This window comes from Callithrix jacchus, chromosome 3, assembly GCF_049354715.1.
Source record: "Callithrix jacchus isolate 240 chromosome 3, calJac240_pri, whole genome shotgun sequence".
Classification (NCBI taxonomy): Eukaryota; Metazoa; Chordata; class Mammalia; order Primates; family Cebidae; genus Callithrix; species Callithrix jacchus.
This window is the reverse complement of record NC_133504.1, coordinates 38,023,676-38,145,947: the sequence shown is the minus strand read 5'-3', so window position 1 is coordinate 38,145,947 and position 122,272 is coordinate 38,023,676. Positions and strand designations below refer to the sequence as shown.

General features: G+C 37.4%; 1 protein-coding gene and 1 long non-coding RNA gene across 12 annotated transcripts; one reads left to right on the top strand and one right to left on the bottom strand.

Moving 5' to 3' along the window:
- Positions 1-11,402: 11,402 nt before the first annotated feature.
- LOC128931546 (uncharacterized) lies at positions 11,403-14,019 on the bottom strand. Its single transcript, XR_008480018.2, has 3 exons — positions 13,917-14,019; positions 12,582-12,617; positions 11,403-11,539 (listed from the first exon to the last, which is right to left on the bottom strand). It is a non-coding gene; the product is annotated as an uncharacterized LOC128931546 (long non-coding RNA).
- A 9,694-nt stretch (positions 14,020-23,713) lies between these two features.
- Positions 23,714-91,676, top strand: TMEM144 (transmembrane protein 144). 11 transcript variants are annotated; one of them, XR_013533363.1, is made up of 16 exons: positions 23,714-23,833; positions 25,844-26,012; positions 28,644-28,766; positions 30,290-30,496; positions 30,760-30,859; positions 32,336-32,416; positions 45,732-45,813; positions 48,242-48,309; positions 49,461-49,579; positions 51,913-52,032; positions 53,111-53,208; positions 58,084-58,137; positions 68,345-68,645; positions 82,399-82,599; positions 89,488-89,758; positions 89,937-91,676. XR_013533363.1 is itself a non-coding variant. In XM_078367828.1 (14 exons), exons 5-14 carry the CDS (start codon positions 30,430-30,432, stop codon positions 68,426-68,428), a joined length of 873 nt encoding a protein of 290 aa, XP_078223954.1. In that variant the 5' UTR covers positions 23,714-23,833; positions 25,844-26,012; positions 27,973-28,021; positions 28,644-28,766; positions 30,290-30,429; the 3' UTR covers positions 68,429-70,126. The 11 variants fall into 11 exon arrangements, 6 of the variants coding, with proteins under 6 accessions (XP_078223954.1, XP_078223955.1, XP_078223953.1 ...); XR_013533361.1 differs by lacking the exon at positions 30,290-30,496; XR_008480016.2 differs by lacking the exon at positions 30,290-30,496 and adding an exon at positions 79,062-79,142 and having other exon boundaries at positions 89,488-91,676.
- Positions 91,677-122,272: the final 30,596 nt, after the last annotated feature.

The window sequence follows — 122,272 nt, the reverse complement described above, 5'->3', positions numbered from 1 at the left end:
TAAGTTGAGATCATACTGAATTACAGTGGGTCCTAAATCGAATGACTGGTGTCCTTATCAGAAGAGGAGGGGGCACACAGAGACACAAGGAAGAGGCATAGGAAGATGGAGGCAGAGACTGGAGTGTTGCAGCTACAATCCAAGGAAGCCAAGGATCGCGAGAGCCACCAGAGCTGGGAGGAGGCAAGGAAGTATTATGGACTGCAGGAAGAAGCTGGAGAGAAATATGCTTTAGTTAAAACCGACTCATCTGAAGAAGACTGAGAATAGCCGACTCATCAAACAGATGACAGATGTAGGTTTTGTGGATCTGACAATTACACAGTTTGGAGAGCCTATTTAACTAAAAGAATACAAATTTAGATACTAAAGTAAATATTTACTTAGAAAATACACAAAAATAAGTTACAACATTTTAAAAGTTGATAAATACCACAAACATCACGATTTCAAAAGTTTCATAAATTACTCTTGTTATTAGTGTCATCATTAACTGCCTGATACAGCTTTATAATATTTATTCTACATTTTTTTTGGCTGGATATTCTTTGAGAAGTTCTTAAAGGAGCAATTATTTTTTTAATACTTTCTCTAGGGAGGATAGAAAAATAAGCTAGTCTTTAATATCATTTATTGAAATTTATTTTTCATCATTTAAATTTAGAAAATGTTTTTCCATTTCACATCTAGCTATTGAATTTTGCTCCTTCTAAATATCTCCAGTTTCTTGCTTACATGACTTTTTGTCTGGGAACAAGCCTTCAGAGAATCCCAACCCTTTGATTTAGCCGAGTATGCCTGCCCCCAACATTTTAACACACACACAAAATTTCTGCAGCACCTGATCTAACTTGTCCAGATTACACTTATTTTTTTTTCACTCCTTCAAGTCTGGGATTTGTGATGTTACATAGCTATGAAGCCTAATTCTTAGTTTCCAGGCAGAGATGAGAGCAAGGAGTAATTCAAGTTCTTCTCATTGGGGTGAAAGATAAGGTCCAGATACTTGATTAGGTTAACCAATGGTTGTTCCTGGAGGCCAGGAGAATGTAGACATGGTGCTGATAGCCTGCTCTCAATCCATCCATAGTGTAAAAATACCACCAGGCCCAAGACTATGACCTTTAAGCTGGGGCAGCCCATTTGCTAATGTGCAGCCATGACTGCTACTTCTTCCCCAAACGGATGGTATAAGTAACGAGCACATGAGCTTAAGCTTCTTTAGCTTCATGATACATCCACCTCTGCATAGAGCTTGGATTAGGATAGGCCCATTTTGCCATTGACTGGCGATCCTAGATAGTTGAACAGTCAGGAACTATGCTGACAGTAAAGTTGAATTTTCTACCTTCACAATATACGATGCTTCATGATCTTTGCTCTCCTTTTTCCAAGATTAACTTCACTGTTACCTCTTCTTTCTGCCTCTGATTTATTCTCTCCCTGTACATCCAGTAATTACCTCTGCTTATTTGCAATATTTCACTTATATCTTGGCCTTGACATTTATTAGTTGTTTGGGTTTTTTTTTATTTTCAGGTGAGAACACACGAGGTGGAGTAAGTGTCATGCAGTTCAGTCAGGTCTGGCTGTGTTCCTCTGTGATTCTCCTGGCATTACCCTTATCCAAGGGCTGGCTTCATCCTCAAGCTAGTTTTCCCCCTAATCACAAGATAGCTGCCTGAAGCAACAGACCCTACATGCTCCCTCTTTTATGATTAAGTAAAAAAGATTATAAGCATCCCACAACCACTCAACATTTCTGAGCTTTGTGCAAAAGCCACTCTTAATAAGAGTGTCATATAGGTTTATGCCTTGGTTGCATGCTCACTGCAGAACCAATAACTATACTAAATGATTTTGAATTGTCCCTGGACTTGGCTATGGAATCAATTCCACACAAGTATTTAATCTCCTGGCTGCTACACAGTGGGGAATGCTTAGATGTTGAAGATGCAAACAAAATGTCCATTATAATCACAGTGTATTCTCTTTTTATTAAACTGTGAGATCCTAGAAGACAAAACCATGAGATCCTGGAAGATAGAGACACTATTGATTCACCTCTGTATCTTAAGGTCCTAACCTATGGCTGGCATACAGTCAATATTAACAGCCACCTGAAAGAATGAACAAACAAAATAATAATTGATTCTCCTCAAAAATATATTTGTCAGCAACCATTTCTGTAATTCTTAAAGAATATTATAATTGTAATAATCCCATTCTCCATGGTTACAATTTTTATTAATTGCTTCCTGGGTCTCTCATTTGATTTCAATACATTGCCGATTATTTTTAGAGCTGCCATTAACACAGATTTCAATCGCTGTCCTGTTTTCCCCTTGAGCAGTGAAGTGGTTGCCATGGAAACAGAATCCAGTGCCTCTTTCTAAAGCCTCACGTCAATGCAATTTGATGAGAGGAACTAACACACTACCTCGTACCTGTATTTTATAAATCTGAAGATCTATTGCCTATAAAAGATGCAAGTCATTACTGGGGTAAAGCATCCTTGATGAAGCATGGATTTGACAACTTGTCCAAAAAGATGTATCAGAGCTCTCGTCTGGAAATAATGCCCTAATCAGCGTAGGAGAAAGGTTTGAATGCTTGAATTGACTAAAAATGTGAAGTCACAAGGTAGATTTTATTTAAAGATGGGAGGAGGAATAATTTTAATTGGCACCACTCATACAGCACAAAGTCACAGACTAGTAGCCTTTCTTGGAGTCCCATATGGTGATTATGTGGGAAGAAACCTGGTTTCCCTCACTCCACCCTACACAAAAACTGGATGTAAAGTCTAATCCAGGTAGAATGGGAGTAGGGAGAGGGAGTAGCTTCCCAAGCATCTCTGGATGGCTCTGTCAGCCAAGGGAGACTCTTTGGAGAATGTTGCTGGTCTAGGCCTCAGCTTCTGCACTCTGAGCATCTGGGAGAAGGGTATACCAGTTACCTGGGCAACTCTGTAGCAAACCAACAGCATCAATTATGTATACTTATAAAGGATTCATCACCAAATTTTTTTATCACCTTCATAGGCCTTTATAGAAATGATTCACAGGAGGGTCTAGTTACAGGAAGGTCTAGGACCAGGTCTTAAATTCTCAGCTAGGATAAATTTAAATAGACCAACTGTTGACCTTGTCAGCATGCTGGAATACGTTATTTTGTGGCTGGATGTTCTCTGATGAAATTTTCTATCATGTCATGAGATGTTTGCATAGAGTAGCCTGTATATCTCTGAGAGTAGCCTGGATTAACCCAAGAACATGGTCTAGAAGAAGCCAGGATAAGGCCTGTACAGGTGACAAAGGCACCTGGGGAGGCAGGATTGGGGAAGGTTATAATACCGGGGCCAACTGCACAGGGACCTAAAGCATAGGGACCCAAGCAAAGCAGATATAATGAGCAGAAGAGCTCTAGCCAAGTAATCATAAAAGCAGTATTGAATCCAAGGAACAGGCAGGTAACAATGAGCTAATATGCCAGAAACAAAGCTGGAAAGGTACGTGTACAGACTGGAAAAGGATTAATAAACTAAGATCAGTATCAGACAAAGGGCCGAGGCAGATGATGAGACTGGGCTGTAAGAAAACAGCTGGCATCCTACCCAGTAGATTTCATTGCAGTAGATGTTTTCCAGTACAATGTTTTAACAAAAAGCTGCTTTCTCGTTTTGTTTCATTTTTTATTTTCTGCTTGCTTGGTTTACAATCATGGCCCTATCAAGACTGTATTTCTGAAGAAATATATCTACTCTTGGTCTATGTATTCTTGGTCTCTGTATAAAAAGGACGATTATCCATGAGCTAGATCACAGCTGATTCTCCCAGTTGTTCTGGCTGCCACGGTTTTTTTGCTTGCCTCATGTCAGCTGCATCCCAGCTATCCCCAAGGAAATGTTAGCGGTAGTTATAGGAACCATCCCATCCCGTTTCTAGGAGAAAATCAGGTCAGTGTTATTACAGGAGTTGGTTCCACATATCACCAGGTTTAGAAATACTTTTTTTCTGTCAAAACATGCACAGGCTGCCTAACACTGAATACCGCTACAATGAAGCCAGACCACATCTGGCCTGATTTTAGGACTCAAGGGTATTCAAGGCTGGCAAGATCTTTGCCAGGCACTTGGAGCTGTTTTCCTGCCTTCTTCATACTATTTCCAAGTGGCTGGGTACAGATCTTGTCCTTACTTGTTTTGTTTTGGACAAAATTCTTGAACTGCTCCTACACAGACTCTTACTTTTTGATCTGTACCATTGAAGTCATACGCCCCACCCTGCACCACTTGCCCTCACTGTGCCCATGCCAGCTTTCTGGCTCATTCTTGTCTCAACACTCCCACCATACTCTCCTCACTCACTCCACGGTAGAATTCCAAGAGGACTAGACCCGAGTGAGACACTGTCATAAAAGATGATGTCAGACGAAAGCTCAGAGCTGGGCCAAAGCCTTGTAAGCCTTTGGAAGGGCTGTGGCTATTATTTTTAGAGAAATGGGGAATCATTAGAGCAAGCTTGTCCAACCTGTGACCCACGGGCCACAGGCGGCTTAGTACGTACTTTAGTGCAGCTCCACACAAATTAGTTAACTTTCTTTAAAACGTTATGAGATTTTTCTGCAGCTTTTTAACTCATCAGCTAACATTAGTGTTAGTATATTTTATATGTGGTGCAAGACAATTCTTCTTCCATTGTGGCCCAGGGAAGTCAAAAGATCAGACGCCCCTGCATTAGAAGATTTTCAGCTGAGAAGTGGACATGGTCTAAAAATAATCAAAAAGGATCAGTCTGGATGTTATGTTCGAAGCAAACAGCAGAGGGAGCAAGAGTGAAAGTCCGAACTCCAGCACAATAATCCAGATTGACACGTTGGAGGCTTGAGCCAAGTTGTCATAGAAGTAGCAAGTTGAGGTCAGATCCAGATACATATTTTGAAAGTCGAGGGAAAAGGATTTTCTGACAGATTGGATACGGGGTATGAGAGAAATGATGGAGGCAAAGCTGACTCCAAAGGTTTGGGCCTGAGCAATTATTTAAAAACTGACATAATGCTTCAGGAAATCACGATTGTGCCAGACATAATTCTAAGCACTTTACCAATCACAACCCATTTAATCCTCAAAACGGCCTATGAGATAGATGCTCCTAGCATGCCCAAACCTGATGCACAGATTGCTTAAATGACTTGTGCAGGTTCCCAGTGAGTGTTCTTGCCATTAATTGAGATGAACCAGTACAGGAGTAGAACAGATTTGGAGCAGAACTAGGAGCTTAGTTTTAGACTTTTTCAGGTCTAGAGACTACTGACAACCCATCTGTCCAGGCTCAGTCCACTTTTGCTTTCAGCTGGTGTAGTCCATGGTGTAGACTTCTTACCTGCAGTGGTTATATCAGGTATTCTAGGCTGGCACCAGGGGTCCCACAGCTTGGTCTTCCACTGAAGCTAGTGATATGCTGGTAAATGTTTAACAACCAGCTGTAGTATTTGCCTAGTTTTTGCTAATTTTGTGGTGTAAATATTCACACCACAGCCAATTTTACACAACCACCATGATGTGGTTGAACGCAGACATTGGAAGAGATGCATGCTCTCTGCCCTCTGCTGTAGTGTGCCAATGACTGGAGCCACTACAATGAAGCTAAAGTCCTAGTGAAAACCTAGAAATGGTATGTCAGGTCTCCTGAGCGAGAAGGAGAATTTATGGTTGTAGACATTGCCAAAGCAGCTGGGAAAAACGATTTAGGCTTGAACTTTAGTTAATTATGTATAATAAAGGAAGAATAGACAGAATAAAGTCAAAGCGATGGAATAATGGAGGGGCTGCATATATAGAAGACTGAAATGGTTGAAATAGCCGATTCTGCATTAATGTCATGAGGGTGGGGAGCAGGGATGACTGCTGATGGAATCTGAAGAGAAATTAAAGTCAGGTCAGCCAATCAGAAGTCTCAGAAGTAGGTAAAGGAAGAAATCCCGTCAGTGAGGAAAAGAAGCATCTGAGAACTTCAGTATCAGGCAGAAGCAGACACTCAAGTGTTTGCTAAATGACTGCTTCTACAAAACACCTGATCCAGGAGGAAACTTTTTAAATGTTTCCAATGCAGTGTGTCCAGGTTAGGTCAAGGAAAAGCTCCATAAGTGATTTATGTATAATATGAGGTTTGAAAACCTGGTAAATATTAAAGGCAGAAGGACTCAAAATATCAAGGAGTCCCAAGATCAAATAAAGGACACCGAATGATGAGAGTAGAGTTTAGGGTCAGAACAGCCCTGACTGAAAAGCACAGGGCAAAGATGACACAGCAGTGACATACACAGGTGGGATACATAGGTGAGAATTGATGCTGAGACCTAAACACCAAGAGACAAGTTAACTATCCTTAGCAAATTCACAAAGGGTCCTGTACACATTACCAAGAAATTTTTTAAGGTTATTCTAAAGGTAATGGGTGCCAAGAGAAAATACCATTCGGGGAAATGACATGGTGATTTTCTTTTACAGTAGGATGGGAGATAGAATGCAAATAAGCAAGACTGAAAGTAAGTGAACTAATTAGGGAGGCACATCATGCAAGAGATGATGAGGGTGTGAACAATGGCTGTGACAACAGAAATGAAATAGTGAGACTGAATATACAGCTATTTTAGAGGTAGAACTGACAGCAGGATATCCCATTGGATATGGATATCTATTGAATATAAAAGGAATAGGCAGAAATTAAGAATAATTTCACATTTTTCACTATGGAGAGGGAAGGATAGAGAAAACTTGAAGAGGATTCCCATATTTTTAACTAGAATGATTCAGTAAGCAGTGTCATTCAGGGAGATCGGAATCTAAGAAGAAAAAGCGAGATGGGAAAATGTGTGTTCATCAGGACTCTTGATTGCAAATGAGAGAAAACTCAGCTGGCTTAGGCAAAAAATGACTTTTATTGCTGCACTGAATCCAAGAAAGAAATAAACCAACAAGCAATGGTATAGTGGGCTGTGGTGGCTGTAGTGCTGTCTTCTCAGAACGTATTATAATATCCTTTATAGTAGCTGTACCCTCCAATTCCCATGTTTTCTGTGAAGCTCTGTCTGACTCTGACCTATCCACAGACCTAGAAGTACCATATGAGCCAGGTCTAGCCAGAGTGATTGGTTCAAAGGTGGTCTTGAGACCTAAGCTATGCCGATCAGGAGTGTTAGACTTTTCCCCTAAGCCTTTGTCTTCGAGGTCACTGTTTAGGAAGGATGAAAGACACTGGAGCAGCTTGCAGCCATCTTCCCCAGTGCCTTAGGAAAAGCGTAACTGCATGAAGTCCAGTTGAGACTAATTCAAAAGCTAAAATAAGCAGAAATGGGAGATGTATAAAAAGAGAAAACTAGTAGTCCTGAAGTGCCAGAAGCATAAATAGAGGCCTGGCCACTGCAGCCATTTGGTTATGTTAGCTACCTTGATGTCCTTCTCAATTACATAAGAAAATGAATTCTTTTCTTCCTTCTTAGGATAGTTAGCAAGGATATCATAATATAAAGTACAAGATTCTTCATTAATACACGTTGAAAGGATAGCCTACTGGGCCCCAGGAAAAACTAGATCCAGCCACCAGAATATCACCAGAATCTAGTTCACTACCTTTTATCTGTGCCTCTCTCTGGATGTCAGTTTTATCCTTTCTCACTGCAGACTGTTTTCCTTCTTTAAAGTTGGAAATATGACATAAACAGCTCTCAGATTTTACTTCTGATAGGTTTTATCTCCAACGGGAACTGCCTTTTATCTTCTGTGCTTCCAAGTTCAAATATTCTAAGGGAGGATTGTAACTGACCCACCTTGTGTCACATAATGAATCAACCAAATGTATCTAGAGTCTTAAAATACTATGATTAGCTTAACTTGGGCCAGTTTGACATCCCTGAACCAATCAAATTGGAGTCAGGGTGGTGGGTTCATGTAAGAAAATGGCAATGCTCAAGGAAGCTGTAAAATTAGACCAGGGAGAGAAACAAAGCTAAGAAGAGAGGTTCTATTTCCAGAAGAAGGACAAATATAGCTGTAAGAGCCTCTCGTAGGAAAGATGGTATTTTAAACACGTTGAATTTGAGATCCATGGAGGGCCAAAAGGAGGTCAAGGAAATGTGACCAGTTGAAATTATTACTCAAGCCTGCGAGAGACAATTTATGCATTTCGCTGATTTTGATGAAACAGGTTATTTCAGATTATAGATTTCAAATTTGACATATGGTTTTACCCCAAATTTACCTAGGTCTCTAGTTTTCAAAACAACTTTGCACACTTAAAATGATTATGCACTGTAATATAGTGGACATCGTGAATTAAGGGAAAGAGTTGTGAACCACAGAGGCAAGACCTTAGAAGAAAAAAATCCTGATCTATGTTTCTCCCTATGAGGCAAGAGACAAAGATATGGGCTAGCAGAGCCTCAGGACCCCAAGATTTTTGGTCTGAGCAACTGGAGTATTGCAACTGAGAAGGGGAAGGTACGTCTAAGGCAGGTTTGGGTTAAGTGTGAGGTGTCTCTTAGACATCCAAGTAGAGATACTGAGTAAGGTATTAAACATATGGGATTAGATTTCAGAAGAGTGATCTGGGAACTCTAAAATTAAGGGCTTAGGAATAAAAGGAAGAACCATCCAAGGAGACTGATGAAGAAGCTTCGAGAGTAAAAGAGAATAACCAAGACAATGTGGTGTTCTAGCAGCCATGTGAATGCAAAACATGAAAGAGGAGGGGAAATCGATTGTGACAGATGCTACTGAAGAGTGACATAAATAACGACAGGGAGTTAACCATTGGATTTAGCAAACCAGCCACCATTGGTGATTTTGACAGTTTCTATGCAGTCATGAGAGCAAAAGGCAAGGGTTACACTTTAGCCACAAATGCCAGCAGACAAGGCAGAAATGAGATGGGTCATTGTCCTGGAAACTAGAGGATTTATGAGACACAATCTAACATCTTAGGACTCTGACTCACATATGTTTATAAATGTCCTGTGAGCCCCAGCCCTTCCCTCAGACACAGCAACACCACCTGAAAGATTAAAGGGCTGTGTAATAAATTGAGCATTTTTTGTGTTTTACTCTTTGCCAAGGCAGACTATTGAAAAAACTTCGGCCTAAATTAACAGATCAAACTAAGCTTTAAATCAAAGTTAATGTTTTTTCTTCTTACCAGCAGGTGTGGAGAAAAAAGGAATCAACTCTGACAAAACTAATAAAATTATATTTTATTCTCATGTTGGATGTGTTACCTGTGTTAAATCTTTGACCTTCATGTGGGCCAAATTTTTATTATGTTTTTGCTAGTAAACTTCTCATATCAATTCATAGCTTATGCTTGATAATTTTTCCAAGCTTATCTGACTTTTTCTTACAATTATTACTATTTGGCAACTGTTAAGCTGTATCTTACTGGTGATTTTGGTTCATGAAATTGAATAATAGCCAGGTAAAATTCTAAAGGTAACAATCAAGATAAGTTTGAAAATGGGACACCCACCTGAAAAGTAGAAGAATAGTGGGAGAAAATCAAAATGGGAGGACTCAGAAGTTAGAAACAAAGAAAAAGAGAAGGGGTGGTGGATGAAGCAGGCTTAGAGAATTCTTGAAAATGCATAGAAAAAGACACATAAACACATTACAGTTTTTCACCTTCTGTGGATACTTACTTGCATGTGTATTTCAGGTCTATTTAAAAATTTTAGAAAAAGGTATATATTTTGGAAATCATATTAAGAACTAATAACACAAGCACTGAAATCAGAGAAAAATCACACACTGGGGTCTGTAGGGGGGAAATAGGGGAGGGACAGTGGGGGGTGGGGAGTTGGGGAGAGATAGCATGGGGAGAAATGCTAGATATAGGTGATGGGGAGAAAGACAGCAAATCACACTGCATGTGTGTACCTATGCAACAATCTTGCATGTTCTTCACATGTACCCCAAAATCTAAAATGCAATAAAAAAGAATATTCAGTGCAGTATTAATTATAATTTCAAAAATTAGGGAAAAAAACTAAATGTCTCTAGATAGTATAATAGTTAAATTTGTGATATATTCATATCATACTGTATTATACAGCCATACAAGGCATGAGGTTGGCATTCATATACTGACATAAAAAATGTCACTCGTATATTAAATTTAAAAGAGAAACTACATATCAATTTGTAATATGGAAGAATTTAAATAGTTTAGAAAAATTAAAATATGTTTCTTTTAGGAAAAGAAAAGGAATATACATATTAGAAATACTGTAGTAGGAAACATTCATCTGTCAACATAGTTTCATCTGGTATGGGACAGTGGAAAGAAGGTTTTATTATTAAAGTCTATAAATTTAAAAAAAAAAACTAGCACTATCACCTATTAGTCACATGGATTTGAGCAAATTACTCTTTGAGCCTCAGAATCCTTATTCACAACATGGAGAAAATAATAGTATATAACTCACCAAGCTGTTGTAAGAATTGAGCAAGATAATGCAGATAAGGTTCTTCTTGCAGTGCCTACCCAAATAAAGGCTGATAATTATTAGTTATGATTAGTGTTATTTTATATCATTGAGAAGTCTTTCTTTAGAAGACTTTTCCATCAGTACCTTTTTTTTCTCACTTATTTCTCCAGCACTGTTAGGGCCCTTGATGAATTTCATCAAAGATACTCTCATCAGCACCTTCAATGATCTTTCTCCTCTGTCTTTCCACCACAGGTATTATGCCAACTCTCATCCTGTGAATCCACTGACTGGGGAACTTTGTTTAAGAAAATCACATGGCTGTGACAATGACCATGTACATTCACTGGGGAAAAAGGGAAGGCATTGTAAGATGACTTATGCAAAAGGGTATCTTGGCTAAGATTGGAGTTTTTTAATTGTTGATGAGTAAAATCAAGTAGACACTTTTATTTAAATGTAACCCTAGGAGCAGTTTTTGGTCTCTAAGAGACTTTCAATTACCTGGAGAGGCTCTTTCCTGATTTCTTGTTAAGAAAATCAACAGATAAGGTCTTTAACTATACAATCTTAAGGCACTTTTGTTTTTGACAAAATTGTGGTGACCTGTGGCTGAAGTTAAGTCTTGTGGTTTAATCATTGTGTAAGGTAGAATCGGAGCTGGATCTCACAGAATGTTGACTTCATTTCTTCTTCTTTTTTTTTTTCATTAGTTTATTTGTTTGGTTTATTTATTTATTTATTTATATTTTGTTGGCTTTGGGTTTTGGTTTGTTTTAAGTTTTGGGAATTCCTTGCAGGAGACATGGCACAAAAGCCAGAAGCAGAAGCAGCTTTACTGAAAAGCAGAGCATGAATAGAATGACTTCAAGTCCCTTATGGCACCATAGTGAGAAGTGACTTCCTCTGAGCTTCTTAGAGAATTCAACAGTGTCCTGCTCCCTTAGGGAGCTGCAACCATTGGCACGTGGAAATAGGGCTTCCACCAAGAGTCCCACCAGTCGCAGCAACAGGAAGTCTTCAGACAACTTTGATGATAGTGGTTGTTAGCCAGAGCAAGCTAGAAGAAGAAAGAAAAGCTATAAAGAGGCCACAGTGGGAGCGTGAGCACCTTGAGGCATCCTGTTGGAAACTGACAAACCTAATTGTGGGACTTGGATGCTGAGTTCAGGTAAACATGCTGTGGGAGGCACTGTAATTCAGTCATTAACATTGAAAACGGTCCAATTCTATATACATACTCTGTTGAAGACTTCTTCCAACCGCCTTATATTATACATTTAAAATATGAAATACGAATGCAAATATGAAATATAAATTTAAAATATGAAATACACACTGAGTCTGTGTCTTGACTCAGATTACCTAGGAAGGGACAGTAACTTATTCATCAATGTTTAGAATAATAGTAAGTTACAGAATATAGTCTGAGAAAATTACTTGGGCCAAGAAAGCAATGTCCCTGGCATTCATCAGTCCAGAATCAGAACTGCGGATAAAACTAGGTGCAAATTTATCAGAAAACAGTATTTTTCTGAAATACATATTGTAGCCATAGAATCCTCTAAAAACTTAGTTCTTAGAGGGACTCCTGCTTACTTGCTGAGAAATTGTATTCTCTGAAATCATAGAATATCAGATGTATTGCTGTTGAAAATTCTTGCAATAGGAATGAAACATCTCACTCTTATCTGGAGGACAAGTCATTGTGATCAGCAAAGCCTTGATTTATAGCCCCTGTGCAAAGCTTCAGAGAATGGGTCTCAGGACACAACATTCGACATCTCTTTTACTTCATTTCCAAGAAAACAGGACTGCTATGGTTTGAATGTTCATCTCCCCCAAACCAATGTGTTGGAGCTGGGGCCTTACGGGAGGTGTTTGGGTTATCAGGGTGGATCCCCCATGAATAGATTAATGCCCTCCCTGGGATAGGGAGCAGTGAGTGAGATCTTGCTCTATTCGTTCTCAAGAGAGCTAGTTGTTAAACAGAGCCTGGCACGTCACTCCTCCCTCCTTGCCTTCTCTCTCACCATATGATCTCTGCACACAACACCTCCCCTCACCTTCCGCCATGAGTGAAAGCAGCCTGAGCCTCTTACCAGTTGCAGTTGCTGGTGCCATGCTTCTTGTACAGCCTGCAGAACAGTGAGCCAAATAAACCTCTTTTCCTTAGAGATTGCCCAGCCTCAAATATTCCTTTATAGCAACACAAAATGGACTGAGACAAGGACCATAGGTCCATTTCACAGTACAGAGCTGAAGCTGACATCTTTTATACACCACCACACTTTGCTTAGCGCCCATACAGCATCACTGCACCTAAATTCCACTCTTTAGCAAAATCCTGTGTTAACTCTACATTTTCCTTTGTTTGATGAGACATCTCACAATTCCTCTCCTGTGCAGTCCCACACTGCAATGAGAAGTAAATTTGACTTCGTTGGTCTGTTTACAGGTTGTCCCTGGTGGTTTTAGGCTGATTGGGCTAGGACAAACCATGTCTTATTTTTTAAATGTCTTCTTTAAGCAAATGTTATTATCTGTACTTTACTCCATTCCGGAAGCTAAAGTAACAAAGTAGTCTAATTTCACCAAAAGATGTTTATAACATAAAACTTTCCATGCTATAAACAAAAGCTCTTGAAATCAAAAAGACAAAAATACTGTCCTCACAATGAAAAATATAGGGCCTGGCCCAGTGGCTCACACCTGTAATCCCAGCACTTCGGGAGGCCGAGGCGGGTGGATCACAAGGTCAAGAGATCGAGACCATCCTGGTCAACATGGTGAAACCCCATCTTTACTAAAAATACAAAAAAAAAAATGGGCATGGTGGCACGTGCCTGTAATCCCAGCTACTCAGGAGGCTGAGGCAGGAGAATTGCCTGAACCCAGGAGGCGGAGGTTGCGGTGAGCCGAGAGCGCACCATTGCACTCCAGCCTGGGTAACAAGAGCGAAACTCCGTCTCAAAAAAAAAAAAAAAAAAGAAAAAAATATATATATACACACAGAGTTGGGTTTTTTTCACTTTACTAAAGCTCAGGCTGTGCTTTTTACAATAGAACAATGATCAAAAATAGACTTTTTTCCCCCTTTATAATATGACCAAACAAGAGTTGGGGCAGTGACCACTGCATCACATAAAAGATAGTGAAAAACTAGAAATACTGGGTGAACCTCTAACAAACACCTTCTTCCCCATCCTCACTCTTGACCTATGACCTTGTTTCCTGTTTCACTGAGAAACAGGGAAAAAATTAGATGAGAATGTTCAACAGCCCCCAGCATGAGATCTTCCTACCTTCCTCTAACTGCACCTATATACTGTCACTACCAAAGACTCCTCTGTGTCTCTAACAAAGGCTATTTCCTCTTTTTTTGCACTAAATTCCGTATCCTCGTGCCTATGGAGGGACATGGTCCCAGTAATTACCTTCTTTATTCTGCCTGGGTCAGCCTCTAGGATGGCCCCCAGTGATCCCCACCTCCTGGTATTCACGCCGTGATACAATCTACTTTCACACTAAATCAGGGATGAACCCTGTGACTAACAGAACACTGCAGGAGGAATGATGTGTGACTTCAGATGCAAGGTCATAGAGGACAAGGACACTGCTACCCTCTTGGATTTCTCACTCTGTGGAAAGCCAGCAACATTCGTGAGACAAGCAGTGCTGTGGTGAGGCCCATGTCAAGAAGGCCTGAGGTCAAGAAGGCCTGAGCTACAGCCAATTTGTCAGTCATTTGAGTAAGCCCCCCGGGGTGTGGACTCCCCTAGACCTAACCACCTCTCCAGGTGGCCAGAGCCCTAGCCCACCTGTGACTGCAACCTGATGAGGAACCCGAGTAGGAAGCCCTACTGGAGCTGCTCCCAAGTTATTGATCCACAGAAACTATGAGAGAGAATACTTGTTTAGGTTTCTCTTAAGCCACTACATTTTGGGTGGCTATATTTGTTACCCAGTAACAGATGACTAATACATCTCCTGTGATCAAAACACTTCAGAGGTTCCCCATTTCTCTCAGAGACATATTCAAAGTGCATAAGGCCCATGAGGACCCTCACATTCTTCCCATCCCCCATTCCCTCTAACTCCATTTTCTACCACTATCCTTCTTACCACCTCAACTCCAGCTACAGTGACTCCTTTGCCCTTCCTCAAATCTGCCTCAGTGCCACTGTTCTGGCAACTCTGTCCCCACTCCCACCCCCTCCTTCAGGCCTTCTCTCAAATGTCTTCCTCTCAGTGAGGACTTCCTTTCTTCAAATGCAATACCCGCAAACCCAACACACCCACACACACACACACACACACACACACACACACGTCTCTAGTCTTATCTCCTTAATTTTTTTTCCTTAGCATGTATCACTATTTCATATACCATATATGTTGTCTATTATCTGGTTTCCCTTACTTGGATGTATGCTAAATTGGTGCAAGGGCTTTTGTCTGTTCCCAGTGTCTAAAAGAGCGTCTGATTTTCAGTAGGCACTCCATGAAATTTGTCAGATGAATACACCAGTGTTAAGAGTATAAAAGTGTATTATTACCTTTAAAAATGCCTCAAAGATAAATCAAAAGATCTACCCCCACTTTAGCCACTTCTAAAATTTACAACTAGAAAAACCTTTTCTTTCCTGAAGAACTGTCTCACAAAAATAGCAGTTAAATAGGAAGCTATCCTAACCCACTGTCTGCCTTTTTCCTTGTAAAACTCAGACCAAATTTGAAAGTCATCTATAGTAACTATAGGTGCTCTTGGCATCTAAACTCTGTTTTGTTTCATCTTGACTTTCTTAAGTTCCTAGGTTTTTCCTTTGTTCCTATTATTTTACTGTTTTGATTCTATATTGCTTCAAAGACTTTATGAAATTAAGTAGATTACAAATAGAAATATAAGTAAGTGATGTTAGTGTTTTCTTAAGCTCACAATAGATTCTTAAAAGTATCTTTGATTCAGTTTATTATAGCTACAGAATTGTAAACTTTTTAAGAAACAAAACTTTAATTTTTGTGAACTCTCCTTTTAAAATCAACAAAAGGTAATATTTTTATTATTTATTGGGGTATTCTTTTTTTTTTTTTTTTTTGAGACAGAGTCTCACTCTGTCATCCAGGCTGGAGTGAAGTGGCATAATCTCAGCTCACCTCCCAGGCTCAAGCAATTCTCCTGCCTCAGCCTCCTGAGTAGCTGGGATTACAGGTGACACCACCACACTCGGCTAATTTTTTGTGTTTTTAGTAGACACAGGGTTTCACCATGTTGATCAGGCTGGTCTTGAACTCCTGACCTCCAGTGATCCACCCACCTCAGTCTCCCAAAGTTCTGGGATTACAGGCATGAGCCGCCGTGCCAGGCCTGGGTTATTCTTATTATAAAATATTTTACATGAAAAGTAGGCTTTGGATCAGGAGAGGAACACTTATTTCAGCACAGCATCATTATTTCTCAGTAAAATGACATATTTTTCCTAATTTCAGATTATTCTTCAAAAATGTTGTTTGCTTCTATGAGATAATAAAACTCTACTTGAATATTATGTATTAAATTGATTTCTTCTCCTTTTTCAAAAAACAGAGGAAGGTTTCTCAATGAATCAGCAGGTTTTTTTCTGCCTTCACCAATCATCATTTCTCATTATACACAGAGATCCTCAAAATGAGAACCAGATACACTCAGCCTGTAGGATCATTTAGTAACTGGGGGAAGGAGGGTAAGTAGCCTAGATTTTTTAAAGTTCCCACACCAAAACATCCCAAAAGATTATGAAAGGATAAACAGGTTTCAGAGACTAAATATGGAAAATATTGGTATTGGTTTTGATTCTATAGACCTGAATAAAATACCACTTGACAGTAGCTTTCTTTATAAATACTCTTGTATTTGGTGAATGCTTAAAAAGATAGTCAAATGAATTAAATATACATTTAAATAAAGGAGCAAATATATATTATCAATTATTACCCTCAACAATTATTTCATAATATCTAAATATACGTAATATATAATAAATATATATTGAATGCATATTTTATATTTGTCAGCCTGGTGAAGTAAACCAACCCCATCAATAATCTCATTGTATTTAAATATATATTTAATATATAAATATTCTACATTAATATATTTAATATTTAATATGTGCATCTATATTAATACATATTTAATAAATGCATTTGTGTATTTAATAAATAACTATATATTACATATTATATATGCAATAATAAATATATAAACATACATGTAAATATGATGAGATCATTTAGGGGGTCGATTTCCTTCACCAGGCTGAGAAAATAGTTTAACTGCCATAAAATAATCACAAGTTTAAAATAATAACATTTTTGCACACTATTTTCAGAGCTGTGTTAGATTTATGAAAAAAATCGAGCAGATAGGAGCAGAGTTCCCATAACCCCTCTCTACTCTCTCACAGTTCCCCTATTAGTAACATCTGCATTAGCAACATCTGCATCTGTACATTTCTTACAATTGATGAACCAATATTGGTACATTAGTATGAACTAAAGTCCACTGTTTACATTAGAGTGCACTCTGTGTGTTGCACAGCTCTACAGGTTCTGACAAATGTAGAAGACCCCAAATGTAGTACATCTAGGTCAATGTACTCTACGAGCTTGAGGAGCTCTATTTTGCTGCAGTTGAATGAGATATAATTCAGGTAAACCCAGGTGATGATGGTACTGTTCACTTCTATTACATTTTTACTTATTTTCTGCCTGTTCAATTTGGCAATTACTAATAGAGAGAAGTTGAAGACCCCAACTGCAATAGTCTATTTGTGTCTATTTCTCTTTGCAGTTTTTCCAGTTTTTGTCTTATGTCTTTTGACACTCACTTGTGAGGTGCACACATAGGATTGTTAGGTCTTATTGGAGAGTTGGCCCCTTTATCATTATGTAATGGCCTTCTTCCTAGTAATTTCCTTGTCTGAAGTTTGCTTTGTCTGAAATTAAAATATTTATTCTAGCTTTCCTTTGATTCGTGTTAGAAAAGTATATCTTGCTGGGCCTGGTGGCTCATGCTGTAATCTCAGCACTTTGGGATACTGAAGCAGGAGGATTTCTTGAGTTCTGGAGTTCAAGACCAGCCTGGGCAACATAGCAAGACCTCCTCTCTACAAAAACTTAAAAATTAGCTTATTGCGGTGACACATACCTGCAGTCCCACCTACTCAAGAGACTGAGGCAGGAGGATCACTTGAGCTCAGGAGTTCAAGACTGCAGTGAGCCATGATTGTCCCACTGAACTCCTGCCTGTGTGATAGAGGAATACCCTATTTCAAAGGTTCAAGAAAAGAAAAATATATCTTTCTCCATTCCTTTTAATATGTGTCTTTATAAATAACATGGATTTCTTGTAAATAACATAGAGTTGATACCTGTATTTTATTCATTCTGTCAGTCTTTGTCTTTTAATTGGTATATTCAGACTACTTATGTTTAAAGTAATTTTTGATAGAGTTGAATTGCTCTCTCTCATATATTAATTGTTTCCTGTTTGTTGCCCTTGTAATTGTTTCCCCTTTTTGTCCTCCCCTCTCAATATGGTTTGGCTCTGTGCCCCCATCCAAATCTCACCTGGAACTGTAATCCCCATGATCCCCACCTGTTGAGGGAGGGACTTAGTGGGAGGTGATTGTGTCATGGGAGGTGGTTTCCCACATGCTGTTCTCGTGATAGTGAGTGAGTTCTCAAGAGATCTTATGGTTTTATAAGAGGCTCTTCCCCTTTCTCTTCCTCTCGCCTGCTGCCATGTATGACATGCCTTTGCTTCTCCTTTACTCTCTGCCATGATTGTAAGTTTCCTGAGGCCTCCCCAGCCATGCAGAACCATGAGTCAATTAAACCTCTTTCCTTTATAAATTGACCAGCCTCAGGTAATATCTTTAGAGCAGTGGGAAAATAGACTAATACACCTCTTTTGCTACCTTTTCTAGTTTTAATTCAGCATTTTATATAATTCTATTTTCTCTCCTCTCTGTGAGTATCAATTATACTTTAAAACATATTTTTAGAAATTACCCTAGAGTTTGCAGTACACATTTACCACTAAGTCCACTTTTGAATAACATGATACCATCTCACGGGTAGTGCAGTTACTGCATAAAACATTTTTCCAGTGCCTCTCTTCTGTTCCTTAAAGCATTGCTATTATGTATTTCATTTATTGATAAACTAAAATCACCCAATATATTACTGATATTATTACTTTGAACAATTATCTATTAGATCAATTAACAATAAGAAAAAATAAAAGATTTACGTTTTACCTTCATTTATTGCACTTCTAATGTCCTTCCTTCACATTAATTCAAATTTCTGGTAAGTATCATTTTTTTGCTCTCTAAAGAATTTCTTTTAACATTTCTTCCAAGCTGGGTCTACTGGTAACAAATATCCTCAGTTTTTGTTTATCTGAGGAAGTTTTTATTTTCCTTTCATTTTTAAAGGATAGACTAGGCACAGAATTCTTAGTGGATTTTTCTTTCAACACTGAATAGTTCACTCTACTCTCTTCTTGCTTGCATGGCTTCTGAGAAGTCAGAGGTAATTCTCATCCTTGTTCCTCTGTAAGTAAAGTGATAGTTTTTCCTGACTCCTTTCAACTTTTTTCTCTTTGTCTAATATTCCACAATTAGTATACGATATGCCTACATGTAGTTTTTTTTTAATTATTTTGCTTGGTGTTGTCTGATCTTCCCAGATCTATAGTTTGATGTCTGTTATGAATTTTAGAAAGTTGTCCACAATTATTCGATCCCTAGATATCTATTACTTATGTATCTTCTGTTGCTTTCTTTCTTTTCCTTCTGGTATTCCTATTACCTGAATTTTATGCCTTTTGTAACTTTCATGCAATTTTTAGAATTTTGTTTCTTTTTCTTTTTTTTTTTTTGAGATGGAGTTTCGCTCTTGTTACCCAGGCTGGAGTGCAATGGCGCAATCTCGGCTCACCGCAACCTCTGCCTCCTGGGTTCAGGCAATTCTCCTGCCTCAGCCTCCCGAGTAGCTGGGATTATAGGCACGCACCACCATGCCCAGCTAATTTTTTGTATTTTTTAGTAGAGACGGGGTCTCACCATGTTGACCAAGATGGTCTCGATGTCTTGACCTTGTGATCCACCCTCCTCGGCCTCCCAAAGTGCTGGGATTACAGGCCTGAGCCACCGCGCCCGGCCGTTGTTTCTTTTTCATATTCTATTTTTGTTTCCATTTAAGTTTGGGAAGTTTCAATTGACATATCATCAAGTTCACTGATTCTTTCATAGCTGTCAAAAGCATTTCTCATTTCCGTTGTAATGTTTTTCGCTCTCTAACATTTCCTTTGGATTCTTTGAGTTTTCATCTTTCTGCTTATATTACACATTTGTTCTTGCACTTTTCCCAGTTGATCTCTTAGCATATTAGTCATAGCTTATTTTAAATTTCCAGTCCCTGCCATATCTGAATCTGGTTCTGATGCTTGCTTTATCTTTTCAGACTGTGTTTTTTTCTTGCCTTTTAGCATGCCTTATAATTGTTCATTGAAAGCTAGGCATGTCATATCAGATAATAGAAAACAAAGTAAGTAGGCCTTTAGGTTATATGTGTTTATCTGGCCAGAAGTTAGACTGTATTTAATGGTTGTTGTAGGTGTAGGTATAAGAGGCTTCTATTTTCTCCAATATCCTTCTTTTTGCCTTCCCTATTTGTTGTCTTTGGGTTTTCTTAGAGATTCATTCTTAAGCAGAGTTGTGTCTTGCATCTCTCTCTAGTTGTGATCCACAGTTATTATACCAGAGCACTGTTTATATGGACATAAGACACTGAAGCATTGATACGTTCTATAATGTTAAGATAAAAATCTCTATTTTTTATTATTTATTTCTTAAAAATTTTAGATTCAGGAAGCACATGTGCAGGTTTCCTGCATAGATTTATTCTGTAATGGTGAGGTTTGGGCTTCTAGTGAACCCATCATCCAAACAGTCAACATTGCAGCCCGTAGATAATTTTTCAACCTGCACTCTACTCCCACCTTTCTTTGTTTTGGAGTCTATTATTTCATCTTTATTTCCATGTGTACCCACTGTTCAGCTCCCACTTATAAGTGAAAATATGCAGTATTTGATTTTCTGTCTCTGAGTTATTTCACTTAGGATAATGGCCTCTAGCTCAATTCATGTTGCTGCAGAGGACGTGATTTAACTCCTTTTTCTAGCTGCCTAATATTCCATGGTTTATATATACCACATTTTCTTTATTCAATCAACTATTGGTGTACACTTAGGATGATTCCATGATTTTGCTATTGTGAATAGTGCCCCAATAAATATATAAGTGCAAGTGTCATTTGATATAACAATTTCTTTTCCATCAAGTAGATAACCAATAGTGGGATTGCTGGGTAGAATGTTAGTTCTATCAGTTATTTGAGAAATCCTCATACTGTTTTCCAGAGGGGTTGTACTAGTTTACATTACCATCAAGAGTGTATAAGCATTCCCTTTTCTCTCTATCTTCTCCAATATCTAAAACTCTATTTTTCAGTTGTTCAGAGTCCCTGGGTTGTGAACTTGTAAGAGTTTATTCTTTTATTTTTCTCCTTACATGAGAAAGAAAGTGTAGAAGGTCTTCAAACTGTCTAGTTGCCTTTTCTGTAATTGAGATAAAGCTCTCAGGCAAAGTTTACCTTGAGGGCAGGCTTTTGTTTCTGAGTATATTTCAAATAGTTATTTTTTCCTCCTTCGTGCCAAAGAGGAAATTTTTCTCGTATCTTTTGAAAGTAAAATTCATGAATGTGTGGATGCTCCCATACGAATGGCTCCCACTCTCTCTCAGTTTTCAACTCTCAAGTTACTCCACACTCAGCCTTCAGCAGTATGACAAATACTGTAAAAGTGCCCCCAACCCTTTACTGGCTTCAGTGGCTTTTGCTGTCCTGATAAGCTGTAATTCTTCGTATTCATTTATGTCTTCAGTTTGCAAAAAGGTGGCATGTACTATGACCGTATTTTCTGGCAGATCTAAAAAGAGTTGTTGATTTTTTATTTGCTCAGTTTTTTTTCTTGTTGTGATGATGGGAGTGGAGACTTAAATGTCAGAGCAGAAACCGGAAGTCCTAGTAATAATGTTTTATTATACATATATCTTTTCACCACATAAAAGAGAAAGGTGCACAGGTCTTATTATTATCATTTTCTATATAAGAAAACTGAGGTTTAAAGAAATTAAATGACTTTCTGAGAGAAATATTGTTAATAGATGAAGCTAAAGTTAGAAACTGGATCTTCTAGTGTCTGCCAGGACTCTTCCAATACAAACCATTATGTTTAGGCAATCACATATATGAAACAATTTGAAAGAAAAATTTTAGTTTAAGAACAGAGTCATCCATGTTTGGGTTTGTTCTATGGCATAATGTGAAAAGCAAAAGCCTGGCATTTCCCATAATGAATATTCTCAGGCCTAATTCAGCCCCAACTCACTTTTAAGACTTTAGGGAATTCTCGACAAATGCTGACACAAGCTTCAGCTTCTCCACCTGAGTCTGAAGCAAGAATAAACCACATGATCATGTAACCATGAAGTGAAACAACTCTAGGTTGGATTTCGGACCTATATTTTTGGAAGAGAGTTTGTGTACATGTGTGTCTTAGATGTGCATGTGTGGAAACGGGAACTGATTTTTTCAAAACCTTTCTGAACTGCTAAATTAATCCTCTTCCTTAAGTGAAAAAGTTTTGCTGCTTTAATTCTTTAAATGAAATGATGTTTTGCCTTCCCATCTGCCTATCTGACATGATAGTCTATGAATGTGATTAATGTTTAAGGAAGAAGTTCCTTCTAGGAAATGTCATCTGTTAATAGTCCTTGTGTTTTCTCCTTCTTGTGAATGCTACACCCATGGCCAACCACTGGTTGGTCTTGGGTTAAATGTCACTTCCTCAGAGAGGCCTTTCTTGAACTCACACTAGCACAGAACCTACACTTCCCCTTTCCAACTTAAAGTTTGCAGCCTTTGGTATATGGGAACACACATGAAGAGATGATTTCATCGAGGGCACCACTGTACTTTCAAGGCTAACAGTCTAGAGCAGTGTTTTCCAGAACTTTCTGCAGTGACAGAAATCTTCTATAACCTGCACATCTGGCTACTGAGCACTTGAAAAGTGTCCAGTGCAAGTGAGCTACTAAATATTTTCTTGTAATTTAATTTTGAATAACCCCATGCTGCTAGTGGCTACATGTTGGACAGTAGGGGACTAGAACAACGTTCCTCAAAATCTAAATAAAGATGTCAAGAGCCTGTATTTTTAACCCATTCCTCAGGTGATTCTTACAGGCAATAACATTGGACAAATATTGATTAGAATATGATTCTCGAGCCCAGCTTCACATTAGAGTCACCCAGGGAAGGCTTTTGAAAGAAAATTATTCCTGAGTCACATACTCAGAGATTCTATTTTAATTGCTTTGGTATTGGGTCCAGATATTAGTTTAGTTTTGTTTTGCGTTTTAAAGCCACCACCTTGGACCATTGTTATGTGCAGCGAAGCTTGAGAATCCTAGAATGTATATTCTCATGTGACACAATACATATTAGATAAAAATATAGATAAATGACTTGTACAAATAAATGGCTTGGGTGCATCTATAAAGAATTAGTGATTACAAGTGAAATCTTGTGATGTCACAAGACACGTTAATGACATCAGTGGAGCAGATGATGAATTTCTAATACTAAGTGGAAAAATTCACTTCAGGTAATCTTTCATAATGGTGTGAAATTTCTCAGCCTTTTGTTTTATCCATAAACAATAATAAAAAATAATACCTCCTGTGACACTTAGAGAGGGTGACATGCTGAAAGTTCCCTGAATAATCACCTACAAATACACAAAACTCTTCTAGTTTTCTGGTTGACCAACTCAGAGCTTGAGGACTCCTCCTGAGCCACCTGACAATTCACTCCAGCACAGAAACTGAAGGAAGGCGTTCCCCAACCTGCTGTCCTAGGAAGGCCTCTGAGTCGCCGGTGCTAAAGCCCTTCCCTCTCCACCCTCCTGAGGTGGAGGTAAACGTCCCAACAGGAAGTCAGGGCTGGACTGGCGCTCTGCGCGAGCATCCTGGGAAGGGCACTCTGGGTCACGGGTGCTAGAGCCCTCCCCTCTCCTCCCGGCTGGTGTGTGGGAAACTGTCCCCGCAGACAGTAAAGGCTGACCAGGCCGCCCCGGCACGTAGAGGGAATGAGTCAGGCTCCGTCTCCATACCCGCACGTAGTGGGCGGATCGCGCCAGCGCTGAGTAGGAAGGAGTTTCAGCCGCCAGACGGGAACGCAGTGAGTACAGCCACTCAAAGGAAAGCCAAGTTGCTTTGCAGGGGAGCGAGCGTCTCATGATTTTTCAAAAACATTCTCATGGTTAAAAAGAAAAAAATCAAGGCTCAGAATAAATACTTTCAAGCACTGTTAATTTTAGCCCAAAGACAGGCTGTACTTGCCGGGAGATTTGGGGAAATTAACATGAAACTAAAAATGAAATTTTAGTTGGAGTGGAACAAACAGTATTGATCAGAATATACCAAACAGGAATTTTTTTAAAGTCTGCATAGAAGTTTAAATTACTAGGAAAACCGTAAAGGAGAAGTATTTACTAATAAATTAAACAAAAGTAATAACATGAAAATAAGTTAATATAGTTTGACAAAATATCAGTGGACACTGAAAAAACATTAAAATAATGTTTGAGATTGTTCAGGTTTTGTGCAGAATTGGGAAAATGTGCTGGATGGAGTGACACTGCTTTTCTTTTCCACAAAAATTTCATTGTTTTAGAGAGAGAACCTTTTTAAAGACAGTAAGTTATTGCCAATTCACAATGAAATAAGATCACATGCTTTCTAAAATGTTCAAGAGCTGCATGCAATAAACATCATTTATCTATAGGTAATAACTGGTGTTCATTTGGTAGTCAAAATGCAGCTCATGCACTCTAGCATGTCAAATTATTCTTTCCATTTCAGAGATTTAGGGCCTTTGTGGAGCCTTCTTTTCTATAAAATAATTTGCCACTTTTGAAGGTTAGACATTCTCTTCTTACCAATGTCCACGTGAAGGTTTTGTTTTGCTTTGCTTGTTGTTAATTAAAATGAGGGAAAAAATGATGTGATAGCTATCACCCAATCATGTGTCTTTTTAGTCATAGGTTAGCTTTTCAAGATATTTCCTGCATATCTGACCTGTTGCAGCTCTGTTATCTTAGCACGCCTGTTATCTTAGCAGCAAGCACCTGCTTCAGCTGACCCTTGAGTCATAACCCATGTAAGCCACTGCAGTGCTGGACCTCTCGTTGAGGCTAACAGTATTCTTCTTCAATAGTGTTACTGTGTCAATGTTGAAATGTACCTCAGTGTCTCTTTCTCAGCTACATCCCTATGAAGGATGTTTTCTTACTAGCAATGTGTTTGTAAGAAAGTCCACACAATTTCAAATACACATTTTCTTTACTAAAGTTTATTGACCAGTTTTGAAGTGATCCTTGTTTTCAGTTAAACTGTCCTTAATAATGCTAAATAACATATTTTGTAGGTTGTTGTATATTTAATATTCTCTGCAAGAACACGTAAGGAACAATACATGGACCTTATATATTTGTCACTGTGAAATAAAATTACAAGAAAAGGTGATTTCAGATGTACTTTATTCAATACACATATACAAGAAGTTATCACTATGAAAAAGAAACCACTGGATGATTCTGAATTCTCTTCCAGAGAGCTTATTCCAAAGGGCCAGTGTGCAACATATGAATCCAAGATGGTATTGTGGAGAGACTCTGTTTACCTCTTGTGATAAAATTACTTTGGTGGTGTTTTTTTCTCGTATAACTCGGGCAACTAAAAATCTAAATTGTATTAAGCGGCCTTTCACAAAAGATAACTTTATGAAAAAATGTCTAATTCTTGGTTATTTGTAGTTTTAGTCCTTTTCTTCATAGAGAAGCTAGAGCCATTAAATAGGTTTAGCAGTGTTATCCACTAAAACTCTGCAGTGATGGAACCTACACAGGAGAATATTTTTTGTAATGTACTAACATTGTCTTCAGATCTTAGAAGAAGTTAGGCTTTCAAGCCCTGATGACAAAGTTGTTCTTTTTAAATCACATGCTAATGATCAAAAATATTTGTTGATAGAATAAATGAACATGAAGCACAAACATAATATATAGTGATGTCCTTAGTACCCACAAAAAAGAGTCTTAGCATACTTTTGAAAAATTCAATAAATACGTTAATCATAATTTGTTCATGGATTCACGTCTCAGGTGTATCGTTTTTTCTTTTATTTCAGAAGCTCCTGAAAAGTACATCAAGTCTAAAGTGAACCAGCGAACTCAGCAAGGCTGGAACCATGAGCAGTAATGGAGCAGATCTAACCTTTGGTTACACCTCCTGTTTTGTAGCTATCCTTTTGTTTGGCTCAAATTTTGTGCCACTTAAAAAATTTGACACTGGTGATGGTAATTATTTTTATTTCATTGTTAACCTTACATTATTTTTAAAGATGAGTTCCTTTTTTGGCCTTTTAAAATTATAGCTACAAAAATAAATCATGTTGATCTTGATACCTAATGAATAGAGCTTAAAATTAATCGTTCGATAGTGCCCACATGAGCTTGTCTGAAAGTCATCATAGGAGAACCATTAAGGTTGTTTCATGGTAAAACTAGGGTGGGTACTGTCACAAAAGCTTGTTAGCCATTTTGCGAATTGAAGAAATTTATAGTTCTACTAATAACAGTTGTTTTGAAAGCATGAGTCTTCAACATGATTGATATATTAGGGAACAATGTAAGCATAACAGATTTTTTGCTTGCTTATATGCAGTTTTGTCTCTGAGAAAGCTCTAGGTAAACACAGAAAACTGCATCCAGATGAATAAAGATGTGTGATAATACACGTAATGCACGCACACACATGCACATCCTTCAGCTATCAACCAGCTCCCTTAGTTCACCACATATGGTTAGGAAGTATCACATCTGCTGTCAGAACTCTTCATCCAGCACCTTCACAGTAACTCGTGAGCTGCAGCCTTTAGATGCCCACTTCAGGAGCAGACTTCTGGTCTTTTCCTATTAAAATGCCCTATTTATTACAGCATTCATGTAATCAACAAGTTAACCAGTTAAAACTGTAGTACCATTTTGATTAGGTTGAGTGTTGTTCTCCTAGCCCCATTTTCCCCATATGCTCTGTAGTTTTTACTGCATGATTTTGCATAGTGGAGTGATTTCAAGGAATGCACATGTTACATTATAGCACAATTGACTAATGTGAATTTTGTGGAAGGAGAAGCAAGAGTTATTTATATTTACCTGACTTCCATATTGAAGCCAGGAGAAGGGATTGGAGATTTATGGTGAGCACATCATGGGAATTACTTCCCTGGTAGCATTTATTACCTGACAGCAGTTGTGTTATTTCCCCAATTCTTTGTCTTCATACAGTTAGAAAATAGAATTACAAATTGTTTTCCTCCTACAAATTGTCTTCAGATCTCAGAAGAAGTTAGGCTTTCAAGCCCTGAAGACAAAGTTGTTCTTTTTAAATTGCAGGCTAGTGATCAAAAATATTTGTTGATGGAATAAATGAACATGAAGTACAAACATAATATATAGTTAGTTATGTAATATCCTAACTATCTGCAAAAAGGAGTTTTAGCATGCTTTTGAAAAATGTGATAGATTTTCCTGCAGGACCTTTCTTCTTTTTTCCTTTGGAGTTAGAAGAATGGAAACTACTAGAAGAACAAGAAAATGGGTGGAGGATCTAGCTTTTGGTCTTCCACAATTAGCTTTGTGATCCTGGGCAAATATTACTAACTTTGCTGTTTTCAGTTTCTTATTTGTAAAGTGAAGAACTTATAAAATGAAGTTTCTTTTCATCTCTGTGATTCTACTCTTTTTGTTTTTTTTATATTTTGTTTTTTTTTTTTTTTTTGGAAACAGAGTCTTACTTTCTCACCGAGGATAGAGTGAAGTATCACATTCTTGGCTCGCTGCAACCTCTGCCTTTAGGGTTCAAGTGATTCTTGTTCCTCAGCCTCCCAAGTAGCTGAGACTACAGGCACACACTATCACACCTCGCTAATTTTTTGTATTTTTAGTAGAGACAGGGTCTCACCGTGTTGTGCAGACTGGTCTTAAATTCCTGAGCTCAGGCAATCTGTCCACTTTGGCCTCCCAAAGTGCTAGGATTATAGGGGTGAGCCACTGTGCCTGGCTGATTCTACTCTTTTGTCATAGAGATTAGCAGCCATTTTTTCTCCCTCCTCCACCATGTGACTGAATCAAAGTAGAGCAAAAATCTTCCTAAATTAGTGCCAGAAGTAATACATTGAGTTTTAACAGCCTCAGTGTTTCTTTCAGTGTCAACTATTTCCTCATCCTTCTAATCTCTAAATCCTTAATGATGCAGAAGCCTCAGAAATGTGCAGATACACCTCATAACACCAGATTATTTTCAGGTAACTGGCAAATGGCAACTCAAGGTATAGAAAGTAGGGCAACCTTGACCTAGAAAGCTAATTCTCAGGTTTATAATGCCTGACTCATTATATACATTAAACTCTAACTGTATGAGGCCTATGTGTAGCCATAAACGACTTTATTTTTGTCCCAGAGGTGGCATAATTGGCCCCTGAAGGTTTAAATTCTGTTGTGCTGTTCTGAAGTACTTCATACCATATTTGGGGGGAGCAAGAGTACTCAGTGTGGCCTCTGAATAAGGATATAGACTTGGTCTTGCCATCACTCTTCCGCAGAAAATTCTGGATTTGTCTAATAGGAGAATAAAAGAATGTTAAGCAAGAGCCCACCGTGTATAAGCCTTGGAGTCAACCTGGGTTTAAATTCCAGCTCAACAAACTACCAGCTGTTTGGACAGGGGTTGCTTCATTGCAGAGTCTGTATCTTTGAGCTAGGGTTGATTATGATACAGAGTAATCATAAGAATGAAATGTGCAAAGTCCATGGCATATAGGCATTCAGTAAATTGTGGCCACTCCTATAATACCTCCTCATTGATATTCCTGACCACAAATTTACTCAATTCAATTTGTACCACTAACGCTGTTTGTTTATTTCTAGGAATGTTTCTCCAGTGGGTTCTTTGTGCTGCCATATGGTTGGTTGCCTTGGTGGTCAATCTGATATTACATTGCCCAAAATTTTGGCCTTTTGCGATGCTAGGGGGCTGCATTTGGGCAACAGGTAATGACTGATATACTTTTATCATGTAACATGAGGATCAAAATAATTCTCATTCACAATAGAAGGAAATAGCACAAACAGTGATTCTAAATAACCCTTCATCATAGATACTAGAAATTAACTGATTTCTTGCCTTCACATGCTCTATGAATATTTTTGATGCCTTACCTGATTTGTTCCTCTTAATGATTTACTTTTAAGTTCCTGGTAGAAAATTATTATAGTAAAAACATTTTTATTATTATTCATCTATTCAAGCATAACTCATATGTTATTTTATTTTAATTATTCTCCATCTATTCAAGCATAACTCATATTTTAATGTGTTCTGGACCTTTTTTCTAGCATGTTTATCAGAAAATATTTATTAAATAGTAATCTCAACTAGTACCAGTTTTAGGACTTAGCCTAAATAGGCCTGTGTGAAGATACTATCATTTCAAAAGGGCTGGTTAACAAAAAAGCAAAGCAAACAAAAATCTCTCTGTGCCTTATCAGTACCTGAAATTATATAATTAGAATTCATACCTTGGCTTGGCCAATCAAGAAATGTTTTTTTTTTCTTCAAAAAAGAGAATTCCAAGTATCAATGATCTTTAGAAATAATTTTGTTAAAAGCAAATAAATGTTAAAATGTTAAACATTTATTTTTAAAAATTAACATGAAAATGTATTTATTACCCACTTAATTTGAATCTCTGAGGAGTTAAATTATTTAGTGATGTTCATACGTTTGATGACAAAAGAGTTAGCTTTTAAATTTCCACCAGGATTTACATCATTATACCTCACTTACACCTCAGTAAGATTGTTTGTCATATCTAATGGGGGAGAGGAACAGACTAAGCATCCATCTATCCTGCAGCTCTTTATAGCCACTGTACCATTTCTGTTCACCCTGAAGGTTCCACTGGACGTCAGTGAGGAAAGAGTCTAATTTGACATATGTTGCAGTTGTGGGTGCTACAGGTTGGAGCACCTGATAGCGTGTAGGACATAGCAGAATGGGAGGAGCCAATGATCATGTAGAGATTTCACGATAGGTGCTTAGGAGGGTGGTGGTATTGACACAAGTGAGGAAATAGGAAAGATAATATGTTTGAAGGGAAAACTGATGGGTTCAGCTTCGCACTTTCTGAGCATGACCATCCAGATATTTCCACCATAGAGAACATCTGGTTGGAGATTTCTTCTTGACAGTTTGGAAAATAAAACTCTAAAGTAGGTCCAGGCTAGAACTGTAGCACTGGGAACATGGACCTTTAGCTAACAGCTGAAATCATAAAAATAGGTCAGGTACCAAGAAGGGACAATAAAGCAAGGAGACAAATATGTTCAAGGGAAAATCTTTAGGGGGTACTTACTCCCGAAGGAGTGATGAGAAATAGCAGCCAGAGAAAGAGGTCGTGGGAAACAGGAGGAGAATCAAGAGATGAAGACATCATGGAATCCTAAAGAAATAATCTTTTGAGATTGTAGGACTGAGACCAAAAAATAAAAAAATTTATGTATTTGGCCCTCAGTGACCCTCAAAACATAAGAGAACGAATGTGAAAATCCAGAAATCCAGAAGAAAAATGAGCAATCGTGGAAGAGCAAATTCTGGGGCTCTTTTAGGGCCAAAGACTTCTGCTAGTAATTGCCTGAGTTCAAGTCTAAGAGGATGGTCACTGACAATTTATCAGTGACAGCTTCCATGAAGAGTCACAGAACAGAGAGCTACGTTAAGGGTGAGAAACCTCTGTACAGTTAGGAATGGAACTAATTCAATATTTTTCTTTGTAGAATTTTTCCCTAAGCCTAGTCTTTTAACAATCATAATCATTAATGCCAAAAGTGTGGTTATCTTACTTAAAAAATAAGGAACTGTGCTTTAGTAAATTTTTCCAAATCCCATGCACTTCAGTTGAAGTTAGAATAAAAACTAATTCTATTTATAAATGTATTTTCTATATCGGAAATAACATGTTTCTTCTGTATATTACATCTACAGGGAACATTGCTGTTGTCCCAATTATCAAAACCATTGGTTTAGGCCTTGGAATCTTAATCTGGGGATCATTTAATGCCTTAACTGGCTGGGCAAGCTCAAGGTAACTCAAGTCAAACTAGTTCAACTAAGATTTCCTGACCCATATTCTGCATAAGGCAAGTGCTTACTCCAAGAGAATAACATATGAATCTTATTCTCATAGAGTTTATAGCCAGTAAAATATATGCATCAAATATGCCACCTTCTATTGCTATTTGCCCCAAATCCTTAATAAGTAATCTAGATATTTGGTCAAGATATAGTGTAGCATTAAATCTAGGAAACAGAGGTAAAGAGAGAAAAATGAAACTGATATCTATTGTCACTTTCTATTATGTGACAATTTTCTGGACATGTTCTATGCATCATTCTCATCTTACTTTCACAAATACATGAGGTAAGCACTATCTTATAAGAGAGCAGATACACAAAGATGCTAAGTAACTTACTGCAGGTCACAGAACTAGGACAGTAGAATTCAAACCCAGGTCTTCTGGTTCTAGAGCACATATTGTTCCCTCTAGAGTAAGGTCAGCAAACCATGGCCCTGTTTCCCAGCCATGTCTATAAATAAGGTTTTATCGAACACAGCCAAACCCATCCATTTAAGGATTGTCTATGGCTATTCTTATGCCACAGTGGCAGAGCTGAGCAGCAAGAGAATAACCAACCCTAAAAGCTTAAATTATTTATTGTCTGGTCTTTGAGAAAAGTTTGCCAGCCCCAGCTCTAGCTTTGTGCTGTCTAATAGAGTAGCCACAAGCCACGAGAAGCCATTTATATTTAAATTTAAATTAATTAAAAGTTGATAAAATTAAACCTCCAGTTTCTTGGTTGCACTAGCTACATTTCCTGTTCACGGTAGCTGCCAATGGGGAGAGGCTGCACTTTTGTGCAGTGAAGATGGAGAACAGTCCCATCATTACACGAAGTTCTATCAGACTGGTGACCGTGGTCAGCATTAAGATTAACATTCAAATTAATTCTGGGAAAATGAGTAGAATGTAGGGTGCTATTCTCACCTGACCTTTTGAACTCCCTTTCCACTCAGAGCATGACAACCACCTCAAAACAACAAAAGCCAACTTACCTCCAATACATTCTCTCCCTTCCTTCCCCATTCCCTATCCCCTGCTATTTTCTTTTTCATTTCCTTCTTTTCTCCTTTTCTCTTGCCTCTGGATGGTTCTTAGTGATTCTTGGTAATGATCATGACAATGCCAAGGCAGGAAAAAAAATTTATGGTGATGAGAGAGTAGGGATATTTAACCTAAAAGTTTTTTAAAAGTCACTGTACTCCAACCTGGGTGACAGAGCAAGCCTCCATCTCAAAAAAATAAATAAATAAATAAAATTTAAATTTAAATAATTGAAAATTAAGGCACAGTGAAGATAAATAACTTATCCAAAGTCACAGCTAATAAATGAGAGAGCTAAGATTTGAACCTAGGAATCTGGTTCCAAGTCCATGCCCTTAAACATTATGATGAAACAGCTTAATGGTATTTAATTTGATGTGACTTTCTGGATTTTTCAGGTTTGGCTGGTTTGGACTGGATGCAGAAGAAGTATCAAATCCGCTGCTAAATTACATTGGAGCTGGGCTATCCGTAGTAAGGTAAGCAGTCATTTCTCATGATTTTGCTGTTCTTCAAAACATGGAGAGTGCTTTTTTAAGGATCCTCATATGTTTACATTCTTGTTTGCATTTTTAAACCTACATTTTGTAAAATCCATATGCTTGTTCCTCAGATTCTTCATTTACAATGATCGGTTTTAGAGGACAAAAAAGTGCCAAATTTGGGGGCAGGAGCCCCAGCTTTAACTCTCCAAAACTCTGAGAGCCTGGAAAGTCATTTAACTGCTCTGAAGCTTAGTTTTATCATTTATAATACATAGAAAATCGTAACACATAGCTTATAAATGAGAATCAAATATTTTGCAAACTAAAACATGCTATGCAAAAAAAAAAAAAGCATTCTGCTGGCTTCCTGATGCCGTGGAGTATCCACTGATTCTCTCTTCTCCCACTACTCACTTCTTGTCCCACCTGGTCCCACTTCCAGTCTCCTCACTCACTCTTCTCAACCTAACTAGACAGCCACTCTTTCACCTGTGAGAACCCTTACTGTTTTGAATGCCCATTTTTGGTTGCATCTGTGTCTAGCTGTATACACTCTATGAATAGGGATGAAATGACTTTGAATCTCTATATGGTAGTGTTCAGTCAATAAAACTCTAACGGGAACTAGGTCACCTTAAATTCAGTCTTCTTACCCCTCTAGATTCCATTTATATTCCTTGTCAGTTCTTCACATAATGGATAGTACTGCCCAGAAAGATTTTAGTACTTTTTTATTCTTCAGGGAAAGAACAGTATATGTCCCTGCCTTCAGCAATGATGGCTTTTCCTCAGCCACATTCAGAAACAATCTCTTTGTCATTGAAATGTTGCCTTAGAGAGTAGTCCCAGGCCAACTGGAGAAAAAATAACATAAATTGCTATAAATTGGAGATTCCTGAGATTTTTTGGTTACCTGCAATTTTATGTATTTTGTACAATTCACACAGAATTTTAGCTTTGAGTAGCTCTCTCAAAAACAATTCCTTTACACACTAAAATTGTAACATAGCATGGCTTAGTTTTGACTTAATGACAGTTTAAGGCCATTTTACCCAGTCTATCAGGCATCCTTTTTCTCCATATTTCTTCTTTATTTGGAAAAAGTACATTCTTGAAACTTACAAATCAATTATTTATGTTCTGCCACTTCTACCTATGTGGCCATAGGCAAATAACTTCAGTTCTCCAAGCCTTGGTTTCTTCATTTGTAAAGAGGATGATAATAGCAACAACCTCATAAGATACTTTGAGGATTAAATGGAACAAAATATGTTTAGTGCTTCATACAATGCTAAGTACATGGTTAATGCTCATTGCAGTTATTTTGTTAATAACATTGAAGTTCAGTTGCTGTTTCCCTGGTGGATATTCGTGGCCCAACTTTATGTTATACTAGGCAGTACACCTGAGGAATCTTGCAGCTCAATTTGAGTTTGATTTGTAGCAGAGAAATTCAATGAACTCCTCCTGTAGTGCATCTAGGCCCCCTTCTGTGTTTCTCTGCTAAGAGGAATTTCTGGAATATGACATTTCATTATTTTAACTTGGTTAAATCAGTTTGTTCTGAAGGTTCTTCACTGAACAACCTTGGAGCTTCATGGACCATGTAAAGACACTTGGAATATGGCTGCATTACTTTAGGGTCTTGCTTTTCCTTTTAAAATTAAAATTATTATTCTATCTTCTGTATCATCTAATTTTTAAAGGGTTGGTTAATTTCTAGCCTTACATTTTCATTATATGATATATAAAGTGTCTATCAGTCCATATACTAAAACCACTCCAGGTATTTTAAACAGGAGAGGATTTAACGCAGGGAATTGTTTACAAGACCCAGTGGAGCAGAAGAAGAAAGGTGGTGTCCGCTTCATTTATTATTTTACATTGTGTGGAGCCCGCACAATACTTCTGAATTACCTCTGCCTCACTAATTGGTTCTGCTGAAACTACTGGAGCCGCCAACAAAACATAATAGCTTCTCGCATCTTCTCAAATTATGCAAGTGCCTCCCACTGGCAGAGCCTAGCTGCCAACAGAGTTTGGGAAATGTAATATTCAGTCTTCCAGGCTCCACAGTTTAGGAGAGAGTATGTAAGGTTGGGAGCAGAGCTGACACCAAGAAACAATATTCAGGACACTCTTTTTTTTTTTTTTTTTTTTTTGAGACAGAGTTTTGCTCTCGTTACCCAGGCTGGAGAGCAATGGAGTGATCTCGGCTCACCGTAACCTCCGCCTCCTGGGTTCAGGCAATTCTCCTGTCTCAGCCTCCTGAGTAGCTGGGATTACAGGCACGCACCACCGTGCCCAGCTAATTTTTTGTATTTTTAGTAGAGACGGGGTTTCACCATGTTGACCAGGATGGTCTCGATATCTTGACCTCGTGATCCACCCGCCTCAGCCTCCCAAAGTGCTGGGATTACAGGCGTGAGCCACCGCGCCCGGCCCCAGGACACTCTTAAACATTTGCTTTCTTGAAGATCAAGGAGTCAGAGGTCTATAAAAAGACCAATGTCCATTTCAATTCAAATAATAATGTGATTTGGATTCTCTTTAAGGGTCTGCTCTCCATTCTTTTGTCTTCTCACTTAACCTGCCTTCCCTGGAAGGTTATATTTACTCCACAGCTTCATCTATTATTTTACATTGTGTGGAAAACCAAATCTTTGTTTCTAGCTGTCACCTTTCCTCAAGTCACAGCCCTTATTTCTAACTATGGACCAGGCTACACATCTCTACACACAGTCCACAGGTACCACCTTTCAGTCTTACCTGAGATAATACAAAGAAGGGAACCATGCTGATCAGCACTTCACAAATACCAAATCATTCATTCCTTTATCTTTGCCTTCGATGTTTCCCAATAAGAATTACTTTTCTTCCTGGACCCTTCCCTACAAACTGGTTCCTCTTCCTGAGTTCTCTCTCTCCATAGAAGGGCACAGTCATTCATATTAAAAATTTGTTGTCTTTATGTTTTTTCCCTTTATATGCTATATCTAATTCTGTAAAAACATTTTGAATGTTTCACAAGTTCTTCTTCTCCTTTCCCTCAGTCCCATCTTACCTACCTACTTGTATACATATGATTATAAAAAACCTCACCTCTAGTTTCCCCGGTTCCATTCTTTCCTTTTGCCAGTATGGATAGCTTATATCTGCCCTACATCAGAGCACGTCACTCTCCTGTTTAAAACCCTTTGAATGTTCCCCACCGAATTCAGAATAAACCTGTCTTCTTAACCTGGCTTGACCTTTGCAGTGCATCTATCCAGCCAATATTTCTATACGTTTCACCTTTCTCCCTGCACTGTGCAATCAGTGACCCAGGATTACACCATATTCCCGACACTTCCCTCAGCCTTGAAGGCCTTTTCCTCAGCCTCCTTGGCCATCATTTAATATCATTTGAGATTGTTCCATCCCATGTGACATCTTCTTGATTTTCTTCTCTCTAGTTAGAATCTTCCCCTAAACTACCAAAACTTCTTAGGCTTCTTCCATTATCAAAACTATCAGAGTCTACTTTGTACTATTCATACAGTCTTCTTTATTCTTGAACTATGATTTCCTGAAGGACAAGACCCATTATTTTCTATATATACCATTCCTTCCACCATCACCATCAGACTTTCATATGTAGTGTTTTACGCATAACTGATGCTTAGTAAACGTTTGCTGACTTCAGTTGTTGATTTAACTGCACATGCATACACACAGGTTTTTTTCCTTTTTTTTTATTAAAGTTCTGGGGTACATGTGCAGAATGTGCAGGATTGTTACATAGGTATACGCATGCCATGGTGGTTTGCTGCATCCATCATCCTGTCATCTACATTAGGTATTTCTCCTAATCTATTCCTCCCCCGTTTCCCTACCCCCTGCTATCCCTCCCTTAGCCTCCTACCCTTGACAGGCCCCAGTGTGTGATGTTCCCTTCCCTGTGTCCATGTGTTCTCATTGTTCAGCACCCACTTATGAGTGAGAACATGTGGTGTTTGGTTTTCTGTTCTTGTATCAGTTTGCTGAGGATGATGGTTTCCAGCTTTATCAATGCCCCTGCAAGGGACATAACCTCATTCCTTTTTTATGGCTGCGTAGTATTCCATGGTGTATATGTACCACATTTTCTTTATCCAGTCTATCATTGAGGGGCATTTGGGGTGGTTTCAAGTCTTTGCTTTTGTGAACAGCACCACAACAAATGTACATGTGCATGTGTCTTTATAATATAATGATTATAATTCTTTGGGTATATACCCAGTAATGGAATTGCTGGGTCAAATGGTATTTCTATTCTAGATCTTTGAGGATTCACCACACTGTCTTCCACAATGGCTGAACTAATTTACACTCCCACCAACAGTGTAAAACTGTTCCTATTCCTCCACATCCTCTCCAGCATCTGTTGTCTCCTGATTTTTTAGTGATCGCCGTTTTAACTGGCATGAGATGGTATCTTATTGTGGTTTTGATTTGCATTTCTCTAATGACCAGTGATGATGAGCTTTTTTTCATGTGTTTGTTGGCTGCATAAATGTCTTCTTTTGAGAAGTGTCTGTTCATATCCTTTGCCCACTTTTTGATGGAGTTGTTTGTTTTTTTCTTATACATTTGCTTCAGTTCTTTGTAGATTCTGGCTATTAGCCCTTTCTGAGATGGGTAGATTGCAAATTTTTTTTCCATTCTGTTGGTTGCTGGTTCAGTATAATGACAGTTTCTTTTGCTGTGCAGAAGCTCTTTAGTTTAATTAGATCCCATTTGTCTATTTTGGCTTTTGTTGCCATTCCTTTTGGACACACACACAATTTGTACTAAGTATGTAATATATGGGATTGCAAATCTAGGGAAACTGGAAAGCTTGAAAATGTGAAGCAGAATCCTTGGGTAAAACATCAGGTTTGATCTTAAGTTACCTGTGCTTTTGACAGCATTCATAGACTGTCATGGAACTTTGCATTTGATGTTCTGCACCAAGTTTTTTTAAGTCTGTAGCCCAAAAGACTTTGTGGTTTATTTGGTTTCATGTTCATATACATAAAATAAATTTGATTAGCTTCTCTTTACTTACTGTCACCCACTCCCATGATCTAACTGAGCTGGGACTCTTCTCTCTGATTTGCCGATTCTTGTGACTAGCATTAGTTGCACAGGCTCAGAATTACTGTGTAGTCCTAATTTCTCTGTCATGCTCAGTACTCCCTCACCCATCCATTTGGTAATTAAAATTTTCTCTTTACTAACATATCTTCAAATTTTACTTTGTGCTAAAGGACACTGAGAATTGTATGTGCATTTTCATTTCATTTTCATCCCAGCTCTGTGGTGAGGGTATATACCCATTTTTTAGGCAAATACTGTCAAGTCTCAGAGAGTGATTTGTTGGAGGGTTATACACTTGTTTGAAGAAAAGCAGTCAAAGATTCTTATCTATTCTGTCCTTTGCTTATTTTTTTTTTTTTTTCACTTTAAGTTCCAGGATACATGTGCAGAAAATACAGGTTTGTTACACAGGTATACATGTCCCACAGTGGTTTCCTGCACCTATTAACCCATCCTCTAAGTTCCCTCCCCTTGTCTACCACCCCACAACAGGCCGTGGTGTGTGTTGTTCCCCTCTCTGTGTTCAAGGGTTCTCATTGTTCAACTCCCACTTATGAGTGAGATTATCAGTGTTTAGTTTTCTGTTCCTGTGTTAGTTTCTTGAGGTTGGTGGCTTCCAACTTCACCTATCATTGATGGGCATTTGGGTTGGTTCCATGACTTTGCTATTGTAAACAGTGCTGCAATAAACATATGTGTGCATGTATCTTTATAGTAGAATGGTTTATAATTTATAATCCTTTGGGTATATACCCAGTAATGGGATTGCTAGGTCAAGTGGTATTTCTGATTCTAGATCCTTGAGGAATCACGATACTGTCTTCCACAATGATTGAACTAATTTATATTCCAACCAATAGTATAAAAGCATTCCTTTTTCTCCACAGCCTTGCCAGCATCTATTGTTTCTTGACCTTTTAATAATCACGTTTCTGACTGGCCTGAGATGGTATCTCATTGTGGTTTTGATTTGCATTTCTCTAATGATCAGTGATTTTGAGCATGTTTTCATGTTTATTAGTCGTGTAAATGTCTTCTTTCAAAGAGTGTCTGTTCATATCCTTTGCCCAATTTTTGAAGGGGTTGCTTTTCTCTTGTAAATTTGTTTAAGTTCCTTGTAAATTCTGGATATTAGGCCTCTGTCTAAGTTTTTTGATGTGCTGCTGGATTCAGTTTGCCAGTATTCAGATTCCGTTTGCCATTATTAAGGATTTTCATATCAGTGTTCATCAAGGATAATGTCCTGAAGTTTTCTCTTTTCATTGTGTCTCTGCTCAGTTTTAGTATCACGATGTTGCTGGCTTTGTAAAATGAATTAGGGAGGATTCCCTCCTTTTCAATTGCTTGAAGTAGTTTCAGAAGTATTGGTACCAGCTCCTCTTTGTATCTCTAGTAGAATTTGGCTTTGAATCTGTCTGGTCCTGTGATATTTTTTAGTTGATAGGCTATTAATTACTGCTGTAATTTCAGAAATTGTTATTGGTGTTTCAGGGATTCAATTTCCTGGTTTAGTCTTGGGCCGGGTGTATGTGTTCAGAAATTTATCAATTTCTTCTAGATTTTCTATTTATTTATGTAGCAGTGTTTTTTGTTTTGTTTTTTGAGACAGAGTCTTGCTCTGTCATGCGGGCTGGAGTGCAGTGTCAGAATCTCGGCTCAATGCAACCCTCTGCCTCCCGGGTTCTAGTGATTCTCCTGCCTTGGCCTCCTGAGTAGCTGAGATTACAGGCACCTGCAACCACTCCCAGCTAATTTTTGTATTTTTAGTAGAGATGGGGTTTCACCATGTTGGCCAGGCTGGTCTCGAACTCCTGACCTCAAAAGATCTACCCACCTCAGCCTCACAAAGTGCAGCCACCGTGACCAGACTGCATACAGGTGTTTATAGTATCCTCTGATGGTAGTTTCTATTTCTGTGGAGTCAATAGTGATATCCCCTTTATCATTTTTTATTGTGTCTATTTGATTCTTCTCTCTTTTCTTCTTTATTAGTCTAGCTAGCAGTCTATTTCGTTATTTTTTTCAAAAACTGCTCCTGGATTCATTGATTTTTTGGAGGGTTTTTTGGTGTCTCTATCTTCTTCAGTTCTGCTCTGATCATAGTTATTTCTTGTCTTCTGCTGTCTTTTGGATTAGTTTTCTCTTGTCTCTCTTTAAATTGTGGTGTTAGAGTGTCAGTTTGAGATCATTCTAGCTTCCTGATGTGGGCTTTTAGTACTACAAATTTCCCTCTTAAAACTGTTTTAGCTATGTCCCAGAGATTCTGGTACATTGTCTCTTTGTTCTCATTGGATTCAAAGAACTTCTTTATTTCTGCCTTAATTCATTATGTGCCCAGGAGTCATTCAGGGGCAGGTTGTGCAATTTCCATGTAATCTTGTGGTTTTGAGTGAGTTTCTTAATCCTGAGTTCTAATTGATTGCACTGTTGTCTGAGAGACTGTTTGTCATGATTTCACTTATTTTGCATTTGCTGAGGAGTGTTTTACTTCCAATTATGTGGTCAATTTTAGAATGAATGTCATGTGGCACTGAGAAGAATACATATTCTGTTGATTTCGGGTTAGTGTTCTGTAGATGTCTAGTAGGTCCACTTAGTTCAGAGTTCAGTTCAGAGCTGAGTTCAAGTCCTGAATATCCCTGTCAATTTTCTGTCTCATTGATCTGTCTAATATTGACAGTGGGTGTTAAAGTCTCCCACAATGGCCGGGCATGGTGGCTCACTCCTATAATCCTAGCACTTTGGGAGGCCAGGGCAGGTGGATCACGAGTTCAAGACCAGCCTGGCCAAGATGGTGAAACCCCATCTCTACTAAAAATACAAATATTAACCTTCCATGGTGGCAGGTGCCTGTAATTCCAGCTACTCAGGAGGCTGAGGCAGGAGAATGGCTTGAACCCAAGAGGCGGAGGTTGCAGTGAGCTGAGATCATGCCACTGCACTCTAGCCTGGGTGACAGAGCAAGACTCCATCTCAAAGAAAAAAAAAGTCTCCCACTATGATTGTATGGGAGTTTATGTCTCTTTCTAGGTCTCTAATAACTTGTTTTCTGAATGTGGGTGCTCCTGTACTGGGTGCATATATATTTAGAATAGTTAGCTGTTCTTGTTGAATTGTTCCCTTTACCTTTATGTAATGTCTGTTCAGATCTTTGTTGGTTTGAAGTCTGTTTTGTCAGAGACTAGAATTGTAATCCCTACTGTTTTTTGTTTTCTATTTGCTTGGTAAATTTTTCACCGTCCCTTTATTTTGAGCCTGTGTGTGTCTTTGCATGTGAGATGGGTCTCCTGATACAGCACACTGATGGGTCTTGACTGTATCCAATTTGCCAGTCTGTATCTTTTAATTGGGGCATTTAAGGTTAATATTGTTATGTTTGAATTTGATTCTGTCATCATGAGGCTATGTGGTTATTTTGCACACTTGTTGATGCAGTTTCTTCATAGTGTCATTGGTCTTTATATTTTGGCGTGTTTTTGCAGAGACTGGTACCAGTTTTTCCTTACCATATTTAGGGCTTCTTTCAGAATGTCTTTCAAGGCAGGCCTGGTGGTAAAGAAATCCCTCAGCATTTGCTTGTCTGGAAAGGATTTTATTTCTCTTTTGCTTTGAAGCTTAATTTGGCTGGATATGAAATTCTGGGTTAAAAATCCTTAAGTATGTTGCATATTGGTTCCCAATCTCTCTGGCTTATAGAGTTTCTTCTAAGAGGTCTGCTGTGACTCTGATGGGCTTCCCTTTGTAGGTGACTGGCCTTTCTCTCTGGCTGTTGTTAATGTTGTTTCCTTCATTTTGACCTTGGAGAATCTGATGATTATGTGTTTTGGGGTTGATTTTCTCATGGAATATCTTAGTGGTGTGCTCTCTATTTTCTGAATTTGCATGTTGGCCTGACTTGCTAGATTGAGGAAGTTCTCCTGGATAATATCCTGAAGTATGTTTTCCAGCTTGTCTCCATTCTCTGTCTCTTTCAGGTACTCCAATCAATTGCAGGTTCGATCTTTTTCCATAGTGTTATATTTCTTAGAGACTTTGTTCATTCCTTTTTATTCTTTTTTCCTCCAATGTTGTCTGCATGCCTTATTTCAGCAAGGTGGTCTTCAAACTCCTCTATCCTTTCTTTCACTTGTTTGATTTGGTTATTGATACTTGTGTATGCTTCATGAAGTTCTTGTGCTATGCTTTTCAGCTCCACCAGGTCATTTATCTTTCTCTCTAAACTGATTAGTCTTCTTAGCAGCTCCTCTAACCTTTTATCAAGGTTGTTGGCTTCTTTGCATTGGGTTAGAACATGCTCCTTTAGCTCGGCAGATTTTTTTATTACCCATCTTCTGAAGCCTACTTCTGTCATTCGTCCATCTCGTCCTCCGTCCAGTTCTGCACCCATGCTGGAGAGGCATTGTGATCATTTGGAGGGGAAGAGGCACTCTGGCCTTTTGGGTTTTCAGCATTTTTTTTGTTAATTATTTCTCATGTTCATGAGTTTGTCTAGCTTTGGTCTTTGAGACTGCTGACCCTTGTGTGGGGTTTTTGTGAGGACATTTTTTGCTGTTGATGCTGTTGTTGCTTTTCTTTCAATGGTAAGGTCCCTATTCTGCAGGGCTGCTGTGCTTTGCTGCGGGTTCACTTCAGGCCCTATGCATCTGGTTTGCTCCCACACTTGGAAATGTCACTTGAGGCTGGAGAACAGTAAAGATGTGTTCCTTCTCCTCCTTCTGTAATCTCTGACCTCAAGGGGCACCAACCTGATGCCAGTAGGATCATTCCTGCGTAGGGTGTCCAACAACCTCGGTCAGAGGATCTCACCCAGTTTGGTGGCATGGGGAACAGGACCCATTTAACAAAGCACTTTGACTGTCCCTTTTGGAGGGGGTGGGCTTCACTGGGGGGAAACCCACTCATCTGGGCTGTCCAGATTCCTCAGAACTACCAGAGGAAAGGCTAACTCTGCTGGTCCACAGTGACTATGACCAACATTCCCCCTAGAGGAGGCCCAGTGAGGCCCAGGTTCTGTCCCTGAGCCTCTGGCTAGAATTGTTGGAGTTCCTACAGGGAGGCCTCACCCAGTGAGGAAGGATGGGTCAGAGTGAGGCCTGAAGAGGTGCTCTGGCTGCAGTCTGCCATAGCTGCTGTGTTGGGCTGTGGGGAGCACTTCTTGGGGACCAAGCTATCCAGCATCCCTGGCTCCAGCAGTGGAAAAGCATGGCCTGGAGCTATAGAGCTGGGCGTCGCCCTTCCCTGTCCCAGGGAGCTTAGCGTGTTAGGCAGTTATGAGTCCCAGTGCTGGCTACTGCCCCTTCCCCAAGAAGCACAAACAGCTTAGGCAGCAGGCAGCCACGCCTGTGGTGCTGATCACCCCTCCCCTAGGGAGCTCAGCAGGTTTAGGCAGATTCCAGCTGAGAGGCTGTTGAAAATCTGCATGGCTCCAGGGTTGGAACCCAAGGCCCCAATGGCGTAGGTTTGCAAGTGGAATCTTCCAATGTGTGGGTTGCACAATTCCGTGGAGAAAGCATGGCTTCTCTGTCTGGGTAGCATGCTCACTCACCACCTTCCTTGGCTGGGGTGGGTAGGAGCTCCCCTGCCCTGTGTGGCTCTCAGGTGGGCTGCCACATCACACTGCTCTTCCTTTCTCTCTGTGTTCACATCAGCCACCTAGTCAGTTCTGATGAGAGAATCTGGATACCTGGGTTGCCAGTGAAGGATTCACATGCTAATTATGGTTCTTTTTGATGTGACCCTTTGATTGTTGCTGTTTCTAGTTGTCCATCTTGGTCCTGCCCATCCTATCTGTAGCTTTCAAGTATTTTCTAACATATCATTCTGTATTGTTTATTAGAAAAACACACAGGTCTATACAAAGAAGAGGATTTTTATTGTATAATTTTGAGAACAAAATGCCAATTAAGGTCTAATATTAGCCTTACAAATATATATATATGCACACACACAAATACACACATATTTACACAGATATATGTATGTATGTAAATATATATATAATATATATAAAACACACACATACACAACTCATTTAAATATACTTATATACTTAGGCTTCATGCATTCAATTTTACCAAGTGTTAAATATCTTGAGGACCCTGAGGAAGACACCAGATGTGGTTTCTACTGTAGGGGCAGAAAGGTGTGATACCTTTCTTCCTTATAAGGGTCATGGCTGACACTCCTATAAGCAAAAGACAGGTTAACAAGAAAAAAATAACAAAATTAATCAAAGTTTGGCATGACATGGAAACCTGAAGACCCAAAGACCCAAGGGAAAAAGTCTGTTTCTTTGCTTAGATTTGAAGATTTGGCAGCCGTGTAGACATGTGATTACACAAAGGGTGTGATCTAATGGTAATAGACTGAGGGGAGAAACACAGTGAAACCTGCCTGCTCAGATTCTTCCTCCTCGATATACAACAAGACCCCTCTGGAATGAGGGTCTTATGATCTAGACAAGGTAGATCAGAGAATTTCTTCATAGCCAGCTCCTACACAGAAAGTGAGGGGTGAGGGGTTGGTAGAGTCACCATTCTAGGTTTTATGACTGACTTAGTGTCCATGACACATCTTGGAGAAGAGGAATTCCAAATTCTGTGGCCTGCCTTGTGGGAGAAAGGTGAGCAGCAGCCATTAGGGTACAAGGAAGTCAGAGAGAGACTTTCCTTCTGAGGCTGCTTCTGAGGACTTCCAACATCCTATAATTCAAAGTACTCAGCACACCAAAGTGCCGTAATTTGGGGTATCAGTTTCTGAGCCCAACACTGGCTTCTATTAAATTAGAAAATCTTTAGAGAAAAAAAATTACGCGGAATTGTGACAAATGGTCTAGATCGTGTGGTAAATATTCTTAGTCTTGTGGGAATTTAAAGAGGAAGATTCAGTGAGGACTGACCCAAGGGGAAGTTGTTGATTTTAAACCACATTCAACACTGCAACTCTTCTTTAGTTCAGATAGGACAAAGAGTATGTAGGGTGTCCAGCTAGAGAAGAAAGAGAAGCAAGGGCACGTCGATGTGAAAACAACGGGCGGAGGATGAGAGAGCTTGGAGCAGGGAGTGTCAGGCACAGAAGCCCATACAGGAATTTACATTGAGACAGGGGTTGTGTGGAGCATAATGCAGAGAGCCATAAAAATCCAAAAGGGGAGCTAACTCTCATATGGAAAGGAATATGAAACTATTTATATTTTAAAGCAAGTAAGAGATTGAACAAAGAAAGTTAATTATCAGGACATTTTAATTTTTACACAAAAGATAGCATATGATAGGCACTCTTCTATACCTAGCTACCCACCCTATTTCAGCCTCATATATGCTTTGAAAGCTTCTTATTTTGTTTGAAATGTTGAACCATACAAATGTATTTTTAAAGTATTTTAAAAGGGATGTTAAGAGTATCCCAGCGTTGTTCATTTTCTCAAGTTAATTTAATCTTTTGACACATTTTAACATATTTGCATGGTTAAAAGCCAAGAATAAGTGAGACATTTGTTGCAAAGATATTGGACAGCCATAGCGTATTATGAGAGAGATGTTAAAGGGAATAAGTCAGGAGACTTACATGTATGTTTTTATCTCTTGAATATATCCTGCAGATATTTTCATATCAGAGCATAGAGATCATCCTTATTCTGTTTTTACAGCTGCATAGTATGCCATGGCATGACCGCGTAGGGCCACCTCACCTGAGTGTGAGTGTACCTGTGTTAGTGGGCCTGGACAAGGATTGGTAAGGTCAGGAGTGGACATGCCAGGGGCCTCAGTAGATCACCCCAGGTTCTCCTCGGTGGGAGTTACACACTTCTGCACTTTTTCAGCGGTATCTAAGAGTATCTGTCCCCTAGCGTTCATTGGAGGATGTTCAACTTTTGAAGTTGGTCAATATAATAGGTAAGCAATGTTATTTCAAAGTAGTTTTCATTTGTGTTTCTTTTACAATGTGATTTCAAAGTTAAGGGAAAGAGCTGATGTGGGAGGAAAGCTTATGAGTTTATTTAGCCTTTAGCCTGATGTAGTTAAGGAAAATGAGAGATCAAAGAGAGTGGGAGTTCTGGAGAAACGCCAGGACCACTGAAGGGGCAATTTGAAAGTAATCATGTATCATTAGGATCTGATTATTTCAGTTGTGTTTTTTCTTAAAAGTCAATCACCTTGATATAAACCAGTATTATGACAAATCTCTCTCAAATTTATTTTCCTTACAGTGCTTTCATATTTTTATTCATCAAAAGTGAAATACCAAATAACACGTGTTCTGTGGATACCACTCCATTAGTAACAGAGCATGTGAGTATAATATGAGAGACAACATGATTTGAAACATAAAATTAAGATAAAAGGAAAATACATAAATTTTAAAGATGAGAAAGTGGTATTTGCTCATCATGCATGGCTGTGTTACATATCTTAGCATATTTATTATGGCTAGATCTACTTAGCAATCAGTATTTCCACAGTTAAGCTTCTCAGCAAGCACGCCGCTTTATTTATTTTGATTAACAGATCTCTACTAAGAGATATATATAAGCCCATATTTTGTAATGATTTAAAGATTCCTACAATAGAGAAACCCTAAATACTTCAGAGGAATATGAAAATAACTTTAGAAAGGGGGAGGAAGGAGGTTTTGAAATTGGCCTGGGGGAGAATAGACCATAGGCAGCCCATGAAAGGTAAGTGAGGTCATAGGCGAGTAGGAACTGGACTTGCTTTGCTTCTTATTTCCTTTTTCTGTCATATCTCATTCTACCCAAAGATAAAAACACAAAACATGTTAGGAGTCACTGTTTTGACCTTGAAGAACCCACATTAGTCTAGAATAGTAAATCAGAGTTAAATAGGAGCAACTTTTAAAAGGGACCTGATACAGCACAAGTGTCAGTAGCTACATATACAAAAGTGACTTCAGGGCAAAGCCTCATTGCCATGAACCCAGGCCCTAGTCCTTCTCATCTCAAGAGTCTCTCCTGTCTGCCCGGGCCAGTGCTACCCAGCTGCCCTCTGAATCTAGCTCCCCTCACCCCCAGTGAGGTATTGCCTCTTGGCAGGGTGCTACCTCTGCCCCTTACTTCAAAATTAATCTTTTCTTTTTTCCTTCTTCCCCTATCAAAACTTTTATAAACTAAAACCTTAGTCAAATTTACTCTAAAGTTGAATAGTAATTAACTTACGTGTAAGGATAAGAGGTTTATGCATCCACAGGCATCCCTAATCAGGGAAATGTTTCAAGGAGAAGGGAGGAGTTGGCTTTGGGAAAGGGTTACCTGCCTGCTTCGGGGATCCAGACACCTCCTGCCCAACCAGCCTCCAAAACAAAGGAACAAAATAATAAAATAAACACAACTTGGTAAAAGACACACAGTAGGCTAACTGCCTGAGATTTTTCTAGGCAGTAAGTTTAAAGATCATAAACAGCATGATTGGTGGGTATGCAACCATGCATCTTGAGCTCCTTAAGATGAAAGAAAGCGTTATTGCCAAAGGAAAACTTGACTTAACACGTGACAAAGAATTCAGACTACTTTCTTGACTCTTACAAAAGCAGTAAGAGTATAACATCAAGAACATTTCAGTTGGCTGCAATCCCAGCTCTGTGGGAGGCTAAGGTGGGAGGATCACCTGAGGTCAGGAGTTCGAGACCAGCATGTCCAACATGGTGAAACCCTGTTCCTATAAAAAATATAAAAAAATTAGCTACTCAGGAGGCTGAGGCAGGAGAATCGCTGTAACCCAGGAGGTGGAGGAGGTTGCAGTGAGCCGAGATCGCGCCACTGCTCTTTAGCCTAGACAACAGGAGTGAAACTCGATTCAAAAAAAAAAAAACACTTCGGCTTAGAGACAGTATTATAATATAGCCCCCTTATCCTCAGGGGATAAGTTCCAAGATGCCCAATGAACGCCTGAAACCACAGATAGTACCAAACCCTAGATATAGTATATCTTTTATCTGATCACTAAGACAGCAACTAAGTGACTCAGGAGCAGGTAGTGTATACAACATAGATAGGCTAGACATAGGGATCATTCACATTCCAGGCCAGATGGAGAGGGATGATGCAGGTTTTCACCACGCTATGCACAAGAGTGTGCTATTGAAAACTTATGAACTATTCATTTCCAGACTTTTTCATTTAATATCTTTGGACTACTGTTGACAGTGGGTAACTGAAGCCACAAAAAGTAAAACTACAGATAAGGGAGGAATACTATAATTCCATGTAGAAATAGGAATTTGCTCATTTTTCCTGACTTAAGAATATTAGCCCAATTTTGATACATGGCTGGAAATGTTTTATTAACTACTTAATTTTTTAAAATCAGTATAAGAAATGCTTATTGATCTTAAGCATTCCACAGTAGGACAGTCTGAGATTTTCTTGGTTCTAATTTCTTTACAGATTATGCAGAACATTAAGATATGCAAATGAAACATGAGTTAATAAGTTTGATTAGTTTTTATAGGTGTATCAAAATAACCACATGTTAAATGTGACAATTTGAAATGGAGGACTCGCCACCTGCCAAGCCATCCTAAATGAAAGAGGAAAGAATTAGAAACAGTTGAGTTTAGAGATACCAGAATACATAGGTGACATGTTTATTCTATTTTAAAGCATGTTCGAAAGAGAAGAGAAAAGCACTAGAAATATTGTCAGCAGTGTGATTATCAATTGAATGCTCTTTTCGTTTTAATTTGTGCCAATGTTTTCAATAGGTGATCAACAAAACTCAGCACCCCTGTTCCTGGGTGGATAAACTTTCTACAGTACACCACCGCATAGTGTAAGGAGACGTTACTTCTTTGCTCTATTATTCTGTTTCATATTTGGTTAAAGCAAGATTACCAGCCTGAAATGATGTTCATCTGAGTTCAAGAAAAAAAAAAAGAGTAATGCAAGCTTTGAATTTTATCTCCATGGGGCGAGATTTTCTTTGTCCCCTGCTGAATTTTAAGTACAGATGCCCTTGAGCTCAACTGCTTCAAGTAGTTACTAAATTATTGCCCTTATCTCTAAATGATAAGTAGATAATAAAAGCAACCTAATTTTGCATGACACATTGTCAAGGTGGTCTTGTGAGTTTCTACAGTCTGATGTTACATATAGTACTATTTAAATTGACTAATTCAGTTTTTACATCTTGGAGCGAATTGTTTTTGTCTACAATTATTTTCTCTTTGGAGGTTTGCGTGATTTTTTTTTCTTTTTCTTTTTTCTTTCTTTCTTTTTTTTTGAGATGGAGTTTTGCTCTTGTTGCCCAGGCTGGAGTGCAATGGCTCACGCCTGTAATCCCAGCACTTTGGGAGGCTGAGGTGGGCGGATCATGAGGTCAGGAGATCAAGACTATCCTGGCTAACACAGTGGAACCCCATCTCTACTAAAAATACAAAAAATTAGCCGGGCTTGGTGGCACGCGCCTGCAGTCCCAGCCACTCGGGAGGTTGAGGCAGGAGAATCACTTGAACCCGGGAGGTGGAGGTTGCAGTGAGGCAAGATTGTGCAACTGCACTCCAGCCTGGGTGACAGAGACAGACTCCATCTCAAAAAAAAAAAAAAAAGCATTAAGCATTGTGTCAGTATATAGACATCTCAATTTAATGAGAGTGCCAAGTTTATTTATGTAGACTGTACGGTATAACTGTCGCAATATTCTCATCTATGTAATGACAACTTATAATTATAATCCATTTTAATTTCTATAAATCAAATACTTCTAAAATGAGACAGTGGAGGACTGAAGCTGTCCTCCTAGCCCTGATGCCACTTTAATACTCCAGGGGATTCCTCTGACTTCTGCCAGTCAGAGCTTGAGATAAATGAGTGCTTTTGCTTGTTTGTGATTTACATTTTAAAGCATGTTTATGATTCCATTTGTGTGTTTGTCAGAAATATTGCTTTGGGCCAAGATTAATAGTGATTTGTTTGTTTCGTAAGGGGCTGCAGTCTTGCCGTGATATCTGGAGTACTCTATGGATCTACATTTGTGCCAATCATCTATATCAAGGACCACAGCAAAAGAAACGAGAGTATATATGCAGGGGCAAGCCAATATGGTGAGAATAAAAAGTTATCTTCCCTTGTTAATATCTGTTTTTTATGAATATAAAAATAACTGTGATAATAGTAAATATTATGTGTCAATTCGATCTTTGTTTTTCTTTGTAAGTGGTGAATTAGGAAGACACTGAAGACCGAAAATAATAAAGGATTATTTGCATATGACCTTTAACATACAAATGCAACCAACTTTAGTCAGATTCACTTCAACTACTTGGATCTTAAAACATGGTTTCGGACTTGCTAGTAAGACTTGGAAATTTTTTCCAGTTAGATAATCTTTGGGAAAAATACGTACACTTCTGCTCTTTTAAAAAGGCTAAAGTGTAATACATAGTACTTTAAAATCTGGTAAAGGTCAAAGTATAGCCTATTTGGTCAGAGGATATTATTTTTCTAGCACAGAGTTGTGCACTGGAAGGCCCAAGGTAATGCTTTCTGTTAATATCTCAGTTTCCATTGATAGAATTAATCTCCTAGGAGTAAACACAATACTATATGCAACAGCATTGCACAGGTTCAAAAGGAGAGGAAAGAGTGTTTACTTTGGGGATCCTCTAATTACATTGAAATGTGTCTTATACCCAAGAATGATAAGAGAACAAGATCATTCATAAAATAAAGTTCTAAGTCAGATGGCACAGGAAATTAATGTGACCTGTATTCAGATAAAGGAGAATTTGGAGGGCAAAAGACATGAGGGAAAGACTGACAAAGAAGTTGACGTTTGAGCCCAACAGTAACAGAACGGATAGACTGAGTAGATGCCACCGTTTCCGTCCTCCTTTTTATAGTTAGCCCCATGTATATTACTCAGACCTTTTATTGGCTTCTGTCTTTTCTTAGTTAAAATTTTATACAACTACTTTTTCACGTTTTTACAAAAAGATAAAAGCTAATAAAAATAGAATAACACAGGATAAATTAAAACAGAAAGAAAAACAAGAATGGGGATATAAAAGGAACCAGAAACAAGTCTAAAAACTTTGTACTAGATTGGTGTATTTGCTAGAAAGGAGCCTAAATTTGGCTCTGAGAGTCCTTGCAGGCACAAGGGAAGTCAGATCAGTCTCATGATTCAATGAGCACAAGATAAAAACAACTAATTGTTCGGGAGCACAGATGTTCTTGGTACAGGGACATAATAAACAATGTCCTCAACAATCTCTACACAAAGAGAACAATGGCTTCTTAGGAATCTTGCTTGTGACAACTCTAAATGTAATGTCATGGGAACACTTTATTCTGGTTTATTCAAAAATAATTGGTGGGGGACATTATTTTTTATTTCATTTATTTAACAACACATATGTGGTATATGCTCTGTCCTAAGTATTTTACAAATACCCAGTTAATCATCATAGCAACTAATACCATTATTATCTTTGTTTTACAATTGAGAAAATTAATGTAAGATGATTTGCCCAAGTCCCAAATTTAGTGAGTACTGGAATGAGGATTTGTACCCAAGTGGTTCATGCTTTTAAATCACTCTATTTTCCTTTCTTTTGTGGTGGTTCATGTACAGATGTATTGCCCTTACATGATCCAGAGATAGGATTTAAGACTTAGAGCAACAGACAAACTCTCTGTCCATTAACCTTTTCTTCCTAAACAGAGCCACTCATCTTTGTCAAAATTTTAGGGGACAGAAACTTTGAGTCCAACATGGCTTTCCCAGCCAAGAACCTGTAGTGCACCCATCTGTGTGGCCACAGTACCATCTGCTTAAACAGTCAGTGGAGTTGGGATTTTGCTGAGATTGAGCCACCATCATGGGATATTAACTCCCCCATGTACTTAGGTTTATAATCAACAATTGAATAAAACCTCTCTGGATTAACTTCCTGAATAGCCTTCTGTACAGCTGTCATCTGCAACAGAGATGCTGGTCTCCAGACTGATCAATGAATCACATAAAATTTGCTCCCCTTAACTTTTTTCACCCACATCCCCACTGTAGTCAACCTGAAGATTTGCTATAATTGCTATTGTTATTAGTAAAATTAGGCCTGAATGCCTATTCTTAAAAGGGAGGTATTAACATCACGGTCACATAATTCATTGTTTCTTATTTAGCTTTACCACATTATCATAAAAACTAGCCTTTAGTTTTGATTATAGTAACTAATCTAATACTTAATGCATCCAGATTTTAAATGTATTAATTAAAATTCTATATGAATACCATGTAGAAAACTATGATGATTAAATATAATTAATGGTTTCTTTACTTTTAAGGTTAATTTTGGTGAGTTTATTTTGAAAAATCCAAATATATCTGGAAGGATTGGAATGGTGTTTGAGCGTTTTTAATCTCTATTTTCAGATTTAGACTACGTTTTTGCACACTTCAGTGGCATCTTTCTTACAAGTACTGTCTACTTTCTGGCCTACTGCATAGCCATGAAAAATGGTCCTAAACTATATCCTGAAGCAGTCCTACCAGGTAAGAATATGTACTACAGAAGATCTTCTTACTATATGAAAGTATCATCTACAACTCATTTAGCTTGAATAAGTTTCTTCTGGAAACCAAGCCATCCTCTGTGTGTGTGTGTGTGTGTGTGTGTTCATTCCCCCTAATTACATTGGCCCAATTCACCACTAAATACGAAGTGTTTTAAATCCATGAAACTGAATATGAAATGTTGGCCATTATTACAGAACCTAAAACTTAAACAATAAATCTATTAATAAGATCTTTTCCTGTGCCAAACATCTTCTGTATTGATCATCAGTCCTTAGTATTTCTTTTTCACTATCTAAGGGTTCATATATCAACAAAAATAGGAATATGCAGTAACTTGGGAAAACAGTTTCTACAAAATGTAAGAAGAGAGTGTGATGACTTCAAAAAAGACGTATGTTAAACATACATGCTTTTGGACTTAATTCATTAGGCATTGATTGTTTTTTTTTTTAATCTAATTTAGGAGTCTCTTATAATTCAGTTTGGAATATAGGTCCACAAGTAAAATTTTTTAAAGGCAAAAATAAGGCAAAAGTCAGAATCTCATTCTAAATGCCTAACAGACACCTGCTAAAGAATGTCACCATGTAGAAAATGCTAGAATACTTACCGAATGCCTAGCTAAAGTACTGTGAAAGTTTTAGCTGGTATTTTTGCTTAGATCCTACAGATTTTTTTTTTTCTCAGCAGTACCATCACTCTGATCCACTTTATTAATATTTATGGTTCACAGTATATGGTATTTGCAGAGAATGTTCATGTTCAGTTTGTCCCCTAGGCCCTCTTCACCACCCACCCTCTACCTCTTTTACTACTGTGGGTACTTTAATGCCGATAATGTGAAAGCATTTATTATTCTACCCATAGCAGCCAAGAGTAGAGAAATTACCTGGTTCTAAAATAACAATAAAACACAGCTCAAAAATCCATATTGGCCAAGAACATTAATCGGAATGCATTTATGTGTGCACCTTGGTATTCCTGTTGTAGCTAAAGTGTGAGTTCTTCAAGAGAGGATCACGGTCTGCAAATGTGCGTTGTCTTTGTATTTCAGGATTCCTCTCAGGAGTACTTTGGGCAATAGCTACCTGCTGTTGGTTCATAGCAAATCACTCTCTGAGTGCTGTGGTCAGTTTTCCTATAATCACTGCTGTAAGTAGCTGAACCATTTTTCCAAATTTTCATTTTAAAATGTCAATGCAATTTTTCTGAAGCACTCTTAGGGCATCACTAAAGACTGTAATGGAGTTTGATTTTTTAGGAGTACAATTAAATGGACTCAGATAGATAAACTGACCCTCTTGAATCTTCATGTGCTTGATCGCTAAGGAACATTTCTCATGTCATTTTGGCAGGGCTATTAATCCTTAATCGCTAATATCCTTGCAGTTTTTGTTTGATTAGTTTATCTGTTGTCATTTTAGAGACAATGAAATTTGCTATTTATAACTATTGATCTCTACCTATATAAAAGTCTATAAATATAAAAAATGATTTTATGTGTATTACCATATCAATATCATGACCATTTTGTAAGACTGAAAGTACTTCAGGCACCTCTTCCTATGGTACTTCACTCTTTTTAAGCAAAACTTTCTGAAAGTGCTAAAGCAAGGTGTTACCTCTGGGTGATACCACTCTGTACTTAATACAATTCGCTTCATCCAATTATTTAGGTGCTAATGATGGAAAACATAGATAATAGAAAAACATTTTTTTACATAGGCAAAATAAGTATTCATAAGATTATTCCCATTTTGAAGATAAGAAAACTGAGGCAATAGATAAGAACATGATCTGAAGTCTCATAGCTAAGGAAAAGCTGAAGAATTTTAAGTACGGGATTTCCAGTACACAGTGCTACTTTCTGCCATCATAATGGGAACTTATTGAGAATTTGTTTTAGGTTCACTGTGGTACTAGGACTGATATATACATGCAGGAACTGCTTTCATGTTGGGCTGTTAGGTCCGCCCTAGATATTGTAGATTGCTAACCAGCATTCAACTGCATCCCCTGCTTCCAAAATCATCATCACTAACAAACTTTATCTAAAACATGTTAGCGTTTGCATACCTGTGTAAAGCTAGAAAACTGATTTTTTAGAAACATTGTCTAGTCTATAAACCACTGATATAATTTGATATAAATTCTGGGCACCAAACAGTATATTTTGACAGTTCTACCCTGTAAAATAGTTAGCTGTCAAATACAACTAAATTCCAATAATAAAGGGCTTTTAAAAAAATTTACAGAATCCACATTTTAACATTCTTAATCCTGCTGAGGGAAAATCTAGCAAGTTATGAAGAATTTCTTTAGGTCAAAAGTCTTCATAATAGAAATGGCAAAGGACCCAAATTCTTTCCAACAAGGGATTTGTTCTTCCTCATTTCAAGGACACTTAATGTTACAAGTGACAGGCAGTGGGTATAAAGCTTTCCTGTTAAATACATAAAAGCAAATTTCCAGAGAAAAGTATACAGTATGATATGTCCCTTGGCTATAGATGCAAATGTTATTTGACAATATGAAATCCCTTAGGTAGATAAGGGGGAATAAAACTTATTAAAATATGACAAGCCACTACTTATATCAAATGTAAACTTTTATCTTTATCATATGATAGTGACTGTTTTTCTTTTACTCAAATTATATTCTTGAGCAGATGTGGGTTCTCCAAAAAGCTTTTGAGGCAATTTTTTCTAAAATACACAGATAAAATCAAGTTACACAGACAAAGAGAAATAAAACACAAATAAAAAATCAAAACAGTGGCAAAGATGAGAAAGGGAGCAAATAGTTGCTGTGATTAAACATTAAAACATTAAATTTTACTTAGTGATTTCAAAAGGATAATGCAATGGGGTAGGTAATTCTTACTATTAGCAGCATATTATTTCCTCAGAACAGACCGATTTTTTTTTTTGCATTGAATTTTTAACAGAATTTATCATCTGGGACCTCTTAAAGGGAAGATTGAAAAACAAACATTATCCTTTACAAAATTTTCTAGGAGACAGAGTTGGTTTTGCTACCATCATTTCTTGTTTAGGGTTAGAATAAAGATTGAGGACAAAATGAAAGCCTGTTACAAAGGAAATAAACCACTGAGGTAGGGGGGTGTGGGCAGAGAGAGGATCAGTGAGAATGGTCACTGTGGCTTTCGACAACCTGCCCATCAAAGAGATCGCTCTTGAAAAACTGTAATGTAAGCAGAGCCTTCTCATTCACCAGGCATAACTTTCTTACCTGGTGCATGTGGTGCTTGTTATCTGGGAAGGACAGGTATTTGGAGTTGGTGAGGGAGTAGGTCCCTATTGCTGCTAGGCCCTTGTTTGGTTTTACTGTAGTCGCTTTATCCAAGAACAACCGTATCTACACACAGAAAAGATTCAGTTCCTACCCTCAACAATCGTACATTCTTAATTAATTATATACATAATAATTAATTAAGAATGTAATTATTTTGTATATATTATATATAATAATTAATTATTTAAATAAATTTATATTAAATGTATAATATAAATAAATTATATTATATTAAATATATAATAATAATTTATTAAATAAAATTTAAAAATTTATGATAAATGATTATTATATTTTATATAATATATATTACATTCTTATCATCTTACATTCTTAATCAATTATATGTATATTATTATATTATATATAATAAATTAAGAATGTAAGATTGTATACATATGTTATATATGTAAGATTATATATATATAATTAATATATATATATTTTGGTAGGGTTAGATTTTTGAAACTTTTCGAAACTTATTTATTTTTTTTGAGATGGAGTTTCGCTCTTGTTGCCCAGACTGCAGTGCAGTGGAGCAATCTTGCCTCACTGCAACCTCCACCTCCTGGGTTCAAGCGATTCTCCTGCCACAGCCTCCTGAGTAGCTGAGATTACAGGCATGCACCACCACGGCCAGCTAATTTGTATTTTTAGTAGAGACGGGGTTTCTCCATGTTGGTCAGGGTGTTCTCAAACTCCCAACCTCAGGTAATCCGCCTACTTTGGCCTCACTGAGTGCTGGGATTACAGGCATGAGCCACCATGCTCGGCCCGATTTTTTAAACTTTTTAAATGTAAAATGTCAAACAAACCTATCACCAACCAACATTTATGAATATGGTCAATCAGTTTTATCAGAATACATTTTTAATATCCCAGCTGTGCTGTTCTTCCCAGGTATACCTATTCTCATAGTTATATATCCAGTGGTAACTAGCCTGAGTTCTTTGAAAGTAATGTCCATTTTGTTTATTGGCAAATAAAAAGCCAAAAGAAAGAAAGCCATTAAAAAGCCAAAAGAAAAAAGAAAGAAAGAAGAGAAGAGAAAAGAAAGAAAGAAAGAAAGAAAGAAAGAAAGAAAGAAAGAAAGAAGAGAAAGAAAGAGAAGAAAGAAGAAAGAAAGAAAGAAAGAAAAAGAAAGTCACCTAGTAAGGGCTGTTACCTCTGCTCCAAGTCTTCCTTGATAATTCTAAACTGAATCAGCTTATTCTCAAGATAGGTGCAAGTTCACTTTGTTTGCAAAAGCCGATTTACACCTAATTTGCATTAGTTTACAAAAGGAAAATATACAATCCAAATTACCTAAACTGTTGTATCGCCTGTTAAGATGCCCTTCCTGTGTGGCTTTCCTTGGCCTAAATCAGAGTCAGTACATACTTTGATGTATGCTTGCATTACTTTTAGCAAAGCACCCCTCTTATAACCACTACTCCTCACAATAATGCTTAGGCCATGCCTAAACTCATATTTAGAAAACAATCAGACAAGAATCTTCAAAGGTCAATCATACCTTGTGGTATTGTACCATGTTCTCTGAAGGGAAATGGATTTTCAGATTAAAAATTCTTGAGCATAACATTAGTATGGTATCCTCTGTTCTACTGTTTCCTCCCATTCTGTATAAAGTCAGTGTGGGGTTGCTTAAAAGACCCATATGCTTCTTGTTTGATTTGGATTTTGAGGCTTAGAAACTTACATCATTGATAAAAGGCAGTTCTTTGACCTATTTCTCTGGCTCTTTTGATGTTGACTTTCCAGATGATGATAAACAGAGAGGAGTATATTTTTCCGCTTCACTTACATACCAGGAGTGGAATCAAACTTTGTTGACTCAGTCTTTTAGACAGCTGGAGTAGTAGTGGGGGAGAATCATTTTGGAATCTATTTGAAACTCTTCCAGAGTTTTTTGGGGTTTGAAGAGCAATGATAAAAATGCTGATACAATACACCTTCTCTACAAAGACCACAGTTAGCCCAAATTCCAATTTTCCGCCTTCTCAGCTAAACCAAACTTGAATATCTTAAAGTTCGTAAATTGCAGAATCATTCCTTTTCTTCACCTATTGCTTCTCGTTTCCTCTGTCCTATATTATTTCATTCTTTTCTGTGTCTCCTGCCCAGAAACCCCTGTTGTTTTCCCTTACGTGTTTATTTTAATCTTCCCATAAACCTTTTTGTAGCATTCATTGGTGTTTAATGCTAGCCACACTTGGTTGCTCCGCAGTAATATCAAAGTATTTTTTTAAGCATGAGCTATTTCCACATGTACATTATTTGTTAAGCCAAAAAGAACATGCCAAAATTTCTTCAGTTATGAGATTATCTCATGCCAAAGAAAGCAGCTTGTCCACACTTTTCTTACTGATCCCGCTTCTAGTATCCTAAGGAACTAGGCCAATGGAAAAAATAAGCTATGTGATTATAAAAATAATTTATGATAAATATATTAAAGAAAAATATTATGTGGCACAAAATATTATAGCATCATCAAAATAATAAAAATGAAGACCATGAAGAAAAGAAAATGAAAAAAAGTCTTCATCTTTTACTTAGTATCACTTAATGTTTAGCTTAGTATGGAGTTAAGGTTGATATTATGGGTAGTTTTCCCTGAAAATATTTTTATAGTATCTCCTACTTACTATATTTATATAGAATCTAGTCGTGAGTAAATATCCAATTTAATTAAAGTTTATATTTTTATTTAAGGGTCCAGGATTTATAGCTGCAATGTGGGGTGTCTTCATGTTTAAGGAAATAAAGGTAAGTTCAAGAAAAGGTAAACTTAGAAAATGGGAATGGGCGGCCGGGCGCGGTGGCTCAAGCCTATAATCCCAGCACTTTGGGAGGCCGAAGCAAGTGGATCACGAGGTCAAAAGATCGAGACCATCCTGGTCAACATGGTGAAACCCCGTCTCTACTAAAAATACAAAAAATTAGCTGGACATGGTGGCGCGTGCCTGTAGTCCCAGCTATTCAGGAGGCTGAGGCAGGAGAATTGCCTGAACCCAGGAGGCGGAGGTTACCGTGGGCCGAGATCGCGCCATTGCACTCCAGCCTGGGTAACAAGAGCGAAACTCCGTCTCAAAAAAAAAAAAAAGAGAGAAAATGGGAATGGGGTAGGCCGGACACAGTGGCTCACACCTGTAATCCCAGCACTTTGGGAAGCTGAGGCAGGTGGATCATGAGATCAGGAGTTCAAGACCAGCCTGGCCAAGATAGTGAAACCCTGCCTCTACCAACCTCTACCAAAAATACAAAAAATTAGCTGGGCATGGTGGCTGGCACCTATAATCCCAGCTACTCAGGAGGCTGAGGCAGAGAATTGATTGAACCCAGAAGGCGGAGGTTACAGTGAGCCAAGCCACTGCACTCCAGCCTGGGTGACAGAGCAAGACTGCATCTCAAAAAAAAAGAAAGAAAATAGAAATGGGCCCAGGTGGGTATTTAATACTATGTTTGCATTATTTTCTGAAAACTGCCTGTGGTGCCTAGGTTCAGGGCAAACAACCTATGAAAGGATTTGACAGATAAAAGGTTCAGAATGTGATAATACCTCATTAGAAAAGAAAATCCTAGAGCTATGATTATTATAATGTAACATAGTGTCTCTCTCCACCCCCCCACCCCCGCCAGTGGAAGAATGCTGTCATTGACTTAAGTTTCCCTGAAGTGATTCTAGTTAAATAACCCAATGAAATAGGAAAGAGGGAAATCAGTTGGAAAAAGGGAAATTTGTTTAAAATATGATAGATAAACAAGATGAAATTTTTTTTATCCTACAGGTTAAAATATCCCCTGAGGTAAATGGGCTTTGGGAATAGATGTTTGTATTGGTTCCTGTGTCTCCCAAAGGCCTCCATGTCAAACCAGTAATTTTGCAGGAAAGCAGCATGGTAACAGGAGGCTATTGCCATTTCCTTTTCAAATGTAAATGATGGGAATTTAAAATTGCATTCACCAATTAGTTCTAGTGTGTGCGTGTGTGTGCGTGTGTGTGTGTGTGTGTGTGTGTGTGTGTGTGTGTTTTCTTTAAAAATCACTTTGCCAGGCATGATGGCACGCATCTATAGTCCCAGCTACTCAGAAGTCTGAGGCGGGAGCGTCACTTGAGCCCAGAAATTTGAGGCCAGCCTGGGCAATAACAACAACAACAAAAGGTGTAGTCTCAAGAACCCAACTGGGTTCAAATCCTGACTCTGTCACAAACTAGCTGTGTGACCTTGGTCAAGTTTCTTAACCTCTCTGTGCATATAGTCCTTGCCTGAAACTGGGGATAACCTACCAGGAGAGCTGTAAGAATATGAATAAAGTGCTAAGAACAGTACTAAGAATGCAAGAAATGCTCAGTTAATTTGGGGGATGAGTATCAGATAACCTAGCCCAAACTGTAGATAGAAAAATAGAACAGGTTCAGAGTAGTGGCTCACACCTGTAATCCCAGCACTTTGGGAGGCCAATGTGGGAGGATTGCTTGAGCCCAGGAGTTTGAGACCAGCCTAGGCAACATAGCGAGACCCCTATCTCTACAAAAACAATTTAAAAATTAGCCAGGTGTGGTGGTGTACAGTAGTCACAGCCACTCAGGAGGTTGAGGAGGGAGGGTTGTTGGGTTCAGGAGGTTAAGGTTATAGCAAGCCATGATCATACTACTGCACTGGAAATCCTGTCTCTCCAAAAAAAGGAAAAGAAAGAAAGAATAAGAAAACTCACAAAATCGGAGAATTTCTCCCCTTTCAGCCAGGCATGGTCACATCTACCTGTAGTCCAACTATGCAGGAGGATCGCTTGAGCCTAGGAGTTCAAGACTAGCCTGAGTAACAATTTTAATTAAAAGATTTAAAAATTTTAATCTTTTTTTAAAAATTGCTTTAGAACTTTTCCCTGTTACCTTTACTTGTAGACACAAGTAAAGTAAACTCAAGTCTTCATTTGAGGAATATATGCAAATATCCTTTTCCAATAATTTTTATTAAAGACAATATTGATCCAAAGACCCCTCCCCCCATTAAGGCATCGTAAACTTGTCGTAATATGCAGTTGTAGTAGCAGATAATTTCTGGCTCTAAGAAGATTGAGATTGCTCATATCTGAGAGCCATAAAGTGAATGACCTTCTACCTGATCTTTAAAATGAATATTTAATTTTAGATTTAAAACATCATTTCAATTATAAACAAAATATTTTGATTTTAAAATCATTATTTGATAATACAAGTAAGAGTCTCAGATTTTAAAAATATATTTGTTTCGAAAATACGTGGACTATGATCAGAATTTTAATTTTTTTTAAATACACAAGAACAACTTGAAACGTGTATAAACCTATAAGTTACTTTCATGAAGGTTTCTCATTTGTTGTAGTTGGAGTTTCTTTCTACGAAAAGTAACTCTGGGCCAAAAATATATTGTAAATCTCTGCATATATTTCATCTACCTCACAAAAGATGATTTATTTAGATTGAAGAATTGGTTATTATCTCATGTAAGATGCTGAAGCCTTAGAAAATCACAAATTAGTGATATAGTTTATTAGTCATTATAGGTATAGACACATAAACTAGGTATAAATTTATATTAAAGCATTTGAAAATTATTTTGGTCATGACTACAATAATACTGAATTGAAAATCCTTTTAACCACATATAAGAAACCTGTTTAAAGAGAGAATCCCTAACCAAAAAGCCTAGTATTCCTTTTTTTTTTATGATAGGCACTTTCTTTCTTTCTTTTTTATTGCATTTTAGGCTTTGGGGTACATGTGCAGAACATGCAAGATAGTTGCATAGGTACACACATGGCAGTGTGTTTTGCTGCCTTCCTCCCCTTCACCTATATCTGGCATTTCTCCCCAGGCTATCCCTCCCCAGCTCCCCCCGCCCCCCGCTGGCCCTCCCCTATTTCCCCCAATAAACCCCAGTGTGTAGTACTCCCCTCCCTGTATCCATGTGTTCTCATTTTTCATCACCCGCCTATGAGTGAGAATATGTGGTATTTCATTTTCTGTTTCTGTGTCAGTTTGCTGAGAATGATGTTCTCCAGATTCATCCATGTCCCTACAAACGACACAAACTCATCATTTTTTATTGCCGCGTAATATTCCATGGTGTACATGTGCCACATTTTCCCAATCCAGTCTATCATCAATGGGCATTTGGGTTGGTTCCAGGTCTTTGCTATTGTAAACAGTGCTGCAATGAACATTTGTGTGCATGTGTCCTCATAGTAGAACGATTTATAGTCCTTTGGTTATATACCCAGTAATGGGATTGCTGGGTCAAATGGAATTTCTATTTCTAAGGCCCTGAGGAATTGCCACACTGTCTTCCACATGGCTGAACTAATTTACACTCCCACCAACAGTGTAAAAGTGTTCCTATTTCTCCACATCCTCTCCAGCATCTGTTGTCTCCAGATTTTTTAATGATCGCCATTCTAACTGGCGTGAGATGGTATCTCAATGTGGTTTTGATTTGCATCTCTCTAATGACCAGTGATGATGAGCATTTTTTCATATGTTTCTTGGCCTCATGTATGTCTTCTTTTGTAAAGTGTCTGTTCATATCCTTTGCCCATTTTTGAAAAATGCCTAGTATTAATTCTTTAGAGTTCTTTATTTAAAGGGATACTGAAAAACAGTAAGGAATGTTTTGTTTTATTTTGTTTTGTTTTGTTTTGTTTTTGGTAAAGACATATTTAAAAAGATGGCTCAGACCAAATAGAAAAGTAACTTTTAAGATTAATATACTATGACCCAATAGGGTTTAATTCAGGAATGCAAGGATCATTTGTAGTATGTAAATTAATTAATCTCGTTTACTCTACCATGTGCAATAGGGAAAGGATGTGATAATACTATACTAACTTCTTAGTAAGCTAGAAATAAAAGGAAGCTTTAGTGGTACAGTATGTCTGTCAAGACAAAATAGCAATTATATACTTTAATTTCATGAAACCTTAGAGTTCTCTGTACGTTAGAAGTCAAAGATTTCTCCATACTATTATTCAATATTTTCTGTAGATCTAGCTAGTTTGGAAAGACAAGAATAAGAAATGAAGTGAATAAATATAGGAAAAGAAATGAGAAATTTTTCATTTGCAGATTACATTTTTAAAAATGTAAGCATCGTGATTTTAATTTATTGGTGACAAAAATTATAAATTAAAATGAAAATTTAAAAGAATCAGCCAAAAAATTTAAGATCCAGTAAGATCATTTAGTAAGGCTTGAGATATAAAATAAATAGAAAATCAATTGCCTTCCAATATATCACTAACAACTAGTCAAAAAGAGGAAAACAAATGCTATTAATAACCACAAAAAGTACATACATCTAAGAAAAGTATTAACAAGGAATGTGCCAGATTTTTTAAATACCGTATTTTTACTTTGCTACAAACATTTACTGGAGGGCATAGGAGACCAGAACAAACGTGGGAGGCTGGCCACATTTCTGATGGAACACCTCACCGCTGTAATTAGGCAGCTCTCTCCAATTACCTTCAGTATAGTTCCTGTAACATCACAGTGAAGCTTTTTCTAGAATTTTTGGAGTAGGTTCTAAAGTTTGGCTAATTGTTTATGTAAAAATAGACGAAAAGAAAATAAAAATAAAAGCATGACAGCACATGTACCGTATTTCTGAAATGTGCAATTTAGATCAGCTAGGCCAGTTTTCTTATAAAATAAGGATTTCTAAGCCTAAGAAAATGACTGTTTGCTCTTTTTCTATTTTAAAAAATGACTAAGATAAGATTATAAATATTAAAAGAAGAGAGAGGGCCAACCTGAAAGCCAAGGGTTGGTTGGTTGGTTGTCTTTTAAAGACAAACCTGGGGCCAGGTATGGTGGCTTAGCTGTAGTCCCAGCACTCTGGGAGGCTGAGGCAGCCAGATCACTTGAGCTCAGGAGTTCAAGACCAGATGGGGCAACATGGCAAAACCCTGTCTCTACAAAAATACGAAATTAACAGGCTCTGGTGGTGTGTGCCTGTGTAGTCCCAGCTGTTTAGGAGGCTAAGGTGGGAAGATGGCTTGAACCTGGGAAGTGGAGACTGCACTCCAGCCTGGGTGACAGAGCTAGACTCTGTCTCAAAATAACTAAGGAAATAAATAAATAATCTTATATGTCTTTCTACAAACAAAACTTAAAGGATGTCCAGTGGTACTTATTTAATACAGAGACCTAATTGCCTCTTGATAGCTGATTTAAAGAAAAAATTCAAATACTTATATCCCAATCAGTTTGGAAAAGCGTCATGAATAAACACGAAAACCTAAATCTCATACGAATAACCTGTAAAGTATTTGTGTAGAAACAAGACAAAAGCTCCTAAACTCTAAAGAAGAAAACAAAAGCAAAACGGTTATCTGCAGGACTCATAGCTATTGTCAGTTCTGTATCTTAAAGCAGTCCTTGAAGACACATATTTAGAAGTTTACAACCTACAGCTGCGAGGAATAAGGCTGAGTGCCAAGCACCTTTTGTGTGAGGACTTTAGTGATTTCACTTAGTTTTAATGCCGTCTGTGCATCAGTTGGATGTTTTCTTACTTCTGATACTTTTTGATATCTGTTACTCATTGGGAAGTTCATTGTTGATTATTACATCTTTAAGCTATATATAAATTATATTTTTACCTACACACTTTAGTCAGTATGTCTACAGCAATGCCAACACAGGCAGTTATTACCTCAACAATGAGGTAATATATCGTATTCTCAAAAAAGAATATGATAATCTATTATCTTAGTAGCTGCTGCAGAAATCCAAGTTAGAAAAACTTTCTACTTTGGGAAGAATGTTAGCGTGCTCTCTCCAAGAGTCAGCATCCACCTTTAATGAAGGAAAACTGTTGCTGTTGCCCAACTATAATCAGTCTTTTTCTCTAGGGGACTCTGCATTTTTGGCAAATTCTTAACATTGAAAGGGAAAAAAATTTTTCATTCCCTGAGAACATTATTCTTCTGTCTATGTAGGTAATAAAATATTACTTAGCAATGTATGCATGTAATTAGATTGTAGAGAGCTTGTAATTGAAGACCCATTTTTAAATTTAAGTGACTGTTTCAATTTCAAATTCACAATGTATATGTGAAAATCACTTTAGTGTATTCATTGTTTGAGCAAAGATTTATGGAATACTTATTCTGCATGAGTAACAGTATCTAGGTGAGCACTGTAGCCTCGAAAACTAAGAAATAGATGCAGGGAAACCCAAAGCTTACTGCTGTGTGTGTGTGTGTGTGTGTGTGTGTGTGTGTGTGTGTGTGTATTTAAATAAGCCATTCTGCACTTGGCAAGTTTTGGGTACTTTTACTTGTAGAATTTGGGATTTGAATGGCTTCTGTTAGTGCTGAGGGTCACACTGAATCAGACAATTCAACTGGCCCTAACCTAACTTACAAAGACCTGTGTCTGGTCATTGAACAGAGGCAAATGAATCCACTCTCTTTATTAAGTTGAAGAAAGTGAATATATATATATATATATATATATATATTCCCATTATATATTTATATAATCAATATATAAATTTTGTATATTTATATAAAATTTCGTTTAGTAATGTAATTATTTAATTTTGTTAATTAATACATAACATATATGTTATTTATGCATAGGTATACATGACCATATGTATTTGTATGTGTATACGTAACTGCATACAAAGTATGTATATTTATGTTATGTATACACAAGTATATAAGCATTAATCTTATAATAGTATGTTCTATGTTATGCATGCATAACATATATATGTTCTATATTAGTTAGCATTAATATTAAGAACTAATAATATGAAAGAACTTTCCTTGACAGTTTTCGCATTCCCTCCATCCTGGACTTTGTTTCTGTTCTGTTCAGATTTATTACGCAAATTTACCTCTGATCTCGACATTCTTCCAGTAAACTGGAAACACAAGACCTTTAAGGAAGTGTGAGGGAAGTAGGCAAAACGAAACCAGACAAAAGACTACACTACGCAGTGAGAATTTCATTGTGGAGCCAGGAGAGCCATGTGTTCCTATTGTCAACCTGCCTATCTTGCCCCAACCCTGTTTCCTGGGCGAGCCCAGTTAGAACTTCCCTTTCTGAGTTTCCCTCAAAGCTGACCTGGCTACAAGGCAGCAAAGACAGAAGCACCCCCCACCCTCCGACCCCTTGCATCTATATTGAGGGAAATGAGTCTCCCTAAGCCCACCCTTTGCATGGCCTGGCTGTAGGAACCCAAGTTTTGGTGCATGTTCTCCACTGAGTCCTTGGGTGAGCATGAGGGGAGATACTCTTGAATCCAGATTAGCCCTGAGGATTAGCCTCTAACAGAGCCCAGGATCCTGCTTTTATGAACCCACTTCCCCCAACAAGTCAGTCAACTCTTGCCTCAGAGACACAGCATTCTATTCCCACTACCTTCCTTGAAGTTTTGCCCCAACTTTGGGTAGTTTGGGGCTATTAATCTGTCAGACCGGAGTGGCCAGAATTTTCACCAGAGAGGGAGGCTACCAGCCCTGTTCCTGCAGATACGAAGCAGGCAGGATGCCAACTGCTTCCCAGAGCTGCCTCCTCTCCATTCTTGTTTTCTTTTCCCAGAAACTTTATGTGTCTTCTCAATGACTTACCAATAAACCATTGTTATTTTTCCTTTTAAAAAGAATTTAATATTATTAAATAGTATTATTAAATTAGAAAATCTGATTGTAACTTTAGATATCTCTAAAATTAGAGAGGTACTAGTCTTGTTTTACTTTGTGATATTCAAACCTTCCCTTAAAATCCTGGGGTCTTCTGCCTTGGATTTAGACTCTCCTGATAACCTACCCTTGGGATCCTTAGACCAGATAGCCAGAGATTACCATGCCCTCGCAATGCAGAGCCAATGGCCTTAATGGCGGGAAGCAGATACAGAAGACTGACTTTCTCCCACATCAACCTTTAAGGATAGGGATGGAAATCTTTAAGCTGGGGGGATGAGACAGGAATAATATAGGATGATCAGAGATTAGGAAAATTCCAGGCAGCAGTTTCACATGACTAGCAAAAGGAAACTGTTGAAATAGCTGCAGAGCCCATGGGCTGATAAGACCCTGAAAAACAGGGTGTGTATCAAGCTGGCTAAGACCAACTGAACCAAACAGTTGGTTTGGTTCTGGATTTGCCCTAGGTTTCACCTCGGACCTCATTATACACCAGTTAACATACAAATCACACACCCACCAGTGCCATGGCAGTTCCGGGCACACCCATATTTGCTGTAAAAATGAGTGACACTACAGTTCTGAGAAACTTTTACCTTTTTCCAGGAATCTTCATGAATATTCCACCCCTTGGTTAAAGAAACCATGAAGATAGGAACCCCAACCCCCTTGCATGATTCTCTTTTGAGAACATCCCCACTCCCCTTTCTTGAGTGTGTAGTTTTGCTTTGCAACAAGAACAAGTCTCTGTACTTTTACTTTAAAAGAAAAGAATGCGGGGCTCTATAAAGAAGGATACAGACAAACTGGCAGTTATTCAGAGGGGAAAAGCCAGACAGAAAGGAAGCTTGACACCATTCCATATGAAAAATAGTCAGAGTTAAAATATTGACCAGGAAAAGAGAGGTCTCCCGGGATATAAGAGAGTTATTTTCAGTGTTTGAGGATTTATCTTGTGGGAGAGATATTAAAATCGATCTATCTCTACTCCTAGTGATGGAACTTACAGGAAATGAAATATTTCTACTTAACAGAGGAAGATGCTGCTTTGTTAATTCAAAGATGGACTGGGCAACACAGGGAAGTGGTTCTCAATAGTTCCCATCTTTAAGAACAGTGACCCCATACATAACTGGGCAAGGCCGGCTGAGTCATTCTTCACACCCTCTCTGCATTTCTTCTTCACCCTTGAGATCCATCTCCATCTCTCCATCTCCCCTTCATCCTCTTTTCCCTGGAAGACTACAGTCACCTCCTGATTGGTCTCCTTGAATCCATTCTGGCCCCTCCAATCTGTCTGCCATCCTGCAAAAGAAGCATGAGCTTTACGCAATGCAAATCTGATATTTTAACAAAGCCAGTTGCATGTTTCTTTAATGTCTTCCTCTTTGCTTTGAAAAATAGAACCCAAATTTGGGAGGCGGAGGAGGGCAGATCACTTGAGGTCAGGAGTTCAAGACCAGCCTGGCCAACAAATAGAAATGCTGTCTCTACTAAAAGTACAAAAATTAGTCGGGTGTGGTAGTACTCTCCTGTAATCCAAGCTATTTGAAAGACTGAGACAAGAGAATCTCTTGAACCTGAGAGGCAGAGGTTGCAGTGAGCCGAGATGGCGCCACTGCATTCCAGCGGGGTGACAGAGGGAGACTCCATCTCAAAAAAAAAGAAAAAAAAAAAGGACCCAAAGCATAGCAAGTGTTCAGGTCCATGGTCTTCCAACCTCATCTTGCTCCACTTAACTTTCATTGCTGCAGCCACATTGACCTCCCTTCAGTCCCTGGGAAATATCTTGCTTTTTCTTACAACAGGACTGTGCACACAAAATTCCTTCTACCTGGAATCTGTACTTGCTGCCCTATTCCCCTGGCCAACTCACTGATACTTGTAGTTAGAAGCTCCACTCCCCACCCTCTAATCCAGAATGATTAAGATTCCAGTAACACAGTCTCAACCATGGTGGTTTGCTTATTAACACCCCTCTCACGTGATAACTTTTTCTGTGATTACTTCCTGTCTCCCATATTATATGATTGGCTGCATGAAGGCACACGTGGAAGCTTAGTGGGTGCTCATATTTATTTACCGAATGGGTGAATTCACAAGGCTTTGCAGCGTTTTGTGAGAACCTGATTACTTGGATGGGATAGCAAAAAAGCATACAGGTGGCTACAGCGATGGTTTGTCAGGTCCCTAGCAATCTTGAGACTTTGTCCATTTTGTGCATTTGATTCAGGCTTTTTTCATCATTATTATTCTTTTTTTTCTTATTCAGGGCCTACAAAACTACCTATTAATGATACTTGCATTTTGCATCATCTTGACTGGAGCCTTATGCACTGCTTTTTCTAAAATCTAACAATAACAAGACCAGCAGATGGCAGCAGTGGTTAAGAGAATACGTCTACGGGACGAGGGATTACGCTGAGAACAGAGTGCGTTTTCACAAAGCAAATGGATCTCAGCCACTGTTAGAGTGGGTGAATGACTTTTTCCCCAAAAATGTGAGAATGAAGGAAAACTGAGTTTCATTCAAGTATAAAATGAAAATTTCTTCTGATGGACTGTTTTTGAAGGTAGGACTTTACTTGGTGACTAAAATGCCTACATTATTATAGCATTACCTATGAGGATGCTCTTTTTACCACAATATGTACCTAGTGTTTTATAATCTAGATCACAGCATGAAGTCCATATACAAAGAAGTTACAGGGCAGATTTCTCACCTATTATCCCAGTGAAGTGAGGCAGAAAACCTTGGGCAAGGAGGGAGAGACTTACCTTATAATGAAATTAGATTCCAAAGATATTTGAATCCTTTGTTTCATAAAGTAAATGTTGTAGTTGGTAACTAAAGTGTTAAAACGCCCATTTTATTATTTTTGGCCAAAACTTATGTTTCTGTCAAGTTAATATTGCCCAACTCTACATCATCTACCCATTTTAGCTCATAATGCTTTTGATTACCTCCAGATAAAATCCATTCTCAGAGAACAAAAATTCTTCACCATTGAGAATATGTGCATAACATAATACATACATACACAAGTACATGCACATACATAAATACACAAAGGTATTGCCAGAGTTAGACTCTAGGTTATCAGTAACAATTTACAGGAACCAACCACTCTTTTGAATGTACAATTATTTTTTTCTGAAATACGCTTTTCTAAAACCCTCTTAACTGGAAGTTTTCCTGTTTTCTTCTTGTTTTAACTGGTGGTTACCAGTAGGCAAGATAAAATTACAGGCATGCTAGTTGTATATTTTTAAGAAGACTGAAATTAAGTCAGAGTGGCACACACCCGTAATCCCAGCTACTGGGGAGGCCGAAGCAGGAGGATCACTTAGCCCAAAAGTGTGAAGTTGCCAGCCTGGGTGACATAGCAAGGTCCCATCTCTAAAAAAGAAATTTAATTTAAATATATAAGAAAAAAGAAAACTGAACCAGAACTGCTAGTACAATGTTTATTGCAATTGTTTCCAAAACCTGGAAATAATATAACCCCTATTCAAGTGTACATTTTACCCATTCCCACCTGATAGTACTGTATATTACTTTGCTATGCAAGAGAAACAAAGCAGCATTTTATTTGTGTGTATTCTCCGAAGTCAACATGCCTGGGTTTAAATCCCATCTCTGTTCCATTTTCTTTGTGTGGCTTTGGACAAGTTCCTAAGGCCCCTATATTAGACCCCTCATTTACAAAATGGAGTTTATGATGGCACTTACCTCACATGGTTATTATGTGATTGAAATTAGTTAAAATCTGTGAAATATGTTGATGTGTATCTGGTACTTGACAAACACTATGTAATTGTTAGCTTTTATTATTATGTGTTGTTTGAAGGGGAAACAAAGCTTTTGTAGATTGGAGAATACTATGTAAGAGCTACTGAACTCACCACCTTCCAATCCAAACAGTTATTACTCTCAAGTGAATACTACTTAAAAGTGATACAGCTTCTGTTTGTTTATTGAAGTGCTAATAATTGCAAATATTCTGTTTGTTTATTGAATTGCTAATAATTGCAAATAAATATTTGATTATAACTTCTTATACTCATTTTAATTTTAACCTGAAATATCATTAAATTATGCTGATAACTTTGAATAAATTGTGATACTAAAGCTATTCTTCTCATTTAAATATATTTTAGAATTTTATATTGGATAACGTTTAATTATTCTTTGGTTGAGATTTCCAGTTTATATGCAAAATTTTACATGTGAAGTAAAGCAATTGCATAAGAAAAATGAAAAATCAATCTTACTACTTCTGTATAGTTTCTGGTACCAGACAAGCTTTTTCAAAATGGTTACCAAAAATGCAACTTATTAGTTAGAGGCTAATCTAAATGGGCAATTGCCAAAAATGCGTTTTGTTTGTACCTTGGGTAGTGAATGCCTAACTCACTTGAGGTTTTTAGGTTTTATATTTCTAATCTAGTATGGCTAAATTCTAGTGTTTATTTTACACTTTTTTTTTCTGGTGTCACTTTTTGTCAAATGGCGACCCCGTCTGTAACTAAAGGATCCTGCCATCTTGTGCACAGAGATGAAAGATGGCACTACATCCAGTGGAAGTAGCAGCCAGTCAGGCTGGTATCAGATCATGCAAACTTTCTACCGTAGAAACAGAAAATTCTAATAAATTTTAAAGGATTTAGTACAGTATCTCCCCACGCTACCAAATCGCTTTTTTTCTTTTTTTATTCCTGTTACTTATTTATATTCAGAATTACTAACTACTGAACTTATATGTCTCAATATTGATTACAAGAAGAATCTTCTGAAATGTCGGGCAACTGCATCTGCAGACCTCAGTCTGCAGTAAATCTCAAGCAATTCAGCTTTTTCTAATAATGTCATGACTTTTCTCTGCTTCTTGGGAGCACTTCCAGCATCACTAGTGGAGCTCCACATGTGCTATCCAAGATTTACAAGGTTTAATTTTATTGCAATAAAAATGATGAGAAATATACAAGAACTGCAAGAGATGGTAACCACCAGAGGCAATTGACTGGGGAAAAGGTCAGCTCACCTGAAGATGATTAGCACCACATGGTGTTTTAAGTGGATAGTCACAACGCTAGAGCTCACCACAATAGCAACAGGAGATTTTAAATAGATCTGTGTATATTTTATGGTAGTAAATGACAAAATAGACTAATACATACATATATATATAGACCAATATATAGAGAGACTAATACATATATATAGACTAATAGATACAGAAAGAGACTAATAGGCCGGGCACGGTGGCTCACGCCTGTAATCCTAGCACTTTGGGAGGCCGAGGTGGGTGGATCACCTGAGGTCAGGAGTTCAAGACCAGCCTGGCCATCATGGTGAAACCTCATCTTAAAAAATAAATAAATAAATAAATAAAATAGAAAGAGACTAATATATAGAGAAACTAATATATATAGACTTATATATATAATATATATAAAATGTATTCATCACATACACAAAGAAAAGGGTTTACCTTACTTGGCAAAAGGGATTTGCATATGTCAATAAGGACCTTAAGATGTGAAGAGCACCCTGATTATCCAGGTGGTCACGGTGTGATCTCAAGGGTCCTTGAAAGTGGTAAAGAAGAATCAGAGTGAAGAAGGAGATATAATGATGGGAACGGAGGTCAGAGTGATGCAATATGAGAAGGACTAGATCCATGAATTGCTGAATTTTGAGCTGGGGTAAGGGAACACACGCCAAGAAATGTGGGCAATTTTTAGAAGCTGGAAAAGACAAGGAAATAGATTCACCCCTACAGCATCCAGAGGGCACAGCCTTGCCAGTCCCCTCGTATTAGCCCATGTCAGATTCCTAATCCACAGCACTGTGAGAAACAACATTTGCGTTGTTTAAAGCCACTAAATTTGTGATGATTTGCTACATTAGCAATGGGAAGACATAAAAATATTACATTTACATTTAAAATTATTATTAAAAAATAAATGCCATTGATTCTATAGAAACAGAAAGTTTCAAACTCCACATCTCACTTATTTATCTCATTGCTACCCCTATTTTTCCTCTTCTTTTGGCACGTTGGAAGGAATACAACTTTTGGGCCAGGTGTGGTGGCTCATGCCTGTAATCCCAACACTTTGGGGGGCTGAGGTGGGTGGATCGCCTGAGGTCAGGAGTTTGAGACCAGCCTGGCCAACATAGTGAAACCCTGTCTCTACTAAAAATACAAAAAAATTAGCCAGGTGTTGTGGTGGTTGCCTATAATCCCAGCTACTAGGGAGGCTGAGGAGGAGGAATCGCTTGAACCTGGGAGGTGGAGGTTGCAGTGAGCCGAGATAGTGCCATTGCACTCCAGCCTGGGCAACAAGAGCAAAACTCCAGCTCAAAAAAAAAAGAAGGAATACAGCTTTTGTTCTAGATTCATACGAAGAAACACACTTGGTGTTTTCTCGTATTCCATTATTCCCACTCTTAGAGTCTTAGAAGGTTTCAAATTTGCAAACAGAGATGCGTTGGATATGGTAATGAGATTACTGATCTGAGAGCCAAAAAAATTCAGCAATTCTCCTGGCCTTGCCTCTGGTAGGTGACATCACTTTGTGCGGTATTTTAACTTCCTCACATTTCTAAATGGTTGTTTTCTGCTAAAGGAATTCTAAATTTATGCAAGTATGAAACTTTGTTACTATGGACACATTCTAGTGGTATAATTTAATAGTATCCCAAGTTGCTTCAAGGTTCACCTTATACATTTGTGTCCCATTCCTGAAGTACATAATGGGATAGGACCCACCAAACATTGAATGGAGTCACCCCTTTGCAAAGTGATAAGGTGGGTTAGCACTTCCTTTTTTGAACTCCTGAGTGTGGGCATTTATAACTGTTTAAGTTAGGGCCCCAACACTGATAAAATAGGAAAAGTCTCATTTTAACACGTGACTCTCAAAACAGGTCCACACATTTTTGTGTGGGTTCCCTACTCACATAGGGACTGGTAAAATCCATATCCGCTTACCTTAATTCAGCAGTATCACCTGTGTAATGAAGGTGTTCAAGTGAAGTATTTCACATGCATAAACGTATTTGACAACCATTTTAAAATCCATATTATTTTTTAAGTAAAGGAACTGAGCCTCAAGAAATTGCAGTGCCTTATTTTTAGCCATGCTGTAAGTATGTCACAGAGTCAGAACTTTGAGTCAGAGTTTTCTACTCTAATCATTTAATATTCAACGAAATGTCAGCCGTGTGTGAGGCGTGGGGAATAGAAGAAAGAACTAAAGAGAACGCTCTACTCTCCTCCTCAAAAGGAGCCTATATTTCCTAGATTAAGCGTCTCCTCTTCTTGTCTAGCCCATTTCTCTGCTTCACACTCTCATTATCTTTAAACACTTTTATCTCTCCTCAGAGCTACAGGCTTCTTGATCTCACAGTTCATTTCTGATTTACCTTTGTAGTATCCCTTCACTGATTTAGGTAGCCAAAACAACATTTTTACAAAATACCTACAATGAATATTTACTGAATGAATGAAAGGAAGCTAAATCCTAAAGGCCTCATTTGGTGCTAAAATTACCTTGTGCCTCGTATTTAGGTTTCACATTGAAAAGAACAGTTTGAGAAACTACTTCATTAAAAGACATTCGAATTCAAAACAATTTACACTTTCGGTATGTAACCATTTTCACCGTAGCTCACATTCCGTTAATACAGTGGATAAAACTTAAAAAGTGTCATCGGAAACTCTTTTATATACTCTTTACTTGTCAGAAAGAACAAAAGTAAAACTTGTAATTTGTGTCATATCTTAAAAGAATATAAAAAGGTAAAAGAATATTTTATGGTTAAAATAAAAAGAGGAGCCAAATAAAATTACTTACATTTTTTTTCTTTTTTTTTTTCTTTGAAGCTCAAGGACATTCACACACAAAAATTGTGTTGGCTCCCATATGAAATTATCAGGGAAGATGTTTGAACTAAACAGCCAAAAAAACATGTGTCAGTGCAGGCTTTAGTTTTTCTCCAAATAAAAAAATTAATATTCTAATTAATTTAGAAATTTAAAAAATTAAATGTATTAAAGCTGTAATGAATTCTACATTGCTCCCTTAAGGAAAAGAAGTATCAGTACCTGTAAGATGTATCTGACATTCACAAACAGTAACCACCAAAAAACACCAGGTTTGGTTGCCGGGTTGAGATTATAAATTCTGATATTCTGAAAATAATGCATGTCTCTCTCTCTCTTTTTTTTTTTTTTTTTGAGACAGTCTTGCTCTGTAACCAGGTGTCATGCTAGAGTGCAGTGGCACGATCTCAGCTCACTGCAACCTCCACCTCCCGGGTTCAGGCAATTCTCCTGCCTCAGCCTCCCGAGTAGCTGGGACTACAGGTGTGCGCCACCACACCCAGCTAATTTTTGTATTTTTTAGTAGAGACAGGGTTTCACCATGTTGGCCAGGATGGTCTCAATCTCTTGACCTCATGATCCGCCAGCCCCGGCCTCCCAAAGTGCTGGATTACAGGCGTGAGCCACCGCGCTGGGCCATGTCTCCATGTTCCTAAAATTTTTATTTTAATGTGCATGACAATACAGCATGATAATTCATAGACTGCTTTCTTAACATTTAAGTAGTTTAAGATATCCAGGAAAATATTCTTTCCCATTATTTTTTACATAAATTATAGCATTAATGAATATTCACATCCTAGGTATATAATTAGTATCATTCAGTACAACTTGCTGTATATAGTCCCTGCCATAAGTTAGGAAAGTTTAGGAGAATTTGGACCTCTCCACAGAGCAGTCATTCAACTTTAATAACTAGGGGAAATGTTGTAGTCAGGTAATTGGTTAAAATGTAATATTCACACAAAATGAGGTATCTGATTGTCTTACCTTCAGTTATTATTGTATATTAATCTTTAATTCATCTGTAAATACATTTTCAAATTTGACCACCAGAGGGAAGTGTAGGGTTAATTATGATAGTCTTTGGTGGTCGTTATAAAATGTAAACTTTTTTTCTTTAGGTTTGGGTTGTCTCTCTCCTACTCTCTGTCTCTTCCCCTCTTTCTTTCCCTCCCTTCTTCTCTCTCTCCTGTATCTCTCCTCTCAAATGACCATATTTTGCCATTTATAGATTTTTTAAAATCTGAACTACAAAAAAAAACCTATCTTCTATTTCACATGCTATCAGTCTAATTCTCAATGTGACGTCTGCTTTTCAGTCACTGGGTTTTCATCACTCTTTTACTTTATTATTATATTTGGACTTTATCTTTTCCTAGAAGTTGAAAACATCACAAAACAATTCGACTTTTAGAATTATTTAAACAGAAGAGTCTGTTCTTGCCCTAGAATATTCAGGACATAGAAGAAGGCTGACAGCCAGTGCTACCAACATTAGTGAGTGTTGCTGAATAAATATTAAGCTAGAAGCCACATTATTCTCTGACCTAAAAACAAAGACATCATCACTAAATCATTAGGCTGAATGGCCTCAGGTTTCTCTAAGATGCTCTAGTAATTCTTTGGCTTCATTAGACTTTTTGGGTCACAGAGACCTGGAACTATTTGCCCTGTTACTTTTGAAGATATTTTTGCAAGCACGAGGCACAAATGTTTTCCCAATAGTCTACTATGTCAATCACTTGTAATTAGATGTTCACAGAATATGGATTCTAACAGAATTTACCATCACTTGTAGACTGGATTGAGGAAGATGCAGTCCTATTTTCTGGGCACAGAATGATATTTTACTAAGCTAAAGGTTTGACATAAAGTGGGATAGTACATAAGCCTGTTGTTTATTTCAGCTCTGAAATGTCTAATGGAAAATCACCATGAGACAAATTTCACAAAAAATAGGAAAATTGGACATGTCTAACATGTTCAAATCATAATCTGAGATATTTTGCAGAATTTTTATTTCTCTTTACTTATACACTAAAGATCATTTAGAATCCTGTCCCCTCACTTATATCATCTTAATCATAATGCTTCTTATTAAGGATCTCAAGTTTAAAATTCAAAATCATGTTATGTATGTACTCTACTGGTAATAAAACCACCAAGTTTAATATGGGAATGTGACATATTAAATATGAGGTCAGAAAACATATAAAATTAAATCTCACCATATATTTTAATATATTGTGTGTTTTATGGGGAGTAGAGAGACTAGAAAGCAACTTTGTATTGAACATTTGAATGAGGGAATTTTTTGCAGATACAAGACTCTACATGCTCTACTATTTTATGTAAATATGTATCTTTTCTATGGCTAGTGCAAAAATTCTAAATACCTAATCATTGCTTAGCTTCGATGCTTTGTAAGATCGATTTATCCTCCTGAAAAGATGATTCAGGATCACAAATCAAAGGAAGAAAATGTCATTTCCCTTAGCTTTTGTGTGGTTTTCTGGGTTCTGCAGCCCCAGCTGTTTGACTTACTATTCATTCACGCAAGCTTTTCAGAAAAGGCAATGGGAAATCCAGCAGTGCCCAAATGGTCTATTCTTATGCAATTTACTTGCCCATGATACAGAAAAGCACATCAACAAAAATGCATTCATATTTATTAAAGTTCAAAACTACATTAAAAGAAAGTTCCTTAGAGAACAAGATGCTAGCTCTTTTTAATTTTTTAATGTGAATTTGTGTTCTCCGTTTAAATTCACTCTAAAATGGACATAAATTTTTAAAGTAGGTTTGTTTATTGTTTATCAGTATAACAAGTTTGTTTTAAAAACAATGACAAAAACAAAAGCATAAAACTGAAAATTAAACATTGTGCTCATTCTCTTCCAATCTCTTTCAATTTCTTATCTTTCTTACACACACACACTTGGTCATATTTATTTCCATATTTTGTTACTAAAAATAAAAATGCTTATATATTATATGTATATTGAAACATCACCATGGACCTAATGAATATGTACAATATTTGTCAATTTAAAAAATTAAATTGAATTAAATGCTGCCATTAATATCTTTGCATATATATTTTATACACATGTGTATATTGACAAGGCTATTTTTTAGAAGTGGAAGTGTTGTGTCACAAAGTGATACACATATTAAATTTTGATAGTTATTGCCATAATGCCCTGCAAAAAGTTGTAACTAAATTTTTGTCCTGCTAACAGATTCTTCAAACACTTGTCAAAATGATTTTTTTACAATTATTTCTCAAAGTGTTGACTTTTAAATGGCATCTGAGCATCTGAATTTGTCTGTTTGTTAATTTTTGAGCAGAATGATCAATTCTTCCTATGTGTATCAGATCCTGTATTTCCTTTTTTGTAACTTTTTGGGTCATCTCAATTTTTTTTTTGGAAGATCTGGAATGTAAACTTACAATTTATAATATCTCTTTGTATATTAAAAAGAATTATCTCTTTACCTCTGATATGATTTTTTTGTAGATATTCTCCCAATTCATTTTTTATTTGGGTTCTGTTGATAGTTACCATGCATTTAGTTCGTCTATAGTAAAATGTATCAAATGTTCCTTTTTAACAGACAGGTTTTGATCACACTCTCAAGATAATTGTTTTTAATCTCTATTATTTTGTTCTAATATTTTTATTTTCATGTTTTATAATTAAATATTTAATCCATGTGGAATTAATTTTAAAATAAGAAATAAAAGTTTATCTTTATTATTTTTCCAACTTTTAGTCAGTTAACCAAGCACCATTTATTGAATAACTCTGCTTTTCTTCAGTGTTATAAAAAAAAATATATTTTTAATGTATTTCAAATTATTATAGGTACTTGAATCCCTTTCTGGACTGTGTAATTTTTTGTGCTAAGATGATACAGTTATAAATATTCTGTTTCTCTTTCTTTTTTAAGAGATGTCTTGCTCTATCACCCTAATCTAAAGTACAGTGGCATGACCATAGTTCACTGCGGCCTCAAACTCCTAGGCTCAAGTGGTCCTCTTGCCTCTACCTCCCAAGTAACTGGAACTGTAGGCACACACCATCACACATGGCTAATTTGAAGTGTTGAGGGTCACACTTTGTAGCCAAGGCTGATCTTGAACTTCTGGCCTCAAGCAATCACCTCAGCATCCTGAATAGCTAGGATTACAGGTGCAAGCCACTGTATTCAGCTCCTATTGTGTCTTAATAATATCTTTAAATTGTTTACCTCTTCCACTATCATTATTCTTCTATTTCAAGTTATTCTAGATTTTATTTGTTTACTTTTCTAGATGAATTTAGAATAAGACAATAAAATTTTGAACAGACATATAGCATAAGAGCAACTGAACATGTGAATTTGCAAATTTAACTTAGGGACAACTGGCATCTTTCTACTACCAAGTCTTCCTATTCAAGAGTACTCAATATCTTTCCACGTTTTTGTCAGTTTTTTTAATTATGCAGCCACATGATTTTCTATTATATTATTACTATTGTTTTAAAGTGCCAGTTCTTGGTTTCACTTGTCAATGCTACAGTTTATTAATTTTTATATTTCTATTTCAATCATTTTTTACTGCATGTGAAAAGTTTTATTTAACTTCTTAGCTAGTGAGGAAGCCAGGAATATCCAGTTGAAGGGGAAAATTCAAAGAATTAACATATATAGGGATTAAGGAAAACTGACATAAATTTATAAATACCTTATCAGCAAAACCAAATAGTCATTGGGCAATAATAAACTACATCTCCACCAGATGCCCTTTATTTGCATTTCTAAAGATAAAAATCATTTGTATTAATATTGGATTTCTGCAACTTAGAGAGCTGTAAAATAGCTCAAAGGCCATGAAGACACAGGCCCCAGCAGTATCAGATAAACTGGCAGAGTGCACGAGAAAGGACACCCAATGTCATCTCTTTTTCTTTGCATTTCAAAGCCGTGTACAAATGTTTCTAACAGAAATATAGGGATATTTTCCGAGGCAATATATTAAAATCGTCATTGCAATTCTTGATACATCATGGTTAATGCTAAAAAATTCTCTTCCCTGTTTTTCAGTCTAATGATGTCACAGGAAGAAAGATGTCTTTGATGCAAATGAGTTAGAGAAGTGTGTGAAGCAGGCTGTAGGGTTCAGAGGTGAGAATATTCACATCTGGTTGGGAAGGTCTTCCTGCTAAAACGAATCTGGTTACCTCAGTCCTGTCTCTTTTGCCTGCAGCACTTATCCCAGAGAAAATCATCAAGTTCCAATACTCATACCAACATTTCCCTGTCATTTTACAGCATATACATGATGACCACTTTGGCATCTCATTTGTTACTTGAGACTCAGTGCTGTAATTACTCCAATTTTCTGAAAGACTATTTATTAGAGCAGTTTTAGATTCACAGCAAGATGGAACAGAAGTTACAGAGATTTCCCATATACTTTCAACCTCTCATATATGTAGCCTCCCCCAGTGTCAACATCGCTCACCGGAGTGTTACATTTGTTATAGCTGGTGAAACTACATTACCAAATCCCAATCCCCCAAAGTCCATAGTTTACATTAGGGTTCACTCTTAGGTACAGTACATTCTGTAAGTTTAGGAAAAGTTATAATGACATGTATCTACCATTATACAGAGAATAGTTGCACTGCCCTAAAAATCCTCTGTGCTCTGCCTATTCATGCCCACCTCCACCACGCACCCCCTCACCATGGGAAACCACTCATCTTTGTATTTTCCAGAATGTCATATCACTGGAATCAAGTAGTATGTAGTCTTTGCAGATTTCCCTCTTTTACTTGGTAATAAGCATTTAAGTTTTGTCCCTGTTTTTTTTATGGCTTAATAGTTCTTTTTATAAGTGCTGAATAATATCCCATTATACCACAGTTTATTTATCTACTCACCTATTAAAGGACATTTTTAGCAAGTGTGAATAAATCTGCAATACACATCCAAGTGCAGGTTTTTGTGTGAGCATGAGTTTTCAACTCATTCGGCTAAATATCATATAGTGTGATTGCTAGATCATATGGTAAGAGCATGTTTAGTTCTGTAAGAAACTGCCAAACTGTCTTCCAAAGTGGCTGTTTCATTTTGTACTCCACAAATGAATGAGAGTTCCTGTTATTCCACATCCTCACCAGAATCTAGTGTTGTCAGTGTTGTGGATTTTGGCTATTTTAATAGCTGTGCAGTGATATACCACATTGTTAATTCTTAATTTGCTTTTCCCTGGTAACGTTTGCTGTGGAGCATCTTTTCAAATGCTTATCTGCAGGGTGTATATCTTATTTGGTGAGGTGTTTATTCAGTATTCAGGTGTTTGGCCCATATTCTAATTGTGTTATCTTCTCTTGCTGAGTTTTAGTATTTCTTTAAATATTTTGGATAGCCGTTCTTTGTCAATGAAATCTATGGCAAATATTCTTCCAGTCTTCGATTTGTCCTTTCATTCTCTTGACAGTGTCTTTTGCAAAACCAATATTTTTAATTATAATAAAGTCTAGCTTGTCAGTTGTTCCTTTTGTGGTTCATACCTTTGGTGTTGTATCACCAAATGCCAGGTCATTTAGATTTCTCTTATGTTATTTGCTAGGAGTTTTAGTTTTGCATTTTACGTTTGCAAAATAATCTATGATCCATTTCGGGTTAATCTTTGTGAACGGTAGGGTATGTGTCTAGATTCGATTTTTTAATGGATATCTAGTTGTTCCAGCATGATTTGTTGAAAAGATCATCTTTTCTCTATGGCATTGCCTTTGTTCCTTTGTCAAAGATTATTGGACTCCATTTAAGTGGGTCTCCATTCTATTCCATTGATCTATTTGCTTATTATTTTGCAAAGTCGGAGGACTGACACTACCTGACATCGAGACTTACTAAAAATCTATAGTAAAATAATAAGCAAATAGTCTGTTCTAAAGAGCCACCATTATTTCCACTCACTCATTTGTCACAGATCAGTGCAAATGTGGTTGTCAACCCTGACATCAGTGGGGTAAAATGTATATTTATTGTTCAGGAACAGGTGAGTAGCGAGGTACGTGGTAGGAAACTGTCCAATAAAGAGCACAACAATTATTTTGTCTTTAATACAATAATTAAAAGGACAAAAAGAGGTGTCTTTTTTTAGCGGATGTGAGCTCCCTCTAGAGACGCCTAGAAAAAGTTTGTCAGTGAATTTTAAAAGATCAGGATGAGGGTTTCTCTGGAATACCATCCATCAGAGCCAAAGAGATCCTGTTTATATGATTAGCCTAGGGAAATGCTGAATATACTGAGCTAAGTCCGTGTAAAGACTGAGTCCTTCTTATGGACTTATTCTTAGGGTGACTATATTCTTTATCACATGAACTGGGATACCACTGAGAACAAAGGGGAATACTCGTGATAATTATATTAGACCAACAAGTAAGCCTTAGCCAATCAGGACCTATAGTAACTCTACTTATATGTCAATGCCATAAACTGTAACAATGTTTTATATTTGAACTTACTGATTCCCAGGCATAGGGTCCCTTCATTGGACTCATCAAAATTCTAGAGAGCTGTTACAAGTACAGCTTCCAGCAACCTTACCTATAGAATTAAAATCTCCAGGAAGGTGTGTGGCAGAGTGAATTAACATCAAAGCACTCAATGTCCCTCCATACCAGTCACCTCCACTTCTGGCCTCTCCTGCAGGACTATTGTCCTTCCCACCCCACTATGAAGTTAAGCCATGTGACTTGCTTTGGCTAATGGAATGTAAATGGACTGACGCCTAGCCATAGCAGAAGCGGTATGAGCCATTATGGGTTCCACTGTCTTTGTTTTCCCCACTCCAAGAAGATCAGCTATGTTTTTGATAAGGGCTACTCCTTTAACCTTGGTCCCTCTTGGGGCTCAGAAAATGATACCCAAAATGAATGTCTCAAAGGCCAAGTTTCTCTCTCATCTTCCCCTGCCTTTCTTTCTCTCACCTTTCCTTCTCCCCTGAGGTTAGCCATGGAAACTAGAATTCCTCTTCACAAAGACCAGTCATAGAAACCGGAACCCCTTTTCCCCCCAAAAATATTATTCCAGCCTTTCCCAACCTTTCTGTGTGAAAGCTAGCCATAAAGAAATTAAAACCCTCATTCCTGAGGGGTCCTACCCCATACTGCGAAGGAAGAAATGCTGCACAAAGAAACCAAGAAGAATCTAAACAGACTGGCCTTGCCAAATTTCCCCACTTTGTCTCTTAGCATCAGATTGTACCCTTTGTGTTCAATCACATTTCTACACAACTGTCCATACTTATTGAAACTAAGAATAAAAATTGATGGTTTTCCCTGTTTCTTGGGTTTTTATTCTGAAGGCTCCCGTTCATGCAGAGCTATATCAAATATATTTATCATGCTTTTTTCTTGTTAAACAGCCTTTTGGAACCAACCCAAATGCCCATCAATGAGAGACTGGACAGGGAAAATGTGGCACATATACACCATGGAATATTATGCAGCCATCAAAAATGATGAGTTTGTGTCCTTTCTAGTGACATGGATGAAACTGGAAACCATCATTCTCAGCAAACTGACACAAGAACAGAAAATCAAACACCACATGTTCTGACTCATAGGTGGGTGTTGAACAATGAGAACACATGGACACAGGGAGAGGAGCATCACACACTGGGGTATGTTGGGGGGGAAATAGGGGAGGGACAGCAGGGGACGGGGAGTTGGGGAGAGAGAGCATGGGGAGAAAAGCCAGATATAGGTGAAGCGGAGGAAGGCAGCAAATCACGCTGCCATGTGTGTACCTATGCAACAGTCTTGCATGTTCTTCACATGTACCCCAAAACCTAAAATGCAATTTAAAAAACTGCCTTTTGTTATAGCAGTGTTCGCCATGACCTTTATGATAAAGAGGAAAGGGATCATCCCCTTTTTACCCCTATACCCCCAAGTGAGGAGGACATGGCGTAGAGCCACAGCCATACTTAAAGGGTATGTAACGTGAACAAAAATAAGTGTTTGTTGTAAGTAACTACAATTTGTGATCCATTTATTTCTATATAATAATCTGGTAGGATATGTCTATATGTGATTTGAAAATCCTAAACAGATTATTTATGATTATTTTACTCAATACTTAGTTTCATCTTTTAACCTAAGCATGTTATGCAGGACATAGTATAGATTATATGTTTGATAAAAAGTTATGGAATGTTTTCTTTTATCTTATTAGTCATAGTTATAGTACTATTACTGTTAAATTCAGTATTTATCAATAACCTGCACTCAATAGTTTTGGTGCATTCTTGTAGTAGTGTTTATTTGTTTTCCAATAATGGAAGAAGCACGTTCATACTATAGACAATTTGGAAGTGTAAATGAGTATTAAAAAGAAAACTACCACATATCATCCCCCAAACTGAGATTATCATTAACGTTTTAGTTTATTTTCCAGCACTTCCTAAGGACATTTGAGTTATTTAATCATACTATATTGAACACTATATATAGTATTCAATGTATTTTTATTTATTTTTATATAAGTATTTTCTATATTATGAAATGTGCTACAAAATGTTTTGATGAACATGCACCATTTCAATATATCAAAGTCATAATTGCCCTCATTCTTTCTGATATCATTTGCATCTGTGTACATTCCATTGTAATCCCCCATATTGGAGGTGAGGCCCGGCAGGAGGTGACTGGATCATGGGGGTGGAGTTCTACTGAATGGTTTGGCACCATCTCCCTGTGGTACTACATACAACATCGTTCTCACTATCACTTTAAAAAAGTGTGCAGTGAGAACTCACACTTTTAAAAGTTGTTTGAAAGTATGTACTACCTCCCACTTCTCTCTCTTGCTCCCACTCTGGCCATGTCAGATGGGTCCGCTTTCCCTTCACCTTCCGCCTGGAGGCTCCCTGAGGCCTCCCCAGAAGCAGATGCCGTTATGGTTCTTGTATAACCTGCAGAACTGTGAACCGATTAATCCTCTTTTCTTTATAAATTACACAGTCTCAGGTATTGCTTTTTTACTTCTGCACAAATTAACCTTAGCAGGTTAAGGTATTTCTTTACAGCAATGTGAGAACCAACTTCCACACTTTCCCAATCATAAGACACTTAGATTGTTTCCAGTCATCATGATCTATAATGCTGCCATGAGTCCCTTTGTACTGACTCTTGTAAGCATCTCTAATTATTTTCTTATATTAGAGTTTGGGAAGATAAACTACAGAGTCAAAGACTACAAGCAATTTTAAGACTTTTAATATATTGTCAACTTGATTAACAGTTAAGTTTTACCAACTTATACACCCACAAGCACTTACTTCACTGCACGGTCACCGGCATTGTACCTGATAATTACCTTAGTCTTTCCAGTTGGAAAAGCAAAACTAAGCTCATTCCTGTAATTTCCATGTCTAATGAGCTTGAACATTTTCTTATGCTTATCAGCCATTTTCTCTCCATATTCTTCATGTTGTCATCATCTTAATATAATTTGTTTTTTTATTCAAAGCTCCCACCAACTTACAAATAAATTTTCAAAATGTATCTCATTTGAAAGTTAGAAGCTAACTGGTGGGGCGCAATGGCTCATGCCTGTAATCCTAGAACTTTGGGAGGCCTAGGTGGGAGGATCACAAGGTCAGGAGTTCGAGACCAGCCTGGCCAATATGGTGAAACTCCGTCTCTACTAAAAATACAAAAATTAGCCTGGCGTGTTGGTGCACGCCCATAGTCCCAGCTACTTGGGAGGCTGAGGCAGGAGAATTGCTTGAATCTGGGAGGTGGAGGTTACAGTAAGCCAAGATCACATCACTGCACTCCAGCTTTGGTGACAGAGCAAGACTCCATCTCAAAAAAAAGAAAGTTAGAAGCTAATTATACTAAGTATATGTTGGGGTGAAACTAGAGAAACCACAGTAGCAAATCTGCTGTCAGAACCTTCTGCAAAGTTGGAAGTGTTCTGTACCATCAAATATGGTAGTCCCTAGCCACATGTGACTATTGAGCACTGAAACTGTGGCCACTGTGACTGGGGAACTGAATTTTTAAACTTTATTCCATTTTAGTTCATATACATTTTATTTTTCAGAGCCATGTGTGGCTAGTGATTACCATATTTGATAGCACAAGCCAAGCAATTTACTTGTCTTAGGAAATGGGGTCAGCCTGGGCTTCATTCCTGACCTACTAACTCCATAAGCAACAGTTAAAAAAAGGAACACAATCAAGGGTCAAACTACAAAGTGTGAGGCCGGCTCAGGGTACACAGAGGGCGTACTCAACATTTCTTTGTTAGTTTTCAATTGCTGTGACCATGTCAACATGGCACATTTACTATAACAGTAATGAACATTTTGAGTGCTTATAATGTGCCAGGGTGTGTCTCAAATGCTTTTCTCTTATTAATGCAATTTAAGCAATAAGCCAATGGCATAGCTACTTTCATTTTCTCCATTTTACCGATTAAAAATTGAGGCACAAAAAGATATTGTCTAGGCACATACAGCTAATAAAGCCCAGAGCCAGCTACTCTGGCTCCAAAACCCATGCTTTTACCCTTATATTGCCCTTGGCATATAGTCATTATGGATACACAGTATTTATTGTACTTAATGAAATGAAATATGCTATTGCCCAAAATGCCTTTAATAAGGGTCAAATGAACTCTGTCTCTCCAAAGAAATGTCTAAATTAGCCGGGCATGATGGCACACACCTGTAGTCTCAGCTACTCAGGAGGCTGAGACAGGAGGATTGCCTGAGCTCAGGAGGTCAAGGCTACAGTGAACCATGATCGCGCCACTGCACCCCAGCCTAGGGGACAGAGCCAGATCGTGTCTGGAAAAAGAAAAAAAGAGAAAGAGTGTCAACCCACACATGAATAGAATTCGTGATCAGATCATTCCCTACAGCATTTTTCTTCACAGAACGTAAGTCTGAAAGACTGACAGCTTTTTACAAAGAACAGCCTTTAACTTCTACTCGGTGAGGCAAATAGCACTGAGATGTCAGTGCTTTGTGACATCTGTCCTGCTCAAGCAGTTTTCCTCTGCAGGATTTATGAAACTTGTGTTTGATAACTATTTCAAAGCTTTGTTCTCAGGGGATTGTTTTGTTAAGGCTATGTCACGTTCTCATGTGAAATGTGTGTTTAGTGATTATATTGACTGACCCTTTTACTCTATAGTTTTCCAAAGCACAAAATTAATCTGCATGAACTTGACTCAACATGAAGCCAATCATAAAGAAAATGAAAGTTCCCGAATAGGGATCAAACTTCTTTGGAGTAGAAAAACATAGCTGAAGAGAGAACTATGTTTCTTTAATATGTAATTCCAAAAGCAGTACTATTCACATTTTAAACATTTAAAAGGTTTACAAAAAGAAAAAGAAAAATGAAGTGTCAAGGGAAATTCATAGCACTGATTTGCAGACACATTGTTTCCCTGTAATTACATCTTCCTTTGGCAGTAGGGTTGCTCCTGGTGTATGTTCCGCGTTCATCTGTATTAAGCGAATACCTTAAAATACTCCATGTTGTGGTGATGTTTCAAACTCCTGAGGAACTAACTGGTGATAATGCAAACGACCCTTAAACTCAATTTAGAATGTTGCTTTGACAATTGACTAAACCTTACCGTTCTCTATCTTTGACATGAAAAGGTTACAGCTGAGGATTTAGTTGAACTCTGGATGCCTCATAATTAGAACTAATACAAGGCACCGTGCAGACAGTCATGTTCAAGACCTTGAACGTCACGATAATTTGCAGTGTAGTTAATGAGAAGAACACAGAGTTCGATGTCACAGAAACAAAAGCTAAAAGTCTCAATCCTCTCACCTATTAGTAGGGTGGCTCTAGATAATTTAATTAATCTCTTTCAGCTGTGGGTTCTTCATCTATTATGAAGGTGCACTATTTGCCAGACAACTGAAGAGAACAAAGAGGAGAATGGGAAAGTTCCAGAGACTTTTCACATAAACAGGCAGAAGATGCGTTCTTAAGCTGGTAGCCCAGAAGAGAAAACGTTATCAGTAATTACTAAAAACAGGGACAAATCCAGAAAAAGGCCAAGTCCCAAATTGTGTTAACTGCATTGCAGGAACAAAGCAAAAGCAACAGCTGGAATGATAAAAATAATGTCAGATGCGTGTTAAAGTCACAATAGAAGAAAGGTGATGTACTTGTCAGTGTTCAAAACAATTTTTCAGACTGCCTTGTGCCATATTCCACACCCGGATTTTTTAAAGGGGCTGAGAACCATTTCTGACACTTTGAAACAGGTTTTGCAAAGTAAAATGAAAATGAAAAATACCAATCCTGCCTAGCACACAGGGTTATTTGGAGTAACAAGGGAAATAATGCAAATGCAAGCATTCTTATGTAAATTAACGTGCTGTAGCATCAAGTGCTCATTAGTATGTGCTCATTGCTCTAATCAAGTATACTTAGGAAAGAGACTTGACTTACCTCATTATCCTAGAAAATATAAATGTAAGTAGCACAACTTAATGGCTATTCTAAGCAAAGTTTTACCTTTGCTGCATGTATTAGACAAGATTCAGCATAAAATCATAGCATCTGTGTTTATATTGTTTAGGATTTTTATATATTATATTTTCTCTGATGAATATTTACTTTGATCTGTTTGTTTATTATATAACTCAGCCTTTCTTACACTGGATAGGGATTGATAATATATGACAAAGTTGGCCACATTGAATAATAATGCTTTGTAGTGACGTAAGGCTGTTTCCTGCTTCTAGACACCTCCGCACCACTTATGGAAGGGTGCACAGTGTAGTGACTGATAAGAATAGGTCTCACATCTCGTAGACATGGGTTAAACTCTAGTTCTGCCACTTGTTATCTAGGTAGACTTTGCATGTTATATTTCCGAGTTTCAGTATCTTCGTCTGTAAAATGGAGAAAATCATACCTAGAAAAAGAAGACAAAGGGGGTAGTCACCAGGTCAGCCCTCACCAGCTTCCCCTTAGGAATCCACAGGTGGCTTTTACCTCAGTGATTCCATTATACTCAAGTTTTGACCTTCAGTCCTGAAAGCTCGGAAAGGAAAACTCACCAGGGCCCCAGAGTACACTGATCTCAGCAATCCTGAATCAAGCTATCAAAACAAAGTAGACAAGCATAGACTGTTGTACATTAAGGTTTTTTCCCCCAACTTTAAAAATTAATCTCTTCTAGCTTTATTGATATAATTGACAAATAAAAGTTATATATATTTAAGATATACAGAGTACTGTTTTGATATATATATATATATATATATATATATATATATATATATATATACACACACATTGTGAAATGATTACTGCCATCAAGCTAATTCGTAGGCAAAAACCTTGAAATACTCCATGTTGTGATGATGTTTCAAACTCCTGAGGAGCTAATTAGTGAGAATGCAGATGATCCTTGGACTTGGTTTAGAATGTTGCTTTGACAGTTTACTGAATCTTCTGTTCTCTGTCATCGACATGAAAAAGTTACAGCTGAGGATTTGGTTGATCTCTGGAAGCATCATTATTAGAAGTAACACATGGCACTGTCCAGTCATGTTCAAGACCTTTAATGTAAGTGTCATTTGCAGTGTACTTAATGCCATTAATCAAAGGCAATGGCAAAACCACAACTACTTTTGCATCAACTTAATAACATATGCATCACCTCACATTGTTACGGTGTGTGTGTGTGTGTAGAACATTTAACAACTACTCTCTTATCAAATTTCAAGTGTGTAATACAGTATCATCAGCTACAGTCACCATGTTTTACATTAATTTTAATGAGCGCTTTCTGCCATGTGAACTTGTCTACTGCAATCCCTCTCTGAAGGTGAGCTAAATGGAAAGCCAACTGAACAGAAAGGTTCTTGCTAAGTGAGGAATTCGAACAAGGAAAGTTGGTTGTTTATTTGGGGGTAGAGCACAACTCTATCTTTCTCCACATAGCTACATTTGTCATATGGACATAATACTCTGGCCAGTCTGAAGGGCTCCAGCTTAAGAGTATTAGATGAGCATTCTCGATATTTGCCTCCAGGTTTTGTCTTTTTCTAAGCCTCTACTCTTATGAGTTTCCCTATGGATTGACAGAACATTTAAAGGAAGGCATGCAACTTTCAATTATTTTACAACAGTCTTGCGGGCCTTTTCTTTTTAGGATAATGTTTCCAATTGTGTTGTGGAGCTCTCAAAAGGCAGATTTATCTCTCTCCATTTGTGATTTGTGGTGCACTCTTTGATGACATGGTCAAGAATTGGTAAAAATATCTATTTCACATTGCCTGGCTGTTAGTAGCTATTCAATGAATGTTAGTTTATTAATTGTATTTTCCCTTGGCATAAATTTATCTTTGGCTATATCCCTACTCTACCCTCAAAGACATAACAATCAAATTTTGTTTACCATCTCGTGATAGTTTTCCTGTTGATGTCGGTTACTACTAAAACTGCCCATTTCTCTGCAGCTGCTTCCGCTCCATCAGCCTAACAGAAGAATCTCTGAAATTTTGACAGCATACTTCCATGGATTGCAGGATTAGAAAGATGGAGAAGAGTATTTTAAAGAAGTTTTGTAGGAACTGCAGGAGAGGATTTGGGTATATTTATATTCCATAGTATAAGTGTAATGCTTTGTTCCTGCTCTTTCATTACTTCTATTAGAAACAGACAAGAAGAGAGACATGGAAATGACTAAAGCACCAAAGAAAAGGCATTTTTCACATTTCAAAGTCACAGGTAAAAACCATTTATCACTTTCATGTGGAAACATTCTTCCAAACTGTAACTAATCATGGTGTCTCTTACTGTTTCCACCGACTTCTGCAGCTGCTAAAACACCTTTGCCACAGCTCCAACACCCAAACCATGCCTTTGCATTTCTTCAGTTTCTAAATGGGAATACCTTCTTTTTTAGGCCTTTGTTGTATTAATTAATAATTAAGAATCCAGTGGCTGGCAAACAGGCAAGAAACTGTATGAACAGAAGATAACCAACTTAGCAGCAGCAGAGTAAGCCTCCAAAAAGCAACAAGATCTTCGAAAGTGGCTGGGAAAGCTCCCAAATGAGTAGGCTTCAGTCTCCCACCATCAACGCCTCAGACTGGGGGTGGATTACACTAGGCAAGGAAGGATACAGAGAACGTAATAATTAGGCCCAAATCTGCCCAGTAGGAATTGACCATGGTAGTGATGGCTGGCAAACAATGACTTTAGTGGAAACTAAGAAATGAGAATCATCAGAGAAACAACCACTCACACAACAGAAGCATGAAATTTTTCTTCATGCAAAGCCATTGGAGGACACTCTCTAAGATGTATCATCAAATAGTGTTGAGTTTTAAGTCATAGTACATTTTTTGTGTTTTGAAATACACATAACTAATTTTCTTATGTGATAAAAGTTTATGTTACTACTGGGAATTTAGAAAGATATTATCAGCCAATTAGACTACCCTGGAAGAAACATTCTGCCGAAGTAGCAACTGGGCATGTTGGGAAAACGCTGATTTAAAATTACATAGATTTCTAGATCCCACTTCGATTAAAACAACACAGTCTTGGTAAAATCACTCAGCAATCCTGGATCTTGAGTTCCTTTACTTATAATTAGGGAACCACACCAGAAAATCCAACTCAAGGATTTTATAACGTTTGTCTTCCAGTGATTTTACTACTGAAATAAAGGGGTGTAATGGTGGGTTGGAAGAATGAGAGAGCCATTTTATTTTAAATCCTGAGAATAAGTTTGGTGCCACCAGTAATCAAAAAATGGCTTACTCATTTAAAGTTCACTCATGTTGATCCAGGTCACATTTAATAGATTCCTGAATGTCACAAAAAGGCCTGAGCAGGTTGAAGTTGAATCTACTTTTCCTTCAAAGTCAGTAAGAACTGGAATATAGAGTTCTCAAACAGAAATGGATGAATAGAATAATAAATTCACCGGGTAAATGACAAAGTGAAGCACAACTGCCTAAAGCAAATATTTTTTAGGGCTGAGAATTATTCTAGGATTTATAATGACCAAACTTGCCCTGGAGAACAGAGATTGCTTCTATCATGTCACCTGAGACTACCCTAATCGGGGGGCATTTTCAGAAGAGTAAAATCTAAAGTCGCAAAGCTTACTACATGAGAAATCAAGAGAAGTGAAGAGAAAACGGTATAGCAAAAACAGACCTGAGTTTCAACCTTCAGGCTTTTGCTATTAATAATATCCTGCATTATGAATGCAGTGTTTTTGTTTGTATGTGTGTGTGTGTGTCTTTACAGAAAGCATTCATCTACCTTATGTCATTTAATCCTCACAGCAGTCCTGTAAGTTATGTTCAGCAAGCACCAATTTTAAAGGAGGAAACTGGCTTTCAGAAATGACAATGGCTTGTGTAAATGATGGGGAAAGCCACAGTCAATAGACAGTATGACCCTTGTACCAACTGCCACAGAGGTTTTAGGCTGATTTCTCATCTAGAGCAATGGTCTCCAACCTTTGGCACCAAGGATTAGTTTTGTAGAAGACAATTTTTCTACAATCTGGAGATGTGGCAGGCGATGGTTTGGTGATGATTCAAGTGCATTACATTTAATGTGTACTTTGTTTCTTTTGATTATTATTACATTGTAATAAATAATGGAATAATTATACAACTCACCATAATGTAGAGTCCTGAGCTTGTTTTCCTGCAACTATGCAGTGCCATCTGGGGGTGACAGGAGACATGAATGATCAGCAAGCGTTAGATTCTCATAAGGAGCACACAACGCAGATCCCTCGCATGCTCAGTTCACGGTAGGGTTTGCGCCCCTATGAGAATCTATGCCACCTCTGCTCTGACAGGGGGCTGAGCTCAAGTGGTAATGTGAGCAATGGGTAGTAGCTATAAATACAGATGAAGCTTCACTGGATCACCGGCTACTCACCTCCTGCTGTGCAATCTGGTTCCTAAAAGCCATGGGGTAGGGAGTAGATGTGTGGCTTTCAGTTTTTTTCGGCAGATAAAAATACAGATGCATTAGTTGCAAGTGCAGTGTAAAAGGCCTAGAATCCTGTCTGTTGGACCTTGCTTCCAATCCCAAATGCGTTCTTCCCACCTGGTCAATGCTTGAAGCTATTTGAAAGCAAAGGTAATTTCTAAAGACCTACAGAAATTTAACATTCTATGATTCTCTGGAAGGAAAAAAATGCAAAATTTTTATTTGATTACATATCAATATAAAACTCAGGATTACAAACTCTGAAATGCTTATTTTATCTCCCTTTTCAACTCCCAAGCATTTCTTTAGATTCCAATGGACAAGAAATTAAACACCTCCCTTTTCTCTTCCCAAAAAGGCATTTGTTTACATTAGGGAGATAACGTTTCTTTTTGCCTTTCTGGAAGGGAGGGGGAGTTGTTGCTCGCATGCAGCCTTCAGGATTTCAATTTTGAGGTTCCATTCCCATGGTGAAGAAAGCCCCTTTGCCCATACAGGCCTGTCCATCTATGGCAATGTAATGAGAAAGGGAAAGAACTGCAAAGAGGAGCTGATGTGGTTATTGCTTTAAGTAGTAACAATCTGCCTTTGCCCAGAAATGCGTACTAATAATAGCTATTAGAAATGTATTATAGATATCCTAGATAATGGTGTAGATGCAGATACAAATATCAAAATAGTAATGCATATTGTGATAATACCCTTTATTCATAGTATGTGAACATGTGAAATGTTTGTTTATCAAACTTTCCATCTTGACTATTTGAAAGTAGAATAGTGCACAGATCATAGGCACTAAAACCATGAAGGTTCTTCAAAGGACTTGATCCACATATACAAGTTTTTGCACTGGAAGCCAGAGCTACTTGGTTGGGTCTATAGAGGAAGTCTTTACCACCCAAAATAGCCTTGACAACTTAGGAAAAATATTTCGGTTATTTACAATACTAAAACTGTCAATCATGTTTAGGTGTGGGGCAATAAATTGTAAATTTTTCTTTTGCTTCTGATAAATATAGACAGTGTTCACAGGCAGTTACTGTTCAATCCTGGCTTTTTGCACAAATTGTCTTGACTTGTCTACTAAGGTATCAAGATATTCAAGATTTTTCTGGACAAAACATTCCACTTCAGAGATCATAAGCTTGGTTAACACTGGCTTGGTATTTTAGAGACCAACCAAAATGCAAAGTGCATCAACTCATCCTATGAACAGTACCAAGTGCATGTGATGATAACATTGGAAACACGCACACACTTCCTGATGATGGGATGTTGAGTTCCTTCTGCTGTGAACAACCTCCTCATGAACAACTTGGGGAACTATCTGAAAACATTTTGAAGATTATGAAGAAACACTAGGAAGTCAATATAAAATCTTTATCAGATTTTTTTTTCTTAACTTGAAGACAGCAGTTAGAAAAAGAACACTTTAAGAACATTATGAAATAAATTGATAATTACAGAACAGTACATTATGGACCACACTTCAGCAAGCCTCTCAAAACAAAAATCTGTTTAGTAAAATTTATTGAAGAATTTTGATTTGAAATTAATGTGATTTGAGACGTACCATGCTAGTTAATATTTATTAAAACTGATATTATCTTGAGTTGAATTTAATTTTCCTCTGAAATTAAGTCATTAAGTTACATATAATTTTATTAGTGACAGCTCATAAAGAATTTCATTCTTCTCATTGTAGAATGCATTTTATGCATTGATTAAATGTAGTATATTTTATTGTTTTGCTTAAATATAAAATGTATTTAAATTATTTTTATTTTCATTGTGTTTATTTTTACTTTTGCTCTCCATTTATAATTGGTAACAATAGTTTCTCATTTATGATAGAGACATGTCATTTTTTTTCAAAGTATCATTAGATTTTGAAATGATTGGAATGTGTCCCTGATTATTTTACCTGGCAGATTCTGTGGGCATTTAATTTGGAACTCCTGATTTAAGCATACGAAAAGGAAAGAAACACACTATTTCAGCACAAATAGACTATTCCTTTTGCTGCTCCTTTAGCATGAAATTCCCTTTCTGTCTGGCATAACTCAGTTTAGTCTTTAAGGACTATTTTAAATAGAAGTGTTTTTTTCTGAAGAAACTTTCTCCAGGCACTAGAAAAAGAATTCATTATCTATCCAATAATGCCTGGTTCTTTTCACCAATGTGGTACTTAGCTCATAGATTAGTTGTGTTTGCAGATGGCTGCTACCTAGGCTGGGAGCCTTTTGGGACAGGGGCCATCTTTCTTATGCAACTTTTTATCACCAGGGTATAATAGATGTTTAATAAGTCTTTGTTACTTTTGAAACCATGAATGCATTATTTTTTCAGCATTTTTATTTTTACCAATGGCAAAAATACTTTTGGACAATGTCAGATACATATTTGAAATACATTAATCTTTGTAAGTCGCAGAAGTACAAAATCATTTAAAGATAAGAAATCAATTGTATTCATGCCACTTCATGGCCCTCGAGACAATTTCAGGATCATTCTCACAAACCCCTCTAGGTCGTATATTCTTTTTTTTCTTACCTCGACCACATACTCTTTATGATTGTTGTCCATCATACAGTTTTTGTTTTTTCTTTTCCTTCCTTGAGTCCTGGCAATTGAGCACCAGGAAGAGCAACCCTCTGCTGGCATTCAGAGCTACCCCTTGCTGAACCCTAATTTAAACACTGCTTCTTCTAAAATCGTTAACATAGCTCTCATCAGAATTAGACATTGAAGAGACTATTACCCAAAAATATCAAAAACAGTCATCTCTATGATATTTTCCCATACTTTTATTTCTCTAGAAATATGGCCTGATGATCTATAAATTCATTACAATGTATAGTGCTCACTTAGGCAAAATATATGACGTTTAGTCTGATTCTGAAAAATCACGTTCTTTCTTAACGATTTATGATTATAACCAGCCCAAGCAATTAACTTTCTGCAAAATCATCTCTGATGATATATGTAAATGCCATACATAAGTAGTTCTAATGCTTGAAAACTGTTGAAAGAGATGTTGTTGTAAGAAAAGAAGTGTTTCTTTTCATTTTATTCTCAGTAATTTGAATAATAAGGAAGGAGTTTGTCAACATTTAGACAGGCCAGTGGAACTGTCAATAGTCAGTATGGGAGTGCTTCACAAAAATTAGATTCGGCAATAATTAGGCAGCTGTATGGGATGAGGCTGGGGCAAAGTTGGAAGACAAGCAGTTGTCCCCCAGCCAGAAATTAGAGATGTGTACTTGCTTAGTATTTAGAGGGAGGAATAAGACTAAAAGAAATTCTACATCTTCAACTTTAATGTAATTTTAAATACCCTTTTAAATCATGTTGAATTTCTGGATACTTAGAAAAATATGTTACTCCTTTTCATTATTCTAAGACCAAGTTCATTATAAGTCATTTGTATTGCTTCAGTATAAACTTAAGATCTTCAAATATATTAATCAATAAGAGTCTGTGCAATTCCTATATTTCCCCTTTTCAAACATTTCCATTAATAGTTTTATTTCTAAATATTTTTATTTTATATGACCTATGTTATTTTGACAAAAAGAGGCATTTAATAAAAACAGAATGTATGTGACTTATTTGAATTTCCCTCAACATTTAAAAAAAATAGGTTCTATAGCTACCTGAATACTGTGCTCAGTTCAGTTTTTTTTTAAAGGTAGGTACATTATCTTCAGCGCTTTTATATATTAAATTTGAGTTACACTAAATTAAAATTTTTAAATAATCTATAAATTATTACTTTGATCATAATCTATCAAGGAGTGTGAAAGCAAAGCTTAAGCTGACTCTCAACCCCCACAATACTTCTTAGGATCTAGAAAGCTTAAATGATTCAGGTAGAATTCTTTTTTAATTAGTATTCTAAAATCCAAAAAATGACTGGCATTATTGGCAAGCAAGATTATTAAGAATGTCACTGAAATTAATTAGCTATTGATCAGAAGAGACATGAACAGTGAATAATGGAGTGTTCTTCCATTGTCCTCTCTTCTGTTTGGAAGAGCATTCCATTATCCTCTGTTCTTCCATTTGAAAGAGAAGAAAAGGTGGAATTGGAAGCTGAAATGTTCCACAGGAGAACAACCAGCTTCAGCGGAAGCAAAGTCATATCTTGATTTTGAATTTGGGGGTTACTATAGACCTCGTTTAAAATAAATTAAGAGTACGTAAGTTATGTAAATAAAGCCACCTCTCCACTTCATCTGTAAATCCAGAATGTGAGCAAATTGGACTACACTGTACTTGTGAGCCTCTCACCAAAATACACCGTTATTGATGAATTTTCTTTCACATGTATCCATATCATGAAGCTTTCATACCGGCCCTGAAGTTCAGAGTTATTATGGTTTTTATGCTGAAATCTGCCAAAATAATTTAAAAACATGCACTTGTCTTAAGTTTATTGAAATGTGTGTTAGTTACAGTGATAGAAGAATTAAAGAAGATATTCAGCTCCAGGGACAAGAGAACTGTCCTGTTAACAGACCTGGCAGGTTCCTGCTTTTAAGAAAGAAGCCTGGTTATTGGGAGAAATTGTTCAGCCCTGTGTTAGCAGGAAGGCTGATGCAATCATCAGCCACAGTGACACTTCACTAGGACTCAAAGCCCATCACTGTCCCAGAGTTGTGGCTGGGTTGAAGTCAGGGAGAATCCAGTGGCCTAGTTAGAGTGCCCCTGCAGCAAACATAGCCATGAAGATTTTCACATGTCACTTTGTTCTATCAAATTCAAGAGTTAGCTGACTAAATTTGAAAATACATTTTGAGGAAAATTTTACCCTTGCCAAAAATACTCACCTGAAAAGTGAATCTACTTTTCATTTGTCTAAACAGATGTCAAAGGTGCCATGAACCATATTAGCATAATTACACTTTTCAAAAATTCCAAGGCATTAGTCTCCCATAGAAACATAACAATGAAAATAGATACTTGAGCAACAAATATAAATGGAACAAGCAAATCTTATCTGTCAATTTTCATTATCAAAGGTATATTTTTATTAAGTTGGTAAATTGTTCTGCATTTATTAATGTAGACTAAAGTGGAACCAACATTAAAAGCAAAAATTATATATTTAATTATCCTATAACTTTAACTTATTTTCTAAATGCACATTGACCTGAATTTTTTGGGAAAAAAGTAAAGTACCATCTCCCCACTCGGTAAGTTTGCCATGACACACACAAAAAATGAGTATTACTAAGCTAATCAGAATCTATAATAAGACTTTTAAATATAAAATATTCTTATTTTATCAATTATTTTATATTTTAATAATTACATAGAATATTTTAAAAGTTTTTCTTAGAAGTTGTCTCTCAAGAAATGCACACAGTAAATGTGAGATCCATCATGTACAGTAATGCTAAAAGTAAGATTTTTGAATGGATGAATTACTAATAACCACAAAACAATTTTTAAAATATGACTACTAAAAAGGAACCAGGTAGTCTTAAAGAAATGGCCCACCCAGAGTTGGGGCAGGAAAAATACAAAATTAACCTAGGCCAACCTGTGCCAAGAAATAAGGAAATTCTCAGGAATGCTGGAGACCTGTGAAAAGGACCCAGGAGACAGTTTGGAGAGGGTTTAACTGGCAAAATTTACCTCTTTTGAGAATCAAATTAAATAAGAACATAACTTGTCAGGCCTCCAGGTGCAAGCCTGGACCCAGAAAGTCTAAAATCCTGCCTTGGCTGATCACTCCCCACACCCTTCCTGCGTTCGCCATTATCCCCAATAGCCCAAATTCTCCCTGCTCCTTAAGCTTCCCCTCACCCCACCCCGTCATCTTAACTGTTATTATGATAATGTGAATACCCCACCCTGCCATCTTAACTACTCTTATCCCACCCATCATTGTAACTGAACTTATGGTAATGTATACTTCTTGCCCCCAACCCCAGCACTGATCTTACTCCTTAACACCCCAGCCTGCTCCCCAAAAGATTTGCCCCAACCTATAAAACCAACTCTTATCCCACCGTCCTCTGTTAATGCCCTTTTCTACCTTAGCCCACCTGCACTCAGGTGGATAGACAGCCATGTTACTCACACAAAGACTGTTTGGGGAGTCTCTTCATTCAAGGTGTGCATTTTTAACATAAATGAATCAGAACTCATCAAATAAAATAAAAATCTATAAATCCATACTGATATAAATAATAATGCTTTATCTTAGAGCTCTTCTAATAAATACAGAAAGAATGACAAAGTTAGAATTACCAAAATTAACAAATTGCCATTGGGTAATTTTCATAATAATAATTGATTCAGATGAGAAACACCAGTGGGTGAAAGTTTAATGAGAACAGAATATTGTATATTACTGGCCAGGTGCAGTGGCTCAAGTGTGTAATCCCAGCACTTTGGGAGGCCGGGGCACACAGATCACTTGTGGTCAAGAGTTTGAGAAGAACCTGGCCAAAATGGTGACACTCCATCTCTACTAAAAATACAAAAAATTAGCCAGGCATGGTGGCAGGCACCTGTAATCCCAGCTACTTGGGAGGCTGAGGCAAGAGAATTGCTTGAACCCAGGAGGGAGAGGTTGCACTCCAGCCTATGCAACAAGAGCGAGATTCCATCTCAAAAACAAAACAATATTATATATTACTAAGAGTATGCATATAAATATGACAATATTAATAACTGAGGCATTTGTGTAAACAACATACAGATTCTGTGTACTTTCCTTTTTTTTTTGTAAATTTAACAGTATATCAAAATTTTACTTACCCAAAATTCCACCACTTCAGACCAATACAGCCTCCTAAAGAGTATTTTTAACTATGTTTTATTCTTAAATCTATTCTTTGATTCAGGATTTCTATAGACTTCCTGTGGGTCTTCCTATGTGAAATACAAGAGGAAATATAATTTTTAATAGTTCCAAATATTGGGTAAAAGATGAAAAATAATAAATTCAATTAAATGTCACATAATGAAGTTTTAGTCAATTATGAACCACATATACAACACGAGTCCTATAAGATTAGAATACCATATTTTCAATGTACCTTTTCTATGTTTTGACATGTTTAGATATACAAATACTTCCCATTGTGTGAAAATTGCCTACAGTATTCAGTACAGTAAGATGCTGTGCAGGTTTATAGCCTATGAACAATAGGCTATACCAGGAACCCTAGGTGTGTAGTACATCTGAGTTTGTGTAAATACATTCTATGATACTGACGCAAAGATAAAAATCACCTAACAATGCATTTCTCAGAAAGTATCATCCTTATTAAGTGACAGGTGACCGTTTCAAAGTTTTTCAAAATATTCATCAGTCATTTATTGCAATTTACTATGTGACAGATACTTACTCTTCACTTTGGGTTTAAAATGAGATTTGTCAAAAAGACATGGCCAAGTGGCATGAATTTGTGAAGGCAGAATGGTACTGCACACTTTCACGCATAGAGAAAAAACCAATCCTTTCTCTGACATATACCTGTGTGCTCTTTCTATCAATATAACTTACCAGTTCTTTGTTGAACATATTTAGTGGGCAAAGCCCATTCTTGAGTTCTGAGTGAGGAAAAAATACAAATAACATTTAAGCCCTGTCTTCCAAAAACTCAAATTCAAGAAGTTATAAGGAAGGGGAAAAAAATAACTAATGATATGATATTTTGGAATGGAGACCAAAAAAGAATATAAAAATGTAAGAAATAGATGAAATCTCACCAGCAGATATTTTTTTTAAATGATCAGTGTCACTAATCATCAAGGAAATGCAAATCAAAACCACAATGACATGTCATCTCACACTTGTTAGATTGGCTGTCATTTGGACAAGAGATAACAAGTGTTGGTGAAAGGCAGTGACCAGGTCTATTCACGTGGAGATGAGACAGACAGGCATGAACACAAGTAATTATTTCAAACAGCTAAAGAGTCAGGTATGTGGAGGAGAGGCAACTCTTGTACACTGCTGGTGAGAATGTAAATAGTACAAGTCATTATGGAAAACAGTACGGAGGTTCCTCAAAAAATTAAAAATACAATTATCATATGATTCAGCAACCCCATTTCTGGATATACATCCAAAGGAAAAGGAATTAGTATTTCAAAGAGATAGCTGCATTTTCATGTTCATTAAAGTATTAATCACAAGCCAAGATAAAAAACCAATGCATAAATACTCTCTGAGAAATGCGTGGTAGGTGATTTTGTCATTGTGTGAACATCAGAGTGTACTTACACTCCCCAGATGGTACGGCCTCCTACACACCTAGGCTGCATGATATAGCTTGCTGCTCCTAAGCTATAAACCTGCACAGCATGGCACTGTACTGAATTCTGTAGACTATTGTCATCCAGTGGGAAGTATTTGTGGATCTCAACATATCAAAACAGAAAAGATACCAGAAAAATACAGTATTCTAATCTTATAGCATCAGTGTGAATAAGTTCTAGAAATTTAATATACAGCATGTTGACTATAGTTAATAAAACTTTATTGCACACTCAAAATTTGCTAAGAGCATAGATCTTAAATGTTCCTACCTCACATGCACAGATAACTATGTGAGATGATGGATATGTTAATTAGTTTAATTGTTGTGATCACTTCAATCATTTGTTTTCGTTTTTCCCCTAACTCCAAGTTTAGAATCACCAGATGAAATCATAAGATCACAACAACTGAGGCCTGGTGATCATTAGCATAATAAAAAGTGAATTTTATTCGACATGAACTTGGAATGTATCTGGAATTCAAAATAATTCTTGCATCAGAGTTAAGGAAATGACATTTTGGTTTATGTGAACACATGCATTTCTAATCTGTATTCATATAATATTAACTGCAAGTACAATATATCATAAGATTACTTTTTCCCTTGTTTACTAAAATATAAAATGATTTCTGATTTTGGTAGTTATCATTCATAATCATCTTTTATAAGTGACTTTATTATATGAAACTTTAAAATATCACACTAAAAGCATTACTATATAAACAAATCTGTTATTATAGGCATTTATATTAATGGTAGAATCTCTTTTCAAATTTTTACCTTAATCTTTATGGCTGTACAAAATGCTAATAAAAAAATAAAATAAAAAATAAAATATCTAAGCATAGACAATGTGATATAAATATGTGGGCAGTAAGTTTTCATTTAGATTCAGAGTAGTTAGCATTTGAAAACCTCTAATTACAAGCTCACACTCCAGATCTGACTATGAGTGTTTAAGCCTTCTTTTTCTGAAGTATTAAGGAGTTTGTTATTTAACATAAAAGCGTAAGTCTTTTTAATCCATTGTTAAAGTAAGTGGTGTTTAAGATGTGAGTCAATTAGAAACGTTACACAAGCACCTTAATTATTATAAGAAGAAAAGAGAAGTATTGAGGTAGGCTAATAGTCAATATTCTTCAGTCACTTTTTTAGACCTAAAGATTGTTTTAAGTCTTTTTCATAGTCATTTTTAAAAGAGTATGTTGCCTGCTCTGACTTGAAGTTTGACGGAATGATGTTGCTGACATATTGTAGCAACTATCTTAAATGAACTTTTCATTTACGGTGTTTGACAGAATGCCTAGACTGACAGTAAGTTGGGACTTCAATGAGATTAAGAGTTCTGTGACAATTTTTGCCTGTTTGGTAATAAACGTTTTTATATATGAAATATATAAGCCTGAGATAACAGGTGTTGTTCTATCTCACCTGTAAGCAAGGTTAGTGGCAACTGTGGCCTACAGTGGTCGTTAACTTCTGGAGGTTACCAATATCTATTAAAATAATGTTGTAAATGACCAAATTAGCTTAACATAGTTTGTGATCAAAGCTGCTAGTGAGAAAAGAGATACTCGGGCCTATGAGATGACAGACAATTGCACAGGCACACACCTAGTTGTTAGGGTACGGGGTGGCCTTCTATTCCTTACATGTGTGTGTGATGTGTGTCAATCAAAATGGTTTATTTAGATACATTGAATAATTTTATGTGGGATAAGGTCTTATGTTGAATTATCCTATAATAAACATAAACAACTGGAAAGTTTATGCTTAATTGGTTTCCACTTTTTATGGCAAAACCAATGGAGTGAATGTATTCCAGTCCCTATCATACTATACCTTTCATAGCTGGTAGATATTATGAAAATTAAACATGTTTAAAGGTTTGAATATCAGAAGTTTCATAAAATTGAAACATTTTTAAGGTCTTCTTTTAGAAATAGCGTAGCCTATTTTTTTTTTTTAAGGGAAGTTCATGCATTTTGCTTTTAATCTACAATAGAATTTAAAGAAAGAAATCAGACACAGTGGCTCACGCCTATAATCCCTGCACTTTGGGAGGCCAAGGCGGGTGGATCACAAGGTCAGGAGTTCAAGCCTCAGGAGGGTGAGGCAGGAGAATTGCTTGAACTGGGGAGGTGGAGGTTGCAGTGAGCTGAGGTCACACCACATGCTCCAGCCTGTTCAACAAGAGTAAAACTCCATCTCAAAAAACAAAACAATAACAACAACAAAACTAATTTAAAAAAAGAGAAACATACGTGGAATAAAAAAAAAAAAATCTGTCTTTTCCCAGAGATTCTGAAAATTCATGGAACACAATTTACAAAGACAAAGTACCTGGTAATTTCAAGGAAGAGAAACATAAAAAAGGTGATACAAAGAATATTTCATTTTTATTTTCCACTGACAGGATGGAAGCAGCAAGAGTTAAGTGCTGTGTTTTATCATTTTGGCAGTGATGATGGTGGCGGTAGTGTGATTTGCGGGCCTGGAGGACTCTTACTGATTTTCAGTACACTATTTACTGTGAAGTAATAGTAAACATTTTGCTAAAGTTTCTCATATTCTATCACATAACCAAGCTTTGTATTATCACATTTTAAAATAAACATCAAATGATAAAGCACACTGTAACTACTGAGGTCTATTAAAGTCATTGTACAAACTTGCTACTTTCATTCCCCCCAGGTTTTTTTTCAGGCTTAGTAGAAAATAGAGTTGATTCAATCAAGAAGGATAAAGATGTCAAAACACTGTACCAATTTAGATGTGAATGTACTCAGGTTTCACAAGTGAAACCTAAGTAAATCATTGAAGATACCTAATTTGTTTCCATATGTTGCAATCTTTAAGTTCTAAAATTATATGCAGCTTTTAGAAGGAACTTTGTGCATGATTAACTCTGAAATCTTGTCTACACAGAGAAAGGCACCGGCTTTGAAAACTGATTAAAATACACAGATCAATCTAGATAACTCAAATAATAATAATTTTGTATGTTTAACATGTTACTATATTCTTGGCATAAAATGAAGTAAGTCCCAACCATAAATGATCAAATACATTGATTCGATTAAGACCCAATGTTACTCCCGAACATTTCTCCGTATTAGATAGGAAAAACCAGTGTTGACTACCCACTCCACAAAAGGCGCTGTGCTAGCTCTCATGGAATACAGCAACCCTATCCTGCTGATGACCTGAGACCAAGCAGTGTTCTCCCTGCTGCCCTGATACTGATGTACCAGGTCAACTTATTTTACTCCACTTGTTCATTTTACTACCTTAAAAAAAAATAGTAGTACATTATTGTAGCAAGTACCCTAAATATAACCTTAATCTCCTAAGAAAGATACAAGTTCTCCTGAAATTAGTCCAAGAACAAAATTTTCCTAATATCATGAAAGGTCATTTTTTGATACACTGTTACGAAGATGCCGTGAAAGGATTGGAGATTTGATGCTTTAGTAAAACATTTCTTTCAAAGACATTTCATTGATTTTTTTTTCAAAGATAGGGAATTCAATATATTTGAAAAGTTAGATTTGGACAAACCAAGGTGATGTCTTAAGTTTGAGACTATCCATAACATTTTGGTAAGAATTAAGTAATTTCCTTCTTTTAAGTTACACAGCATTCATTGCTTAATGACAGGGATACATTCTACGAAATGCATGGTTAGATGATTTTGTCATTATACAAATATCTTTGGTTGTACTTTCACAAATGGTATACAGCCTATTGGTCCTAGGCTACAAGCCTGTACATCATGTTACTGTACTGAATACTGTAGGCAACTGTAACACAACGGTATTTGTGTATCTAAATATAGAAAAGATAAAGTAAAAATACGATAATATAATCTTACAGGACCATCGTCATATAAGCAGTCTATCATTGACCAAAGTGTCCCTCTGTGACGCATGACTGTAAATAAAGTCAAAAATCTAAGCTAAATACTATGCAGTTACATTTTTATAATACAATGGATTAGAATAAACAAAGCAGTTAATAACCACTGTGATTTCCTAAGATCATAAAAATACAACATTTTGCGTAAAATTTTAGTTTCTTTGGAAGCAAGTTAAATATAACTAGAAAATGGAAACCTGATAATCTCAGCATGCTTACCATATTTTTACTTTCCCAGTAAATTGACTAGTCTAAATTATAATGAAACTCTTTTTTTTAAACTTTTCTTTTAGGTTCAGGGGTACAAGTGCAGGTTAGTTGCACAGGTGAACTGTGTCACAGGGCTTTGTTGTGCAGATTATTTCATCACCCAGGTATTAAGCCTGGTACCCGTTTGTTGTTTCTTCCAATCCTCTACCTCCTCCCAGTCTCCACCCTCTGAAAGACTCCAGTGTATGTTGCTCCTCTCAATGTGTCCACGTATTTTCATCAAATAATTAAACTCTTGATGGCAACCATCACTCCTGTTCAGGCATCATATGCTGAAAATATATAGTTCTGTATTAAAAGGAAAAAGCATAAGTTGGGGAATCTTTAAAAATCCATCAACTTAATTGTACCTGGCCTATAATTTAAAGGTCAAAAATGAACCAAGTTTATTATTTATGCATGGTGATTATATTTTATTATATTTCAAAATAATTTTTAAATTACAAATGCATTATGTGTTCCTCATATAATTTATATATATATATGGAGAGAGAGAGAGAGAGAGAGACACAAACTTTCACCCATATAAATAACAACCACAACACAATTCTTCCGATCATTTAATTCTTTACTTTGGAAAGTTTTTTAAAATACAGGCAAGTGGTTGGGCACAGTGGCTCACATCTTTAATCCCAGCACTTTGAGAGGCTGAGGTGGGCACTTTACCTGAGGTCAGGAGTTTGAGACCAGCCTGCCCAACATGGCGAAACCCCATCTCTACTAAAAATACAAAAAGATAGACAGGCATGGTGGCGGGCACCTATAATCCCAGCTACTCAGGAGGCTGAGGCAGGAGAATCACTTGAACCTGGTGAGCAGAAGTTACAGTGAGCCAACATCACGCCACTGTATTCCAGCCTGGATGACAAGAGTGAAACTCTAATACACACACACACAAAACACACACACACACACACACACACACACTATAGGCAAGCTTAAAGAGTAATATAATAAATATTTCTGTATCCACCATGCAGAATTGACAAAGGTTAATGTTGTGTAACTTTTGTTTCAGATGTTTTCATATAAAATACATGTAACACTTGGTGAAAATAGGGTTATCCTGCAGCTGGACAAGAAGAATACTATGCTTATCTGCAGTGCAGATATGCATGCAAGTCTGGTATGACCCTTGGCCAAAGTAGGATTAGATATACTAGTTAACAATTTACATTATGCTGTTTAAAATCTGAAACTTTTCTGAAAAGACTCTGTACTAGCTTGCTTAGTTTAAAAATGTATAAATTACTGGTTTGCACTTAGTTTGACCAATTACACAGCCTGACTTTAGCTGTGTGGTTGGGAGTACATACGAGACCTCTCTACATATTTTTTCCTGGGCTCCCCTAAAACGAGGCTAGCCGGCACTTATCTTGGTGGTTCATTATCTGAAGCTGACATATGCTGTGCAACTGAGAAAGGACCCTGGGGCTGTGTCTGGAAGGTTTCAGCCCTCCCTATGTTTGCTTGCACTCTCTTTCTATGTTTGTATTGAGCCGTATCTTTTGCCTTTATCACCTGTTTGTTTCTGCTACATAAATATGCAACTGTTTTCGGTACATTTATTTTGCATCCAAGAAAACGGATCAACTCATAATTTCTAAAATATAGCCACAAATCTTTTGGATTTTCTAACTACATCCACATACCATCAGTAAATAACATTTTTTATTTTTAATCCCTGTTTCTTTAATTGTACTGAATAAAAATTCTAGCACAATGTTAAATAAAGTGATATTAGCAGGTACCGTTGTCTTTTTCCTGCTGTTGAAAGGAACACTTTCTACATGTCACCATGATTTATGATGTTTACCTTTAACAGATTAAGGAATTTCACTTTGTTCTTGATTTTTGTTTGAGGCTTTGCTTTTCCTTTTTAATCTTAAATATCTTTTGTAATTTATAAATTATTTGTCTGTATGAGAAATAATGACATGATTTTACTTTTGTATTCTTTTAGTGTGGCAAATTACATTAATTTTCTGTGTTAAACACCTTCTTGGGAAATAAGCTCAATTTGTTGTGCATATATATACAATATGTCCACATACATACACACTTTGATTTTTATATATTGCTAGATTCAATGTAAATATTTGTTTAATATTTTTGTGTGTTAATAGACAAGTGTGACTTGTCATTTTCCCTTCCTCTTGTGCTCAGTAATTATCAAGAGATACTAAAATATATTTCAGGCACGCCTCATTGCATCTGATGGTTTAGTGCCTACCCTCTGCTCTTTTAGAATTCTACCATTTGCATTCCGAGTCAGGAGCCTAGTTCTCTAACAGCTCCAACTATCCTCTTGAACCGAGAAAACAGCCATTACTGATGTTACCGACCATCCTCATGTCCCACTTCAGAGTGGTTCTTACTGACTTGGTGAGCAGAATGCCCTCTAGGTCTTCCCGAGGAAAATATTAGCATTCCCAATTCTCTGAACATATCATTTCCTTCTCAGTTGGCCACAGCAGCTCTTTGCCTCTTCTTTTAATGCAGGTTGTACCTTCCAGGCCTCTGGGTGCCAATCTAGGCAGTGTTACCACTGCTCAAGCCTGCGTGTTAAAAAATGTGTCACAGAGAAAGCTCTATATTAACAAACTTCCCTTTGTGTAGCCCTCAAAACAGTCTCATTCAGTCCAAGGTACCCACGTTCTGCAGTTCCTTTGTCCTACAATATCTCCTTTTTTGAAAAGGCCCATAACATCCCTCATCAAGATAGGTGGAGATTTGACTTGCTATAGTTTTGCTGGTCAGCGGTGAGTATGAGGACCGATTGCTTTTTAACAAGCATTATTTTTGAGAATTCTACCCTGGAATGTGAGAGAATGAACCACTCTGCAAAAGATTCAAGGGAAGCTGCATTCAAGGTTCTCAAATGCATCACCTCAAGTCTCACGTTTCAGGGTTCCTTTCCTCCCCCAGCAGAGTCCTCACTTTGGCAGGGGAGACTTACCAAGACTGAAAAATCAGCCCTCCTTGAAACCTCTTCCACTTCTACAATTAAGTCCTGGGCCTAAATCATCAGCTCTCTTGGCCTCCTGGCTGTGGAAGATAAGGGTTTCCTGAAATACTGTCAAAAAGTTCCTTTGAATGTCACTCTAAACTTTAAGTTGTTAATATATGTAAGCCTGTCGTTTTCTCTTTTTAACAAATCATCTGCAATTAGCAGCAGACATCCATCTCCAAAGTTCTTATAGTTACTATTTTCCCGATCTTCTCAAATGCTCAAGAAATTATACTATCTACTGTATCTTCTCTCATCTATGTCCCATCCCAGCTCACCCCACAGGGGAAAGTCTTAGCCATCTTACTAGTCCAACATGCTAGCCACTATTAATATGCCACCCACCACCAGTAACTGGATTCTTTTTACAATCCATCCGAGAGGAGTCAAATCCTACCCTTATGATCTGTTTCATAGGCCCACTCCTGGCACCACTATCCAAGATGTGGTTCCCAGAAGCAGAGCCTGAGAAAAGGATGCTTGTTCAAAATTTATTCAGGGAGCAATCTCAGGAGAAGAAGAAAGAAAGCAGCTTAGGGGAGGAAAACAAAAAATGAAGTGAAAATATAGTTTCAGCTGGAGACTGTTTTCAGCCTGATCTTCCAAGAGAGCTCTAAGCACAAGTCACCCCATACAGTTGGTTACATTTGAGATAAGGAGACTGGCTTTGTATACTCTCTTGTCATTCAGATATTGGCCGAAGGCTGTCCCTGGAGGATGGTGCATAACTTTCCAAGTGACCTGGTTACCATCATCTCAGGGCACTTCTTCAGAGGAAGAGCCAACACTGATAACCCCGGGGGCATGGGCGTGCTGCTAAATGAAAGGAATCTGGGCAAGGCTCTGCAGCATATTTTATTGCCACACTCAGAACTGGGTTATGAAAAGTGGCTACCTCTTCTATAATCAGGAAGTCACTGTCTCGGAACCACCCTTTCACAGCTATGTTTTGTCACTACAATAAGGAAAGGCCCATATACAAGGAACCACCATAAATAGAAAGTAACTGTAATTCTGCTATCACTGTCTCAGATCTAAGCCAAATTGTTCCAATCTACATTAAAAAGAAAATAGATGCTCGAAAGGCCCATACACAAGGAACCACCATAAACAGAAAGTAACTGTAAATCTGCTATCACCTTCTCAAGATCTAAGCCAAATTTTTCCAATCTACACTAAAAAAAATAGATGCTCTCCACCCTTCCTTTTAATATGCACGAAAAAGTAGCACATGGTCCCTGGGGCCTCTGCCAAAATTCCAGAAAGAGGAAAAATGTTCTACAACTGGGCTTGCCAAAAGGAGCAAAACCAGCATAGCCTGATCCTGCATGAGCACATCTGATTATTTCTGAATCACACGTAAGGAATCTGGGAACCGTGGTTTTACACTTCTGTATGGTTCTCATTCAGGAAGCTACAAGGTAAGGAGAGAGAAATGGACGGTCAGCCCCAGTCCTCCAAATACATCACCATCCACTCTTGTTATTCAGCATCTATCTCCCAAGATTAAAACTTGCAAAGAAAGACATTAGCTAACACTAACGGGTTAACATTAGCTAACATTAGCCAACAAGAGGCTAACACCTATTAATGCCACTTATGCCTCTGAAACATATCCTCTGAGTCTTCATATGACCAAAAAATCTCAATTTTACCTTAACTCTCAGTTTAACTGCATAGAACTATAGGTTGACAGTGATTTTGCTTCAGAACACAGAAACTACTATTTCATTGTAGCTACTGAGAAATCAGCTGCCAGTCTTACTGTCATGGCTGTATAAGTTTTCTGTTTTTTCTTTCTGATTTAAACTAAGTTTTTGTTTTACTTTAATTTATGTTTGCTTTCCCATTAGGTCTTGATATATTCCTTCAACCTGAGACCCATCTTCAATTCTGGGACAGTCTGAGCCATTGTCTCTGTTAGCACCTCCCCTTACCCAATTTTTTTTTTCCTGGAATTTTATCAGCATTTGTCATTGGAATTCTTTTATTTTATTCTCTATGGATCTTTCATATTTTCATCTCTGATTTATCTCTGTGTGTTTTTCCTCTTTAATCTTCCAATTCAGTAATTATTCTTCATTGATTTCTGATCAATCTTTTAGTCACATGGTCAAAACTTCAGTTTCTGTAAATTTTACTATTATTAAAGTTTCCTCTTTTAGTTTGTTTTCAGATTTAGCTATTCTTTTATACATTGCCTAGTTTTCGCCCTTACGATCTATCAGATATTTTTGTGCTTGCAACATTTATGCAAACTCTTCCACTTATTGCTTTACCTGACTCTTGTTCAAGTCATGTGTTTCTTCAGGTTGTTTTCCTGCAGACATAGGGCCCACTTCTAACCCTTATCCCCTTATCAGGACCCTACATCCCATGTTCTTCATTGCCCTGATTTTTTTTTTTAAGACGGAGTCTTGCTCTGTCACTAGGCTGGGGTGCAGTGGTGCAATCTCGGCTCACTGCAACTTCCACCTTCTGAGTTCAAGCGATTCTTCCACCTCAGCCTTGCCCTGATTTTTAATTTCCTCTTCATTTATTTACCCAATGATCCCCCTTTCTTTGGAGTTCAAGTATGTATTTCAGGGTTTATTGTTTTTGTTGTTTTATTTTCTTTCTAATTTTATATGTTGAAATTGAGAAGGATGTTTCACATCTCCTGAGTCTGTTGTAGCAACAAAAAGTATTCTGACATTGATTTGTTTTCTGCATACTAAAGAAGAAACAAAAAGCAGTTTCAGCATCACCCTGGTAATTTAATGAAACAAAATTATTAGCAATAAGGCACTGCTTAAGATGACCTTTCCGTGTTAGTTTGTAAGAAGGAGATGGATGCTAACTGGAGAAGATTTGGGGGAATCCATTACACCTTGCTTCCGATTAATATACCTTCAGTGGTTACTGGTACAATCTTATTTGCAAGAGGAGATTAAAATATCTGTCAATGTCAAACATATTTGCAGTTGGAATGTACATATGCTATTTTGTGGTATGTAAAATAATTTATTTTTATTCTATAACCAAGGTCTTTAATTTAAAAAAAGCTAATGCAAATAAGCCCAGCTGCTGGAATCTCTAATAACTTGAAAATGTATTTCTCATAGAGAATTGCTTCAGCATCTTTTCATGTTTCAGCACTTTATTCCATCCTCCTCTCCATCCTCCTCAGCCAACACAAAAGTGGCACCATGCAAAGCTGTTTCATTGTCACAGACCCTTGTCTTCCCAGTGTCACAATGGCAGCTGATCAGGACAAAGCAGGCAACCACAGGATGTGATGAGTGAAGGTGCCACTTGCAGGGGCCACTAGATGCCTATTGGGACTCCATTGAGATTCTCCCCTGGCATTAAGTTGTCTGAAGCTGAGACGTATGGTCATCCCAGATGGGTGGAGACCTCTCTAAGGTATAGAAACCCAAGGAAGGGGCCAGTTCTGTAGGGAATTCTTGTCCAGCAAGAGGTTTCCAACCTGAGTGGGGGGTACGCAAGAAGAAAAGGAGACAGATAGCTGGGGTCAGGGGGGCCAAGAAAAATAGTGCTCTCACAGGCAATTTTATTCTTCCAAGGCTAAGAATATATACATTCTCAAGATCTCACTGATGTCAAGTATCTAAATCAGAAGTTCCATACGATAAATTGACAGCTAAGCAGTAAGTGGCTATAGAAGATAATAATATCTTTGGTGCTCAAAAATATGTTTACGTAGCAAGAAACATTGTTCCTCATGAGTGCACTACCATCTGGTTTCGCCCGTCTAGTTATCTTTTAGCTAGATTCTTCTCTTTTTTTGTCCCTGACTTCCTTACCTCGACTTCCCTCTGTCTGGGGATACTGCTTCTGGGCTCAACCTCCGTATTATGAAATCTGCTCTGCAAGCTTTCACACGCGGGGGCTCCCAACAGCCAATTTTATTCCACATGATATCAAGTGGTCATTATTAGTTTCCCTTCAAAAAAGAGAAAGAGTAAATGAGTTAGACCGTCGTGATCTCAAGAGTTCCTTTCTACCAGTTAGTCATGTACATAGCAAGTTACATACAGTATTAACGCTTTGAATTATAGAGGGCTTCCCCCCTCATTTTCTTTTTCTTTCTTTTTTTTTTATTCTGAAACAAAAGTGTTGCTCTGTCACCAGGCTGGAGTGCAGTGACGCAATCTCGGCTCACTGCAATCTCCGCCTCCTGGGTTCAAGTGATTCTCTTGCCTCAGCCTCCGGAGTAGCTGAGACTACTGGCATGCACCACCATGCCCAGCTAATTCTTCTATTTTTGAGTAGAGATGGATTTCACCATGTTGGCCAGTATGGCTCGATCTCTTGACCTCATGATCCCCCTGCCTCGGCCTCCCAAACTGCTGGGATTACAGGCATGAGCCACCACGTCCGGCCCCCTCCTCATTTTCTATTCTCATGAAGTGTTGTTTATTCTTTGTAACAGTCAACTATCTCTTTTCTAATCTTCGAAAACTGCCATAATAGGATGAAATAAGCTGTTAGCATATGTAAGGATCAGAAGATTACTCTTCCAAAATTATTTTCTTTGTATTGACAACCAGTTACAGATCTACTCCGGGTGTGCTGACATTTAAGAAAAATATTAACCAGTATGGTTTAGCACCCTTTATAAAATACTACATTAAAAAAACCACCAAGTATGGTTTAGCACCCTTTATAAAATACTAGATTAAGAAAACCCGTTGCAGTGAGCCAAGGTTGTGCCACTGCACTCCAGCCTGGTGCCTGGTGACGGAGTGACACTGTCTCAAAAAAAGAAAACCACCAACACAAATGCCTTGGAAAGTAAAATGACAGTGTTTTTGTTGCTTAATATCAACGATTACCTAAAGAATTAAGTAATCTTCTTTTAAATTTTCAACTTTTATTTTAGATACAAGGAGTATATGTGCAGGTTTATTACATGGGTATATTTTATGATGCCGGGGCCTGTCACCCAGGTAGTGAGCATAGTACCCAATAGGTAGTTTCTCAACCCAGTCTCCCCTCCCTCCTTCCTGCCTCTAGAAGTCTGCAGTCTATTGTTGCATCGAGCGTATGCCTATGTGTGCTCAATGTTTAGCTCCCACTTAGAAGTGAGAACGTGTGCTATTTGCTTTTCTGTTCCTACATTAGTTTGCTTAGAATAATGACTTCCATTGGCATCCATATTGCTGAAAGGGTATGATTTTGTTCTTTTTCACAGCAGTGTAGTGTTCCACAGTATATATGTACCACATTTTGTTATCCAATCTACCCATTGATGTGCACCTAAGTTGATTTCATGTCTTTTCTATTGTAACATATGAGTGATTGTGTCCTTTTGGTAGAATGATTTATTTTTCTTTGGGTATATACCCAGTAATAGGGTTGCTGGGTCAAATGGTGGTTCTGCTTTAAGTTCTTTGAGAAATCTCCAGACTGCTTCCCGTGGTGACTGCATAACTTACATTCCCATCAATAGTATATAAGCATTATCTTTTCTTCACAGCCTCACCAAAATCTGTTTTTGTTTTTGTTTTGTTTTGGGTTTTTTGACTTTTTAATAATAGTCATTCTGACTGGTGTGAGATGATATCTCATTGCGTTTTTGATTTGCATTTCTATGATGATTAGTGATATGAAGCATTTTTTCATGTGTTGGTTAGCCATTTGTACGCCTTCTTTTGCAAAGTATTCATGTTCTTTACCCATTTTTAATCCGGTTATTTTTTTACTTATGGTTAAGTTCCCTATAAATTCTGGATATAAGGCCTTTGTTGGATGCAGAGTTTGCCAATATCTTCGCCCATGTTATTTTGTTTATTCTGTTGATAGTTTCTTCTGCTGTGCAGAAGCTCTTTAATTAGGTCCTACTTGTCTATTTCCATTTTGTTACAATTGATTTTAGGGACTTAGACAAAAATATTTGCCAAAACCAATGTCAAAAAGAGTATTTTCTAAGTTGTCTTCTAGAATTTTTCTTTTTCTTTTTTTAAATTTGCCACTTCATGTCTGAGTTTTCTAGGATTTTTACAGTTTGAGGTCTTACATTTAAATCTTTGATCCATTTTGAGGTAATTTTTGTATACGCTACAATGTAGGGGTCCAGTGTCAATCTTCCACCTACAGCTAGTCAGTTATCCCAGCACCATTTATTGAGTAGGGAGTCCTTTCCCCATTGCTTGTTTTCATTGGCCTTGTCAAAGATCATATGATTATAGGTGTACAGCTTTATTTCTGAGTTTTCTATTCTGTTCCATTGGCATATGTGTCTGTTTTTGTACTAGTATCATGCTGTTTTTGTTAATGTAGACCTGTAGTATAGTTTCAAGTTGGGTAGTATGACACTGCCAGCTTTTTGCTTAGGATTGCTTTGGGCTCTTTTTGGTTCCATATGAATTTTAGAACAGTTGTTCCTAATTCTGTGAAGAATGGCATTGGTAGTTTAATAAGAATAGCATTAAATCTGTAACAGCATTAAATCATATTGCTTTAGGCAGTATGGCCATTTAAAAAATACTGATTCTTCCAATCCATGAGTACAGAGTGTTTTCTCATTTATTTGTGTTGTATATGATTTCTTTCAGCATGTTTTGTAGTTCTCCTTGTTGAGATCTTTCACCTCATTGGTTAGTTGTATTCTTAGGTGTTTCATTTTCTTTGTGACTATTGTAAGTAGGATTGTGTTCTTGATTTCACTTGCAGCCTGAACTTTTCTACATCAATTTTGTGCCTTGAAATCTTACTAAAATCATTTATCACTTTTAGGAGCCTTTTGGCTGAGTCTTTAGGATTTTCTAGGTATAGAATTATGTCATAAGAAAAAAGAAATAGTTTGGCTTTTTCTTTTCATAGTTGGATGCCCTTTATTTATTTCTCTTGCCCTATTGCTCTGGCTAGGACTTCCAACACTATGTAGAATAGAAATTGTCAGAGTGGACATCCTTGTCTTGTTCCAGTTCTCAAGGGGAATCATAGGAGCTTTTGCCCATTCAGTATGATGTTGGCTGTGGGTTTGTCATAGATGGCTCTTATTATTTTGAGGTATGTTCTTTCAATGCCTTTTCTGTTACTTTAAAAAAATCAGGAATGAATATTGCATTTTATCAAAAGCTTTTTCTGTATCTATTGAGATGATCATATGGCTTTTGCTTTTAATTATGTTTATGTGGTGAATCACATTTATTGAACTGTGTATGTTGAACTAACCTTGCATCCCATCAATAAAGCCTACTTGATCATGATGTATTACTTTTGGTGGGCTGCTAAATTCAGTTTGCTACTATTTTGTTGAGGACTGTCACATCTATGTTCCTCAATGATATAGGCATGAAGTTTTCTATTTTTGTTGTTATTGGATCTCTGCCTGGTGTGAGGATAATACTGACCTCACAGAATGAGTTGGGAAGGAGTCCCTTTTCCTCAATATTTTGGAATAGTTTTAGTAGAATTGGTATCAGTTCTTCTTTGTATTTTTAGTTGAATTTACCTGGTCCAGCAGTTTTTTTGGATAATATGTTCTTTATTAGCAGTTCAGTGCCAGAAGTTGATACTGCTTTATTTAGGGTTTCAATCTCTCCCTAATTCAATCTTGGGAGACTGTGTGCTTCTAGGAGTTTATCCATTTTCTCCAGATATTCTAATTTATGTGCATATCATTGTAAAAAGTAGTCTCTGAGGACCTTTTGTATCTCTGTGACACCAGTTGTAATGCTGCTTTTGTCATTTCTGGTTGTGCTTGTTTGTGTCCTCTCTTTTCTTTGTTAATCTAGCTAGGGGTTTATCAATCTGATTTTTTTGAAGAACCAACTTGTGGTTTCATTAATCTTTTGTGTGAATTTTTGCATCTCAATTTCATTCAGTTCTTCTCTAATTATAGTTATGTCTTTTCCTCTGCTGGTTTTGGGGTTTGTTCTCTTTGTCCTGCTTCCTTTAGGTGTGAAGTTAGATCGTTAATTTGAGATGTTTCTAACTTCTTGATAAAGGCATTTAGGGTTATAAACTTTCCTTGTAGCACTGCTTTGGCTGCATCCCAAAGATTTGATAAGTTGTGTCCCATTTTCATTAATTGCAAAGACTTTTTTATTTCTGCCTTAAATATGATGTTAACTCAGTTGGATTTATTTGGGAGTAAATTGCTTGATTTCCATGAATTTTTGTAGTTTTGAGGGATCTTGATAGATTTCTGTTTTTATTGCACTGTGATCCAAGAATGTACTTGGTATAATTTTGAGAATGTATTGAGACTTGCTTTATGACCAAGCATATGATTGACCTTAGAATATTTTTCCTGTGCAAATGAGAAGAATGTATATTCTGTCGTTGGGTGAAATGTTCCATAGATGTCTGTTAGGTCCAATTGGTCAAGTGTCAGGTTCAAGTAGAAAATGTATTTGTTACTTCTCTGCCTCAATAATCTGTCTAATGCTGTTAGTGAGGTGAAGTCTCCCACTATTATTGTGTGGTGTTTTGTTTTGTTTTGTTTTGTTTTGGTAGAGAGATGGGGTTTCACCATGTTGACCAGGATGGTCTTGATCTCTTAACCTCATGATCCTCCCACCTCAGCCTCCCAAAGTGCTGGGACTACAGGCATGAGCCACTGTGCCTGGCCTGTTGTGTGGTTTTTTAAGTCTTTTTGTATGCCAGGAAAAACTTGTTTCATTAATCTGAGTGCTTTAATGTTGGGTGTGTACATATTTCAGTTAATTCAGGCTTCTTGTTGGATTGTAGCCTTTATCATTATGTAATGCCCTTCATTGTCCTTCTTACTTTTTATTGGCTTAAACTCTGATATACTTGATATAAGGGTAGTAACTCTTGCTTTTTATTGTTTTCCAGTTCTTGGTAGACTTTTTTATTCATTCTTTAAATTTAAGCCTGTGGGTGTCATTACAGGTGAAGTGAGTTTCTTGAAGATAACATATCACTGGATCTTGTCTTTTTATCCAACTTGCCACTCTGTGTCTTTAAGTGGAGAGTTTGGCCCATTTACATTCAAGGTTAATACTGTGTGTGGTTTTGATACTATCATCATCTAGTTGTTATGTAGACTTGATTGTGTGGTTACTTTATAGTGCCTGTGGGCTATGTGCTTAAATCAGTTTTGGGGGTAGCAGGTATTATTCTTTCAATTTCATGTTTAGCACTCCCTGAAGGACGACTTGTAAGGTTGGTCTAGTTGAAACATATTCCATCAGCCTTTGATTATCTGAGAAGGATTTTATATTTCCTTCATTTATGAAGCTTAGTTTGGTGGGATATGAAATTCTTGGTAGGAATTTCTTTTAATGATGCTGAAAATAGGCCACCAATCTCTTCTGGCTTGTGAAGTCTCTGCTGATAGGTCTTCTGTTAAACTGTTGGGGTTCCCTCTGTAAGTCTTGCCCCTTTTCCCTAGTTGCCTTCAAGTCTTTTTTGTTTTTTAGATATTGACTTTCCTGAATCTGATGACTATGTGCCTTGCGAATGATCATTTTATGTAGTATTTGGCTGAGGTTTTTTGTATGTTCCGATGTTAATTTCAACCTCTTTGGAGAAATTAGGGAAGTTTTTGTAGACGATTTACTCAAATATCTCTACGTTGTTTATTCCATCTCAGGAATGCCAGTGAGTCATGGGTTTGGTCTCTTTACATAATCCCATTTCTGAGGGTTTTAAAAAATTTTTTATTAATTATCTTATGCTTATTTTTATCTGACTAAATTTTTTAGACCAGTCTTCAAACTCTGAGATTCTTTTCTGAGCTTGGTCTCTTCTGCTGTTAATACTTCTGATTGAATTACAAAATTCTTGCAGTGAATTTTTCAGCTCAAGAAGTTTAGTTTGGATCATTCTTAAAATGGCTAGTTTGTCTTTCAGCTCTTGAACTGTTTTACTGGATTGCTTGGCTTCCTTAGATTGAGTTTCAACTTTTCCTGGATTTTGATGAGCTTCCTTGCCATCCAATTCTGAATTCCATGTCTTTCGTTTCAGACATTTCAGACTAGTTAAGAACCATTGCTGGGGACATAGTGGACTCCTTTGCGGTAAAGGGATGCTCTGGCTTTTGAATTGCCAGAGTTCCTGTGCTGATTTTTTTTCATCTTGGAGGGTTGGTGCTCCTTTAACTATGGTACAAGTTGAGTATGGTTACTTGGTTTTGTTTCGGGAAGTTTTCAGGGGCTAAACCTCCATATAAGGTCTTTATTGTTGAATTCTTGTCCTTGGTTTTCACAGGAAGGAAAATTAGCCAAGTGTTTTTTGGTGGTGTCATTTTGGAGCTGTGATTCAGTAGATGGCACTTGAGAGCAATGGGCAATAGACAGGCTCTTGCTAAGCTGTGGGGCTCTTTTGTGTGTCCTCACATTTGCAGCTGTGCTCTGCAGTGGGGAAGGGAAAGAGGTAACTCCCTCATCAGGTTTGCTCCTGGGAGAAGCCACTTCCAGTCACCGGCACTGTGCCTCCAATTTCTGTTATGTTGTTAGGTATTTATAGCTGTGTTGATCTCTTAGGGCTAGGTCCAATGGGGGAATGGGCCACACTCTACTTGACCAGTCCTGTGGAGGAAAGCATGCCTAGGTCCCATACCAGACTACAAACCTGTACAACTCTCCAGTCTCAATTTTCTGAGAGTGTAAGCTTCTCCTCACTCAAGTGCTGAGCATAGAGCTTGGCTTGACACTTCCAAGATGCAGGTCACAGCCCTGGGTCACCAGAACCTGTTCATGGCTCCCTCCTTGGGAATATCAGGGTTGGGTTCCAGATGGGCTGTGAGAGCCAAAGGCCTCCCAACCTGCTGGAACACACTCAGGTGGAACAAACACCCAGGATGGGCAGTGGAGGCTCCACTGTGTTCACACTTTTATGGGACAGCCAGGCAGGGGCCCTCAGAAGGGCTGGTGGGTAGGTGGGCCCACAACAGACATGCCCTAGTCCTGAGGGGAAGCAGGCCTGCTTTTTCCCCAGCAGTTAGCTGGTGCCTGAGCCTCTCAGAGGGAGACTGAGGGCCCTGGGAGATGGGCATTTATAGCTGGTTTTGCCTGGAGCTGTCTCATGCACAAAGGTCCCTAGGTCTGTGCCTGCTGGAGCTTCATCTCTGTCTAATCTCTGGGAAGATCCCCTGCCAGCTCAAATGTCCATGGGTGGTGTGGAGTTGCCTGCAGCTAGGATCGCAGAGGTCCAGGGTGACAGTGAGCTGGTCCCTAATGCCTTTACTCGCCCCTTCCCCAGGAGCCATTTAGGGCCAGAAACCAGCCCTAGAGTTCAGGCACCTCATGAGAGCTTCCCAGCTTCCCCCACTTCTCCTCATCAACTGCATCTTATCTCCATCCACTTTCAGCATTTTCTCTCCAAAATTGTGCTTAAATGTCTTAGTCTAAATCCCCACCTCTCTCTGTAAGAACTGGGCTTCCTGGCTGCATCTAGTCAGCCATCTTGAGATTTCTCCCAATTAATTTTTTAGAAACAAAATTATGCCCTGAGAGTGGAACACCAGGAATTTTTCTTCTGTTTTTCTCTATACTAAGAGAAAGCTTTGAAGTAACTCTTTTCTCTATCTGGGGAAAAGACACTAAAATTTGAACATGGGCCACTTACAGATGTTTTAGAGAATATGCGCTCTCTTCAAAAATGCAATTTGAATATATGTTTCAACCAAGCTATAACTCTGCTGCTTGTTTTCAAGACTTTTTTTCCTAAGTGGATTTAGCTATAATGTGACTCTGTACTAAATTTCATCTTCTTAAAATGTGTGCATGTGATTAGCCAAGAAGTTTCTTACAGACATATTTCAGAGGCTGGGTCCCCTACTTGATTATTTATTCAAGCTGGAAGAAAAACTTCAATAAAACCCTGGACTGGGTTTGGCTTCATTCAGCCTACATGACTCACAGATCATTCTCGATAGAGTAATAAAATCGCTCACACGCCAAACACTGATCTAGGTTCTGGTTCAGTGTTTTAGTCTTATGCTTGGTCTCAAGGGGCCTACTTTTCAGTGAGAGAGAGAGAGAGAAAAAAAAATCATTAAACAAATGAACATGCGCCCCCCCAAAAAAAGAATGTCAAGTAGCTCTAAGGTCTATGAAGAAAATCAAACAGATAATGTGACAGCAAAAAGATAGGTGGAAGTAAGAGGCTATTTAAATTGGATAGTAAGGGAAAGCCTTTCTGAAGACAGGCTATTGAAGACAGGCTTAACTGCCAAGAAGCCAAGTCTAAAAGGCTCCGGTGGAAGAATATTACCAGCAAAGGGAACCACGAGAGCATAGGCCCCAAAGCAGAAACAAGCTTAGACTATTGAGGAACAGAAAGAAGACGACGTAAGAAGAGTATGAAAGCGAGGGCAAGGTGGTAGAAAATCCAGATTGGACAGGCAGAGGCAGCAAAACCACTGAGGACCTTGTGTGTGTTGGTAAGTGCTTTGAACTTGATTTAAGATGTAACAAGAAGTCATTTGGGGATTTTAAGCAAGAGATTTCCTTGATTGTAGTCATACAATCCCATTATAAGAAACTTCCACTAGAATCGTTTTTTATGCTTGTATTTTTTTACAGCTTTTATGTAATATGTTTATTTGTGAGAGTTTTTATAATACATGATTCTTTTTTTACATAAGCTCCATGAGGGAAAATACTTTTGTTTACCTTGAATATCCAGAGGCTAACTCAGTGTCTACCAGATACATAGTATGTGCTCAATACGTGATAGTTCAATGAATAATTGAATATTTCATGTTTATTTACAATTCTTTTTAAAGTCACAGGAAAAGGAAATAATCCCCTCCTTGTAATAACTATCTGACAGTTGCACTGAGTGAATCAGTTCCAGGTACCATCTCAACTTTCTCAGCGTGACTGCATCCACTAAGCCCAGAAAAAAATGTTACATGCTTTTCAATATTTGAAGTCAGTATACTTGTTTATAACAAAATATAGAGGACCCAAAGGTTAAAAAAAAATCCATCAAAAAAGGAAATAAAATATTATCAAGAGATCAACAGGCAGGATTTTAATATCTATTGTTTTACGTGGTAGGAACTCTAAAGTGGTTTTTGTCTGTAAGCTGCAGTTTAGTAGATTTGATGGCTAAACTGCAGTAGTAAGTGAGAGAACTGAAAGAACTTTATGACCATTTTCCTCAAGTAATTCTGTCCTGGATAGAAACATTACAGTCTAAAATTCTGAAACAATAAATTCACAGTGGCTTTGTCCAAAGAAAGACTCTTTCTGCTTGAAAGACATTCAGAATATTTCAGCAAAGCAAATCTGGGTATGTCTTCCTAGAAAGTGAGCATTTATAGTAACCATTTCCCTGGCCACTGCCCAGCCTCTTTTCTCAAATGGCTCCAAACTGACTCTATCCAGACCTCTGATCTCCTTGTGTTATGACTGTGTGTTTCAGGGTTGGAGTGGTGTGTATGTTTTCAGATTCCTATTTTTTAAGCACCACCAACTCATATTTGCAATTTCCTAGGGTAACCACTAAAAACAACAAGTAATAAGCATATGCACTAAGCATTTATTTTTTGTTATTTCAGGGAGGTGGGGAGAATTCTAATCACCAAGAATGTATATCCAGCAGTTGAAGTTCTCTTAATAGAATCATAGCTTTCCATTTATCTGCTAGGGTCAAAAGAAATTCTAATGGCAAAGTTAATATAATTTCATATATTCACATATTCTTAATGAGGTGTCAGTAATTACCTGATATGATGATATCAGACACTTACCTGAAAGGAAATTTGGTTATGGAGGAAAAGATATATAGTCTTTGAAAGGGAGCCTCCCTGGGATACAGAGGAGTTTGAAGGCAGGCAAAAGAAGATCTTTCTCACAATTTTCCTGGGACCATCTCTGCTTAGAAGTTACATTTCTTCCTAGAAATAACAGCATGATGCCTGAGTAACCTGGGACAAGTGATAAAACAATAAAAATGCCAAGAAAGAAAGGAAAAATGTAATGATTGCTTTTTAGGACACAAGATCATTGGACTGTTTCATTACTTTACATTAAAGGGGAAACTTGAAACAACCATTTTGAAAAGGAGCCTGTTCTTTGGCATCTGTTATATTTCTTCTTGATTCAACTTTTCCTTTGGATACTATTATAAGGTTATTCATTAAATAATCAAAAACCATCCTGTTCCTGCTATGGGCCAGACACTGCTTGGTGCAAGGTGATACAATAATAATTAAAAATAATTTTTTATATTAAAAAAAAACTGCTCTCAAGTTGTATACCACCCAGTGGAGAGACAGAGGGTACATTAGCAATTGCAATACAATTAAGCTCCTCAAGGGCAGAACTGTTTGATATGTTTTATTTAATTTCCTATGCTCAGTGCCTAAAATACTGGACGACATGCAATATGCACTGAATAAACATGTGTGACGTGTGAAATTAATGTTATAATTGCTATAATGGAGATGAGTTCAAAGTGCTGCATAAACCTAACAGCTACACATAGAAGATGATATTTGGATTAAGATTTGCAACATTAATTGGAAATTACCAAGTGGGCAGGATATAAATAGAGAGAGAGGACACAGGAGTGTGGAGATTGCATAATCTATTCTGGAATATAGGTAGTTTAGTAGAAATGAAACATTAAATTCAGAAGAGTAAGTGGCAAGAAATGAAACTCTAAAGGTAGGAAGAAGCCATATAGAGGAGGGAGGGCCATAAAATTTCTGAAAAGGACTTGAAGTTGAATTTGAACATAATGGAAAACACGGGAAAACTTCAATCAAAAAATAGTGTAAGATAGTTAATATCTATTAAATATGGCAGTCAGACAAGAAAAGGCCTAGTCTAGAAAGAAACTAAAATGCCAAGTAGAATG

Excerpts from the sequence above, each read along its gene's own strand:
- TMEM144 (XM_002745287.6), top strand. The coding sequence starts at position 25,904 with ATGAGCAGTAATGGAGCAGATCTAACCTTTGGTTACACCTCCTGTTTT. Across the intron at positions 28,767-30,759 it reads GGGCTGCATTTGGGCAACAG|GGAACATTGCTGTTGTCCCA; the intron begins GTAATGACTGAT and ends TTACATCTACAG. Across the intron at positions 53,209-58,083 it reads GTTTTCCTATAATCACTGCT|GGTCCAGGATTTATAGCTGC; the intron begins GTAAGTAGCTGA and ends TTTTTATTTAAG.